The sequence below is a fragment of the Atractosteus spatula genome, chromosome 6, assembly GCF_055471065.1.
Source record: "Atractosteus spatula isolate fAtrSpa1 chromosome 6, fAtrSpa1.hap1, whole genome shotgun sequence".
NCBI classification, from domain to species: Eukaryota; Metazoa; Chordata; class Actinopteri; order Semionotiformes; family Lepisosteidae; genus Atractosteus; species Atractosteus spatula.
Window position 1 is genome coordinate 38,467,313 of NC_142711.1, and position 144,179 is coordinate 38,611,491.

General features: G+C 37.8%; 1 protein-coding gene across 1 annotated transcript; it reads right to left on the reverse strand.

Annotated features, from left to right (window-relative positions):
• Positions 1-23,332: 23,332 nt before the first annotated feature.
• Positions 23,333-77,323, reverse strand: mmp16a (matrix metallopeptidase 16a (membrane-inserted)). The gene is made up of 10 exons (XM_088918757.1): positions 76,923-77,323; positions 62,013-62,161; positions 59,611-59,733; positions 54,875-55,179; positions 42,706-42,867; positions 36,712-36,929; positions 30,230-30,368; positions 26,964-27,114; positions 26,512-26,627; positions 23,333-25,360 (listed from the first exon to the last, which is right to left on the reverse strand). The coding sequence occupies exons 1-10, from the start codon at positions 77,046-77,048 to the stop codon at positions 25,026-25,028; spliced, it is 1,824 nt and encodes a 607-aa protein (XP_088774883.1). The 5' UTR covers positions 77,049-77,323; the 3' UTR covers positions 23,333-25,025.
• Positions 77,324-144,179: the final 66,856 nt, after the last annotated feature.

Below are 144,179 nucleotides of genomic sequence, written 5' to 3' on the forward strand. Positions count from 1 at the left end.
CTGAACAGGTTTTTGTTACTTTCTAGTGGGGACAAAAGCAAGTTTCTTTATGAATCTAGTTTTGCTTTAAAGGCAATACTAAATACACTACTTTTCTTCCAAGTTATAAAAAACTTGGATATCTAAGGGGAAAATTATGCACATTGTGTGGAAAACATCAAACTGTTTCTTTTTCCTAGACCCTTTTAAGAACAGTTATAAAACCATGATTTCATTTTGGATTTCCCCTAAAATATCTTGGCAATGGCACTCTTGGAAAAGGTATTATTATGGCAATGCACTTCTTCGGTGTTAAATGATAGATAAGAACAAACAGTTGCTATGAAATATGGCATGAATCTTAATTACCTTTAACTAAGAATTCCTTTAACAATAAGAATTCCTTACAATTATAAAACACTTTTCTGGACACTCCACTCAAAGTACCAAGAACTCAAAAACTTTCTTATATTCTGTATTCTAGTGGTTTTCACTCCAAAGGATCTCTTTTACAAAGATCAAAGGAGCACTTTACATGTAGAAGGGGAACTACATAATTTACCACTGCAGTGCACAGCCATCTGGGTAACAAACAGCAGCTATTGTGTGCCATAAATGCTACTACAGTACATAGCAAATGAGGCTGAGAAGTTAGATTTTTTTCACAAGTTGAACTAAGAAAGAACTTTAGAGAGTCCAGATTGTATAAGCCCAAAGATAATTTAGCCAGAAGACAAGAGTTAACACGCCTACTCATTCAGTGTTTAATGATCAAGTAATCAGCACCTCAGTTTAATGACTCATCAGAATAACACTTCCTATACCACAGTGTCCCTGGTCAAAATACTGGGACGTTGTTGTAGAAATTATGGTCTAGACTGAAGAGTGTCACATACTACAATCTTTCTTTGGCACTACTTACAGCAGCAACCTGGTTTTGACTATTTCTCTCATCCCAGTATAGTGAACTCTTGGTCTAATGGACTTCATTTTAATGGAGTCCAGATTTAACAAACAAAATTAAAAAAAAGCAGAATTAAGTCTGTAAATACGGGTCTTTCCCTGCAATACTGGATTGCTTATGATTGGTGTTATTTGTGGGAGTCACGGTGGTGAAGTTGTAATCACTGTTGTCTCGCAGTGCTGAGGCCCCTTGGTAAAATCCTGGACCTGTTTGCATGGTTTTTTTCTGGGTGCACTGGTTTCATCCCACATCCAAAGACATACTTGTAGGTTAAATGGCTTCTGGGAAAATTGGCCCTGGTGTGAGTGTGCGTGCCCTGTGATGGACTGGCATCCTTCTTTGTGCTCATTGCTTGCTGAGATAAGCTCTGGTTCTCATGCAATTCTAAATTGGATGAAGCAGTTAGAAAAGGGATGGATGGGCGTTGTTTATGTTTCATATCTTTTACTCATTTTTTAAAAACAATAATTTTAAAAAATACACTAAAATTCTAAGAATATGTAAAAAAGATCTATAAATTCCCAAAAATAAGCAATATAAAAATAAATACTGCATAGGTTTCAAATTCAGTGTCCTATAGAGTTAGGTCAGATGCTTACAGTACAATGGGTGTTGTTTGCGTTTCATATGTTTCAACACATTTTAAACAGTATATTTATATAATGATGAAAATACCAGGAACAATTTTCAGTGATTGCAATTAATTAAAAAAAATGTTGAAAGATACAGAAAGTATATGTATTGCAAATATATTCTTATATAATAATGTGTTTTTGGGACGAATGTCCAGTTACCAATAATGGAGACCCATTCCCCCTATTAGTTCCTTAAACCTAGGGTTACCTGTACTGACCAGGTTCAGTCTTGCTGAGCTTCTGGGATCTTACAAGATCAGATGAAAAAGTAATAATGAAGTTTGCATATATGCAAATGAAAAGGTAGAAGTCATAAGAAAGTTGTGCTTTTACAAGCATTGTGAATTGGCAAGAGCTAACAGCTAATTAATATTAATTCCCATAATTCATAGATATAGTAGGTATCTCTAGGCTGATCTATCTACAGTATCTAGATGAGATAGTTCTAGCCCAAAAGAGAACGGACTAGTTGGGTTACCAGACATTCCAATGCAGAATATAAATGCTAACATTGTAAAAAAAATATCTTAACAAAAAGTTACTTTATTAGTATCACAAAATACAAAAACTATAAAAAAGAATTAAGATTGTAATGAAAATGTTGAAGTTAATCAACTTTGTGCTACTAGGACCCATGTTTTGGATACTTGTCAATGCAGAAGCAGAGGTGAAAGAACTACTACTACTAATAATTTCCTTACACTTATATACAGTAGCACTTTTCTGGACACTCCATTCAAAGCTCTTTACAGGTAATGGGGACTCCCCTTAGTTCATTCATGGGGAATATTAGGAGGCCATGATTGGTAAAGGCAAAAATGGAAATTTGGCCAAGACACTGGGGTTACACCCCTACTCTTTTCATGAAACACCCTGGGATTTTTAATGACCACAGAGAGTCAGGACCTCAGTTTTACTTTTCATCTGAAGGATGGTGCCTTTTTACAGTATAGTGCCCCGTCACTATATAAGTACCCACACAGACCGTAGGGTGAGCACCCCTACTGGCCCCACTAACACCTCTTCCAGCAGCAACCTTCACTTTTCCCAGGAGGTCTCCCATCCAGGCTCAAACCTTCTTAACTTCAGTGGGTTGCAGGTTCTGGGTTGCAGGGTGATATGGCTGCTGACAAAGATAAGGTGGAGGAGAGTGGGGCATGCCCATCGCCTGACATTAAAGAAGGGGGCTGTGCGAGGTGAGGTGCAACATGTAGAGAGACCTCTCTCCCTCTCGCCATCGCACGCAGCAGCCCCGACTCGGCTGATAAGGGTGTAGAGCTGCTATTAAGTAAGTTCCCATCAGGGACTTTCAGGAAAAAAGAAGGGAGGCTGGTAGTTTGATCCATGGGAAGAACATCTACTGCATATGGGTACAAAATGCAAATAATAGACATTTGCTGGATCTTGAGAAATGGAGGCTGGGGCTGAAGGCTTGCAAAGTAGGTTAATTGAACCTTAATTTGGAGTAATAGATACAGTGCTTGCACCATTCAATGAAAAGGTGAGTGGCTCTAATGATTCTTTGATTACAGATCGACAGCCACAACTCACCTTGTTTGCACAACTTAACCTTAGTAATCTTAAATGATTAGAAATGATTAGAAATCTGAAAATTTCTATACATTTATTGACCATTAAGAAATGAGGTGATTGGTTTGTGTGGAAATCGTTACTATGATTTCACAGAGATAACGGGTATTCAACTAATTGTGTGACTTGCAAACGTAATTTTGTGCAACTGATCTAATACCGTACTCCTGCACTCCTGTAGTGGATAAAGTGGTAAGAAAATGGATGGACGATCTAATACTTTTACTTAGTTGAATATTTAATATCCAATCAACATATTTTAGTTTTTTATTTTTCATTGCAGTTTTTACTGAAATTTAACTTCTTTGAAAGGTGAGAATAAGTACTTTTACAGGGCACTGTTTACAGACTGAAAAGGACTTATCTTTACACACTATGTGAACATTCATACTATAATCACATTCATGCTGACCCCAGGGTTATGCAGAGCACTTCCAGAGAGATGACTCATTCCCAAAAGGTACAGGAGCTTTATGTGTGTGGATGGATGGGGGCTTTCAAGCATACTGACAGGGCAGACTAGTCATGAGGGTAAAGGAAAAAAATCTCCAAAGCCAAAGATAAAATAGACACATCAAGTAGGGTATCTGTTAGGACAGAGGTAGTAAAGGTGGAGAGGATAAATCCAAGATATCTTGTTCAAAAATTGCTAGGATTTACAAGGTATATCCATCCTGATGTAGTCCAATTTTTGTTTAAGAAATTAGTTTTTACAGTATTCTGAACACACTTCTTCTCATGAATTCTGCTGTGCCTGTCTGCATTTGAACATTAATAGCAGCCATTAAAAAGATGGCAGCTAGGAAGATCAAATGCTTTACCTCTGTTTTAATCCATTGACTTTCCAGCACTGCACCAATTGAAATAAATTAACTTTTCAACTTTACTTAAGCTGAACATTTTGGAATTTTTCCACTGGCGTGTCGGTAAATCTATGAAGCCAATAGAATACAGATAATACTTGCCTAACTCAGAAAATGATTAGTGTGCCTTTTATTTCACTAGCACTTTTTCTGTATAATTAAGTTCTGAAAGGTTAATTAACGTTAAAAAAATAATAGTGGCAATGAACATTCAGGAAGGGTTCTACATTCAGAAAATGACTTTCTTAGAAAGTCAAGCCATTCTTTCATGGTCACGGAGTAGCTGCATTATTGTGCTTAATGTCTTATTTAAATGAACCCAGAGGGAGGATTTAAAGAAGATTGGATGTTTTTTTGGTAACAATTTCCTTATGGTTAATTTCAGTAACTTCATAGAGGAACAGTCACACATCATTGGACTATAAATGACATAGAGCTGTGAAAATGAAATTCAATGCCAATTAAATGTTCATTGTGCATTAAAAAGTGTAATTAAATGTCTTCTTTTCATACACTGTTTTGCTTAAGACCAGGATTCATATTTTGTTTTAATTCCATTCCTTACTGAAACACTAAAGATCAAGCATAAGTTTGAATATACTGAAGGTCTAAGAGCTCAATTTAATTAACACATGGCAGTGTTTTCTGTTTTACTTTGATTCACAAGTGGATATAAGCATCACTGTACTTTTTCTGTTTCTGCAAGTAAAAAATATTTAGACTACTCAAAGAACTGAGGATTTCAATGTAATTTGAGGATATTTAGCTACTAATGTAATAAGGCTCCAGTAATGTGGCTTTTAACAATTTGGAATCAACAAATGGTACTGGGAAAGTCAGGGGTGAATATACAGTAGATGAATATTTTATTATGCCCTTATGCCTGTTTTACTAACATCTTTCAATCTCTGACCTATAACTATTTCTTACTAATAATATACCACAAACATTAATCATATGGAAGAAGAAGATTTCGCATTCACACTGAACATCAAAGAAATAGGCCACCGTGTTTGGCCTCCACTGGGAGAAATTCCAGCCATACAATTATGGCTCATATTTTCCATCCATGATGCTGTCTTGTGAGTTTCTGTTCCATTCCTCTTGTAGAGTCTTGGCAAGCATGTGTCAGTTCACAGGCCTCTGAGCCCTAGAAGCCACATGTCATCACAGCTAATTTCACAAATAAAACTTTTAAACACAAGTTTGGGAGGAAGTCAAATTCTAATCTTGTCCACTTTTGTTCTCTTGTGTAACAGACAGGTTACCCACTCCACTAGGTTAGCTCATTGTGGGCCCTTGAACCCATCTAAATATGATCTACTCACCTACAACCATTATACCGTTCCTTTTTTCTTTCACACCACACACAACTAACAACATACTGTAGGTGTCAGATTTCCTTGATAAATGACAGAACATATGGGGCTGGCTGACTGGTATCCTTATTACTTCTTTATGTTACATATATGTTGTTTCCTATAGAGATAAAATTTAACCTGAAGAAATGTGCTTTGAGACAGACATTTCACATACCAGGTTTAAACATTTCAAGCTCTTCTCTTCTGATAGCTTATTTTTTCTAAATGACAAGACCTTAGACAGCAGCTTTAGTTACCACACAGCATGTCTCTTCTTTTCTTCTGAGGGTTAGTATTAAGGCAGAGGACCTGTGACAGCTTTTCCTCTTGTTCCAATCCATTTAATTAAGCAGAAATCACTTAATTACTCCAGAGACGCAAAGAATGAAAAATACAATTTAAAAAGAAAAATCCCATTAAAGGTACCAGAACGTTATCTAAATCTCCAGCCATAATTAGCATTGACAAAAAAAAAACATTTTCTGATTTCTTTGTTTAAACACCAGTGCTCATCACTATCAGAGCCCCTATTGTTTGGTGCTGTCACATAAGCAAGATAACAAAAGGGTAAAAGCTTCTACAGAGAAAAGGAAATTCTAAATGTATTACAACCAGAGACACAGAGGTAAATCTGTTAAACTGTTTGTTACCAACATTTTTTAGAAACTATATCCATACAATTTAGTAATTGTTTTGATGGGTATCATTATATTTCTCTTCTTAAGCAGTAAGAGTAGTGGAACTCTGAAAAATATGTGATTCTACATCCCCACACGTTGCTACAGATGTTTGGGATTTGTGCCTGCTGTTTGTATTGCTCACTCTCTGACAAGTTCAAGTCCAGCATGTCTTTTCCTTTAGCGCACCTTGATGTGACTCAGACAAGCCACAATAGCATTTCTACAGAAGCTGCTGGACTATTTTTGTATTTTTGTTTTGATGTGGAATAGCACTTCATGGAAATATGCTGCGATCTCCATTTGTTATGTAACAAGTGCATCAAAGTGCATCACTCTAAAATGTCTTACATTTTAACGTCTGAAAATCTGTGATTGTGCCCTCAATGTTTTGCTAACTGTAGTTGTTCCTAGTCAGTCCTGGGTGAGGACACCTACAAAGAAAACCAATGTTTCTGCTATATCTGCTGGATCTCTATGTGGAGCTATTCCTTTGGGATCTAAATATTCAAACCAGTTCAAAACCAGTGCTCCACTGGTCAACCAGAATGGTGAACAGGGACACCTTTGTGATCTTTATTTATATTACTGTATAAAGCTGATTAAGTAAAACAAACAATAACATTGATATTTGACATGTACAGTTTGCACCAAATAACATACAGTACATTAACTTTACGTTTCTTTTCTAAGTTGTATTTAGTTTGGGAATTTGTACATGTGAACATAATAGTAGTGTTTGCATTGGTAAAGCCATGAGTGATGCTTGCTAAATGCCATAGCTAGATAAGAAGATAATCTGTATGGGGCAGTGAAATTAAGCAGAAGGAAGGGATATTGTGCTTTTATGGCACAGAGAAAAAATGTGCCCATATCATTAGCAGACAAACTATTTTAAGTGCAGAAAATTTCCTGAATTATGTTTCCTTTCAAATCCCCTGATAATATGAATGTCTGGAGCTTGTTTGTTTTAAAGATGTGTTGTTGCTAAAATGCTGAAAACCTGAAAACTAAAAGGTCACATATGGTGACACTGAAACTGCTCTCTTCTGTGTCTGTCTATGCATACTGAAGTAAACACTCTCTGTGTTGTCTGGCATTCATTCGCATGGTTATGTCAGACATACAAGTACTTTCCTGAGCCAATAACTTTTTAGTGAAGTAAATACATGGTCTGTATGCTCACCCATCTATTGGGATTCTATGTAAAGAATCTTGGACTAAAGATTTTTTGGAGAACACTATTATTAAAAACTGAAGACCAAGCTCCAAATTTAACTGAAAGGTGAACCAAATAAAACTGAAGTGTGTAAAGAACAAATCTTAAAGTTGATATTAAAAAACCTGTCAAAACAAATTGAATACAAGTTTTTATTTTTTCAGTCTGCAGTGGTATAGGAGTCATATTTAAAAATTATTGCTTCAACAAGGCAAAGGAGAAACCCTTTGCTAATGTTCACAGAAGTTAAAATGTCCTTCACATTTATACTATTATTCAACATTGTCATATTTATAGCAATTGAAATACTGTGAAGTCAGCTTTCCAGCAATTTTCTTCTTTGTGCAGTGATTCAGGAAACTGTAGCTGGATGAACTGATTCTTACACTGTCATAAGGAAGCCATTGTTCAATGGTACATCATACTATTTCTAAGTATAATAGTATATTTCTAACAATTAAAATGACGTGTATGTATGAAGCTATAGGGATAATTATCTGAAAAAAGTACCTCTATTTGTTTAATGTAACAGAATAGTGCTATGTCCTTTATTGCTACAGTATATCCATTATCATTAATCTATGGTTTTGAGCAAACCTCTCAGCCTCTCATAGCTAGTTGATGAATCACCAATCTCACAGTATTGGTTCTCATGCTAGAAATCAGAAACAGTTTTCCTTTGGAAACTGTTTAAAAAAGATGGAACTGGAGTCAAAGCAAATCAGACACATGCTTGCCAACTAAAATTTTCATAGTCCTAACCTAAGTCTTGAACTGCAGGGATGAAAAGTGTGAGAAAGGAAAAAGGTTTTTAAGTGTTAACACCTATAAGTTCACTCCCTCCATCTCAAGAATAATGGTTTCCTTTGTTTGCTTTTACTTCTATTTTGCAGAAAGTGAAGACAAGGGAATACTTTAAAGAATTTTCTCTGAGAAAGTATAGTACATCCACTTAAATGATGCTGTATATCTACATCTACACTAGTACATAATACAGTTTTGCTATGGTGGAGGCTGGGGCTGTTAGGTGGGCTATACAGTCCATCTTCCTCTTATACATTTCTAGATACAATAGGCCTTAGTTCTGTTTTATGTAGTCAGATTCCCCAAAGTGGCTCATCCAGTAAAGAAGCTTGCTTGCATTTGTAGTCTATGATCATGGATTTGAACCTTGGTCATGTCACTAGCTGACTGTCATTTGGATTTCCCACAGCTCACAACTGAATGAGTATCACTGAGAGGAAGGAAAGATTAGTTAGTCAGGTTTTTTCAGGTTTTGTCTTACTGACAAAGCAACCCCTGCAGCTTCATGTGTACTTGCAGACAAGCAGTGCCATTGGTTAGGGACACACCTTTCATCCAATCGGTGATGAACTTGCATTACTTGTTGTAATGTTGTGGTACAGTACCAGTGCCATTAAAAGTAGGTGGATGGGTTTAAGGAGGCTATCTACATTTCCTTATTACCCCCAGGTGTGGTCATGGGGATCCTAGCAGCGAGCTGAAATGTGAAAAACACACATTTAGCTATTCAAAATTTGGGGGTACAAAAGAAATAATCAACCATTCTAAATTTAAATAAATAAAACACATACTCTACATGCCCAGATTAACCAATGTGCACTTGCACTGGCCCTGCAGCAAAATGAGGCTTCCTAATTCCTAATCAGGAGAAAGAAAAATCAAACCGTTTTCAGCTGACTCACTGAGGGTACTGCAACTTAACTGAATGAAACACAATATTGGTACATACTGTACAGCACTATTTTATCTTAAAATGTCTAGCTGTTGAAGATATGTAAGTCATTCCGCCATAAGAAAATTACTAAGGAAAAGGAAAGGTGAGATAAAGTAAAGTGCTGAAACTGAACATTTTTTAGTATACTGGTAAAAGACAGGAACTGAGGCAAGTTCAAACTGTGCTGAAGTTCCTGGACCACAAGTTTGAACCCTCATAAATCAAAGGGATCTCCAGATTAGCGGGTTCTGCAGTTGATGCAGAATTAGCTTGAAATGATGCTTAGATTAGTCCAGCTCAATGGCGGGTAATTATGAAATATGTCTGATAGAAATCAAAAGTATTGGAAGGGACCCTTCCCTCTAGCAAAACCACAATGTAGATGTATGGTACATGCATATTCTGTAAATGTATGGGTGATCAGTTATACAGTCATTATCTGTCAAAAGATGTTTTAGGGCCATATTCTTCTTTGTACACAGACTAATCTTATAAGAACATATGAACATTAGAAGGGTTACAAAAGACAGTAGGCCATTCAGCCCACATAGCTTGTTTGGTACTTAGTAACTTATTGAGAATGTACAAGAATGTCCTCTGTAATAATAATATTAATATCACTTTAGTAACCCTTTACTCTTTACTCAATTTCTTGCATTAGGAATTATATTTTCACATACCCCAGCTTGCTCTCCATGAGACACACAGACAGGGAGAGAGCCTGGGGTCAGAGCGCAGGGTCTGCCATTGTAAGGTGCCCCTGGAGCAGTTGGGGTTAAGGGCCTTGTTCAGGAGCCCAACAGAGTAGTATTCCTCTGCCAGCTGCAGGATTTGAGCCGGCAACCTTCCAGCCACAGCCGCAGATCCTTAGCCACAGAGCCACCGTTCCGCCCCAATCTATCCATTTCTTGAAAGAAGTTAAAGTACTTGCCTCATTCACATGGCTGAGAAGCTTGTTCCATGCTCCCACAAAGACGTACCCCCAGTTTTAAATTCAAATTTGTGTTGGTTCCACTTGTGGTTCAAGTTTCCCTATTCGTGTTCTCTTGAATAATTGTATCAATGTTCAGTTCTTTCAGCATTTCAAGGTACAGTAGGGCATTCCATTTCTTCTCTTCTCTAACCAGATTCCAGAGCAACCATATATTTTAAGTTATTGTACTCAATATTCTATATGAGGCCTAACTAGTCCATTGTGCGATTTTAACATAACATCCCTTGATTTGAAATGTACATTTTTGATTGTATAGTCTAACATTTTCTCTGCCATAGAGCTCTGTACTTCTCTGCATTAATTATCAAATGCCATGTGATTGGCCATTCTTAGATTTTAGCTAAATCTATTTTAGTTTAATTTCTTGCTTTTGTAGTTCTACTAATTTGGTATTTGCAAACATGACTAGTTTACTAACTAAACCAGCATCAGGATCATTAATGGAAATTAGGAAGAACAGTGGTCCTAGTTCAGATTGATGTGGTATTCCACTAAAGATATTACCACAGTTTGAATATTGACACCTTATCTGTACTGTTTAGTATTTTAAACCAGTTGTCAGTCTAGTTGCACACATTTCCCTGAATGGCTTCTACTTAAAACACCATAGGACATGCTCACTGTGTGTCCCTTACTAGTGTTGTTGCTTGGTCAAAGAACTAAAGAATTCTAAAGAACTTCTCAGACAAAAACCAAGAAATTTCAGATGGATTTAGTAGTGGGCTTTATTCCACTATCAGGATTACAGAGTAGAGTTGGGTTTCTACATCTGTATATTTAACATTCTCAAATTAGCTTATTCAGGATTCGGCCAATGGGGTTTTGGATGGACGAAGAGCCGAGCGGGAAGAATCCAAGCCGAAAGTTCTCAAGTACAACTTTCAAATTAGCTGTGCAACAGACTAGGATTGTGAGATGAATCCACTGGAGCTGATAAGCCTAAGTCACTCTATGCTCCCTACCCAAGGACCCACTATCCATCATCTCAATGCGGTCTTTTTGTATAGTAACAAGCGCAAGCAACTCTAGCACCTTTTGCTACACAAATGTTTTGATCAGCTTTTCAGCCACAGTTAGTGATAATATAGGGCATAGTCTAGCGATATTTCTGAGGTGAAAAAAAGATGTTTTGACAATATGCTGTACATGTGGGTCGAATGTTAAGCCAGAATCAAATATCACCCCAAGGTTTTTCAATTTAGACTGAAGTGCACGTACAGAACAATCTAAAGATAGGGTTACAGAATTGGCTTTATGAAGTTGGGGGGGGGCGGTGCCAATAAGCATGACTTCAGTCTTGTCACAGTTAAGATGAAGGAAATTTTGAGTCATCCAAGTTATATGTCAGAAATGCAATTAGATAGAATAGAGACAGCCACATCAGTGTCAGTTTTGGTATGGATGTATATTTAAGTATCATCGGCATAGAAATGATTGCTGAGGCCATGTGATCTTAAAAGCTGACCAAGTGGAAACATGTAAATGCTGAAGAGCAAAGGGCCCAGTATTGAGCCCTGAGGAACACCAGACTTAACAAGACCAATTTCAGACCTATGCCCATTAAGAGAGACAAAGTGACAGGATTCAGCGAGGTAAGACTAGAACCATTTGAGAGCAGTGTCAGAAACTCCAAGATGAGAAAGTAAAATGTCATGGTCAACAGTGTCAAAAGCAGCACTGAGATCAAGAAGGATGAGTATAGAAAGAGAAACAGAATCAGAAGCTCCCAGAAGATCGTTAGTGACTTTGACCAGGACAGTTTCTGTGCTGTGAAGTTGACAGAAGTCAGATTTGAAAAGGTTATTTGCTATGAGGTGGTTATGCAACTGAAATGTGAAAGCACATTCTAGAATTTTTGCAAGAAAGGGTAAGTTGGAGATGGGTCGTAAATTGTTAAGATTGTTGAGAGCCATATTAGGCTTTTTTGGCACGGGGGTAATGGCAGCAGTTTTGAGGACTGTTGGTACAACACCAGTGCTCAAGGATTCATTTATAATATTGAGAACAATGGGACAGAGAGAAGAGAAACAGGACTGAAATAAAGTGGTGGGAATGGGATCTAAAATAGATGTGGTGGGTTTTATGTGTGTAACTAGTTTATTGAGGGATGCTGGGTCAAGAAGAGAGAGGTTAGAAACCAGAAAGGTTGGATAAGGAGGGAGGAGGTATGGAGATGATATGCATAGTGGAGAGAATGTGATGACAGATGTTGTTGATCTTGGAGCTAAAGAAATCTAAGAATGTGTTGCGATGAGGCAGGTAATGTGGTGGGGGCAGTTTGGCTTTAGCAAGCTGTTGATGGTGGAGAAAAGGTGTCTAGGGTTGTTATGGTAATTTTCAATGATGTGAGAGAAGTAGATTGATCTAGCAGACTCTATTGTAACCTTGTGTGTAACCAGGTTTTGGTTAAGCACAGAAGGTCCAGTTTTTTTTCTGTGATAATGTCACATAAAAGATATAGCATCTGTAGACATAGCACTACAGAGATAGGGACTGTAGTGGAATAAACATAAGCACCAGGGGAAGATCTGAATGGCTAGTCAAGCAGTCAAGAGGTCGTATTACTGAAGAGTTTTCGACACAGTCGGGCTACCTGGGTCATACTTGGTAATACACACCAAAGAATTAGGAAAATCCAAGAATTATAGCTGGGGGAACTAACAAGAGTAAGAGCCAGGGAAAATTCAAAACAGTAGAGAAGCTCCAAGTCTAGGAAGCACTTGCTAAGACTGAGCACTGCAATGCTGCTGAAGCTAGAATAAATGCCTTGCAGAAACAAGGTAAGTGCTATTAATTAAATGCCGATTGCACTGATAGCCTGCCCAACCATGTTGCCGAGGGACCAGGCTGATTGGAAGGTTGGTTTGGCTGGTTTGGCTGTTGACATGGTGTTGCAGGAGCTTGAAACTGCACTTGTAATGTGCGAGCATTACAATACTGTATTACATAAGGTGACGGTATAGGTGTGGATTTTGTTAGATTTGAATTTGGCTATTCACAGCAAACCCTTGCGAATGTTTACACCTTACAATACAAGAATAGCACACATCACTGATCTGCTCTAATTTCTTCCTTTGAGTGATATTAATTCATTCATTGCATGCTTACTAACTCATGCATTCAACAGAGTGAAAAAGTATTGCTGAGAGGTATTAAAGAAAATTATGGTTGTAAAGAAACCAGGAAGTATGATATTTGTAGTATAGCAGGTTGGGAGAAGTGGGTACGATTGTCCTCCAGAATTTCTGTTTAAAACTCCATTAATTGCAGTCTGAAATTGTTTCCCTCCCTTCAAAACAGGTTAACCTGGACCTACTGTATATACTTAAAATTAGATTAAAGATGTGAATTTTCTGTTAATAGATAGATCACACATTTAAAGGTATATACTGTAACACTTTATATTGAGATTCAGGGATACAAAATAGACAACTGGTTCGTGATGTGACTCTTTCATAAGAAAAAAGAGCAATCTCTCTCTGCTGCTGTCATGTTATGGCTCTAGCCAGAGCCCTGGAATGAGAAATGTGGACTGAACAACCAGATTGTTAGTAAGAAGAGTAAAAACAGAGGTGTAGGCAATGAAAGTTGTACTCAGTATCATGATTAATGGCAGCAATTTTAGAGAAACAGCTGTGCAATTAAGGTAGGTTTCATCTCCCAGTGCCACCCTAAGATCTAATGTGTCTGGAAACAAGATTTACTTCAATGTGTGTAGCTGACATCGCTTCCTTGAGTTGTTCCTTGAGTCAAATCAAGCTCAAGAGAATTGTGACTGCAGAGCTATCTGATTCAGAAATGTATAGAACGTTTCTGTTTGCAAAAGAGCTTAAAATCATTCATGATGGAAATACTAGTGATTTTCATTTTCTTACTTGCTGAAAGGCATAAAATTCAAGCTTTTATTTGCAAAATTAAGAAAAAAAATAATGGAATATTTTATTCTGTCAGTGGGACCTAAAAGACATTTGAAATAAAACAACAAGTATGACCATATGAATGGATTAAATCATAGAATCACTTATTTAATTTGTCCCATTATGCTCTGCAGAACTGTTTTGCCAAAGGACTAATGATAGCATTGATCTAGATCACTTCAAGTGTGAATCTTTAATCTTCAATTTATCTACCACATCACAAAATCAAGTTTTCATCATTGTTTTATTAAAGGCAAATTTAAGACTGTAACGCTTTATTTGAAAACTAAAATTCAAGATTGGTGAATACTTTGTGAAAATTGGGAATAATTCAGTTGAATCAGGTTAAAAAAGAAAAATGGGGGGGTGGGCAGTATGGTGGCACAGCACTGAGGCCTTGGTAATTCCGGACCTGGGGTGCTACCTGCAGGAGTTTGTACTGTATGTTCTCCCCATGTTTAGGTGGGTTCTGGTTTCCTCCCACAATCCAAGGACATGCTGGTAGGTTAGTAGACTTCTGGAAAAAATGGCTCTAATGTGAGTGAGTGTGCATGTTTGTGTTTGTGTGTGCCCTGTGATGGACCAGTGTAGATATGCTGTAGGCTCCATGGATGTGGATAAGTGATTATTGAAAGTGATGGGATGATGAAGAGTTATTATAGGATGTAGTTCAGAGCAAAGACAGGTTCTATCTAACAAAGTGAGCTTTGAGCAGGTGGGAAATAGATACAGTATACATGTAGGAGAAATGGAGAGTGGGCACAAAAGTGGAGGAATAAGAAGGGTGAGGAGAGGCATAGGTAGAGATAAAAGACTGAAGATAGGTTGAGTGGCACAGCAACAGTGAGAACAGCTACAGGGATCCAGTGGAAATACTGGAATAATGGAGTAGCAACAGAAAAGAGAAGGTGAGAATTCTGGATGTACTGGAATTTGCAGATGACATTTGCAGATAGTTACAATAGAGCATTGACGGACAGCGATCTTTAAATCATGCCACAATTGTTTGATTGGATTTAGGTTGGGTCTCTGACTGGGCTATTCAAGGACATTTATCTTTTTGTTTCTTAGATACTCCAGTATTGCTTTGACTGTGTAATTCAGATCGTTGTCATGCTGAAAGGTGAACGTCTATTCAAGTTTCAGCTTTAGGTTTTCCTTAAGGACTCTTCCATATTTTGATTACTTTTATCCTGACAAATGCTCCAGTCCTGGCCAATCCTCATAATACGATTCTGCCACAAGCATGCTTCATAGTAGGGATGGTGTTCTATTGGTGATTGTTACGATCCCTGCCTCCCGGCAACGGAAGAGGCAGAAGTAGGCGTAGCCTTAATCCATCAGTTTACCTATCAGTTTTCCTATTCACTACCACACCCCCGTCTCATCCTACTTAAACACCTGTCTTTCCCTACCTCCTTGCTCAGTATTGGTTTTCCTTTCGAGCTTCCTGGTTGCGCTACTCCTACTACTACCTTGTGTCCTTCTTGGTTTTCGGTTTACGTTTTTTTCCCCTTTTGACTACGGTTTTTCGGATCACGGATTGGCTTCGTTACTCACGCTCTGTTTTGGATCTCTGGCTTCCCCTGGACTATCGGATTGCTCTATTGTCTACGGTTTCGGATCACGCTTTGGCTACGGTAACTCGTTCCCTTTTGGATCTCTGGTTTCCCCTGGACTCTCGGCTCGTTCCTTCGACTACGGCTTTCTTTGGATCACGGCTAGGCTTTGTCAGCTCCTGCAAGTGGGTTCATTCACTGGTTTCGGTTTCACTTACCGAATCCGTATCAGAATACTGAGCCACTTAACATGGACCCAGCGGAGCAAGAGGAGATTTGCTCGGTTTTGGATCAGCACTGGCAAGCCTTACTCCAGCTACAGGCTTCCGTCCAACAGATATCCGCGCACCTGTCGGCAATGCCGCCCACCGGCAATCGAGTAAGCAACGCTGGAGCTGCCGCTTCGGCTCCGCCCCCGCCAGCTCCTACACCTGCCCCTCGACCTCTTCCACTAACTCCACCTGACAGGTTTGACGGCAACCCTACGAAATGTCGGGGCTTCTTAGCACAGTGTGCGCTGGTTTTCAGGCTCCATCCGGAAACTTTTTTTTCTCCTCAGGACAAGATCGCCTTCATAGTTTCACTGTTAACCGGCCGCGCTTTGGAATGGGCTACTGCCCTGCTAGATCGCTGGGCTCCTGAAGATCAGGATTATGATCTCTTTTTAGGAAAATTTAAGGGGATTTTTTGTCGTCCCTTGGATGGTCAAGACTCCGCCTTCCGCCTCTCCTCCATCCACCAGGGCCGCCGGTCTGCACAAGATTATGCTATAGATTTTCGAGTAGCAGCAGCAGAGACTCACTGGGATGATGAGGTCCTTATTTTTCTTTTCCGTCAAGGACTTAGTGAAGAAATAAAGGACCACCTGGTAAATATGCCGCAATTGGGCAGAACCTTGGTGGAAGTAATTTCCCAGGTGTTGGAATTAGAACTCAGAATTCGTCAAAGGAGTACTGAAAGATCTCAGACACCAATACTAGAGGCTCCTCGGCCATCACCTACCAGAACTTTAGACTCAGAACAACCTATGGAAATAGCCCGCACCCGGTTAACCCCTGAAGAACGAGAGAGACGCCAACGAGAGGGTCGCTGCATGTACTATGGGAAATTAGGACACTTTAAAGCTCACTGCCCTGCTTCATACTCACCCTTGAGGCGCCGCCCACCTTCTCAAGATCCTAAGGTGAGTGAGATAACTCAATCCCCTCAGTTTTCCTCAGGATTTTCTATTCTATCTACACTATTCTGGGGTAATAAAAGGAAACCTCTTCTTGCTTTTATTGACTCAGGGGCGGCAGGAAACTTTATAGACGCCTCCATCACTCGAACTTGGAACTTATCCTTGACCCTGGTGACTCCACCTCTTCGTGTTCAATCTATTGATGGTTCCCCCGTATCTCCAGGACTTATTAGGTGGCAAACTGAAATTATAGGCTTGCAGATTGGTGCCACCCATGTGGAAGACATCTGGTTTTATCTCCTTGAGACCCCAACACATCCCCTTGTACTAGGCTTTCCTTGGCTACAACAGCATGACCCTAACATTTCTTGGTCCCGTAAAGAAATTTTAGCTTGGGGACCCAGATGTATTAGAAATTGCTGTCATCTACCCGTAAGAATTGCACTCACGGCGACGTCCCCTTCTGGTGTTCCTACCATACCCCCTCAATATTCTGATCTACAGGAAGCATTTAATGAGCAGAAGGCCTTGGCCCTCCCACCTCATCGACCATATGATTGTGCCATTGACCTTTTGCCAGGTACTATCCCTCCTAAAGGTCGTATTTTTCCGCTCTCCAATTCTGAATCTGAGGCCCTGAAAGTTTACATACAAGAGTCTCTGAAGGCTGGACTTATACGTCCATCCACTTCACCTGCATGTGCCAGTTTTTTTTTTGTGGAAAAGAAGGATGGTGGGCTCCGTCCCTGCATCGACTATCGTGGCCTTAATGAGATCACAATCAAGAATCGGTACCCTTTGCCTCTAATTCCAGCAGCACTTGAGTCTGTGCATGGGGCCAAGATTTTCACCAAACTGGATATACGAGTGGCCTATAATCTAATCTGCATTTGGGAAGGGGATGAGTGGAAGACGGCATTCATGACAAACCATGGACATTACAAATATTTGGTCATGCCTTTTGGTTTGGTTAATGCCCCAGCAGTGTTTCAGTCTTTTATTAATGACATTTTTCGTGATCTCCTACAAAGATTTGTCTTGGTTTATTTAGATGACATTCTAATTTTTTCTAATTCCTTCCAGGATCATGTTCTCCATGTCAGAGAAGTACTCTCCCGGCTCGTTAAGAATAAACTTTATGTCAAACTGGAGAAGTGCACCTTCCATGCTTCGAAGATTCATTTTTTAGGTTACGTCATCTCTCCAGTGGGGGTGGAAATGGATTCCAGTAAAGTCTCTGCGATTACTGATTGGCCCACACCCAAGAATCTCAAACACATACAACGATTTCTCGGCTTTGCTAACTTTTACAGGAAGTTTATTCGAAACTTCAGCTCGCTGGTCACTCCAATTACCTCTTTAACTCGAAAAGGACCAAGACAAGGTAAATGGACCCCTCAAGCAGAAGAAGCATTTCAGCGCCTGAAACACCTCTTCACAACAGCCCCCATCCTAAAACACCCTGATCCTACTTTGCCTTTTGTGGTCGAAGTGGATGCTTCTGGCCATGGTGTGGGTGCTGTTCTCTCTCAACGTCATGGAGAAAAACAGATTCTTCACCTCTGTGCCTTCTTCTCTAAGAAGTTATCCCCTGCACAGATGAACTATGACGTTGGTAACCGTGAGCTCTTGGCCATTAAGCTGGCATTGGAGGAATGGAGGCACTGGCTAGAGGGTGCTCATCACCCATTTTTGATTTACACTGATCACAAAAACCTGGAGTATCTGCAATCGGCCAAACGTCTTTGTCCTCACCAGGCTAGGTGGTCCCTTTTTTTTACCAGGTTTAATTTCCTTATCACCTACACTCCAGGTTCTAAGAACATCAAAGCAGACGCTCTCTCACGGATCCACGACCCTCCTGAGGCCGAATTGATTCCTGAACCCATCATCCCTTCTGGTAAGTTCCTGGCAGCTGTAAGATGGGACATTGAGGTAATTGTTCGACGAGCCTTGGTAGGACAGACGGTACCTCCTCAGTGCCCTCAGGACAAATTATTTGTCTCTAATCCAGTCAGATCTGCAGTTTTACAATGGGGACATGACTCCCGTTTCGCTGGACACCCTGGATTCCAGCGTACCTTGGATTTCATCTCCAGAGACTTCTGGTGGCCAACTATGGCCAAGGATGTCAAGGAGTATGTTCAGGCCTGCTCTATCTGTTCTCAAATGAAGTCTTCCCGGATGAGGGCGGCAGGCCTTCTTCAACCCTTACCCATCCCTGACCGTTCCTGGACCCACCTCTCAGTTGATTTTATTACTGACCTTCCACCTAGCCATGGACACACGACTATTATGGTAGTGGTAGACCGCTTCTCCAAATCTGCTCATTTTATTCCCCTGCCATCTTTACCTATAGCTCGAGAACTAGCAGAATTGTTCGTACTGCATATCTTCCGACTGCATGGCATCCCTAAAGATATTGTTTCAGATAGGGGCCTTCAGTTTGTCTCCCGATTTTGGAAGGCCTTCCGTAAGTCGCTGGGCGCTTCAGTTTCACTTACTTCAGCTTATCACCCTCAGGCCAACGGTCAGACGGAACGCATGAATCAGGAACTGCTGACCTACTTACGGACCTATATCTCCTCTACCCATGATAATTGGGTGTCCTTGCTTCCATGGGCAGAGTATGCACACAATTCATTGTATACCACATCTACTGGCATGTCTCCCTTTAAGTGTGCCTTAGGTTATCAGCCTCCTCTTATCCCAGACTCCCATCCCGACACGCAGGTCCCATCGGTTCAGGACTATATCACAAACCTGCAGACCTTCTGGAGGAAGGCCAAAGCCACCCTTCTTCGCACCGCGGCTCAGCAGAAGAAGGTGACTGATCGGCGCCGTCGAATCCCACCCAGATTTCGACGTGGACAGTTTGTTTGGTTGTCTACCCGTAACCTTCCTCTAAAGCAACCTTCTGGCAAGCTTGCTCCCAGGTACATTGGTCCTTTTCGTGTCCTCACCCAGATTACCCCAGTAACTTACCGGCTGGCCTTGCCTCCTACCCTTCGGATCCACCCTACTTTCCATGTTTCCCTCTTTAAGCCCTTTCGCAGATCCACCCTGTCTAAACTGCAACAAAAACCCCCACCGCCTCGAGTAATTGATGGACTCCCTGCTTACACTGTCAATAAAATCCTGGATTCCCGATGGTCTCGTGGATCCCTGCAATATCTAGTCGATTGGGAAGGCTACGGTCCGGAGGAGCGTTCGTGGGTTCCGGAGAAGGATATTCTGGATCCCAACCTCATCCAAGACTTCCACCTCAACTTCCCGGATCGTCCCGCTAGGGCATCAGGAGCCGCCCGTAGAGGGGGGGTAATGTTACGATCCCTGCCTCCCGGCAACGGAAGAGGCAGAAGTAGGCGTAGCCTTAATCCATCAGTTTACCTATCAGTTTTCCTATTCACTACCACACCCCCGTCTCATCCTACTTAAACACCTGTCTTTCCCTACCTCCTTGCTCAGTATTGGTTTTCCTTTCGAGCTTCCTGGTTGCGCTACTCCTACTACTACCTTGTGTCCTTCTTGGTTTTCGGTTTACGTTTTTTTCCCCTTTTGACTACGGTTTTTCGGATCACGGATTGGCTTCGTTACTCACGCTCTGTTTTGGATCTCTGGCTTCCCCTGGACTATCGGATTGCTCTATTGTCTACGGTTTCGGATCACGCTTTGGCTTCGGTAACTCGTTCCCTTTTGGATCTCTGGTTTCCCCTGGACTCTCGGCTCGTTCCTTCGACTACGGCTTTCTTTGGATCACGGCTAGGCTTTGTCAGCTCCTGCAAGTGGGTTCATTCACTGGTTTCGGTTTCACTTACCGAATCCGTAACAGTGATATACCAACGTGCTATACAGGCTAGATCTGTGGAGCGCTTAGGATATTGTTGTCACATTCACACTTTGATCAGTTATGGGCAAAAATCCTCTATCACTGTCAAAATTGCCATTAGCCACTTGGTAGCCTCTCTGATCAGTCTCCTTGCCTGGTCATCAACTTTGGAAAAATAGCCTGATCTAGGCAGGAGACGATTTCTTAATAATTGTTTTGACTGTGACCCAAGGGGTACTTTATTTAGGGCCTTTAAAATTTTCTCATACCCATTCTTAGATCTGTGCCTTTCCACAACTTTGTCCCTGGAGTTCTTTTGAAAGCTCCCTGGTGCTCATGGTTGAGTCTTTGCTTTGAAATTCTACAGTACAGGAACTTAAAAATTCTCCTGAAATCATGAGAGTGTAGATTTTCTATAGGTATTGTAGCATAACCTCATATGAAATTGTGAAATGAATGACATATGCTGTGGTAGAAAGGGTATACACATACACAGATCTATAATCACATGCTTTGGTCTCCTGTGAGTTAAATGAACTAATTCACTTAATAGAATAACTTACAAATTCTAAAATGAAAACATATTCGATATACGCAGAAGGCGTATCATTAAATATACAATTTAGGAAATAATCATATCAGATATCGGATGGTAATATACTGTATATGTCCTTTAGAAAAAAATAACTCCAAACATAAAAATATCTTTGCATGTTAATACCCTAAATGAACAAAACAAAGAAACCTGAAATATGTGTAGATCCATTTATTGACAGGATGATTTTCCTTAAATACAACACAATGAAACAGAGACGATGAGTACATACAATGAAAAATAGTACAAAAACCATTCTTCCCTCCCCAGTATTAAGACAGAGACAATATGAATTGCCTTTCCCACCCAAAAGGTGAAATAAATATAAAATAAGAAACACATACTGATCACTGCATAACCCTTGAGTCAATACTTGCTATGAGGCAGGGGCTGATTGAGAATTCAGGATCGTGATGTTATGCCACACAGAGAGACAGAGAGTATCCCTAATTACAAAGCCATGAAATTGAAATTGTAAACATACTCTCTTACATTTTCAGCGATGTGAAAGGTAACTGTATCAGCTCACTCTTGTTGTCTCTCTCTGGCCTTTTCTAGTCCTATGAAAACTGACACAGCAGCTGTTCAGTGGTTCAGACCCATTAAAAAGATCTATTATCTTTTTGTGCAGAATGGAAACATATTTACCTCTTCTAGTGTGCGTTTCAATGTAGTCAGTGAGTCTGAATCAAGGGGAAAAACAAAAGGAACGCACCAAATGAATACCCTTATTCATATCTGTCAAGTGTATTTTTAGCACCACTACTTCAACACCTAACATGAGGCATCTCTGGACACTGCAAATATTCCTAGAAGCAATTTACCATATGAGCATGCATTCATTTATATTACCCTAATGTTCAGAGGAAAAGTAGAGCCTACTACCTACCACAGAGCACCTGAATTGTATAATTAAATCACAGCCTTGAGAGAAAATTTTGGATTTGCATTTGTTAGTTGTTAGGTCAGTTTGTTCAGTGAACGACCTGCAGTCTGAGTCTTAAATGAAAAATACAAATATAGTCTTACATACTGGATTTATCAAATCTTTAATGCTCTGTCAAAAGACATCAGATTGGTTATGATCAACATCAATGCAGGATATACTGTATCTTTTTTAGCAAATGTATTTACATTGCTTATTTTCTTGACTGCTAACATTTAAAATATAGATTTGAATAATGCTGAAATTAAGTACCTAGGACTAACCTTCAGAAAAGTAATTCCCTTTCAAAGTATACGGTTAATTTTTGCCTCTCACATTGCCTTGTCTCTTGTTTGAATTCTTCATTCATACCACAAATTTTAATAAAAGCTTTTGGTGAATAAATAAGCATATTAGGTTGCTAGATATTTTCTAGCTCTCTGGCTGCACTGGATTATAAAATGTGCCACATGCCTGTTCCTATACAGGTCAGACATCACGTGATGTAGACATGTCATCACCACAGACAAAATAATTACTTTTTAAAAATCTGTCCCTTATTTAATCTTCTAAGTTTGAATGCAACTGTAGAGGATAAAGTAAGTAATTTATCAACAAATAACAAAGTAACAAATTCCTAATACCATCCATCAGTTTTCTAACCACTTCATCCAATTCAGGTCACATGGGGGCCAGAGCCTATCCTGGCAATCAACAGCTGCAAAGCCAGATACACCTAGATGCTAATTTTCCCAGAAGTCAATTAACCTACCACTATGTGTTTTGACTGTGGGAGGAACCAGAACACCCAGTGGAAACCCACACAAACACCATACAGAAAGGACCCCTGGTCTGGAATTGAACTCAGGGCCCCTGTGCTGCAAGGCAGCCATGCCAGCCACTGTACCACCCAATTCTTATACCCTGAAACAAAGTTACAGGTAAGTATAAAAAAATATCTGAACAACTAATGGAAAAATTCACGTGAATTATCTTAGAAAATTTCAAATGAAATATTACCAATCAGTGAAAAGTGACTGCACTTAAAAAGGAGATGTCTGTAAACTTGTATTCTGTGGAGCTAAGAGACTACTATAATCTTTACAAAATATTGATGTGCATGCTGCTTAGGCAATAGTCTCTCAAGAAAACCAGGAATGGTTTAGATTTCTAGCTTCTACAAAGCCAGAAAGCAAGCAAAAATATTTAATGCATCAGAAACACCTTAAATCTTTTAAATGTCTTTAACATCATCAATACTCAGCATTATCTGTTATACAGTACAACAAGCAAAGAGGTTCAAGGCATTTCATTCATGTATGAATCAATTTATTTATTTTCTTAGAACTTTCCATTGTAGGGTCAGTTCTGAATCTTACATTTAGTCCCCATAAATCCCCAAGTCCCCCATACCTTTGAAAAACAGACACACATTCGGACGTTGCCTGTCACACAGCAATGAAATAAGTTGTTAAGTTGCATTTTTAAGATTACAGTGACCAAACTGAAAGAAACAAGATTCCCTTTGCTATAATCAAAGACTTACACAATGTATCACGTAAACCTTGATATTTGTTTTTCCAATTTTGTTTCCACTAAGAAAAGAAATCATGAAGAAGCAAAAGTAAGGAGTACCGAACAGTTTGGACACTGAGTCTTTGCAGATGCTGTAGGCACAACTACAAGCTGCATGCCACAAGGCAGAACAATAGTCCAGATGAATGGAATAAACATTAAGCAACACCTGCAACCTGTTTAAAATGAGTTATGATCATTCCACGCGATATTCCTTTTTCACTTTCTTTTTACATTTCATAAGAGGTCAGTCCAAGCTACATGTGAAGCTTTCATGCACCTAAGCATGAAAAAAAAAGGCTAAGACCCAGAGACTGAATGAGACTGGCTGAACCAACACAAATTGGATTCTGGCAGAGAGAAGCTGAAACATGCTAGAGGCCTGTGGTCAGGATTGACCTTAAAAAAGAAAGCCTTGAAAACTTTCTAATAGCCCACTTCTTAGAATGCCACAAAGGATGTCCATTTCAAGCAAACTTGAATAACTTGCTTAACTGTTTTAACTTGGCAGAAATTCAAAGACAAGACTTGTTAAAGACATTAGCCTGTCTTAGACCCTCCATATTCCTTCAACAAAGACAGAAAGAGTTACAATAACACAATACTCAACTTAATGGCTTCTTTGCAATGTGAACAGGTTTAATTTCCTTCTTCATGGATACACTTCATTTTAAATAACAGGCTGATTTTCCCTTTTTCATGGCAGGCAGACCATGATGCCTGGGCTTTGGCAACTTGTAAACCAATGCCTATGGAGCGAGCAAACAGTAAAGAAAGAACATGGCTGTGAATTTGGACCATCAGCTCTTCGAATGAACAAACAAAGCAGTATACAAAACACAAGAAAACAAGAAGTATAATTAAGGCGGTTAAAAATATTGCAAAGAATTTTGGCCCCTGTTTTGAGACAGACTGCCACAACAGTCAAAGTTCCCAACTCCTACTCGTTGCGAAGGATCAAGAGCAGTGGAGAGAGAGAGAAAAAAAAAAGAAGAAAGCGATCCTCTTTGGAGAGAAAGCTTTTTTTTGGTCTGGGTGTTTTCCTCTTCAGAAGTAAGATGTTTAAAAGGGTATAGAAAACGTCCATAGAAATAAATTATTTAGAAAATCAAAAGGTAAAATAAAAAGTTGTTAACTTGTTAACTCCAGCAAGTTTACTAGGGCTTTGAGCGTGCAGAGGGAGTAAGACCTAGATACTAAATGGTTTTGCCAAAGAAAGATCTGATGTGACGGAGGAAACTGTGCATCATGGAAGAGTCCAACCTGAAAACCTTCCCTGTAGAGATGCACATAGCAGATGGGGGGAATAATACATCAGCCCCCGTCAGGAAAGGCAAATTCCTGCTCCGCCACTAGGTGTGGGCAGTGCTGTAGTTCGCAGGTTATGTTTCAAGATACTCCACTGCCATGGAAACCCGCCGTCAGTCACACCCACTCCTGCATTGAGCGTTTGCAGTACAGTATGTGGCGGGGAGTGCCTTTCCTTTTAAACTGAAAGATGGTGTAGACCAGCACCAGCAGACACAGGGCCAGTATGCAAGGTATGACGATAGCAATGGCCTTCACAGTGCTGGCTGTGTTGTCCAGCTTGATGACAATGTCCACATCGTCCTGCGGGGGGTGCCGCTCTGTCTCCCTCTCTGCTGAGTCGTCGCAGCCCATAAAGTCCTTGAGAATGGATCTGGGATAGCCTGGCTCCACGCGGAGATTCTGGTTGTTGAATTTCCAGTACTCTTTTCCTTTATAGAAGTATGTGAACCCTGGATTGGTAAAGGATGGAGACAAAATGCAGTTAGTTGAATGTCTGGTCATTCTATTTTAATATTAATAGAGACAAAATTTACACAATATACACAATATTGTTTTCCTTCTTTTGTTAACTCAATAAAGTGTACGTATTTATATATTCATTTCCGGACACCGTCCACAATGTAGCATTTTCTTAGAATTCATTGTATGGCACAAGTGAAAAGAAAGCTTAAAAGTCATATAAAATAATTATATAATATTACAGCAACTATCTTATAAACAGAAGAATTCACCAGCATTTCTGTCAAGAGATGAGTGCTTTGTGTCTATAATATTGCAGATGCTGTCAACAGAAGTAAGACAACAACGCTATGAATCCGATAGCATGCAGAAAAAAGAGGTCATGTAATGTAATTAACATTACTTGCAGACAATATAAGGCAATTTAGTCTACTACAATTTTGAAAATGTCAGTTTATGCTAGTAACTCTTTCAGGTGTCACTGTCCAAAATATTTCTTAAAGAAACTGAGACACCCTTCAAGCTTAGATGAATGTCTGTGCACCATTGGAAAAACTGGCAGTGATAGTAGAACATATGGTGCCAGCTTCCTTCCTGTCAGTCTAGAGGTCCTGCTGTGCTTGTGAATGTTGCCTCTCAGAATGTCCTGTCCCAGCATTTTAGCCTGTGTCTAGCTATAGGCATTCACAGACCTCACAGGCACTCACAGACCAAGGAGACTGTCTTCCAGATTTATACCAGCACACTGTACTTTCTCAGTCCAAGCCCTTACTGTTGAATGTTTCTCTATTCACTACCCTTACTTTCCTCAGGAATCACAGAATATCTGCAATATAACTCTCTACTGGGTTTATGTCAGAGGCCTATTTGTCTGTAGAAATTTTCACTGTACAATTTGAATTGTGTAGATACTATGGCCTTCCAGATGACTTAAACCCAAATAATCCTGACTGGGTTTCCAATGTAATTTAATAAACAAACAAAACAATAACAAAACAAAAGACATAACAAATGAAAAATTAAAATTGGCATCAGATGTCTGTCCCTGGTATGACCTAGAATCTTCATTCTAGTGGAAGTCTACCTGATCCCTTACTTCTACCAATGAGCTATAGTACATGCTACAAAGGACAAATCGTACCATTAACTTTATCGACAAAAGCACCCTGAGGAGAGTCTGGGATTCCTTTCCACACAGTGATGGGCTTTGGGTAGCCAGGGTCCATCGCTCTCATATCCTCATTGTACCTCCAGTACCTGTACAGCACAACAAACAGCAACACGTCAACACCCCATTGCAGTCCCCAGTTTACAGTAAGATTAAACTGCCTCAGCTGTTCCAGCTTCGTCTCTCAAGTCATTTAGGTTCCAAGCTCAGTAACACAAGTCACTGATATCTGTGAGGTCAAACATTTTTTTCTAAAACTGGTATTCTCCATTGTACCCCACTTTTATAATTGCAGGATTTTTCCATGGTGCAATAGCACAAAAACACACCATCCATATTTTCAAGGATCACATAAAAAGTGCCCTAACCTATAGTTTGACAGGAAACCCTAGAAAGACTGTTTTTTGTGAGATTTCAATACAGACCTGTCACCTTTGAAGAAATAGGTCTTGGCCACATCCTCCCACCAGACAGCGGTCTCTATACCCTGGCTTGGCATTCCCTTTCCAAACTTTGACAAATCTTGAGGGTAAGTGGGCTGTAGAGTTGTATCCTTAAACACCCAGAATTTGTTACCTAAAAGAGTGTGAGTCATTATTATAAATATTCATAATAATATCTGATTTATACATAATATAATCATAATGACCCATCAAGAGTCAGTACAGTGAACATTATATAAGAATGTAGTTTGTTACAAAATTGACATTGATATTTCTGTTGTCAAAATACACAGTACTGTAAATTCCCTGCAGTTGCTAAAGTTCCTAGCTGAGTAACAACAATTTGAGCAAGATCTGTGCCAGACTTGTGTGCGAAATAATAAGAAATACAATAGTTATTGATAATATTTTTCTAATAGCAGATGAGACGCTAACATTTCAGAGTTTCAGAGTGTACTGTAGAATCAAATTATTCCATATCATGCTGAAGCTTCCTCAGTACAATTACAGTATTTTTGACGAGTTTGGTTCTATAAAGTGAACTAATAAGGTAAAATTATTTTCACAGCCCATATCTGGATATCTGGGAAATTCTAGTAGCCTACTTAGAGAGTAAAAAACAATAAAAACCTGTGTTTTACTCTTATGTGGTCATGAGGTTATAGAGAACAACAGAAATGTTCACAAATCCGTAAATGGCATACTTCTAATTCTAGCAACAAAGGAAATGCTTCCCCATTTGGTACATTTTCAAACAGGCAAGACATTGCTGGTGGAAGTATAGGGGACTGTTTTCAATATGTGAAGTACACGGGGATACAAGTTCTCCTAAACCAAAAAACCTCTCAAGCTTCTGTGATCTGCTGAACAAAGCAAAGTGAAAGTGCAGGAAGCTTGGTAAAGTGGCAGGGAGACAGGGGGTTGGGGTTTCACAGCTACTCTTAGAGCTCTTTCACATTCAACTGAGAGACAGCTTTGATATTTTGTGCTCCTAGGAGTCTCCAGATCCTCAGGAGGCATGAAACCCTCTAAAGTACAGGGTAGACAGCATCACGTTTACACAGACAAATGTTTGGAGCATTCCTGAGGATCATTTTTGAACCAGTTTATGTATATTTTCACTGTAAATACTGTAACTACTATGTAAAGCCAGGTGGGTGGCGAGGAACTCTACAATCTCTAAGATTGTGTATAAATCATTATCCTTAACAGCGAACAAGAACTCCTATTGCATGTGGTGTGCTCAGCTAGTGCTCACCCTGCACATCTGGTCAGCAAGATTCTCTCCAAGACATCTTATTATTACAGTACATCTTTAGCAACATAAGTCATAACAAACTTTCAGGTTTTATTGAGCATGGTTTCTAGCTTTTTAATTGCATTTTTCTGCAAAACCCCATTTCTGTTTTTCTAAAAGTAGGCCATGCTTATATTCATGTTGGAAGTAGAGGAGAAACAAAACACTGAAGCACTTCTGAAAACGTACTCATCAAAAGGATTAAGAAACAGACCCTTATTTTCAGAGAAGAAAAGAAAACTAGGTTACTTCTGTCTGTGGATTTTTTTCCAACACAGATTTAATATAACACTGGAGAGAAATCCCAAAAAACAGCCAGAAAGCTATAAGTCCTCACACAACCAGGAGAACTGCACACACTGTCTGGGCAGGCCTTGAAGAACAGCTGTTTAAATAGAACCGGCTCAGTTGGGAAGATAACTTTCTAATAAACTGGCAAACAATGAAAGTGATTATAAAAAATAAAATGGAACTCTACATCACATTAGGGTTCAACTTATGCCCCTTTCTTTATTAATCCTAAAATTACGCCTAGCCTGCTTTAGTGAGATTCCAAGGAATGTCTCTGGTATATCATCTATGACCATTATTTAGAAAAGTGTGCATATATTTTCCACTTTATTAAAATAAAGTGGAAAGTACATTTCTCAAGAAACTACTGTATAGTATTAGTACACTGCATTTATTTACTTTTTCAGAGTAAAAATATATTTAAGAAATATGTTCACTTAACAGTTGGAATCATAAAGAAATAATACTTTGCAGATCTAAAACATTAAAATATTTGAATCCAAGAGTTATTAAAAGTTTTTTTCTAACTCCATAAGGGGACGTTCACACTCATTTTGCTGTGACTGCGGGATTTTAAAAGATGCAGGTCCAAGAGTAGCAAAGCAAGGGATTTAGGCATGTTATTAAAAGGGATTTTGATCTATGCTGGATTATGGTGAAATTAAAGTTAGGATTTTTCTCCCACACATAAACCACTTATTCTCCTCATATACAGTACTCACTAATATTGACCATAGGAACCATTTTTATAGGGATTAACAGCCATATTTGATCCGGCTAGACAACAGGTCCCAGATTAGCCTTTGACATTAATCATTGTTATAGTCTACTGAAGATAAATCCTGTTACTTAAAAGACAAAGAAAGTGAGCCTACAGGGGTAACTGAACAAGCACAAGGATTTCAGAGTCAGAAATGATGGGGAAATCTGATGCTGAACTTTACTCCTCTGAGTAAATGCTTGAAGTAAACACTTCGCCCAAATGCTTGAAGTAGGAAAGAAAGGTGTGCAGTAAATGTATAGGTTTTTATTAGCATGAATGTACAAATATATACAAATACGTGTGAGGAATCTGCTCTGAAAATGGTTTGTCAATAACCTGAATGCTGATAAGTGTGAATGGCGTAGCTCAGTAATAATCCGGTAACACCACAAAGTAATGCCATCTATTTCCATTTGAAAGCAACAGATTTCAGTATTCCACTCTTGACATCTTAATACTTAGTGTAAATTGTATGTATGGATTATTATTACAATCTTTACTGTAGATTGTAAATTTATGGATTATATTCTAGTGCATTTGGTTAATACAATCTCAGTTATTCAGAAGTAAAGCCAGTCTATAATGTTAAGGATCTCTACAGTTACCCCAATCACTTGATTAAAGCTAAAATAACATGGTTACTAAGCACAAAGTAAATTTCAAGTATTCATGTATAACTTCCTATAGAAAAGCTTAATTCAAACTGTCATATTAATATTTTAATTCTTCTCTTGATGTTCTCAAAATGAGAAGGAAATCTGGAAGATTAGTACTATTTTTCATCTTCAAAGTATTGCCATGAAAAACATGTCTTTTGTATGTCTTGTGTTATTAAAACACAAATTAAAAAAGCAGCAGAGCTCACAATGATTGATAGGTTTGCATACTTGCTCTTACCTTTGAAGAACACAAACTTTCCCTCGCTGTTTTCATACACTGCGTCAATCTTAGGAGGCAAACCCCTCCAGAAGTAGGCGATTTGCATGGGGTAGCCAGGCATCACAGCATTGTCCCTCACTCTCCAGAACCACTGATCCTAAAAACAAAACAGAAACTGCTATTCAAACACTGTTCCAAGACTCCATCCTTCTAAAAAAACATCAAGATCTCATCTCTGCAGCACTTTAAAGAGTGATATGCAGCACACCAGAAAACAGATCAAGGAATGAATTAGACACTGGTGACTTCTCTTTACATAGGAACACATTCCTGTTCAGAAATGGATTAAGAACTGCCTTTAACGTCAATATACTTTACTTGAAGCAGGCTTTCTCTTTGCTATTGTCTCTATGTGACTACCCAATGATAATATGGCATCATGAATGCAGGCTAGAAAAGAAAGTTTCTCTAGAAAAAAAAAAGGAAAATAACAGTGCTATATGCCACATTCAGGAATAAAAACACCAGAAACACTCCTTTCTTGTCTGGGTGTTCAACAGCAAGGAGTCTGTCACAGACATTCAGTTAGTCTCGCTGAGCACAGAGCCTTTTGCGTGTCCCAGGAGATTTACTGGGCCTTGAGGAAAACGGAGTGCCCTGGCTGAGCTGTGCTTTGCATGAAAACCTCACTAAATAATTCACAGCTGCCTCTGGATGGGTGGTGCTTTGACTTGATACAAAATAAATAGCAGTCTTTTCTCCAGAGAACTTTAAAGCAAATCCAAATCCAAGCCAATGCTGGAAACTAAAGTAGAAAACTCCCCATAACACTCTCTCCCATGCAAGTGGAAGAGCAAAGGGAGATGATGGAGGAAACTGGTTAAATATGTGATGATGCTGGCTCCCTGTACTTCAAGAGCCAACAAAGCCAACAAAGAAAAAACGTGGACATTAAAGACTAAGGCGTGTCATTTTTCCAACCCAGCTCAAGATAGCAAATTCCTGCCAAGACTCACAGGAAATGTGAAATCCAGCTGCAAAAATCATTCTGGATCAGAAAGAGTCACTCCACCCTCTTTATAGATATTGCACACTCACTTCACGTAGTAACAGTAAGATTGTAGTACAGTATATTGAAAAGTCATCACTTTTGCAGATTTTTGTAGAGGAGCTCCCACTCTCATGTCACTTCCAGAAGCCAGATGCTAAAGCCTAGCACTACACTGACAGCCATTAGTTTCTTTTTTCTTTGGACAGCCTGCGAACTAACTGAAAACAGATTATTATATGAAATTTGAGGTCATACTCATTCCTTATGGTATAAAAATGAAATAAATACGCTGCAAATTACAAATACACGCCATCCACTGCTAACACACAGAAACCCAACCAAACAGCTCAGAACAGAACACCTGCCACTTAATTGGACTAAAACTTTAATTTTCACTTTTTTGTAATGTGAAAATTAGAAGAGAAGAGAAGAGAAAGTACAGGAATCCAAGAAAGGTGTCCTCTACATGCCATGCATTTCCCCTGCCTGTGTCACCTGGCCTACACCATCTGACCACTGTGGCAACTGCATTTAGGGAATTGTCTTTTATTAGAAACAATGTCCTACAAAACTAGCTAAGTTAGAATTTTAAAGGTTAGTGATATCGATGTTCAGGCTTTTTATTCTGTTCCTTGTTTTACCTCCAAATAATGTTTTGTTTTACAATTGTATTTTCTTATTTGGTCTTAGTCTGTTTTTCATACTGGATTTCTTTACAGTTTCTGAAGATATTCCTTAGAGATAAGTAGCAATGAGTCTCATTTAAGGCCAAAATTATGTTTTCAGTCCCTTGTAACTCACAAAAAAGGTGGAAAACAACACGTACTGTATATAGAGATAAAAATGCAACCCCATGTAACATGCTCCTATTACACTTCTTAGAAACCCATTTTAAAAGCTGCCTTTGCTTTTAAAACAACCAGATGTTAAAAGTTATAACTAATCAGCTGAGTTCAGCTTTTATTCTGGAGTCAAGACAAACCTTCAAACTTTTGTTCAGAACATCTATAAAATAGGGGGATTTGGCTAGCTGTTCTAATAGTATTCAGTCCTGTGTCTCTACAGATTTTGTGAGCATCAAAAAAAAAGCAACACATAGTAATATTTAACAGAAATAATGTACAAAGCAAAACTAAGTGACTGACAAATTACTTGCTTAACCTCTTAAGTGGCACAAGCAGAGAAGGATAGGAGAATAATAAAAAAAATGAGCAGTTCTCAGGATCTGAAATCTTCTTTTATGAAAATAGTATCTCAACCTCACTGTTGAGTAGACAGAAACAGGGTTTCAGGTGCTTTTGCGTATATACTGTACTGTATGTCAGTCTTTTAAAAAGCAAAAAACAGAATGTGGCACAGTGCTATATTTTATTACATTTTACCGCTCTTACTAAAAACATTTATGCTCAAAATTGAGACTGTAATGTATGAATAGAAATAATTCCATAAGCTGTGGAAATACAAATGGTAAAATTAAGACATTTCTACAAAGACTCTTTCTGCTAAATTATTATGAAGCTGTCAATGGCAAGTCTTCAGTGGTTACTATACACATTAGTATACTGAAGTGTTAATGTTTATTTTCAACACTGTAAGAAGGAGTACTGAAATACTCAACAGAAAGTATGTATATTGTTCATTTGTGACTCTTCTGTGAGTTTAGAACAGAATGGATACACTACATTCAATCAGTACAGTATTTGCACCTGGATTTGTGAAAGCCAATGCATTGAAATGGGTTAAATGTGCTAACTTTGTACAGGGCTGTAAGACCCTGGGCTTGTGCTTACCAAAGTGTCACAATCAGTCCCATGGGTAACCTCTGAGAACATGAACACTGTAACTGTGAGATGAGAACAGCTTGCTTGTGAAAAGATATGTGAGTGACTTTGCTTGGTGCTCACAATTAAAATAACACATGCACACAGGAAAAAGCCCAGGGGGAAACTAAAACATTTTGCCAGGTTATGCTGCTGAAAATAGAAATGAGTGATAACAACTAGGAATTGAGTGACAAACCATCTAAACATCAAACTTGTGTTGAGAGAGGAAGAAGAGGCACTGACAGGGGCATGAAGAGCTGCTGCGAACATGAAACGATGCAGTTACTGAAAAAGGAAATACACCCCAATCATACAATCACAATATTTTATATCTGAGTAATTAAACCATTTAAAAAATGAAAAGGAAACCTTTGTTGGCATTTGAGGCCTTAGTAAAGGGATAAACCATGTTCATAAAGCCTTCACCATCAAGGATCATTAACATTAAATCCATTGCATCTCCAAAAATAAAATCTGCATGCTATTCAGACTGCCTGAGTAATCCCTCACCTCCTCAGTACATACTGTGCAACAGCTGTATTATCTACTCTCTTTTGGATGAAGCTAAAAATTGCACATACAGTACTTATACTTGACCATCTGCATTCATTACAGACAGGTTTAATTAAACTTGGTGATAACTATAATGTGGTATTACACAAATTTTGTGCACAAGCTGTTACTGCTGCTGTTGCAGCTTCAGCTTTCCAGACTTTCTTCTCACACAGCAGCAACACTCAGAATTCACATTGTCTGCACTAAGTCTGTCCTCAGGATTAGGAAGGAAAGTGGTTTCTATGGGTTTCTAAATCTGGCTGCCATGACAAGCCATCTACTTGCATGAGGCCAAAACACAGTGTTTCCTACTCTGACAAATGAAAGGCGTAAAACAAAGGTGTCTGGCAAATTATTAATTACTACCTTCCAAGGAGAAAGAAATGTTTGCAACAATACACGTTTCTGGTGACGCACATTGTATACAAAACCTCAATTATAAAGCGTTCCAAGTATAATGTTTTTCATCATCACTTATGTCATCAGCGTCCTACTCAGGGAACCATTCACTCTGTATTGAATGTAAATTCCCCTTTTCTAAAGAATCTTTCATTCTTTTGCAACTACAGCACATTGGTATGTCTTTCAGTCCCACTATGGCAGTATAAATTCCTGGATATGAATGGAAATACTTGATTTAATCCATTGATACATTTCTACTCCTTGCTTTGTAATAAAACATGTTGTACAATAATACTATATATATATAAAATCTGAATATTTGTAATGGTACACACTGTATGAACCAGATAAACCAGCTGAAATGTACAATGTGGTAACACTGTATATCAAATGAAAGGCTGTTTTCTTTAGAACATAGCCCCTTGCAGTGGATGTTGACAAGTCAAATGGCCTTTTGCCTTTAATAAGTGAACATTCCTAACTAAGAATCAGAGGTTTATTTATGAAATTTTGAAAAGCACATCTTCATGGGATGCATGTGTAAAATATCTGAAAAGGAAAGTCACTGAATTTGCCACTGAATCTGAATGAAGAAGGCTGCCACCAGAGGAATTTTTTAAATCTGTTTTGTTTGAGGCAATATAGGGATCTAAGTCTTTACTTTATTGTGTATTAATCCATTAATCTAACTAAATGTTACAATTTAATCTGTTAAAAAGCCTTGGCTGTAGTAAAAGCAAAGTGTTTTTTTAATTAAGCCTCTAGCTCAGTGTTTCTTTTCCTTTTAATCCTTTTAACTTTCATTACAATGTGGCCTCAATTAAATTAAATGTTAGCACTTCGAAGAAAAGTCCTCCTTCAAACTGAAAAGATGTCAGACACTGTTTACGTAACAAACCAATAGAGGTCTGTTCCATTTTCTACCCTTTTAATCTCTTAGGTTATTTCATAGGTCCTCATTTCAATTGACCTTTGTATGCACTTACAGTCTCTATTTCCTTTCCGTCTAATGCTAGATCCCCAGATGGGGACAATTTCAAACACAGAGTAGACAGACTTCAGATTGAGCAGTTTTCTTTCAATGGTTAAATGATATATTCAGAGGTATGTATATAATTCATATGTGTTACAGTAAATGACAAATTATATTTTAACAAACATCAAATCGTCTGTAAAGGGAAGCGCAATGATGCACAATATAACTACAGACAAAGCCGCACTGTTGATATTACTGAACACCTTTTGAAGGTTTGCCTTTGTTGTGCTCAACTGATTAGGAAAACACAGGTAAGGGGAAAGACTTCTTTCTATCTTTGTCAAAAATGTACAAAACTACCACTGTAGCAAGAGGAGGCCTGAGTTCACTTGTTCACACTAAGTGACATGTAGTAGACCCTTAACTCCAACTCAGGGCTTTTCCAATGTTTACTAATGTGCTCCCTTTTGCTGCAGATTTCATATTAGATAATCTTAAACTTAATCTTATTTTCATTCTTGTCGTTAAGCAAGACTACTTTAGGAATAGTATACTTTCTGCTGAACGTAGGCGTGGACTGTCACTGACTTATTGCTGCTTGGTAAATGTGAGATTAAAATGTCATAAGAGAAAGAAAAGCAATATGTGGGAGTTTCAGACAAAGGACAGATAACCTCTTATATAACAAACATATGATTCACAGACTGCATGTCCCTTTGCCAGCCATCTGAAACATATCTGATAAATAAGAAGTGGAAAGTCTATCAGTCCATGCTTCAGTTACAGAATCAGATTAATAGGCTTTCAAATTTCCTATATTTTTGTTTCTTGAAAAGTCATTTTCTTTCAGCTGCCTGATCACTCCAGCCAGACTGCTGAAGAGGGGGTTTTGTTGCTCTGGCTTCGGAATAAGGAAATTCAAAGTCTGACCGGGGTCACAGAGCTGCTAACAGACTCGGGCACTTTTCCTGAAATGAATTTCCTGAACCTTCACATTTCACCTACTTTCAATCCCTCTAAAATCATGATATAACTTTCAAAGATTAAAAAGGCATAAAAAAGCATATCGTTATTCTAAGCAGATGGATAATAGTTAAGGTATTGTAGTCACAGTAGTCTAATGTAGTCCACCTTGACTTAAATATCATTACTAATGTATGAGTTCCTTTCATATTTACAGTCTACATTTTTAGAAACTTTTCAGAATGAAAAACATGACAGCAAAAGGGAATGTTAAATCTCCTGAGATAACTGGTGAGCTAGAGAATCTTAAAGAAAAATATGAAATGCTTATGTAAAGAGGGACCATCAGTGATGATGGTCTACACCAGCGAATCAGCGGAAGTGTGGATAAAGCTAGCCCACACAAAATATTAAGTGAGCCTACACATACTGAAAAACATATTAACCTATTCCTTAAACCTCCTGCACTACCCTCACATAGACGTCCCATTCTGGTAAAGTGAAATAAGAAGAATAGAAAGGAAAGCACTGAACAAAAACAGATAACCTTTATTAAAAACATAATCAAAGTGTTGTTTTCAGTAACAGTCTCTGATGGAAGAAAAGCATCTTATGACACTAAATGACACTAAAATGTCATGATGGTGACTGTTTCCACTAATGTATGTGGGTATGTTACTGTATGGTAGGGATGTAATCACATTGACAATGGTTTCTACATCCCTCCTACCTTGAAGACAAACATCTCTCGCCGCAGAATAGCCAATGTGTTGAAGCTGCCATCACAGATGTTCGGCTTGGCACTGGGGTACGAGGGTCTGTCTCCTGTGGGGAGTCTTGGGGGTCGGGTCTGCCGGTCGTGTTTTCGGGGGTCAGAGGGAGGGTGGGAGCGTGGGGGTGGGGCAGTAGGGAGGGGCTGCGTAGGCTGGGGAACCTTTTCAGGTGGACCTGAAAATAGCAAGAAACATAAAAGAAGGCCTGTCAGACATCTGTCTTAAATATGCACACTACAGTATGTCTTAACTTTCTATCAGTGGGTTCATTTAGGTACTGCTTGGGGTTTTCCATATGGATAAAGGAACCCTGCAGTTTATCTAACACTGGAAAACGAGTTGTTATCAGATAAACAGGCTGTGTTCTTTCAGGAATTATGAAGCAGAATTTCTTACTGTGCAATTCTGTTTTATTGAGGGACCACTGCACAAAATTTTGCTGTTGAGAATGTACCAGTACTCAGCGATTTTTCATGGTGGAAACAATAAATCCTGCACCTGTTCACCAAATCTCCTGTAGAGATGTGTGGGGATGTGTAGAGTGTAAATGACACACTAACTCTTTTGTCCCTGCTGACTCAGCTCCAGTGCTACCTTGCATTGTCTTCACACACTGCTCCCTGGAGAAAATAAAGCCATGGTCTTCCTATCTCGCATCCTTTCACTTTTGTCTGACAACAAAGAGTCACAGACTTAACCCCTTCACTTCCCTCACAGTCCTTGCTACATAAGGGAGAGGGTGAGGCCTGGCAGCTATTCCATTAGCAGAATAGTGACAGCTGTAATTGTGTAGGCTTACCAGGTCAAGGAAATCACTAGTGATTACGAAAAAACTTTAGAAAGAAAGTACTTATTATGTCTCAATCTTTCTTTTCATAATTCATCAATGCATAATGACCAATGGATAAAATTACCAAATGCAAAAGTGCAATGACAATGAAAAAAGATAATTAAAAGGGGAAAAAAGAAAATTAAGCCAAGCAGAGAATTCTGTCTAAACAGATCACAGTATCATTCATAATGCTTTCAAAAGTAGTTGACTTCATTCAAAGAATAATGTAATAATTGCTATAGAAGTAAATTCATATCCAGGTACTCTAGGCACACAATTAACCAAAAATATTAAATATCACAATATATAATTAATCACATTTTAATAAATGTACTACCTTTTCTAAGCCTTCTTAAATTATGCACTCTTATTTTATGAAAATTCAACCTATGTCTGTAATTCTGGTGTCACAGGACCATAGAGCATAATCATATCCAAGTTGTGACTAAAAGCTGTGATTGAGAAAGCAACATATGATATTGCAAATGAGAAGAGGCCATTCAGCCCATCTTTCACATCTGGTAGTTTAGTAGATAAGTGAATTTGAATCTAAATGTCCATCCTGCTATTTCTTAAAAGAGCACAGTCTAGCCTTAAACAGCTGCTGGAAAACCTGGTCCAGATACCCAGAGCTCTCTGCCTAAAGAAGTGTTTCCTATTTTCCACCTTGACCTTTTGTCCGTGTTCCACTACTGAGTATGAAATAATCTCTTGAGATGACTTTATTGATACCGCTTAAGAGTTTATAAGTTTAGATAAAATCTTATCTCACTCTCCTTTGTTCTATACTTAAATTACTTAGTTCTTTTAACCTGTTTGTGTATGAACATCCCCTGAGATGAGGCAGCATTCTTGCTGCTCTTCTTTGAACTCCTTCCAAGTCTACAATATCCTTTTTGTAGTACAGTGTAACAGAATCCAAGGTTTGCTGTGGAATAGCAGGCAGCTGCTGCAGTGTAATATAATAGACACTAATTTCCCAAAGCATCAGGGGACAATTGTGAACATGTTGATGGCTCTGGGACAGGAGTTTTTTTGCATGGAAAGCATAAAGTTTGCCGAGTGTATTTCATGCTCAAGCATATATAATTTCTTACACTCTCTAAAGTAAGTTATACCACAGTATTGTTACTGTCACCATCCTCTCCTCCAGGGGGCACTCCAACCTCCTCATGTTAGTCCTTTGAATTATTACCTGCATTATTTCCTGGTGTGCCTTGTTTTAGTTTTCCTACTTAAATTTACCCCTTCCTGCCTTTGGAGCTCAGCTTTGGTACATGGTAGCTCGATGGCCCGCCTAGTACCAAGTCGCCCCATGTCCGTGGCTTGAGGGCATAGGCCTGTTTATGCTCTCCGACCCACTGAGCCCGGGGCTTGGAAGCGGAGCCCCCTATTTCCTGGATTCTCGTCTTGTCTTGTCTGTGTTCCTGTTCGTCTGTGTCTCCTGATTAATCTCCCGGCAATGGACTTATGGACTTCCCTTTGAACTTCCTTGGATATGTTTGCCTACGGATTTTCCCTGCAAGTCTGCACGAACCTCCCTACAGTACTTCACTGTGACCACCAACAAACCCAGTGTGTCTTTCCTGAACCCTGTCTATGGTCCTTTTTCCAGAATCGCCACCTCGGATAGGGTCTAAAACATCACCCTCTACGGGAAACCAATTCGGCTTCTGTGACAAGTATGACTACAAAACCTGTCTTCTCAGAGCAGTGGGGATCAGTTCCACTGGACATCCAATCCCTTGCAGATTTTCGAAAACGTATGTAACCCTTTGATTGTTAAAATAACATAGTTAAATAATTAATCAATTAGTTCAATTAAGAAACTGAGTGCATAGACAAGATTGAACCAGACACCTCTGTTGATCTTGAGAACTATTCAGGGAGGAATCATTTAGAAGACCAGCTAGATCAGTGATTGCCAACTCCAGAATTACTGGAGGTGCTGGATCAATTGTTGTTTCTCTTCCCAAGTTCTTAACAGAAGAGGGTGTTACTGCCTGGTTGGGGTTCTTATTAGATAATCTGCAATAAAATGATACTGCATACAGTATATGTTTCTGTGGTTTCCTGCAATACCATTCATTTCACAAAATTGTTTCAAAATGTTAGGGATGGTGGGATGTAAGATAAAGCCTGAAAAACACTGAGAAAAGACAAGTGGGTCTTTTAAGTTCACCCTTTTCAGAAGGAAAGGTGTCACACTTTCTGTTGTACAAGTAAACTTGTACATATTTACACAAATTTACATTTGTTCAGTAATATTAGTTTCCATCTTTTATGTGCAGAAGCATGATGTCACAATCCAATAAACTTTTTCAATCTTTTCATGGCTTAAACTGTTTTCTGCAGCATTAATACTAACATTTTTTCTTTGAAAAAGGAATAGATTCACAATTACTTTGAAACTAATACATTAGTTGTTTAATAAATTACAATTTTAATTTTCAGTTAATGAATAATTAAAAGCATTACTAAATGTATGCAGTAAATCCAGACCATTCAGAATCGATAAACTATATTATGTATCCCTTTATAACACAAAAACAATGACATAGAGCAGTGCTGTTTTTTTTAACAGTAAAATAACAGGTTGTTAATCATATCTCTCCACTTCCAGTAAAAAATGATAGAGCTTTAATCATATTTAGAAAAAAACACTCAAGACTAATCCCTGCTAAAGAGGAAATATATATTTATAGTTTGAGTGGACAAAATTATTACAAATCACTTCATCCTGAGCCAAAAATTCAAAGACATTACAACCAATTACTGACCCAAATAGCTGGCTAATCTCTACTGTTTATTTTATTAAGTCAGTGATTATGTAACTCAGGCATTCAAACTGCATGTCTGATGCACAATAATCTGCCAAGTCAGAATCCTCTCTGCTCATTGCATTTCTACACTGACTGTAGTGCTATTCTTTTCTCTGTACTGACCACAAAACTAAACTAAAATTCACTGATTGATTTATGTCTCTTTAACCACAATAAAGCTGCTAAAAAAGCAATCTGCACTTCAAATTATATTATGTAACAAAGGAAAAAGTACACAATAGCTGTCCGTCCTCCACTAAGTAGAGAAACTAAATCATTAAAACCGCAGCGAGAACATATTTATGAGCTATCCCAAATGTACAGCGTGATGAGATGGTGCTCTCAAATGGTGTTGCACCAATTGCATTCAAAGTGTTGTGCTATTCTGGGCAAAGCTCAGTGGAATGTTTTAATAGTCTTCTGCAGAGATGAATAAAAGGGACAAAACAAACATTGCACATGCTCGATCAATACTATTCTGGCAATCCAATGCCATACTATTCAGCTCACAGAGATTTTGTTGCAGAAACAGTATCTAAATATCTATCCCTTCCTTCATTTTTTCCCCTCTTTGCCTGGGCAGCTGAGGTTCTTCGGTGTAAGTCATCTCCAGTCTTTACACTATTTCCACTGCCTTTCATCAACAGCGTGGCTACCCATCTAGCCAAGTCGAAGTCGCGAAAAGTGAACATCAGCCAAGGGCTGTCGCAGGAAAACACAAACACACTTTGATTTAACTAGGCTGCAGCCCATTACACACCATGGGCCAGATTTACTTAGCTTGTACTGTTGTTCGATGATTAATACTTTTCTGGTTAAGGGGGGTTAAATTAAACTATTGCTAATGGTAAAAGAAGAAAACACTGGTGCATAAAAAGCCTGTAAGCCTTGTAAATGTTCAAGATTCTAAACATTAGTATCAAGTATAATTGATAACTACAAGACACAAGGGGCAGAGGTACAGTATGCAGTAGTAATTAGGGCTGTGATCAGGAGGGTTGTGGGTTTATATCTTAGCCCTGATGCTGTGGTTGTGCTCTTGAACAGGTAGTTCAATTCATTCTTCAAAACACTTGACAACTTGTTCTCATTAGACTTGTCTGGTTAAATAAGAGACTAAACTGAAATTCAAGCTTATTTTGGGGTTTAATTAAACACTGTCACCCTTTTTCAGAACTCCTGTGAAGAACAAGCATTTTGAGGTGAAAAAGATCCCCTGTGATTGGTAGCACAGCAGGGGAATCTGCACATAAAACCATTACTTTTAAAGGGACTAGATGTGGCAAACAGACCACCCAGATGTTATGATGCTTTCTCAACCTAATTTTACTCCAGATGATGGCACACCTACAGTAGCTCCCACTTTTACTCGATAGTAACATCTACATCACTCAGTCTAACCCGTTTGGCCAGTTCTTCCAATAACTATGGAAGAAAAATATGCCTTCCTTCTTACCAGCAGCAGACGCAGCCACAACCGAGGCTGTTAATCAGAATACGAAAATAATTATTTTAACCTAAACTATAAGTTGTAAAACTGTAAGATGTAATCAAAAGTTTTAAATCCCAATTTCTTCAGAATGTTTCAAATGATCTCACCCTGAGATCTTGGTGTTTAACGGTCAAAGTATCAGTGACTATTTATAAGAAATGTGTGTCCACACATATAGCCAATTCCTTGAGATAATGCTGCTTGTGGAATGTTTCGTTGCCATCCTCTGCAGCTCCAGCCTATTTTCAGGTACAAAATGTGTCTGCCCTTTTACAGTTGTAAAAAGAGCAATTCTGGATTCTTTTACAAAATCGTGAGATGGGTTTTAAAAACTGATATTTTTGCTTACTATTCAAGAATAAAAATGAAGGAAGAAAGGAGACAGATGAAATGAAAGCAAAGGCATGGAAAAGAAAAAAAGTAGAGGGAAAAGATGAAGAAGAGGTAGACATGGTAGAAACTGACAATTGTTTACACACTTCAAAAAGCCCATATGACAATTATTTTAAAAAGAAATAGAACAAAGCTATATGAGAAGTCAGAAGGTCAGAGTTGAAAAGTCTGAAAGGCTGTGACTCTGATGAGGTACCTGAATGCACAATTATTTGAAAAAACAATTCCAGAACCTGAATACATTGTGCATTCCCTGAGGACAAACACAAGCAGTGTTTCCATGGTGACTGAAAGTCCCTGGAGCTTTTGGATGAAGATCAGCTTTAGATAGAGGGTGTACTGATTACCATTAATCAGCACCCACACAGATCAGCTTTATGCCGCATGATGCAATTACAATTACAATTCATACCATATATCTTCTGTATTCCCTGTAGGTCGTCATAAGGCAGTTTGAAGTTCTCAGTATCCATGTACTGGTAGAATGGGGCCATAATAGCAGTGGGATCATTGGAGTGTTCAAGGCCAAGAGCATGACCCAGCTCATGAACTGCCACCAGAAACAAGTCGTTACCTACAGAAGAACAAACAGAAAGAAAGTGGTCAGAATTATCAAAAATTCTATCTCAGCTATGACAGCTTGATCTGTACAGCCAAACAGATCAGCTATGACAGCTTGATTGGCATTAGATTGGTTCAGTAATAACTATGCACTTGATGAATTACTGGAATTACACCAAGACTCATATTCTGTACATTTAGTGAATGCTTGTCTTATGAACATTTGCCACAACAAATAAACATTACAAATTTCAGATGTTTTCCATAAAAATGCCATGCATATACTTTGCTTTGCTATGGTTTTGTATGGCTTCATTAATTCTTTACCATGCCCCTTTCAGCTTTTAAAAGACATTCACCATGATTTCATTGAGTTTCACTCCACTTTGCTATTATCATGGACTTTCACAGAAAACAATTCAAATAAAGAAAGCCTTAAATGTAATGTACACAACTACAGCTGAGCAAGGCATACTCTGGGAAACACAAAGTCTTCCATGCGTGTTTTTATAATCACAGGAACCTTAGCCAATATGTCTAAAGAGTCCTACAGCTTATAATTAAGTTTGCAAGCCCTTGATTTTAAATGTATTACTCCTTTGAACCAAATTAGGTTTGTTGCAAAAAAAAGCTCCATGTGCACATTGGGTCATGATCTGGGCTAAGATTGAGAGTGGCTGACCACAGAAATCAGGCAGAGCTTCATAAAGCCACATCATCAGTTACTGCAGTTTATTTCAGTCTGTTGTATAAAACTCATACAGAGCACATAAAACCCAACAAAGGAACAATAAATTGTTGTCACTCTTATGATTATTCAGTCAAATAGGGGAAGTCCATTGGTAAACTCCTCTCTTAGTGCTGATGATTTTCTCAAAACTTGCAGCTATAAAAAAGCACAACATAAGAACATAAGAAATATCAATCCTGATGTCACAGCACTATTGAGCACAAATAAAGCCAAGACTAAAGACTGCAAACATCTCTGCAAGTGTGTTTGAAATAGGAACACAAGTCAGGGTGCAAAACGGAGGAGACTACAGTATATGACCACTCTAGATAGTCTGGTCTTAAGCACTGCAAAGACCTCACTCTAAAGAAGTGTTGATGTTATCAGTTTCTACAATACGGCTGAGTAGATTGTTCCAGATTCCAGATTCCTTAGTGTAAAGAACCTCCCCCTGTCCCAGATTTTCAACTTGCCCTAAAGTTCACGTTTCACTGTTGATTTTGTTGACGTCCATTGGATTGACTTTATCAGGGACTTTGAGGATTTTTAATACTTGCATAAGGTCTCTTCAAAGTCCAGAAATATGAAGTCCTTTAAGCATGTTAGAGTAGGACTTTCTTATTAGAATATTAGAATGTAAGTAGTTCAGGTGGGTAGCTGTGTCAGCATGCGTAGGCTGCAAAGGAACAAGTAATAGGTTTATTCCATGCTGTACAGAGAAGAAAGAAAACATAACGTTTCGGCCATGGAGCTCACACCTGAAGAAGGCTCCATGGTCAAAATGTTGTGTTTTCTTTTTTCTCTTTTCAGCATGGAATAAACCAATTACTTGTTCCTTAGAATGTAAGTGGTTGAGCTGTGGACAGATTCCAGAACATCAATATCTTTTTTGTATTGTGTCGAAAACCGAACCAGTGCATTGCACAATTTAAATATAGGATTTCAATTGTACACTTTAAACTATATATACTGTATACCATTACCTTCTGTATATCTTTATATTGTTTCCCTACATTGTCTAAATGTAGAAGTGATGAGAAATACAAAACACTGCACAAAACTGAGGTCGGAACAGTAATGAGAACATAACAGTAGTATAGCCATATGGTTACCAAAAATACAGAGATGGAAAAGTAAGAAAAGTAAGAGTGATTTTGTAAGATATCTTAAAAACATTACGAATTAAGAGATGAATTAAAATTTACTGCAATTTTAACTTCTGGAAAATATGTGTTCTAGGATGAAATCCTAGTGTTTCACCATTAAATTCATAGATAGGTGTTCCAAAATTTTCTCCACCTGCAAAGCAATACAGTACAAGACCCATATTTTATTCAAATTAAAAAACAGATCTACAAGTAAAGATTAAAAAACTTTAGAAGTAATTCGTCCAAAAGAGCTTGCTGAATCAAAATATTAAACAATAACATTAACATACATATAATATCAACAATATTAATATAAATTCTGCATGAGAGGGAATGTTGCCGTTTTGTTTTCATGTCTAATACCTAAGGGTTAATTACCGAGGAAAATCAAAATCAAAAGTTACTGCATTAGCTGTTTTACAATTAATAAACCGAAAGAGAAAGTTTTAAAATGAGCTACAAATGAGTACTACTGTACATTCTCAAAGCTATTGCATTTGCAAAGCATTCCAAACTTTAGCAAAAAAGTTGACTGAGAGAGATCTCAAATTATTGATAACATCATTATTAAATAACATTGCCAAGATGTTGCTTATTTATTAAAGTATAATGAAACTGAAAGTGCCCAATAGGCAGCCGCAATTAAGGTGCAGTTGAGAGGAATTAAGATTCAACCTGTGCTGTTGACATCTCTTGTAAGTAAAAATAATAATAATATAATTTGCTGATCACAGTCACATCATATTTAGATTTTTTTCACCATCTTTTTCATGAACATTAGTTGCCATACATAAGACTTTAAAAGCCCCGCAAAGTACACTCTCAAGAGAGGAAAGGAAAAAAGTCAGGGTTGTAGAAGAAACCCATAATGAGAAAGGGTCCACCAGCCTTTCACCTCTAAGTACTGTACTTGGGTTCCATTGGGTTCTAGTTCTGCAATTAATGGCACTATGCTCTCATTCTGTAGGATGTTAAGCAAAAGAACCAGAAAAAAGCCTCACCAAACTTGGAATCCTCACAAAACAATTTTACACTTATGTTTTGACATCCAGAAAAGAATTCTGCCATGTGGCTAAACCAATCAGGCTGTGGACAAGTCAGAAACATGTATTATTTTTCCAGTACACTGCTGGCAATATACAACACAATGAGTGGCAAAAAGCTATGAAACCAGAAATTCCTTTTTCACTATTGCTACTTCTTTTGTCCTGTGTAAACCTCTGCTGTCTTTCTTTGTTTCAATGTTCCTCCAACTGCTGTATGTTAAATTTTATTTTTGTTCTTCCGTATTTTCTCCCCTGTTATTAGTGTCTGTGAGCTGTCTGGGGTTTTGTTTGTTTTTCGTTAAATTGTCTGGGTCAAGAGATCATTAACTGAAGGCTTGAAAAAACAGAGATTTGCTCACAGGGGACATGTCTCTGGGGATTTGATCTAAGAAGATCAGCCAGATATATATTTTCTGTGACCCAGTCTTGCAGAACATACAGCCCAAGAAATATTTATATTTACTATTATTAGTTTCCATGCATTATTTTAAAAAATATGTTTACTCCAATGGCCTCAATGAGATTTTACAGTACATCATGTCCATACTGGGATTTAGTTGACCTTCTTTTCAATGTAAGCCAGCCCTGAATGAATCATTTATAGTCTGAAAAAATGAAGCCTTCACCCCGTAGTAGAAATGCAAGAACTGTATTTTCCTTTCACTAACAAAACAGTCAAGTTCATGGTTCAATTTAGAAGCGTAAATCCTGGTAGTTTTGAGTGCATTGCCACAGACAGTTAAGCTAAATGAAGGTTCCATTCCTTTCACTCAAAAGTATTCAAATACAGCTTTGTAAAATTTGTTCCTTTACTAGTTCACATTCAATATAGGATTTAAATCTGAAAGTGTTCTGTGAACATGGCACAGAGGCTCTAAACTATGTCCTATTAAACAACCACTAAATCCAAACCCAGTATCGAATGGACCCTTTAAGGGGCAAATACTTTGATGATAAAAGCTGAGTGAATAGCTGTTATAAATGCTGGGTTTGGCATCCGAATTTGGTCAGTACTTTTATTTTAACCTGAGCTTTGGTTAGGTAATAAGTATATTGACAACCACAATACAAAAGAGTAACAAAAGTATTTAAAATTTAAATATTACAGAAATGTAAAGATTAGACCATAAAACATAACAAAATGTTATTATGGATAATATGTCAGCAATTTATTTATGTTGCTGCTCAGTGAACTCTCACAGAACACTGAAAAGCCTTTATTGTTCCCTTCATAATTGCTTGTGTTCATTTGTTCAAAGTTTTTCTCCAGACTAAGTTTCTGAAACAGATTGAATGTCCTCCTTACACCCATTATATTTTTAGAAGGATGTTTATATTTCAAATTTGAATCTCATTGTGGTTTTTAAAAGCTTGTGGAACAGTGAATACTTCAAATGTTATTCTTTACTTTGCCTAATGGCAGGCAAAAAGAATGATAAAAAACACAAATTAGCATGGATACAATAGCTCTAAAGCTTATATAAGTTTGAGCAATCTAAAACTGAATAAAATGTCAAAAAGTCAGAAAACACAAATATAAATAATAAAGGAAACACAAAAGACTTTTGTTTGTCAGTAGGGTCATTTGTTTAAAGATATAGTAGCTCGACAGAAAGCTCTTCTTAACTCCACCTCTGGAACCAAAGAAGTCAGAATGGGAAACATAAAACTGCTATTTTTGTCAGCTCTGGAAATTAGGCACAGTTGTTTGATTATAATTCTGCATCTGTGTCTTCTAAGCCGCATGTTATAAATCAATAGTTTATGGACAATGATGTTTTTTCTTCACAAAGGTTTTCAGCATCACATACCTGTACACTTCACGAGATAAAATGTGTTAATATCTAGAAATGATGGGACCTTTCTTGTCAAGAATGTCTCAGAAAAACCAGAGTAACACCTTTTGGCTGGTATAAGATTTTGATACAATCATACGTGAAAGAAATACATACTGTATACAAGACTGAATATTCCTTTTCTGATGAAACAGCTATTTTCAAAGAAGAGTTACTTCATCCATGTTCCTTGTTTGCTACGAAGGCTGTAATAACTATGAATTTAATCTAAACTGGTATTAGGAAGGTTATAGTGGATAAAGAAATATTTTTAGCCACAGTCACTCAACCTTTCTCTGCCCTTGACACACTATATAAAATAGATACTGAATGAGTTACAATCACTATTAAAAATACATTTTTTCTGCTTCAACTGGACCTGTTTCAAAACAGGTAATTTCAAATGCACTGGGCTGTCTTCAGCTTGGTGCAACTACAATGATAATGATCAGGTTTAGACAGAAAATAAATAGCTGTGGTTAGGAGTTAAAAGGCAGTACGCTCTTATTAATGGATAAAATCCTCCTTCTGCCTATCAGACTCAAAGAGTTATAAATAGCCAACAAGGACATCTGAATCACTTCTGAGTTTGCTTTCAGTTAAGAGTGAGGCACATGGAAAATAAAACAGCTAGAAATGCTCTCTATTGAGCAAAAGGGCGACTTTTAACCTACACTACGGGTGTAGGAGGTGGTGAAACTGTTATAACTGACAAACGTCTGTCCTCTCTTTGTCTGAGGCACACAGAAATTAGCCAGCTGACTGAGAGTGGAACATCCCTCATGAAAATACTAGACCTTGTTCAATTACTAAAGTCCTGAAAGATAAATATATATACTGTAATTTTATATAAGAATTAAAAATGGAACAAAGACAAAATTAATCAAAAATGTATTGAACTGCCAAATGTTTAAATTAAAACCTGTAGAGATAAAATGTCTTGTGATATAAGAGCTCAATTTCTGCACAGTTACAGTCAATCTGTGCATGCTGGACCAGATAAAGGGTTAAGAAAATGTAATACAGAGTGAGATCATCATAATCATTAATACCAAATTGTAAAGATATAGCCAAGAATATAGCCAAGTGGTTGGTATAGGTAGAGGCACCCAAGTTTTTTTTTTTCTGGTACAGCTCTGGCAAACAGTAATAAATTAAGGAAAACTGGGATAAATAAATATGTCAAAACAATATCACAAACTAATACACAACATAACATAAAACACACAAGTTACTCTATTTTCAAACAAGGTATTTTGGTGGCCCATGTCCTGACCAACCCAAAAAACCTAGACTACTACCCTGTTTTAAAAATCCTATATATTGCCTAACAGATCCACAAGAGAGATAAACCTGCATTCTAAATAAAACAGAATCCAACCCATCTCCCTTCCTACAAATCTGAATGCTCCAAAGAGAATGGGAATATACAGTAGTTGCTTATTAAAAAAATATATCCACTAACCAGGAAAGAACGTTTTCAACCTGGGGATTCTTTATAAAGGAAATCAGAGTTTTCTGAAATAAAGTGGCAAGCTCTCTTAAACAAGATTCAAATATTTAACCAGAATCTGGTTAAATATAATGTTAAATAAGGTTCATTCAAACAAGGTCCTCTCACTTCTGCTCCTTTCCCTGTCTCTTGCTCCTCCTTCTCTCTTCTGTGTGTCCTGCCTCTCTCTCTGCTTCAGCTACTTGTCTTTTATCCTGTGATCATAGACTATGGATGGCCCTTAATGATTTACCAAGAATTCAATAAACTAAAGTAGACCAGAAGATTATTTTTGATTTAGGTCTTTCAGACCCCCTACAGTTCGGCAACACCATTCCATTATTTCTAGATCCGAGAAGCATTGAGACTTCCTAGTTGTAACAACACATATCATGGCTGCATCTTCATGAATACTCTCCAAGACAAACACCAGACTACTGAGAGCAAATTTACACTAAACAGCAGTATGATTAATTGAAGTCACCCATCCATCTTCAAAAAATTCTATATTTTTACGGACCTTATAATTCTTACAGGTATCATTCTTATGGAGCTGCAGCAATGCAAAACAGTTGTAAGAATTATCTTTCAGGTGTATACAAGCACAATGACAAAAACTTTATTACAAGAAAGCCAGGTGATCATTGATCTGTGAATGACATTTCTACCTTCTAACAGCAATAGAAAAGAGGGTCTTTACTACCTCGGGACACACTGAGGCTCTCAGGTCTTGATTACTTCAGGCAAAGAAGCATTTTCTTGGACAGGCAAGGGAAGAGCAAATCCCAAAGGCAGCCTGGTTTAAGGACGTGAGCCAACTGGCTCTGCAAGACTGAGCACAACAGCCAGCACAGACTCTAGGGTACTTAATAAAACAGTGAGGCAGTGATCTGATCCTGCAGCTCCTTCAGCTCTTACACACTGCACTCTCCTGTCTGGAATACAAAGGTCTATACTGCACCTAGAACCTGATCACGCTGCAGTTTACCTGAAATGACTACTGTTCACTGTATTTCTTTTGAGTGTCTTTTTTGTTGTTCTAGTTTCTGCATTCACAACATATCACTGCTGGACATCCAATCTCAGGGTTCACTGCATCTGGTTACAACTACTTGGCCTCTGATAATAAACATCATCAAGAGATGGGTCAAAACTACTGAGACCCAGGATCACAAGGCATGATGGACATAACACACAACTCTTCCCCTAAGATGAGACATGCCTTCTGTATTTTTAAAATGTTATTTAAGGGAGTAATGTTTTTTCTGGCCTCTGTATTACTGTAAAGGAAAAAAAAAGTACTGCATACTGTATGTGTAATCCTTTGGAAGATGACAGCTTAGTCATCTCTTGAGAGTTTCTACAGTACATCATTCATATGAAAGTGATGTAGCTTCCAGGACCATAAAATTTTCATCAAGATACTGAAAATACAACACATATTTTCATCATATTCTTTACATTAAGTACATCACATTACTACACACATGTAGAGTACTAGCATAACTCTGGGGCCATCAAGAATGGTCACATCATGCAAACTTGTTCTTTCAAATCGAAAAACTGTCTTTTGTTTTTGGAATCTGCCATTTTGTGCTAAAACAAACAGAGCTCATGCAAAACTCCACTAGTGTTCCAGGCTTTAGTCAATGTGTGTTCCAAGGAACAGGGCAAGCTATAAGCCAAGGATCGGCAACCTTCTGCATACTGTATGTGCCATTATTGGCATGCAAAGGAATTTTTGATGGCACTTGCAATGAAAGTGGCAGTTAAAATAAAAGTCTAATAAAGCCACAAAGAAATTAAGTCTAAAAAATGATAAAAACTATGCTTGCCTGTTGTAATTCTCTACAACATGCTACCTATGAAGATTCTTAGGCATAGAAAAAATGATTTACTTGGTTGTTACACAACATTATTTTTAGCAGTGCTATAATATATGTTATTGTTTTAACAGGAAAGCTCGTGGTCCGTGCCACAACCACACCTACTGTAAGTGTAAAGTCAAACATTTTGGACAAAACGGTGATTGCTAAGAATCAAAAGTTAGATGTTCGCTCATTTCAGCCCTTTTAAATAGATGAATATGGATATTGAACATAAAAGCCGTGCTGTTTGTGCTCCGTGTTGTGAGAGCAGTATTAGCCACACATCAAGTAGTGTCCAGTAACACTTTCCAAAAAAAAAAGACAAACACTTCAAGGATGACATGACATGACAGGCATGACAAACACAGACAAGGCTGAGTCTTTGAAAATTACCTGTGTCTGCAAGATCAATAGAGAGACAAATAAGTGAAATTGCTGAAAACGTTAACAAACAACGGACATGGGCATTAAAAGATGCCTTAAACCCATGCATGTCACAATTACAGGAGAAGATACAGCTACAGTTAGTCATTTATTAATCATTTAGAGGAAAGATAAATTAATATCAAGAAAATATTTTTTGCGAGGAACGTAGATCATATTTTTGTTGTATTATTCATCAGGAAAATCATTGTGTCAAGATTTTAAATTATGAAATTAATAATGTGTTGACTACAGTGGTGAGGATAGTGAATGTTCCTGTTTCTAAATCTGCTTGAAGCTTAAGCAGTTTGCAAATGTGCTTCAGGAGATGGACTGTGCATACTTAAAGTGTCAAGATACAAGCCTGAGACTGGAGAACTCAGCAAGGGAGAGCAAAGTCAAGGACCACACTAAATGGTAAGATGCATATTTTTTTTTCAATTTAGATATTACTATATTTTAATGTTAAATATTTATGAATCAAAAAGTAAGTAGGGCTATTATGACATTAAAACTGCTTTTAACGCGTTAAAAAATATCAATGTCATGAAAATCCATAAAAACAGTGCTAACTCTTGGCACCCTTCTGAAAGGTTGTCGACCCCTGTTATAAGCAATCAGTGGATAATCGCCTTCTATTCTGGCCTGCTTTCTTATCAAGAAGACTTTCTGAAGAGGAAAGACGAAATCCCAGCCATAAATACCATTTTCCTCAGAGCAGAAGTCAAGTATGAATACTCGTCTATGACATTTACAAAAAGACTCTACTGAAAAATATTCTAAATGAACCGTTGTTCTGAGATGATCTGACTTTATTTGTAGAATACATGCTACCAGCACTGCTACCTTTCTACTTTTATAATTATTCTAATACTCTTACTGGAATAGCTAGCAGCATTAAGAATCTATTGACAATGGATTAAGTCACAGGATGCTCCTGGTTCTGCAATATAACATGGGAACTGGACAGCTTAAACCCACAGCACATGCTGGTGCCAATTACACAGATGGCTGCGCAGCATGAGATCCACCTTAGGACCATAACCATGATTCTTTGGTCAAGCGTCCTGAAAGACCACACCAACTCCCCGTGCAGCTATACTTTTAAGCATGTCTGTTTATTCCATTCCTTTCATTTCAGAAACTTCTGCTGTCTAGTTCTGATTTCATCTGGGGCTTTTTAAAGAAGCAGAAAAGTAGTGCAGGAAGAGACAAAAACCCAGTGCTAGGATATCTGGGTTCCAATCTGGAAGCACTGTTAAATGTGACCTATTCATTTCTATGGACTCTACATCACTGTCAAAATGGTTATACATTAAAGCCCTGACCTACTTTTTTTTGATAAGCAAGTTTTGCTTAATAAACAAGGCTTGCCCCTGTCAGAGTGACCAGCAGTAAGACTAAGGCACATTGGGGATGGTACCTTCCACAGCACATCGGCAAGAAGAAAGATTAAACTGCATGGTAACTTAACTGAGCACTGAACCAAGAGCAGCCACAGGCTGGCAGTGCATGTGAAACCACAGTCATCTGGGAGGGAAGCACCTCACCCCCTCAGGCTGCTTTGACCTGTCCTGCCACAGCAGCGTTACAGCAGGGGCACGGGATAGGTTGTGACCAGCTACCTGATAGCAGGAATGGGAAAAGGGAAATTTAATAATAGTCAATTGACAAGTGCGAGGGAAAAGGCAAAGGAACTGAGCAGGAGAATGGCTTACAGAAAAGCGACAGTGAGTGACAGAGTTTAGAATGAACCTTGCATCTGGCTGTAGCTTTAGCCTTAAGATGTCTCTTCACTGTTACAGTTTTTTACAGCTTTCCTTATTGAAGATGGAGGAAAAACTTTACACAAATTGTATACTGTATAGTTTCGCAGATGTTGTGTTTGAGAAAGGGCTATTGATCTTACTTACAATAGGGCTGACTGTCAGAATTATTGTTTTCAAAAGTTTTTAAATATTTTAGTATTGTTGTATTTTCTTTCCCAGTAGTTTTTCTGTTGGCACTATCTGACCTCTCACAAAGCTTGCAGTACTAACTGTGTTTCTCTCTCCTCCACATCAGGCTGTCTGCTTTCAGCTGATACTACAGGGTTTAAATTCAGCCCAGGTTCCCTTTTCAGGCCCGCTGGAGCAGCAGTTGCTTAATTGCTCCATTCCGCCCAGGAAAATAGATTAGGGATGCTGCTGTGAGGATGCCACAATGATTTTTAGCACCTTCACAGGCAGAAATTAGGGAAAACATCCACTTAAAGGTCACAAGAGTGTAATCTGGTATTTAAAACTGCCACGTGTTTAAAGTGAGGATGACTGACAACCTTATTTCATGGCCTATTTCTCTTGATACACCGCATTTACAAAGGATTATAGGACACATAGGTTACATTCATGAGGCGCTCAATGCAAGCGATGACATTTTATTTGATCAGAAAATATGAATAATTTATGTCAATACTAAACAAACATTTATTCATATTGTCTGATTTAATTGAATTTCATGTAATTCATAAACTCAATTGGTAAAGTCAACTTCATTCCTCATGATACATAAAGTACATATAGTACACATGTAATTTAATATCTAGAAAAATAAAAACATCATAATATTTAAATTTATTTAAATACAAAACAGTATGAAACTTTGGTCAAGAGCACAACCAAAGGTACTGTTTAAATGTATATCCTCATTTCTTTATGATTCCCTCTGACCTTATAGTCAGATCATAACCATGACTTCCACCCCACCCCTACAGTCCTCTACTGATTTGAAACCAAAGCAGCACAAGACTAAATACTCCAAAATCAGGCTGGGTGAGCTGTCAGCCTGCCAGCACTTTCATGGCAAATCCCACTGGGAGGTCCTGTAGTTTAATTTCTCATGAACCAAAAGATGTTTTGGAGAGTGACTATCTGTTCTCAACAACGCAACACAGCATCCACAACTGTAAAAGTGTTAACTTCAAAAGGCTACTCTGCAAACAGCTGACAGATCATTTTTAATAACTGAAAATACTGAGAATATAAGAGATCAGTGGCTTTGCTGATAACAAAAACACCACAAGTGCAACTGGAGATGGTTCTTTAAATTACATAATTTCAGGAACCCTTTTGTAGTAAATGATTTTTCAAGATGTCTGAACTTTGTTGTTCAAGGATGTTCTTGTATGCACATTATTAATATTTTTCCAATATGATTTTTTAAGCTTTAACCTGCTCTGGTCTGGATGCTCACAGCTATATTACATGTTTGGTTGCAAAAATTAGATTGCCAAGATAATAATAAGCTGAAACCTTTATTTACTGTTACATTTTTTCACCACAGAAAAACATTAATTGAGTAGCAATGAGTGCTTGAACCTTGAAAGACTGTGACAGGCTCTTTCAAATGACGGGTGTCTGGAAGCAACCTCATCATTGTCTTGGACTCAATGAAGCCATAACTGTATCAATAATTCCAAGGTCATTTAAGAAAATCTCACCATCATGATTGGGGTTTCCTAAAGTCCACGGCTCATCCGAGTCAAAGTGAGTGTCTCCACCAATCCCGGGTCCTGGGAAGTATGCGTGTGCCAGAAACCCTCCCTCTCCATCAAACGGAGAGCTGTCACCATGGAAACCAGATGCAAATATAATTGTAATGTCCACGTCCCTCTTTCCGTTCTCCAGAGTGTTGTAAGGGACGGCCTCGAACCTCAGCGGAGTGACATTCTGCCAGACGTCAAAGGCACGGCGGATGGCATCGTGAGTCTCTTCTGCGCCCACTTTGGGAGTGACGTTCTTTATGCTACACAGACAAAACGTAGAAAAGGCAAAGCAAACACCACATAGTCAGGTAAATATTGTTCAACGCTGTAAGTAAAAAATGTCACTGCTGTGTTTGCGTTTCAGGAGTACACAAACCGTAAGAGGAAGGCGAATGTCATTGTTTTGTTAAAGGAAACATTTCTAAAGTTAAGATACTGTTGGCAGGTGATTAAATGCTTAAAATATCGCTAAGTTTTCCTTTTCATTTACTACAATTGTATTACAGACTGATACATTTTAGAACAAACAAAAAAGTGTGCACCATACAGGATATCAATATAAGGCCTTCTCATCCAAGGATAGAAAAGATACAGGAATAATATCACACACTGGATATTAAAAAAAAAAACATTAAATCCCTTTGTGAAACTTTCCAGCATTAATGTCCCTGTCATTGACACAAACATACAAATAGATAGGAATATCAACTTCAGCCTTTTGGATCTGTCATGATACTTTAGTCTGTGAATCAGGTGGCTGCAGCATATTCTCCTGCCGCTGCCTTCGGGACTAAGATAAGGACCACAACAAACCCTGCAAGCACTTCCTCGCAGTCCTCAAGAAAAGGAAGTGTGTCTTAAACCTCTTGTGGTTTCCCCAGCTACAGCATGTATCTTGTTTAATGAGCAGAATTTCCCTGGCATGGCTGTAAATTAAGCACGGTAGGATCTCAGAGGAAGCAGGATTTCTTCTGGGGAAATTTTATTTTGCAATTAGGATTATTAACAGTCGACTGCTTAGGAAGGATTTGGGTTGTGCTTGGTTGATTTTAAAGCCTGTTCACAGTGAAACAAGCAGCAAATGAGCTGCCACCTTATTCCACAGTTCCCTCAAACAGCACTTTTTGTTTTCAATTCAGACGTATTGGCAACCACCTCATGTATATTCTCAAACACTCAACTAACACATTTTAAAATACAGAAATTTAAAATAAGTCTAGGCAAAGGAATTAATGTTTTAAATATTGGTCTACTTCACTTTAATAACCAGACAGTGGAGCTAACTGTTCATTGCTGCACTGCTCCTTAAAATATTCTGCATATGCCAGTGACTGCACTTCTATTGAGGGTTTTAAAGCACAGAAAACTGTTTCAAGCACTAATCTAATCTAAAAGTGGTCTGTGGAAATATCTTTAAAAAGTATGTGAATCAATGTCTTATTCATTCTCGTTCTGGTTCTCTGAATGACACTCAGTGCAATGAATTTAAAAATGTCTTTAAAAAAATAATCTCTAAACTGCAGAAAGAGTGAATTTGAAATGTTCAGAAACAGCTGAGAAAAACTAGTTTAGAATTAGGCACAGAGGTTCTTTCCTCCCTTTTGAAACCAGAGGATTTAAAATCAACAGTTGTGCCATATACTATAAAAAGGATGAAACACATAACAAAGTTTCCGTCGAAAAACTCAATCCAAGCAGCTTTGCTGAACTTTAACATTTGGTTTTTATCTACCACCAGCAGTTTACAAGAAATGGAAATCTAGTTTTTAGCAGACTCTTTAGTCAGCAATCCATCATTGATTGCCAGCCCTTTACTGATTTACATTTTATTTGAAAAGGTGAGCCTGCGATAGAATTAAAAGAGGCCAGAATTTGAATAACTTGTTAAATCCTTATCATCTATTGCCACTGTCATCAATCAAAGCTGAATTAGGCAGGACCCTTTCACTTCTTCTCTGAAAGTGTTAATGGGATTGAAAATGAATGTGTCACCTCTGCTCATGTACAGGTTTAATTCCTTCCCTTTATTTCCCTGGAGACATTACCCATGGAGGCACTTTATTAATCTTTTGGCTATTTAGGATAACACTTAAGCTCCCTCGGCTTTACAACCTGCACGTCCTATAGCCACATTTTCATACTCAGACACAGGTACATTCAAAAATCATGAATCCAGGGGAAAAGGAAAATGGATATTTTATAATCAGCCAGCATCCTGTTGTAGTTCAAAGCTGCTGTTTCATAGAGATAAAGATGAGAAAGGCACCCTGACTCCTGATGTCTTTGTGAATGACATTCGAAATACAAAAAGTGATGTCCAACTAAAGATTATGTTTTTCATCACTTTTGAGCTCTCATGGACAATATCAGCTTGCTTCTACAATACAATTTGAGGAGCTCCTCATTTTACCCATTGGTTAGATAAAAGTGTACAAGACAACCTAAAAGAAAGCTCTTAAATCTGATCTGCTCAGTTCCATAAGATACCAGATACAAAATAGTCATTAAGGGATGTCAGAATTTGATTATCTAGAAAAATAAAAAAAATAAACGATATTCTTTTTCCACATTAAAACATGATTTATTTCTCTGTACTATATTATTTGTCTGTATTAAAATTGCTTCTTCTTTTCACTATATTTGAATGTGTCTAAAAAGAGTGTCTCTGAGATACTGATGATTGATTGATGGAGACATTTTTCTTTCACAGGCAACATCCGACTGTTGCCTGAAGTGCTTGCAATGGATGACCTCACTAAAAAGTTGGATATCCTGCAAATGAATCACAGCAGCTGGTTAATTTTCTTCTAAAAGCAAGATATTTGTGTTAGAAAAAACTAATTAGATGTAAAATTACTATCCAAATATGAAAAATAAAATGTATTCTGGACTCTTCAGACCACATGCTCAAAGGCCAGTTTTAAATAGGTAAAGTCAATCTTAGGAAAACAGTAGTTTTTAATGTACTATGTTAGTTGAGTTGTAATGAAGCTGTCATTAATAATTAATTGTTGACCACAGCTGTATAAAACCCACAGTTCAAAGGAGAAGCTCAGTCCTGGGAGCAGCAGAAGTCTGCTTTGACACCCAGACGGAAGCAGACAGGATGACACCTGTACCTCCATTTGTTGCCAAACCTCTGGGACAATTACATTGAACAGGCTCAATCATGTTCTGCCAAGTGCTATTGAAAACTGATTTTTTTCTCTATTTCCATTTCATGAGGTAAGATAGAAAGTAAAGTATACATTTGGCAGGTTTACAGAAGAATTGGAGAGCACAGTATTCAGTCTAACTAAAAATACAAGTATTTATTCTTCATGAATTATTAATGACATATGCATTGTAACAAATCCAGTTCCTAAAACTCTGTAGAGGGGTCATTGCCTCACCATACCGTAAATTTGATAATCATATCTGATTTTTTAACAAACTTTAACTCCAGTAAACTCCAGTAATTCCAGTTGCTCTGGATTCTGTGTATGTATTGCTTTTTGTGACACTGTTGGTCTTCCTATATGGAAATAAATTTACATTTTAAAGGTCATGGCATACTTACATTGGACACATGTTATGGGAAAATCAGATTTATACTCTTTGAAAAGTTGTATATAATGTCAATTTTCATTTGATTTCTAGTTATTTGGGATTTGGCAGACATTAGCAAATATAAAAGATGGATGTGTACCCTGAGTCATTACATTCTGGCATTAACAGTAGTTTACTGTGATTTATTTGGTAAATTTCATATTCACATAATTCCAGAATATTCACATTCTGGAACTCTGCTCAACAGCTGTTAAAATCCACACAAGCACACGTTAACCTAAAGTCAAAATGTAATTCTTGCATAGGAATAAAGGTGAGAAATAGCATGATGAGCCAATACTGGTACATCAGATGTTTTTACATAATAAAATGTGAAACCTAGAAAAAATCACATTTTTTTTAAATGCAACAGATGGCTAAATGTGAACATGAAAAAAGAAAATTACAAAAAGCATTCTGCCTAACAAGGAGCTGATGACAGGAGTTACTGTCACCATTACATACTCAGCTGCAGAATCCAGTCCAGCTGACTTGCTCTTGGTTGCTGAAAGGAAAGGGATACCACTCAAAAGTGGACTAAAAGCCAGTCAGCTGATTAAACTATTAACACAGTTACTTCTAAGATTTTATAAGGTTTGAGTTTTGGTTTAGATACTTCTAAGTATAAAAATTTAGTTATTTTAGAACTTTCCTGTGCGGCCTCTTATTGCTGATTCTAAAGCCTATGCCATCCATCCATTTTCCAACTGCTTCATTCAATACAGGGTTGCGGGGGAACCAGAGCCCAACCTGGCAACAAGCCCAAAGCAAAAAAACATCCAGGATGGGACATCAGTCCATCCAGGGCACACACTGAGACAAACACACACACACACTCATGGCAGGGCCAATTTTCTAAGAAGCCAATTAAGCTACCAGTATGTTTTTGGACTCTGTGAGGAAACTAGAGCATCTAATGGGAACCCATACGAATCCAGGGAAAACAAATTCCAGGCAGGTCCAGGATTGAACCCCAGGCCCTGGAGATGCAAGGCAGCAATGTACCACTCTGCTGCCCTTTATTCTAACCCTCATCTATAATTTAAATTCACAGCCATTGCTGTCCCCTCACCTACAATGCAAAGCAAGAGATTATCCCTTACCTGTAAGTGATATACTTGTGTGGCCACTTCTGTCCTGTGAGAGCATACCGCCTTCTTCGCACATTGAACTTGGATGCTCCTCCTGGCTGGTCTGGCACACCACACCGAGGTTTCTTCATCCAGCTGTGAAGGTCAAATGCACTGATTTGAAGCCTGGCAGCTTTTTCTCCTGCCTCAGCACCACATGGCAGGAGAGAAGAACGCATTTCTTTTCTGCAGTGAGACTGTCTGCTGTTAGCTGGCTTTTCCCACTGCTGTTCAATCATTACATTTACTTATTACCAATCAGAACTCACACACAGAAATGGCAGCTTTAGTAAAAATCTGAAAATGTAAGATTTTCTTTTTAGAGTCATGTGTAAAATTAATATGAAATGGAAAAAATACCCTGATTTTCTGCAGAAAGTTATAAAACCCCACTTGAAACAACTGTCTGGAAATTCCTCTTTTTGCTCGCTCCTCTGTTGCGTTTTTATAATATCCGGTTACAGATTTGCACTGGCACATGGCATCTGAAAGCTTTTATTTATGTCATACGTTTTTTATTACATTTATGTCAAGAATTTGTTAATGACAGCTTCCCTTATCCTAGACATAGGCAGCCAAGATGCAATAGTTAAGTGACACTTAATATACAGGGGCCCAGCATCATCCAATATATTGGTCTGCAGCTGGAATCTAACAAGTGCCATAACCATCATTATAACTTATTCTGGATCCTGGATACCTGTATGTCATGGTATTATTATTGTATACAAGTCTAAATTTGATCTTTAGATGGAATTGATGATAAATGTTTGCTAAAACGTTGCTTTCCAGTTATAGCACTATACCAGGGGGTATTCAGCCCAATTATACTAAGGATAATCAGAGCATCATCTCTGGTCATAGCACACAATTTACAGAATATTACAAAAATAAAACACACAATAAAAGATAATGTCTCACCTCAAGGTGATATCACTACATCATATTACAGAAGCAAAAGGAAAAAAACAAAACAAGAATTAAAATAGTTAAGAAAGGGGGGTATCAACTAGATTTACTTTATATGCAGTGTACAGTGTAGATAAGCCCAGCCTCACTCCCCATTTTCAGCCTAGCTCTCTACAGTAATTAACAGGAGAGTGAGGGGGATTAACAGTAATTGGATAGTCTCTGCTAAAACCTGCTATTTTCAAAATATATTGAACTACTCTACATTTTAAATGCAAAGTATTTCCCCCAGGATTCATTTTGCGATACAAAATGACAATCAAAATCAACTGAAAGTGAAATTCAGGATGCACACAAAGGCTGTTCGGGTGATTTGCACTACCATTCTGGCCAGAAACAAGGGTCATAACTGTTCAGCTGACCAAGGGCTTCTACTTATCACACAATCCCCTGTCCAGTTCTCTACTGCTATTACTGTGGATTTAGGAACACAACTAACTAATGCCACAGTACGGATCTGTACAGGTACATGTGAATGCCCACATGAAGAACCCCCTCAGTACTGTGGTCACATGAACCCCTGACAACCCTGCAAGATGGTCAACTGTCAACATTCAACATTCTGCATTTACTATATAAGTTGTCCATTCTAATTCACTAACACAATTATGTTCTAGTGCTATATCATACAGTATATATATATATCAGATCTCACTCAGGCCAATGTCTCATGTTGTCCATGTGAACTGGGATACATTCTAACAAATAAAATAGCGCTTATTAAGTAAAACTAGTTAAGAATACTCCATAATTGTATTACAAAACAGGCTATTTACAGTACACTATATCACATACAGTATCTTTATAAAGAACTGATACTGTATATGAGTACAATTGGAGTCTTATTATGAAGCCTGTGGCTAAATGTTAGTAGTGCACTCCGGGGTCTTCTGGTATTTTCTGAATATTCTCTTAATAGCAGCTTCCAACCTGTTTATTAGTTTTTTAATTTCTAACTAGAATTTTCCTTGTCATTGATTTCTCTTCCTCCATGACTGATGTTGTTATTATTTATACTGAAGACTAACATCTGTTATGTAATGTTGCATGTACATATAACAAAATATAGCTTTATATTATATTTATCAAGACTTAATAAGACCTAAATTACACACAGAACCCTCTGTACCACTGGCAGATCTCTTGTAGAGAACAGTCAGCTCATGCAGTGTGTATATTGTCGTACACAACTCTGTGGGGGTTCAGTGTTTCCAGATTATGGCAATCACTTTTCTGGCATCTGTCTTGTACAGTAACGATGTCATGCACCAATGAATACATGTCTTCAAGTGTGCAGTGCATGAGATCATGCAAACACTAATGACCTGCAGGCAGGCAATTAGGAAAACCTCCTGCTATGCATGCAGACGTGTAATGAAGCATGAACAGCTGGGATGGCTACTTACTCTATTGTGTTTTGGTCCAGTGTCCCCGTGACGTTGAGGCCGTAAAGACGCTGCATGGCAGCGATAGCAGACTGCATGGTCTGTGCTGAGCGCAAGACAGACATTCGGGGGTCAGTAGGGGGGAGATAGCCATATCTCTGTAACCAGGCCTGCAAAGACATGAGAAACACAGGGGCTGGGGTTTTACACTTTGAACAGAACCACTTTTTTCATATCAGAATATGTAATGCAAATCTTCTTTAATCACCCACTAGTTAAGAGAAGGCTTATTAAATCTAATTTCCAGCTGATAACCTAGTTTCTTTCATGTAATCTATTTTCAAACATCTGTAGACAGAAAAATAGCCACAGCTTCTAGGTAACTCCCTTTAACTGTATCCTGTTAAATGCCTTTATATAGTGTAGGTTTAAAATAGATCTAAAAAGGCAAATAAAAAGACTCTAAAGAGTTATCCACTTGTGTGGATTATTGAAAAACCTGAAAAAATACTTTGAGTCAGAATGTAAGTTTAAAATAAATTATTGCAGAGATGTCCAGTGGTATCCCATCTCCTACTGGTGGTACAGTATGTACAGTAATAGGCTTCACTCCTATTTTTATGAAGAGCCTTTTTTATGAATAGCCTTGGCCTATTAGATGTTTTCAGTTGAGGTCTCAATACAACATTGATATTTACATATTAACGTATTAATTACTTCAATTAAGGACCTTGGCTTGAATGAAAATGGGAAGGTCCTCTAGCAATCTTAACACCAAGGCTGGGGATTATTTTAAAGTATGATACAATTTCTTAAGAAAAAACACATGAATGTATTGTTTTTTTTTTAAATCAACCTTCATCTTTCAAATGTATCAATCTGTCAAGTACAAATAAAACAATTCAGATATTATTGTCTTTAGCCTCTACATTTCTCTACATTTCTTCAGTTAATATGATTAAACACACTCAATCAAATGTTTTCAAATCACAAATGTGTACGATTCAATAGTATAGCACTGGTAGGAACATATAAATGTACATGAAGTAAAGTGACTATGTGAATTTCATTTAATTAGTTTTTGCCTATTTTATGTCTTCAGACAAAAGCGGAGTATAAGTATAAACCTGCAAATTGACAGACACACAGGACAGGACTGTGTAAGTTAACACGATTGTTCTTATTTCACATCTGATTTGGGAATATTCTTAAATTAAAAAAGAAAAAAACACAGAATTAAGCTGAAGCAGAGCCTAAAAATAAATATTCTCTCTACTGTCTCCACACATATACTCTCTGGACAGACATGCACCACAACAACACATACTGTATGCCCCTACAGTACCTCAAACAGTACCTGGTGTGAATACCAGCATTGACCCTTCAGTATTCTGGTTACTCTGATAACCTTGCAAAGTGGTCAATGACAATTTTGCATTTATTAGTTCCCTTATCCAGTCATCAATAAGTCATTTTTTCCTGGTGCTATGAGAGCTCACATAGCTCACATGGTGATCACTCGTAATATCTCACTTTGTGAGAAAAGCTAGTCATCATGATAAACAAAATAGAGTATTTTAAGTAAAGCATTAGGGGTTGCAAATGATATTTTATAAATGAGAAGCAGGCTATTTACATTCTATTACATGTTTAAACTGCTCGAGTGAAATGTTTTTTATTGTATAGCTAATCACCGTAGCTAATCACTGATACTGAGTTCAGTTCTTAATTCAGAATCCTCATTCATTTGTATATTTGACTAACGATTTCCAGACACACACATTTTACTGTAAACAACTGCATTTATAGTTATTCCTATTGATTTTTAATGTACTTAAACGATCAACCTTTGCATTATTAAAAATCTCATTCTTCGCATTTATTGTTAAAGCTGCTGTAGGTGTTACAGAAATAATTTTTTCTAGCTTGGTTTCTCAGTTTCAGAAAATAATTCCTTGTCTCTAAGGGTGATTGTGATTGACCACAGCCCAGATGGGAGATTCTGCTTTAGCCACCAAAGTAAATTAGTGCTCTAACACCCACACAATTTGTTAAGAAAACAAGCTAAAGACACCCATGGAGTTGTTATATCTGTACATAAAATATGTTAAGCATAATCCTTATTGAGATCTTGTCCCATCATGCTTAAGTTTTCTAATATGTTGTATGCAGTATGCTACCTTTCTTCATATATCATAAGCGTGCATCAATATGATCAAGGTTCCTGAAAAGAAGTTAAATATCACACATACTGTATCTCAATTTGAGCCTAGGCTTCTAGGAGCCAGGTAAGAATCTGCAAGCCTTACAGATCAAACTCAAACAATACTGAGCATAAAAAGAAACTTATAAAGTACGTTTAATTATTCATGTTATGTTTTGGATATTGATTAAATGTTTTTGGCATCATTTTGATTAATTAATCATTCGTGACTGACTCTAATCCTCTCAAGTCAGTTTGCTAAAACGTAAAATCTTCTCATTAGTGAGAGAGTTTATTGGACATGTTTAATGTCAAGCCTGGTTAAAATAAAAAAAGAACACAAAAAACTATCCACTCAGGATCAGCACAACGCCTTTTTCACCTTATTTTCAGTGAGGTTACAGTAAGTGTTGACCACCCTAATGGACATCAGTGAATCTGAAGCATTAATGTAAGAACAACATACTAATTGGTGTGTACAACAGAGCAAAAAATGTGGAGGTTCACATGTGATGGTCTGCGCATGTAGTCTGCATGCTACAGAACTTGTAATGATTGACAGCATCCTATCTGCATGGTGTTGCACTGACCCAATTCCTGGGACCTCACTTGCTTCCCTTGCTGGAGACTCACACTACTAGCCTGTGACTTTCTCAGTAGACCACAGATGACAAATACTAATATTAAATATTTAATATAGTGAAGAATGTTCATCAGCTCAATTAATTTACCTTTGTCATGTTTGTTCAAATATAATGTTAGTCCTACTACTTTTTAAAATTTTGTAACAATAGGTTTACTGCTGAATTTGTTGCTGTTATAGGTGATAAGTTTTTTTGACCCTCAGGATATTTTAAACATTCAGTTTAAAGTAAGTAAAAAACAAGTATCACATTAGTTTCAAAACTACATCCTTTCAAATTCAAAAGTTTCACAGTTTTTGACTGCCCTGATTTAGGAAAGATGAAGCTTTTAGTGTTGCCTCCAGGACTATTTTGGTATGAAATACTGCCAAAAGTTCATATTTGAACCCGCATAAAATTAATTGACATTGATTTTAAAGATATATTAGAAGGAGAAACACAAGATAAAATAAAGTTGTGATTTTATCTAGTCATCACAGACAAATATAGATAGCAAAGACCGTCAGTTAATGTTTTATCATCTGTAAGGGAACCTTTACACTTTAAGTTTTGTCAGGAAGGTTTCTAACCTTGGTAGTTGTAATGCAAAATTAGACCAGATGACCCCCCTTCATATTTTTCTTCTTCATGTCTTCTTAAGTCTGCCAGAAAAGCTTAAATGTTAAGAAAAGCTCAAGCAGCAGTTATAAAGCAGCTATAACCCTTTTAAAAATATCACTCACCTGAAAGAAAAAATATATTTTTGTGTTTCTTTTACAGCTTACATTCTGCTTAACATCCATAGTTCTATCTGGGGATACTATTGGGCTCTGCCCATGTTGAAGCCAGGGCAGTCATAACATCTGTATAGTGATGAAATGAAACAGAAATTTTAGTAACAACAGATCTGAAATCCCTTTTGCAGGGTAGTGCGCTTCAGTAGCACAAAGGATGTCACAATTCCTTCTTGAACACTTAGCTCAGTTTGATTTTATTTGAACTTGTGACAGTTCCCAAATGTTAGGCCATTTTCATTAATCACTGCCATTACTTTAATTACTATTACTTTAATCACTACTTTATAATTTCCAGGAAACATAGATCTATTTTGCAATGAAATAATGTAAGCCCGGAATTATAACTCACTAGGGAACTTGTAAGATCAGCCTTTCTCATCACTTCCACATTCAAAGCTGAATGAAGAAAAATGTGTCTTGCTGCCGTATTACAATTCAACCACTTTTCACCCCCAGTCCATGACAAATACTGCTGTTCTGTTTGATTGGACCTTCAATTCCCATTGTTGAATGACAAGGGAGCTTTTATTGTATCAAAACCCTAGATGTGTTACGTTGCTGTCAACACATTTCCATTAGTATATGAAGGACAAAATAAAGAAGCAATTACTGTGAAAAATGTATAGCAGGAATAAATATACCACTGGATACTGATATTACAAGTAATGCTTTGTAGCTCTTAGTCTTAGCCAAAGCATTACAGTAGTCTTGCTATGAATTCCTCACCATGTGATCTGTCACAGTATTGCAAAAACCATTGCATCAGCAGAATGCAATTCAATTTATAATAATATCTAAACATAAGCAAAATAACATTTATCAAAATGGCATTATGCACATCTGTAAATTGTGTAAAATTATATTTTTCTAAATATTTTCTGAAGCTTTCTGTAATGATCATCAAATTATTTTTATATGTTGTTCTACAGTACTTAATACTTTCTATGCTTTCTTTTTTGTTTTTGTCTTTTAATTACATGGGCTGTCATAAAGGTATTCATACTATAAGCTGTAGAACTCCTGTTTTATTTATTCCTATTTTTTATTTATTAGAAAAAATACATAAGTGATTTAGAAAAAAGCATATTTTCCAGAAGTATAATGTATGTAAATTGTGTTATTAAATAGCTAATGCTAATATGTGAATGTGAATTAACCAAATTTATAAAACTAGACAAGGGTTGGTATCCTAGTGCCAATATCTTGCTGCAAGCTAATCAACACCCTTGATAGCCCGTGTAAGAGACTATACCTGCGGTGCCAGTGCTCAAGCTGTGCACACTACAGTATTTTTTATGCAAAGTCAGATGTCAAACAACACAAAAATGAATACACACAGACAAAAAATTAACAGCAAATTGAGAAGTTACTGAAATGGAGAAGTTCAGTAATGAAGATTTTTGTAGAAAGCTATATTGTGTCAGTTTGACATGATTTTCCACAAAACTAAACTGTAACAAGTTTGTTTTATCAAGATGTTGTCTCTAAGGCTTTGGGTCTGACACCCTCTAGACCTCTGACAAACTTGTAATAAAAGCTCATTTTTGTATAAACTTAAACAACATCTTCTTTGCAAGCCTTTCCCTGGCAAACTGCAATTGGGTGAATCAGGCTCTATCCAATAAAAAAACAGATGACTGGCACATCAGCTCCATCATGAATGGCAAGATGACTTATTGTCCATATACAGTACTGTACTTGCATTGCATCTCCCAGTGGCAGAAAATGTCTGACAAACAAATAACCTTCAGCATCAAGAGACTTTAAACACGGTATTGTATATTTCATCCTGTTGCACTTGAGAACGGCCTTCTCAGATCTTTTTAACTTCCACTGTTCCAGAATTAACTAGTTACAGGATTGTATTCAACTTTCCTCTGACTCACAAAATAACCAGGGATTTTAGATCATTTTCGCAGAAGAAGACAATTTGCTTTAAATGCCACTGATTACAGTGCCTAGTTCCCCTGCACAACATTGCTGCAGAAAGTTACTCAAACTATTTTGTGTTGATACTGTGCTAGAAATATCTGAGCAAAGGCTACTGGTGAAATTGGTGATTATTCTAAAGATTCTTATAATAATTGTGCACACAGCTGAAAAGGGATCTATAAAATAAACTGGGGTGCTGTGCTAACAAACTATTCAGATCAAATCCAAAGATCAAGAGCCATGTTTTTTCAGGACTTCAACTTAACTTCTAAGTATTAGTAGGTCAATAGATAACATCTTTTGGTAACTTTTGCATGATCCAATTCAATTCTACCATTGAGTACTGAGTTTTTAGATACAATCTGAGATTAGATTGGAGTTTTTATATAATCCAGGTCTAATACTAAAGTAGAATTTAAATTAAAGCATTAAAGAAATGGTAGTACTGAACACGTAGGCTGCTTCATTTCATTAAATTAGCTGAGATAATAGAGTTTATTAAAAGGGCAAACATTTGGAATAGAAGCCCACAGTAATGATAATGAGCAATATTGCAGGAAGTCTTTCATCTGCCTTTTACAAGAAACTGTGCTTTTGTTCACAAATTGAAAAAGAGCATCAGAAATCACGTTTAAACTATGGCATGTCCCAGAACAGAAGCACTGAACATTTTAACCCTCTTTGAAATAACAGTAGCTTTTAAGTAATAAATAGTGTTGTCTCTTTTAATCTTTAAAGCTGCATGGTTCTCCCTACTGATGAAAAACAGTGAAATTAATAGAATTCACTAGGTGCAGTAGGATGTACTCTTTCAGAGACAATGTGGGTTTGTATACAGTAGTCAGAAGGACTTTGCCACATTTCTCACATTACTTTCCCTCATCTGAAAATACCCCTACCATTTCATTCACTTTTGTCATGGTACTTAGCATTCTTAAAACCAAAACAGATGGCACAGTTCTCAGAGGACAGTGATCTAACAAGGAAAGTTTTTATGCTTTCTCATGTCCTTGAACACTGAATCATAATTATGAAGTACAGGTAGCACATTCATCCTTTGAGCTACAGTACAGCCTTAAATAGCTTCTCTGCAATGTACTGTAGGACTATGTTTTAACTATGTTTTAAGTATCTTCAAGGCGTAGGTGCCAAAAAGGAACTCTTCACAACAATGAATAGAACAGCTGCAGCACAGGAAGGGAGATTATTTTTTTTGTACTGTAGCTATGAGTGGATGGGATTTAGAATAAATCTTGTCTTTACGTAATTTACCTGACAGAGAGCTTTGATTATACAGACTCAACATTTGTCTACTTCCCAAAGTAGCTTTACCCAGGGTAAATGTGAAATACTGAATCTGAGATGTATAGTATAAGTAATCTGAAGATCAAGAACCATAGTTTGGTAGAATGAGAAGACTGTTCTGGCTCCTCTAGCGTTGTGATTGGACATTTCCATAATATAGAGAAAGGAAAATGGTATTTAATATCTATATATCTGTTAATCTATTCTCATCTGAACATAATCCACTATGTACATAAAGGATGGGGGTGGAATCATACCTGTTAACATCTTACATTATTTGGTCATCCCTCAGATGAATCCAGGACAAAAGAAACTTGCAATAATAAGTTAGCAGCCTGTCCTGGGGGAGGTCTAGGACTAAGTAGCAGTCATATCAGGTATCAAGATATCTAGATTCTGTCCACAATTAGATTCCATTAATGCAAGAATTTACATGACAAAACATCCAAACCCACTTGTTTTCTGGAGTGAGATGAGCAATAATGAAAGAGACAAACCAAGCTATGCTCTGAAAAGACCTCAACCTGGAGCAACAACATGGGGCAGGTGGACCACAGGGGTCAGGAACAAAGTGAAGTCTGCATCACAGAATTCAATTTGGAACCAAAATGATAAAGAAGACAAAACCTTGCATGTTAAAAACCTAAGACATCAATATATCCATCCATGTTCTAACTGACCTCACCTTGGGTGCACCAATACACCAATACAATACAAGGTTGCAGGGGAGTTGGAGTCTATCCCAGCAAGTAAAGCAATTACCCTACCAATCTGTTTTTGGACAGTAGCAGCAAACTGGAGCACCCAGAGGAAGCCCACACAAATACAGTGAGAACATACAAACTTCAAACAGATAGCCCCCCAGGTCCAGAATTGAACCCAGGGCCCCAACACTGCAAGGCAACAACCACTGCACCACTGTACCACTCAACATAAATACAGTACAGTTTAAACGTTCATAGCACCCAGCAAAAACAAACATGCACAAAGAGTAAATATGCAGGATTTCACAGAATCAAACTCAGGACCGAGAGCTTAGTAATCTCCATGACTCTGACCTTGAATATTAAGTACCACACAGTTTTTACACAGTCCAACTGTATGAACTATACTTTACCAATTAAAAAGGCTTCTATTAAACTATAACAATACTGCATTAGCAATAACAAAGTGATTATCAAGTCATTAAATATAAAAATGTAACTACTGATGATGAGGTACTGTTGTCTTTTTAAACTGCTTTTAATTTCTATATTCCTGTCTTCAGATGTGTGTGGCTGCTCTGCAATAAAAAGGGAAAACTTGCTGCAAAATGTTTAGCCTGTCGAGATCAAAATTCTTTGACAAACTGGTCTGTAAGAAATTCCCACACACAGATTGGTGCCAAAAGGTCTCCATTAACAGATGAAAGCCCGGAATGTGACACCAGCAAAGACCCCTTTACGTCATCTAGTTTCTCAGATCAATTACGCTCTGGGAGACTGTTGCTATATTTTTTCTCTCACCAAGGCTAAATAATTCAACAGGGTGCACCTCTGTGCTGCACCTACAGGCAGCAGGGAAATGCCAAGGTCGCCATGGCAACAGAGCCTGCTGCTCTTTACTGTACTTAAATTGTGTAGCCGTTTTCTCAGAGAGCACATTACCCAAGTTTAACCGCTAAACAGTGTGTGTGAGGACAATTGTAGAGTGGTATAAAAAAAATTGCACAACTGAAATATTGGGCTGTTTTGATTTCCTCCTTTTTAAATTATTTTGCTTAACTTGATAGAATTTTTTGCATTCTTTTAACTGGTCAGTAACATTGCTAGTGTGGCTAGTGTGGTAGTTTTGACTACACCCTGGACGAAACACTAGTCTATCACTGGCTTATATTGACATATTAGCTCTCTGCTCTGGTTGGAGCACTGTAGAAAACCGAAGAAAACAACATTAAAAGGGTGCATTCAGAAAGCATATATTCTCCAAAACTGATAAACACAAATTTAACAACCTTCTTTAAAGGAGTGCTCTACCTTAAATAAAAAGCTACTAGCTGTATTAAATGCACTTTCTAACATGGCAATGTTTTAGGGAAAGAAAAACAGAGAGGAAGAGAGAAACTGCAAGGCTTGCATTAATAATTTTTAGCTTTGTGTAACTGACTTAATTTTGCAATGTTTGTACAAATTTTAGTATTTATTTTTCTCGGATAAACATGAGGAACTGGCCAGTACTGCTGCTGATAAAATAAAAGAGTTGGTGGAATTGCACAAATAAACAGAGTCCTGTTAATTTAAAAGTCATTAGGAGAGGTTGCTGTTGGCCCCCTTCCCACACAGACCATGTTCCATTGGCATGCCAGCACCAGGTTTCAATTATTTAGCCTGGCCTTAGCATTTGGAAATTACAACAGTAATGTGATCAGTTTTTAAATTATGTCTATTGTTACTTTCTCAATGAAAGCAATGGCAACAATCTAGGTTCATAAAATGTTCTGCATCTAGATAAATTGAAAAAAGTGAATGTAATGCTGGATGTCCAATGTTGACAATTTTGGTTCTGTTGAACATGCATATAGGATTATACTGCAAAGTCCTAAAGATTCACAAAACCACAAAGATGATTTAAGAGACACAGCAGTAGGTGCTGTTATATAATATTATCTCAGAAACGTGTTTTTTCTATCTGAGAGACTGAGTTTAAAATTAATGTTGTTCGGTTTACTGCAAGTTCATGTGATTGTTTACTAATGCTGGGAAAGGTGAAACCCACAGAGACAAACACACTGTAACTGCTCTGGAACCAAGGGTGTAAGGCACTGCTAAGACACTACTCCAACTGCTAAATTTAATTAGAGGACATTTAATGTCTCAGGCTCCTGTATCCAGTCTGCCACGTATTTGCACTTGAGGAAAAAACAAAACAATAAAGAAAGGTAAAAGTAAATTGGGTAAATTAGGTAAAAAGTAAATTTAAATATGTGAATTGCACTCACAAAAACTAGTCTTTCTTTTGTTCTAAAATTAGTGAGACATATAACATTTTTTCAGCTAATACGACATAACTAACAATTTTCAGCCTTTGCTAAAACCAATGCAGTATGAGTTTGAGTAAAGAGACAGTGAGACAGCAGTCACACCTGAATGTTTAATCTCTTTTATTCATTAAAGCGGGTTTATGGATGTCACAATTGTAGTCCCTCCCCCTTAAGGGCGCTCCAGCTCGTTCACTTTTTAGTTGATTTTGTGCACCTGCTCCCTGTTCCAGCCCACCTTTAAAAGCCAGACGCTCACTCTGCATTGGAACACGGACGCCTGAAAGCTCGCCTATCACCGAGTCGCCCTACGTCTGCGGCTTGGGTGGCATTCGCCTCCTAGGTGTCCTGAACCAGCCTAGCCCGGGACCTGGAGCGCCTGGTTCCGTTCCCCCTTTCTTCCCCCCGACCCTTCGCCGGATCCTGTTCCAGTTTTTAACTTTGTCATGTCGGTCTACAACCCCTCGCCAGATTCCGCTCCGGCTTTTAACTTTGTTTTGTTTGTCTTGGATTTATCACCCGGCTTGGGACCTTCGCCTGCACTGGACTTCCCTTTGGATTCCCTTTTGGACTGTTCGCCTGGACCACGCCCCCCAGAGCACCTTCGTCACGCCCCCCCCCCGGTTCTTCTACCAGCCCAGTTCCTCGTCTCCCCACTGTGTGTGTTCGCTCCCTTCCGGATTGTGTCGTCTGCATAGGGTCCTGAAAGACGCTCAGTAGCAATGGAGTTTTACTTGTGGACAGAAAGTGACTAGATGCAGTTGTAAGTCAAATGGGATACAATCCAGGAACTGCAATCACAGCTCTTAAGATATAAAATCTATCTTCAGCCCCAGAAGCAGCATGCACTGTTGTTTTCTGAAGATGCTCATCATCTGACCTGACACTCATATTGGTTGTGTGCTGCTCTTGCTGCATATGAATGTTTGCAGTGCTGCCAGCAGACCAGTGACTGTCCATACTGCTTATGTACTGTACAGAACAAGATAGAGACCTCTAATATCTCTTACCATGAGGCCTGGAACCTTAACCATGATGACTATCACTTTTAATAATATGTTAGATTTCTACATAGTGCTTTTCATCCCAATGCATCTCAAAGCACTTTAATAAAGAATAGAACACCCATTTGGGTGATACGCTGCCTTGATGCACCAGCAAACCACAATACACAGCAGATTATGTAAAGAAGTGAAAATTCAAATGAATGAACCCCTCACAGCATCCACAGTCACCCTCCTGGAAATACCTGTCCACATGGAAAAGTGACACCCAACTGTCTACAAGCACTACTACACCTTGTTGATAGTTTTATGTGTTGGGATATAGGGAGGCACAGAGGAGCTCTGGAATCCTGGGTTTTATTCCCTTCTGTGTGGAGTTTGCATGGTCTCTAGCAACTCCACTTTTCTTGCAGCTTCAAAGACATGCTGGCTTTGTTTGATAGGCTTTTCTAAGTTGTCTATTCTAAATCCTCATGGACCAACAATGAACTGACAACCCATCCTCTGTAACAGCAAGGCATGTACTCTCACCAGCACAAGTGGCTTTCTGATAAATGGATAGATGTTTGGCATGGTTCCCTGACTTCAAACACTGCCAAATGCCTGATTAACTCTTGATGCTTTTGGCTAAGTGCATTTAGGGTTGTACATTTCAAATGGAGTTTTTTTAACCAGTTGCTTTGTTAACACCTATGAAATATCTGACCTTTGATGACACACTTACTAATAGTATTTTGTTATTTAAATTCTCTAATCCTAATATTTTATATAATAATCCTAAGATTTTTAGATCATGAATCCAGACTGAGGTGGTATTTAAAAACCACAACACTGTCTCTGCTGTATGGCATATTCACTATGTATTTTATATAAAGCTCCAAAAATTCAAAATGGACTTTTACAGCAAACATTTCACTGCTGAAATAGTAGCAATCTTATTTAAGCATATTTTATATATCTGTTACAAATAACTCAGTGGAGTCTTTGCCATGCCTTGGGGTACACAAGTTCTCTACTAAGCAGACTATGAGAACAAACATAGCAATGCTCTGGCCAAGAGCAAGCTTTTCACATTTTTGATGATGTTCTTGGTGTTGTTTTTTTCATTCTCACAAGCTTCAGCAATTCCAAAATGGAAATGTGATGGGATAAGGAAGCCTAGGGCCTTGACACAAGTAATTTCCATAAAAATAATTCAAATTTGTAGATAACAACAACTATAAATCCCATGTGTCCAAAAGGTTCCAGTTAAAAAAAAAGTTATTTCCATTTACAAACTATTTTGCCCAAAACAAAGTTATGTAACAGTCCCAGTATAAACCTTTTTAATTTGTAATGCAAATCTTATTTCTGTCTTAGTACAGCAATGTTAATGACCTGTGTGTCAACTATACAGCTATAGATGTCAGAAAAAAAGCTTTTTTCCTGCCTCCAAAATGAACAACTAATACAAATGGAAAAAAACAAAACTATGTCCACATTATATTAATCAAAATTAAATATATTTGACCACAGAAAATGAAGAAAACAATTTAGGGCCCCCAGTTGTACAAGGCAGGTGAAATTTCATCAAAAGAAAAATAATACAGTTGAGCACTATTTTGAAGCTTAACATAGATAACCTAGCAAATGGTTCACTCCTGGGGTTTGTGACCTTTTCTCAACCAATCACTGGCAAGGTTTCGCTCAATGAAGTTCCTGTGCCACTTGAACTGTCCTTTTCCTTCAGTAATCCTTCAGATTCAGCAACGACACAGTGAGGGCTCATCTGATGCAGAATAACCAAAGCCAGATCATGAATAGCAGCAATAATGACAGAACAGTTAACGTGCTAATCAGCTGGTGTGGTTATTTTTACAATAAGAGAGGTTTGAGAAATAAAACCCTTTTCTGTGAAAGCAGGACATTAATTTGTTAATTTATTATTGAATTATATAAATATTCTCATTTACTCATCAGCTTACTTAGATTCCAAGGCTGGAGTTAATGTCATAAGCCAAAAATGTCTTAATTCTTAAATTTCATTTTCAATGCCAAACCTTGTTAAGAACACAGAGACACAATTACTCAAACGACCAATACAATCTTAGTATTTTTATTATTTGTATAAAACAATGCTTGGTGGACACAAGTTATACAATGGATGATAAACGTACATTACATCAATTAAAAAGATCATGGTGAAGATTACATCTAACTTCTGTTCTTTTTATTCACTGGTATGTCCAAAATGAGAAAATGTGACATAGCTGGTTGAAGATCAGGAGCTGACGCTGAGGAGCAGTATTATTACACTGTAATAATGTACAGTAAATCATTCCGAATGCAGCGGACAGTGCAATTAGCACAATTATTCTTCTGCCGATAGCTCAGCACTTTGTGTGACGGGCGCAAATTCTTTTCCCACATTTTTTATCTTCTCATCGTGAAAAAGAGGAAGTTGTTAACAACCACAGATCGCCAAATTTACCAGGAGACCTGTGGAAGGCCGTCTTTATTGCTGAACGATTTCACCTTTTCTCAATTTTTTTTTACATATTTAAAACTGAATTTGTTTTTTAAAATAAGACTGAAAGAGAAAATTAAACTACACAAGTAAAATTATACAAAATATCCATGAGCTTGGTAAACATCGTATCGTATATCGTATTTTAAACAATTTGATCAGGAATAAGCATTGCTAAGTATACATTTTTTTCCCTAAAACACAGCTTCAATTTATCTGTAAAAAAACCCCATAATCATCATTAACCCTTGAATTCACTTGAATTATGCTGTGCTTTCATTTTTACGTTTTGTGATGTACTGTGTATTATAAAGCCTACTTAATATACGTTTCGGTTAAGTATTAAATACGAAGAGGTATTGCTTTTTTGGTTTTAAACTGTTCAATATGGTGGTAATCTTCCTTTGAACCATTTATTCTACAGTTAATTCTGTGTTAGCTCCACGAAATGTTTTACTCAGCAGCCCATTTTTTTAAGTAACCTATACGACTTCAATCATACAGGAGAAGTGGGGAGTTTTAAAATGTGCTTCGTTTTTGTTAGGCGTTATAAAATATACTTCCCTCCTGTTTTGTAGTTGTTAAGCACAAGAAAAGAGCATAACTTTATCAAATGCCTTTTTATTTAGTTTCTCTGAAGTTTGTCAGCAGACTCTGACAAGGCTGCTTACGTACATTTCCACAGCGTAAAAAGTATTGAGGACTGAGTAACTGAGGAGTGAATGAATGCCTGTTCCCCAAAATACTAATGTGAATATGCAGAATATTTTAGTGATCCTGCATTGCACACTACTGTAAATCTTTACCTGTAAAACTGTACAGTGAAACCTTTCTCCAATGAAATTCTTGTATTTCTTAGTTTACTATCAAACTGAAAATAAAGTATAGTACTGTACTTTGCGCCGTTTCTCACCTTAACATTAACACCTTATCCAGCAGAACACAATAATACAAGCTGCCGAACAACAGAGTAAAACAAATTTCAGTAGTCATTAGAATGATATTACAGTTTCTCGAAAACACATCCAACTTGAAAAGTCCTAAACCTCACAGCCTCAGTAAGAGTACTTGAACTACTACACATTGGCGCTAAAATGTACAGATGAGGAACATACACATATTTTAATACATGTCAAATGATTTTTGTCATTCACGTATTGTAACGATTAACGACTGTATAGTAAGCTATTGGAAGGTATAAAGATCCGGATTTATATTTAAAAAATACTTTGGATTTAACCCATTATACCATTAGAACATATAACAACTTTCCATTTTTGCCAGGTTTAAAAAACAGGGATGTATCTGACAAGCTACAACCTATATTGTGTACTGTATTTTTTGTATTGTATTCGAAATCCAAGATGAAATCATTCAGTATCGCACTTAAACGGGGACTGGTGTGACTGTATTTTAGTGCACGAAATACAGCACTGGAAATCAAATGTGTTTTTCGTCTGCAATGCCCATAAGACAGCATATACAAAGATCCTTTCTGGAACTCGCAAGACGGTTACCACTGTAAATTATATCATTTTCCCTTACCTCCACACTGAACGGCTGCTCCTCTCCGCAAACGGCACATAAAATCCACAGCATGAATTGCAAGCAAAACGCCCCTGGATATATACAATTCAAGCGTCTTCTATTACGGAATGTTAAACAAATCATAATGACCCGTGTTAATGTAAAATAAAAAAGAACAATAAACAAAGAGAAACGAAGTAAATCCCCGTGTTTCAGAAGGACAAAAACATTGGCCGAGGGATATAGCTGCCCGGATGATCAAATTCGTCGAGAGAAAACATCCAGTGGAGAAGAGCAGATGCCTTTTTTGTCCTTTGACTGTTTTGTTTCAGCCGTTGCAGATTTGATGCTGTGATCAGTCACATTTAGCTTCCTTCACTCAGCAGAATAGCTGGTCATTTTCAACCAGTGCTCTAGCTACAGCGCCTGCGCTTTCCTGAACCCCCAGCAGAGCCGCATATGATAACACTCCCTTTCTGGACTGCGCTGCGCTCGGCGTCATGGAATCTGGGATCGTACGCCAACCTATATAGGTCCACGAGAGGGGGAAATCGAAGTCTTCAGACATGCATTGTATCAGCAAAATACAATAGAGCTCCTGACATCATCATCACAAATATAGGTTAGGTGCCTGATTTTTAATTATTATTATAATGATGATTTATTAAAATAACCTTAAGCCTACTGTATATGTATGTAGCTATGTGTACAATAGAGGTATATACAGTACAGTATGTATGTGCAGACATTGATTTGTAATTTTGCTAGGACATTATGGTTATAGTCATAATATCTATGGTTCTTTCAGTGTATCTTATTTGACGTTAAAGACTAGTGTGTTTTATAGGAGTGTCAATACATATAACGCATACTGTATTATTACATGCACATATTAATGTGAGACAACATTCGTATAATGTATTCAATGTAATACATATTAATGGTAGACAATGTATGATAATGTGATAATGTGACAAAGGAGCCTGTAACGTTTCGTTTCCTTTCCTTTTTCGCGTGCATGTAAGATTACCTGAGATTTCGTGTGCACCTAACATTAAATGAGGTTGTACTAGAGCCTTCTGGTAAACACAGTAGACCAGTCATTGACAGCAAATACTTATCCTAGGTTTTTATTGTTAACGGACTGACTCAACAAAGCCAGAGCTCATGCTGTTCGAAGTCGAAGACTAAACTAGAATTTACAGACAAGGCCCACTAGAGGGCAGTGATTATCAATGTCATTGTTACTAAACCAGTGTTATTAGTAGAGCGGCCACTCGATAATCAGTGGCTATTTCTAAGCTTAATACGTAAGAATACACGTTGAATGGAACTGTTAAAAATAAAATATGAAATTAACCTAAGAGGATTTTACTTTTTTTTGTGTGATTCCATTGATTTATCCAACATTTTTCATACAGAACACAAACCGGAAAACACAATGAATTGTCAGGCATACCTGCAGTATACACCCACTATCCGAAAACGCAATGTTTTGATGAGCGATTTTGCTTTTAATTATTTTTTGTTTTTTATATCTATACAATACTTTATTTTAACTGTACTGGACATTCATTCATTCATTCTAGCGATTGGCAGTGGAAATAGACACCTCAGTGAAAAACAAATGTCAGATTAAGTGATCCACTAGTAATGTCTGGGAATCTGCAGATATCTATAGAGAGATTTAAAAATAGGCAACGAGCTTTCAAAATGACATGGCTTGTAAATATCAGACAACTCCCTCCTCCATGACATTAAGGAAAGGAGAATATGTCTCCTTGAGTGATGTCTGATATCTAACGTAATGTAGCGGATCCCTCCTGGTTTCTCCTTGCACAGGCAAGAGGCAGGAGACGGTAACTGCATCTCAACTACAGTAGTTTTATTGCCCTTTTCAGGTACATGGACGTGCTAGTAAGTGAAGGAAGAGAGGCAGGTAGGAAAAAAAGGGGACAGAGACTGCCACGATAATACAGTACGTAACCACTGCATAAAATGCGCAGGATACTAACTCGTATTCTGGCTTCTAATGAGGGTGAAATATTTACAGTATACTGATTAAAAAGGAAAATGTGTTCTACAAGACCTGAACGCTATGAAGAGGAACATCACATGCCCCCCAAATCACAGTGTAATTTTAAGAATATTGCTGGGTTCGATTAAATTCTACATTTTGAAATGGAAGGTAGGCATTTTTAAACATGTTTAAAATTATAGCTGCAAACATGTTCCTGTCTCCAAGAGTAGTGATATCATTTGTTATGTCGTTTTCTACTATATGCCAATGTTATATTATCTTTTATGTCGTGTTATGTCATTTGTCTTGTACTCAGTACATATGACAATAAAATTGAATTTGAACTTGATTTTGGTTTTGAAATGTGAATTCAATACAATAATTAAAACCATCAAACCATTACCCAGTTAATAGGAGTTCTTACCTTCTTTTGAAATTCCCAGCAATGGTATACAATTAGATGTAATTCTTTTTGTCACATAGTTTTTTGAGGAATGTATCTTGCAAGTGTACAGTTCACCCACAATGGTCAATATTACTCTCAGGATTTGACCTTACATGAAGGTGTTCATACTGTTCATACAGCATATGAGTCAGCATCACGGGCAGCTCTTTAAAGGCTTCAGCTCATGAATCGCAAACTTAAAAACCTTCAAAGTATCTTCTCTGAGTTTTTTTATCAGCTTTTGAAGTCTTGTCAATTAGTCCATTTTTTTCAACACCAACTAATTTTTGAGAGTGATCAGAAAACCTCAACCTATTGAATTTTATTAAATCCAGACACAGTGTGAAAAATATAATTTATTAAGCCCAAAGTCTTTTTATGGACAATCTGGTTCTCAACATGTTGCAACTCTGCTCAGGATACTGAGCATAGGGCATGTCTGACTGGTGGTTGTCTGAATTGCCGATGGGTTTGCTTAACTGAGTGTCTCTGCTCTGGAAGAGAGTACTGTAATGTCAAATCATGGACTTGTGCGTCTCTTTAACTCTCAAAAAAATGTGTTTAAGAAATTACATTTAGCAGGACACAACAAAGATAAGAGACATTAAATCAAGTTCCCTTGTCCTCTTCCATAAATATGAGGAACATCTGTAACAGAGAGCATGGAACTACCAGGAAACAAGCACTTTCTTAAGGACATATATACAGTAGCAGGCCATTAACACAGAAAATATCTGCCAATAGAGAATAATAATAATGACCTGTTTTCATGAAATGCCTTTCCCAACCCAAAGACGCTGTACACGGTGATAAAGAGAAAGACAAAAAAGGACAATAAAAGTAAAGGAAAAATCAACAAGAACATAAAAGTTATAATGAAGGGCAATCACACATACGCTCTGGTAAAAAGGTGAGTTTTGATTTTAGATTTAAAGAGAGTCAAGAGTCAGAGGGGCAGTTACAAAAAAAAAGCACAGATACCAGAAGTCTGAGATTTAGTCCTGCGTACAGTGAGCAAAGAACCACCTTCAACTGAATGGAGCTTCCAGGAGGGAGTTTAAACATGGAGGGGTTCAGAGATGTACAGTACAATATGATGGAGCTAGATTACTTACAGCCATACAAGTCAATAATAAAATCTTATATTGGACATGTGACTTTATAGGTAACCAATGTAGACACTTAAGTGAAGGAGTGATATGCTGCAAAGTTCTGGTGTGAGTTAGTCTAGCTGCAGGGTTTTGGACATATTGGGCAACTTGTTGAGAAGACTGTTAGAATAGCAAAGAAGAGTTGCAAAATCAAGCCTTGATGTTATACTGTAAATGCATGAGTCAAGCACTCAGCATCGGACATTGATGGAAATTGCCTAATGCGGGCAATTTTTCTAAGGTGAAAAAAAGATGTATTCATTTTTTTTTTATATGGGGTTCAAAAACCAGGAGAGGATCAAGTGTGACTCCCATATTCCTGACAACAGCTGATGCCTGAATGAGGAAGCCATCCACCATAACTGTGAAATTCTCCAACATCCAGCTGACATTTGCTGCCCACCAGTAAATTTCTGTTTGGTTACTATTTAGCTTCACAAAAATTAATGTAAACCACAGCTCGATGTCTCGCAAACAGGAGATAAGTTAATAAGTGATGGAGGCAGGAGATCGAGGGGGAAGAGATTTTAACGTAAATCTGACGATCATCTGCTTAATCTGGTACAGAGGGAATGTCAATGGAAAAGTTAAGGCTCAAGTAGTTACCTGAATCAGAAACAAGACTAAGGCTTGATACAGATTATTGTAGATTTATTGGATCAATTTTGGATTGAAAGAATCGCAAAAATGTAAGACAGAGGTCAGGGGTAAAAGAAAGATCAGAGTTGTCAGGGGATTCAATAAGCTTTAGAGTAGAGCACTTTACGATTAACTAGTCCAGTTCTGATTAAATTTGAGATATACAAGGATCTCTCAGAAGACAGAACAGCTCTGTAGACTTGCAGCAATAGCTACTTATACTGTAGCTACAGCTACATACAGTATACTATAAGTCTGACTGTGGACCACAAGGCCAAATTTTTTACTTCATGTGTATGCCATGGAGAGATGTGATTGTGAGAAACTAAACAAGTTTTAAGGGGGGAGAGTTTATCCAAAGTACTAGTCAACACAGTGTTTAAAGTACTGACTAGGTTGGCTGTCAGAGATGACCAGTCTTGTAAAAGGAGACAACTAATTACAACATTAGAGAAATCAGTGGTTCACAAATTTCAAATTTTTAAAACAAATTGTACGTTTACATCTCACAGAAGAAAGAGAGATACAGATATTAAAAATCTGTAGTAAAAAAGTAAAAAATACACAGCTTAGTGAACAGAAATTTATAGGTCAATGTCACAAATACCACATATGTTTGTGCCAGAAGCACAGACAAGATCAAGGATGAGACCACAGATGTGGGTGGAAAAAGTTCTCAATTAAGTGAGATCAAAGCAGTCGGAAATGGATAAAAAATCAGAAGCAAATTTGCAGTCCAAGGAGACAACATGAATATTAAAATTACCAAGCATTAATACTGGATAGCTCATAGTATGTTGTCAACAGTTAAAGAGACAGGGCAGGACTTAGGAGGCTAATAAACAAGTAAAATCAACAATGGATTGGAGCCACGAGCAAATGGTGGAGGAGGACTGCAGCAAGACAGGTGCAAACATGTTGACCCAATATGTGCAAAAATATAGGCAAAACTCAGTTGGCAATTCATGGATAGCATTTGTATTCATCCTGATCATGCCATATTAACAAGACAACATCTGTACGAGAGCAAAGTGGCTCATATGGCTAGAGCTCGTCCTGATTAATCAGTTGAGAGCACATGACTTCCCCCCTGGGTGAGACATTAGTCTCTTGCAAGCTGGTCCTCACTTATACAGTTGGGTGGACTGGAGCCACTGGCAAAATGTACCTTAATCCAGTGTCTACAGCAGAGACTTGAACTCAGAGACAGGGGTGTAGCTGAAATAAGTCGTACAACAAGCATAGAAATCCCCTGAGTGATTTGGGCTGACACAGCCCTGACATTGCTCAGCCAATTGTCTGTCGCTAGTTGGCAATGCTGAGCAGGGCTGGATAATGATGTAACCCAGTCATGAACTAGCTGTTAACTTAATCCCTCTAAGCACTCTAGCCTCCCTTTCACCCACCACAAACAAATTGTGAGTATTCTTATCACATGGCAAGAACAGGCATCTCTGAAGGACAATAACAGACTTAAAAAGCTCAAGCCAGGCTCTGCAAGCACACTGACAGTCTCATTTTTCATTATCCATTATGTTCAGTTCCAAGTAAACAGCTTTCCAGTAAGTGGGGATATTTGTAAAGGAGGTCCCTATTTCTTCTTTGGGCAAACTACTGTATGGGCAAACTGCCCATTACACAGCAAATTAATTAGAAAGGCAATTTGCCAATAGAAGAAAATCATGCTCAAAGTCTTTGTCGAACATACTTTTTTAATATTTCAGCTGATTTTGCTGCTGGATTTGTATTTTCCAATTCAGAATATTCAGACTTAATTCAGAATAAAGGATAAAACTCTTTACAGAAGCCCTAATATAATAATCATACATGATTCTATGTTTGACAACTAGTAATCCCTTACTTAACTTGCACTAATTTATCATGTTTAACCAAAGTATATAAATTAAAACTAGAGGTGAAAATGAAACCAAACCTTAACAAATACAATAGTATTATACAATAGTATAATTACTAATAATTACTAATGTACTTAGTAATTAGTAATCAATAAAGTATCTATCTAATGAATAGTGTATCTCCAGAAAAAAGATGATCAACATAGATAAGTAAAATATTATTGATGCAATTAATCTGATTTGGTCTCCCTCTGTCAAGTGTTAGGCTTTGTGGCTCCATGTTATGAAAATCAAGAGGCTTTTGCACAGTTATCTGGGGTGTGAAGCCAGAATACAGGACAGTGAAGTCTTTACTTGTCTTTACTTATGTCTTTACTTATTCAGATTGTTGTATAAATGGAAAAATGACCAAATTCATATCATATTTCACATTTAGGAGAAACATATCAAACACTTTTAGTAACTAAATCATTACTTAAAAGGTTAATGGCAATCTACAGTACCTTTTATGTTACTGTATATAATATTCTACCTCTGTTTTGTTACTCTTGGAATGTCATTTTAGAGACCAACACTCATAAAGGCCACATCCTTGGAAAAGTAAAATGAAAAAGAACAAAGTGATGTATTGTCCAATGTCATTTCATAATATTGAAACTAGGCTTCAGAGGCTTCAGAGTTTGATGGACATTGATACATTCTCCTAAGGAATTCGAAAACAGAGCTGAAAAGTCCTGGCAGAAGCCATGCATTAAAGATCTTCCTTCTACTGTATGTGTTTGGTTTATTAATGGCTTTTCTAAAATAAATACCCTTGTTTAATAAATATGAACCTTTTTATTTTTTCTGCACTTCCTTACTTATTGCATGTCTGTGCTAGAGATTACATTGATTTGTTAATAATCTCACTAATTATTAACATTGAACTGGAATGACAGGGGTATCATAGGGCAAGGGTGCAGGACTCATCAGTTCTAGTACTGAAGGGCTGCTGTGTCTGTGGGTTTTCATTCCAGCTCAGCTTTTAAAGAGCTATACTAGCTGGTTACTAGATTAACTGGACCAATTTACTTGACTTTTCCCGAAACAAGTGCCAATACTGGACAACACTTGACTTCTCCCAGCTCTTCAAGTGTTGTTGTTTAAAAGAAACCAAGAAAACCTGCAGACACATGGGTTGTCAAGGACCAGTATTGGATACCTCTGTTTAAGGAAATATTAATTCTCTTTTCCCTGCGAACCAAACAGACTGTAACCCATTCTGTTGTAACCATGGAAACCTGCTGAAGTCTTTTTTTTTATCCTACAGCTCCACAAATATTAATATATTATTTTACAGAGATATTAAAATAGTACTTAAAATCCAGTCTTCTCAAGTACAGTACAGGACAGATTAAAGCTAATTACATAAAGCTGTTTTGTTTGGGCCAGAGCCACATGAAATTATTTTTCTTCTATTTTCACACAACTAAATAATCCAAAAATGTTTTTTTTTAAGTGCCAATACAAGGTGTTGGGATAATATCACAATAATATAATTTCAGAATTTTTACTCTCTTCCATTATTAAAATTGCTAAAACATAAGAGACATAGTATAATATTGATTAATATCCATTCATTGATTTTATAAGCCCTTATCCAATTCATGGTTGCAGGGTGTCACGAAGCATTCTTTCAGGACCCTATGCAGACAGCACAATCTGGAGAGGAGTGAGGAAAACAAGGGGAAAAAAGCATGCAAAGGGGCTGGAAGGAAAACAGGGGGTGTGTCCAAGGTGCGCTGGTGTTCAGGGGGGTGTGTCTGAGGCAAACTAGTCCAAAGGAGTCCGTATCAAATCCAAGAGTGTTCCAATGTCCAAAACCGGGAGATCCATCCGGACACAGACAAACAGAGTTAAAAGCTGGAGCGGGATCCAGCGAAGGGTCGGGGAAATAGAAGGGGGGTAAAGGGACCGGATGCTCCAGTCCCGGGCCCAGAAGGTCAGGACGCCGTTGTGAAGCCGATGCCATCGAGTCGCTCCTGGACTCGCAGGTAGGCAGGCTTCCGGGCGTCCATCTTCCAAAGCTGAGCCCAGATTGGCAGGAACGTCTGGCTTTTATAGGACAGGGGCAGGAACCGGAGGCAGGTGCAGGAGATAAATACAAAACTAGGAAGGGCTGGAGCGTCCTTAAGAAGAGGGATTTACGAGCATGATACAGGGGAGCTGGAACCCACAAGCAACGGGCTCAAGGCAGGATACACCCTGGATGAACACATTCACACCTGGCACCAATTGTCCAAAAGCCAATTAATATACAAGTATGTAATATATACAGTGCCTTCAGAAAGTATTCACCCCCTTGAATTTTTTCATATTTTGTTCCTGTTGCACCTCCAAATTTTAACACATTGAAATTATTTTTAAACCCTTCAATAAAACAATAAATTCAACACATATATGGATAAAAATATTTTTTATTCAAGAACATTCATTTCTCCAGAATGTAAAACTTACACTTCTCATTTACAAAAAGTATTTACCCCCCCCCGAGTCAATACTTTTTACATAGCAGCAATTACAGCTGTGAGTCTTCTTGGGTACGTCTGTAAGAGCTTTGCACATTTAGATTGTGGAATTTGTGTCTATTCTTCAATGCAAATTTGCTCTAACTCTGACAAATTAGATGGCGAGCGTCGGTGGACAGCAATTTTCAGGTCATACCACAGATTTTCAAGTGGATTTGAGTCTGGGCTCTGGCTGGAAAATTCAAGAATACTAACCTTCTTTTTTTCAAGCCATTCCTTGATAGTTTTTGCCGTGTGCTTTGGGTCATTGTCCTGCTGGAAAATGAATCTTCGTCCTAATTGCAGATCTCTGGCTGACTGCTGAAACAGGTTCTCCTCAAGGATCTACCTGGATTTCACTCCATCCATGTTGCCCTTGATGGCAACAAGCTTTCCAGTTCCTTCTGCTGAAAAGCAACCCCAGAGCATGATGCTGCCACCACCATTCTTGACGGTAGGGATGGTGTAACCTGGGTGTTGGGCAGTATTTGGTTTGTGCCAAACATAGCGCTTTGCTTTCAGGCCAAAGAGCTCAACTTTAGTCTCATCAGACCACAACATTTTCTTCCAAAAGGTCTCAGGTTTTGTCACATGGCTTTTAGCAAACTCCATCTAGCCACTCTCCCAACGAGGCCAAATCTGCGAAGTGCTGAAGAGATTGTTGATGTCTGGGGAGTTTCTCCCATTTCAGCCAAACAGCTCTGCAACTCTGTCAGTGTTGTACTGTAGCTGGCCTCTTGGTCACTTCTCTGACAATTGCTCTTCTTGTCCAGTTACTCAATTTGGTAGGACGGCCTGATCTTAGTAGTGTCTGGGTTGTGCCATGATTTTTCCATTTTGTTACAATGGACTTCATGGTGCTCCTAGGAAGGTTCAAAGCTTTGCCAATCTTTTTATAACCTTCTCCAGCTTTTTTCCTCCTAACAACTTCATCTCAAAGTTCCACGGGCAGCTCCTTGGTCTTCATGACAGCAGGACTGATCTGATCTGCTGTTTTAGTTGTGTAGCTAGAAATGACACTAGCACTTTTAGTAAGTATAAAATTGTATTATAAAGTATAATCTTTATAATTCACATCTATTTGCAACATGATAGTGACTTTGCTTTTACTTTATGCCTGTTAATTATCATGTAAATCTACTGGTCCTGGTTCTGGATGCTGGATCTGGCAGCTCAAGCAATCTTCTATCCTCCAAGTCCATCTCCCAAACAACTAGGGAAAAGTAGTTGATCCAGTTCAGCCTGTAATTAGACAGGCTAGGGTGGAATGAAAGCCTGCAGACATGTTCACACTTTCTCTACGTGTAGTATTACAAATGACTTATACTACAAAAAATTTAATATTGAGCATATTTACTATTACATATTACATATTAGGTATTGTAAAAGACACTGTCAACATGCAAAAAAGTCGAAGATTGTGTGAAGCGAATTACCCTGTGATATGATTAATTTTCGTGTTAAACTAAGTGTTCAAGAAACTTACAAATTAACAGTAAATGTATCCTTAGACATTATTGTTGAATATTCTATTCTGCTGCAATCTTCACACCCTGCAACAATCAACACCGTCTTTTCTTCAGAATCAGTACCTGCGGGAGCAACCCATCAGCCATCAGGCATGAATAGAATGATTCTGCAGCACTTGCCCCAGCAGTGGCTTCTTCGCTCTTTCTTTCACTTCACACTGTACATTCAGCACACATGGTCTCACAGAGTGAAAGGAAGCCATCACATGGAAACAACTGGGTGAGATGGTGATAGTAATCACATAGGGAACCATTGTAGATAAAAGATAGAGGTTATGTTTTTATTCTTGAAATTCAAGGCATTTAATGCAAAATATATGTGTTACAACAACATAAAGTATCAAATTTATTTTTCTTTGCATTTGCTTGCATTCAGTATCCAGAGAAGCATTATCCAAATCTGTAAACTGGGTTACTTGAGACTATTTAGATATGTTTGGTCAGTGGTTGAAGAGCATGGTGATCTTGATTAATTAAGCCAATTACTTGCTAATTTGAATTTTTTACACTGATCCCTCGAGTTGGTTTCTAACTGCTGAGGCAATCTCTCCAAAAAGATTTCCCTTTATATGAAAGGACTGTAACTTAAAAACACTAATTGATTTCCAGCAATAAACCAATTATGTATTTTTAAGATGGAATTTAAAATATTTGATTAATTGATTTGTTTATTGTTATTACAACATAGTCATGTGGAATATGGAATTAACTCATTTTGCTTAGAACTAAATAAAATAGCTACAATAAATAGCAGTAAATTAAAATGAATAAACAAGCAGATTGAAAGACAGACGTAAACAAACTTACAGCCAGACAACCAGGTAGATAAACAGATAGATGATGGTTTAAATCAATAACATATAGAAACAGGTGCAAAAGGACTTGGGTTTGGAAATGGTGACTTCCCAGTCCAATACTGGAGTCTCTATCGTGATTCTCTTGCCATCTGTTTAAAGTGAGCACACTTTGTCTTTTGCCTTTCATTTCAGTTTCCTAATTATTTCCTCTTCTCAAATCTTGAGCGGAGGATGTTGCCTTGCTACATCCATTTCCTCCCACTGTCTGCTTCTGCCAAAACTCCAGACCTCGTCCTGAAATATTGCTTTGAAGTAATAATTGCATCTGCTCTCAATTCAGAATGGTTGTACTGGCATCTCGCCCTGTATCCTACATTCTGCTTACTTACTGTACAGAAAAGCAAATATGTTTGTTGTTTAACTACAAATCTAACTTCAATATTGCCCAACTATAAGTATTTAAATTGTTGTAGGAACTGGTTTTGTAAGTTAAAAGAATGGTATTTTAAATTTTAAGTCCTGAAAAAGAAGCACAGAAGTTGGTAATTAAATACTTACAATACTTTTGTTTCAGGCCACATGTACAAATTTTGAATAACAAGAGTTTGCTATTTCGTACAAGTGACATTTTGTTAAATAGGTGCAGTTACATTTTTTTTACTAACATACTTTCATCATTTAATTTAATAGTTTTCTGCACATACTGTATTCATTTTCTGTAACCAATAGGGTGTTCATATCTGGAAGAATTTCTGATACCTTGAACACCTGGTGAGAAAAAAAATCTAATTTCATTTTTGAATACTTTTGTTGTCTCCTTTCACAGAAAGAGTTTATGGATGGGTAAAAGGTACTGTTTTCCTCTGTACGAGAAAATCCAATTACTACCCCAATATTAAGACAGGGGACACAGCTTTGAAAAAGAAACCAAGATCCTGTCTGTGGGCATTAAAGGTCAATTGACAGTGGTCTTTAAGTTCTTTAAGTAAATTAAGGAACCTCTGTCAAATTTCTCCCTCAGTTTAATTTGAATGAGGAGGAGCTCAAAACAGTTTCATCCTTAACAATATGATCCGATTATCCAATGTCAAAGCCTAGGATTATAAGGTCTAAAAGGTTTAATGGAGGAGCAGCATGGTAGCATAGCAGTTAGCTCTGGCTGCAGTTACTTCTGAATGGAGTTTGCATGTTCTTCCATGTTCACATTGAATTCCAACAGCAGATCTGGTTTTCTCTCACCAAACGAAGATACTGTATACTGATTGGGTTTATTTATCAGATATACTGATTCGGTTTTTAACTTACAGTTTTTTCAAATAAAGGGAAATCTTTTTAGAGAGATTGCCTCAGCAGTTAGAACCAACTCGATTGATCAGTCTAAAAAATTTAAATTAGCAAGTAATTGGCTTAATTAATCAAGATCACCATGCTCTTCAACCACTGACCAAACATATCTGAATAGTCTCAAGTAACCCAGTTTATGGATTTGGATAATGCTTCTCTGGAAGACTGCTGAATACAAGCAAATGCAAAGAAAAATACATTTTAAAAACATGTTGTTGTAACACATATATTTTGCATTGAATGCCTTGAATTTCAAGAATAAAAACATAACCTCTATCTTTTATTTACGATGGTTCTCTATGTGATTACTATCACCATCTCACCCACTTTTTTTCCATGTGATGCAATGGCTTCCTTTCACTCTGTGAGACCATGTGTGCTGAATGTACAGTGTGAAGTGGAAGAAAGGGTGAAGAAGCCACTGATGGGGCAAGTTCTGCAGAATCACTCTATTCATGCCTGATGGCTGATGGGTTGCTCCCGCAGATACTGATTCTAAAGAAAAGACATTGTTGTTGATTGTTGCAGGGTGTGAAGATTGCAGCAGAATAGAATATTGAACAGTAATGTCTAAGGATACATTTACTGTTAATTTGTAAGTTTCTTGAACACTTCATTTAACACAGGAAGCAATCATATCACAGGGTAATTCGCTTCACAGAATCTTTAACTTTTTTGTATGTTGACAGTGTTTGGGAGTTTGGGAGATGGACGTGGAGGATGGAAGAAGTTTATTTGGGTTTATTTGGTCCTAAATTGCTAGAAGTCCCTAAAGCTCCTCCTTGCTCTGAGAGGCTGGAGGTTATGTGAGAGCAGACCTGTCTTACATAGGCTGTAGGGTGCCACAACCCTGTCAGGCAGCTTTTTAGATAATAGGTGTGTGGGATTTAATGGAAAATTAAAAAAAGTGTTCAGATAATGTAAAAAGAGCATGCCAAGCTCCAGGTATACAGTAGCTTAAAGAAATACAGTACATGAGAACTGCAAGAGGAAGACAAAAAAGAGAATGATGATGAAACATCATGAAGATAATTTCTTCCATTTTATAACAGTAACAGAAAAGTTAAAGAAAACAGAGATGATATGGGATTCATATTATGAGATGAAAAAAATGAGTATTTCAAACAGATTTTCAAGAAACAAGCTATCAATAACATACCTCAGGTTATAGAAGAAGCCCATTAGTATTGAAGAATTTTATCTAGGACTAGGATTGCATCAAAATGAGTAAATTGTGAAGACTGATTTTCCCAGCTGCATAATGGAAATGGAAGATGCAATTCACGGACCTCTAATTATTTCAGCCGTCAATAAGTTGTACTGTACCCACAGCTTGGAGATTTGGAAACACGTCCATCAAACATATCCATCAGACACTAATTTATTAAAAGGGAGACATACTGTAACTGAAAAGACAAATTTTAAGCTTATTTCTGTTATTAGTAAAGTTATTCAAAGGACTGTAAGACCTGAACTAGAAGAATATTTCCAAAATAAAGGTGTTTTAAGAGTGAGCCAAAATGATTTTATTAAAGGAAGGTTTATTTTACCTATTGTAATTTATAAGAGCTCTTTGAACAACTAACTAGGACTGTTGATACCAATAAAGCACATGGCATGATATAATTATATTTCAAAAAAGCTTTTAATAAGATCCCACAAAAAAACAAATTCTAAGACTAATTAAAGTCCATGTAAAATGTGAGAAAATCAATGTGCAGCAGTGTATGCACAAATATTGAAAATGGTTAAACTACAGGAAACAACAGGTCGTGTTAAAGGACATGTAATTGGATCAGTGGAAGTAGTTTTATACCACGATGATTTGTTTCAGAAGACCATTGCTCTTCATGATCTATGTTTATGTAGATTTCTATCCTAAGCACCTATTCAGATTCTGGTATTGTTAGAAAACTAGATAATTTGCAAATGACACAGACAGAGGGGGAATGGGAAACATGGAAAAACTCTAAGAGATTTACAAAAAGGCTTTGAGAAAATCATGAGCTTGGCAAATACTTGGTAAATGAAATTTAAGTACATGTAAGTACAAAGAATTTTAAAATACACTAATAATACCTCATTTAGAACATTATGTAAAATTTAGTTTGTTCTAGAGACAAAAATCAAATACATTCCTGGGCCCAAAGGAATGTCCCTCACTGACAGTCTAGTCTTGAACGTTAAACTTTAAGAGAACATGATGTAAGTATAATTTCTAACTGAATTATCCAATACAGGATTGTGGGAGAGCTGGAGCCTATCCTTGCAAGCAACAGGTGTCACAATCGTTAACCCCTCCTCTTAAGGACGCTCCAGCCCTTCCTTGTTTAGTGTTTAACTCCTGCTCCTGCCCCCCATGCTATAAAATCTATCCTAAAAAAAAAGGTGGTGTGGTAGTACTTTGGCTAAGGATCTGCACCTGTGGCTGGAAAGTTGCTGGTTCAAATCCTGCAGCCGGCAGAGGAATCCTACTCCATTGGGCCCCTGAGCAAGACCCTTAACCCTAGCTGCTCCAGGGGTGCTGACCTTGTGCTCTTACCCCGAGCTTCTCTCTCCCCATCTGTGTGTCTCATGGAGAGCAAGTTGAGGTATGTGAAAAGATAAATTCCTAATGCAAGAAATTGTATATGGCTAATAAAGTGATCTTATCTTATCTGATAAAAGCCAGACGTTCCTGCCAATCTGGGCTCAGCTTTGGAAGAAGGACGCCTGCAAGCCCAGAAGCCCACCTACCCGCGAGTCCAGGAGCAACACGAAGGCATAGGCTTCACAACTTCCCACTCTGGCTTTTAACTCCGTTTGTCTTTGTCAGGATGGATCACCTGGCTTTGGACTTTTGCTCACTCTTGGATTTGCTAATGGACTCCCTTGGACTTGTTTGCCTCAGACACCCCCCCCCCTGAACACCACCGCACCTTGGGCACACCCCCTGTTTTCCTTCCAGTCCCTATCCTCACCTTTTACCCCATGTTTTCTCACTCCTCTCCAGATTGTGCTGTCTTCATAGGGTCCTAAAAAAATGCTTTGTGACAACAGGTGCAAGACAGGAAACACCCTGGGAAGCCAGTCCATTGCAGAGCTCACACAGACACAAAAACAGGCACATTCACACCAGGGCTGGTTTTCCCAGAAGCCAATTAACCTACATGTGTGTTTATAGTGTAGGAGGAAACAGGAGCACCCAGAGGAGACCCACGCGAACATACAAACTCCGCACAGATTGCACCCCAACAATTGAACCCAGGTACCCAGCACTGCAAAGCAGTAATGCTAACCACTTGAAGTGCACCTTGAAGAGCATTTTTAACCAAGAACAGGAGATGCTATTTACAGTGATGGTGGGAGCATGGAACAATCTATTCAGCCATGTTGTTAAAGCTGACACTGTAGCTTCTTTCCAAAAAATGATGGATGCAGTCCTTGGATTAATTAATTACTACCAACCAATTGGCCAAATAGGCTCCTTGTTAGCAATTTTTTTGCGTTCTGATCAGCTGATTCAAACACATAGATGTCAGATATATAGGAGTGTCTGTTGACTAACGAGAGTCCTACTTTACAGAGCTGACATTTCATCTGCTGGTGAGCCAGACCATCCTGGCTCAGTTCCCAGTCTTTCCTTTCAACGATGAGTTAGGGACTCTAACTTGTGTTACCAGCATTTGCTTACACTGCCTTTTGAGATTTTGTAGAGAATATAAAAGGCTTTATTGAAGTTTTACTGTTGTTGTTTTCCTTGTTCATGGAACATTTTTCTGATGCTTCAAACTAAAGTACAAGAAAGTCATACCAAATACTGGATGACAGAAACTAAAAAATATGCTATCTGATAGCATTAAATAGTCTTATGAGACAGTTGGGATGATTTTCTCTTTGGATTTAAGTGCAGCACATACCTGTATGTTCATTATGAAACACTCCCTAGACTGAGATAAGGTTTACTGATATTTCATATGAGGGAGCAAAATTGCCCTCTCACTCATAAAACCTGGCAGGACTGGACTTGCAACTAATTGTACAGTTGTTAATGTCCTAGTTTATAGCACTCACAGTGTGGTGGAAAACCCTGCACACCCTCCCTGTTCTTGTACAGTACTTTTAAACTCATCTGTAGCCTTTTGGCACATACAGTAAGTCAAGCTGTCTCTTACGCAGCTGCCTGCATTTTCACTGTACCTTACCAGATCTTGTTAAAGAAGCCCCTGGAATCATTATCAAAATATTAATCTCACTCCCTGAATTCAGAGTGCTCCATATAAAAGCATGCCAATGGTGCCATACAAGGAGTATTTTAGTTTCCCACTTGACTTATCACTGCCACATTGACATTTAAATAGCCATCTGTGGAGGAACTGCCTTCTTCCAAAAAACAAACCAGTCAGCTAAGAGCTTCTGGTCTTAGTACTTTGTAATATTTTGTTTTTATCCCCTCAGTACCCTTCTCTCTTTAATAATATTACACAATAGCAAACGTAACCATACAATAATCTCACATGTCAGACAGACTGACATTCTTCTTAATGGTTAAGCATTACAGAAACAAATTACCCCTTCAGGGTGGCCTGTGAATAAAAATAGAATTCACTGCGTTGTATAAAAATAAACAGATTAGGACCCACACACTTGATGTTGTGAACAGACTGGGTATTTACATAATAGGCTTATCTGTTTATTCGGATTTGCAGTTGCCACCTTTCCAAGAACCCAGCAAGTTTGCTAAAGTAGTCTTTCTACCATCTGTGGCAAGCATTTGGGGGGGTCTTTGCTTAGGAAGACACAAAACTGCCTGTGTCACAATCGAAGACGTAAATGCATCCTAACTTGAGAAACCAATTGCGCAAAGGAGCAACTTAGTCACTGTAGCAGCTTTGGCAGGCTTGTGTGTGACTGCTTTTCACATGTCTAAGAGATTGACTTACTTGAATGATAGAAATTTCAAGGGCATAATCTGGAGCTTGTTGACCAGGCTGTTGAACTGATGAACAGGCTGTTCGGCTCCAGGGAATTTATTTTAGCATTGCCTCACTAGCAAAACAGTTAAGCAGTTTCAGTGTCTTTAAAAACTTCTTCTCTTCAATAATCTGTATTACTGGTACAGAGGAGAAGGTTAAGAAGTAATATCACATTATTCTTATTTTTATTCTTATTCTTATCAGAAATTCAGGAGGAAGTACCATATAAATTTCGCTTTCTGAACTTTGCACTGCTCTCTTGCATCTCTCCTGCCGCCCCATCTTCACCCTTGCAGCAGCTCTCTGGCTCATTCCTTTTGAAAGGGGAGTGGGTCTAGTGCAATTTCTCTCTCTAGCACATTTATTACAATCTAACAAACTACTACACATTAGCATTAAAGCAGCGTCTGTAGTATCAAGGCACTCTTATAAGGCAGTGAATCCTCAGAAGCACAGGTTTGTTAGTGTAACCAAACTATTTCCATTCCAATAAATCCTCTTCACAGTTGATACTAGCAGGGAAAATTTCATTTATTAGTTCATCTATTTGCAAAAGTAGTTGAAATACTTCAAATCCGACTGAAACCATTCCATTTCTCCTAAACCTACATAACCCCCAATGCTGTTGCTTTGTCATATGTGTCCACTGACTGCAGAAAATTGAAGTAAATGTGTCATTGGATGCAGAAGATATTTCCTGTGTCTTTCAATATAACATTTTTTAATGAATGAAATTCTGAATAAATTAGATTAAATGTAACTAATCCACTGAATGTAACTAGTTAAAGGCAAAACTCTACTCTACTCTGACCCAGTGATTCTATGTACTCAAAGTAAAGAAACTCTTAAACTAATAAAGAAACTGATACTCCCCAACGTTTTGTGTGAAAAGGTAGTTTGTGCACCTCCACTTCCTATAGTTTGTCAATTTATATAGAGTCTGCAGAGGTGTTGCACAGAATTATTTTATTAAGGTGTTTTATTAATAATTTCCTGTCAGACATTTATAATTAATACATATATAATTATAGAGGGGTGAGATATTGTACCAATCCAGCTGTCTTGTTCTGTCCAGAAATCCTGAATGTGACCTTGACATTATGGTCAGCATTCTAAACCAAGAATTATAAAATGGGGGTTCTGTGATATCTGAAGTAGTTTGCGCCAGCTTGTTGGGAAATCAAAGCACATCCAGTGCATGATCACTGAGTATATGATCACTTGACCTGCATTTTGAAAAAGTCCATAGCTACCGCATGTACCTTGATGTTTAAACTCGGTTTATAAGTGTGCAATCCTTGAACACTTTCATTTGCCAAATGTTTTCTTGTGAAAGATGAAGACAGATTTGCACTGCATATATTGTGCTAATCACAATAAAATTAAGTAACTGGGTACAATATATTTAAAACATGTTTCTTGTTTCAGACAGTGTTTATTTAAATTTCATACAGTAGGTTGACTGCAAGAGAAAATACAATAATTAGCATTAAATATTTATTTTGTAGAGTGTAGGTTTAAAACATAAATTGCCTTTGATTTATCTTAGTAGAACAGCAATTCTTCTCAGTCATTATCTATTATTAACACAGACTGGGTCATGGTAAGGAAGAGCAGGTTTAAGGAAAGCAGTGACACTAACTTGAAGAATGTGTACTTACACTGGATAAATGTGATACACCCAGTGAAGCATTGCACCACATGGATAAATAATGCATTTCTGACCATTTTAATCTGTATTAGTTAAGAGCTGTTTGGTTAACAACAGGAGGCTTCGGATAAAACAAAAAGATACTTTTGTAAAGTATTCAATATAACTCCCCAAAATGCACTGGTAAATTAAAATAATGGTTGAACAAATTCTTTCAAGAAACAGCTGGATGAAATCCTTAGACCAATTAAATTTTAACTAAATGGGCTAAATAGGCAGAATGGTCTTCTCTTGTTTGAAACCTTTCTTATGTTGCTAACATATTATGATACTGTAGGTATTATACATAGGTTGGTCATCAATTACTGTGTAACAGTATCTTACTGTAGTAAGCTTTTTGTTGGGATGGAACACAATTTATAAAGTACCTAATTTCCTATAAAGTAAATTACTGCTATTTGGGATTTAGCAAAGTTCATAACAGATGAGTAGGCACTCAATACATGGGTAAGGCAATAATGCCAGATGAGACAAACAGGAGACGTCTTGTTATGCAAACACACCCTAATGTTCGGCCCCCTGGTGTACCATGTGTCTGAACAGACAAAACAAACTTAACATTGTGACCATCCTCACACCAAAAGAAAGGGACAATCCCCTCCCAGCCAGGCATACAGGCACGTTAATCAAGTAAACCTTTTTGACCTTTTAAAGTTTAAATGTAACTGCTTGAATTAGGCATTAATAAAGAGTTTTTGCAGCTCTCATTCTGGTAAAGGAGATCAGTGAACTATAATGCATATGTCTCTAGACTGCTATTTGGTGGGTTGTGAGTTCTACTCTCTGTGAGAGGCACTACAGTTGCATCCCTGTATTGTACCCCAGATTCTCCACCAACAATGGGGAGTCACATGCTTTCCCATCTGTTTACCTCCACAGAAACCTGGATAGGCGCTGGCCCAATCAGCTGATGTAGCACAGATATAGATACGTCCTATGGATTCTGATGAAGACCTTACATTCCTTAATTATGTGATAAATCATCAAATAAAAACTAAAGAGATTAACGAAATGATTAATGCTACAGATGAAATTACAAATTTAGACACCCAACGTTAATGTATACACCTATGGGGTAAAGTATTTACAGTCTATTGAAAATGTGCAAGTACAAGGCCATTTTGTAAAGGACAAGGCCATTTTGTTCACTTTTTCTCCATACAGCAAATGTTTTTTACTTGAACAACTGAGCAATACTTCAGAATATGTATTTGACTTTATATCCATTGTAAAAGGCAAAATAAAAGAAGGCTTTAACAAAACAGACAGGATCAATGAACTGCTGTAGCCACTGGGAAACATTTTCCATCATAGTCAAAATGTAAAAGCCACTTACTGTAGCTTCTCAGACCATATGATGAAAAATTGTCTGTTGTTCAGAATCCGGGGTGGCACAATGGTGCCTTGGTTAGTATTGCTGCCTCGCAGTGCTGAGGCCCTGGGTTCCATTTGTAGACCTGGGGTGCTATTTGTGTATCTGTTTTCTCCATGTTCACAGTAGTTTCCTCTGGGTGCTCCAGTTCCCTCTCACAGTCCAAAGAAATACTGTTAAGTTATCAGGCTTCTGGAAAACGTGGTCCTAGGTGTGTGTACGTGTTTGTCTTGCAATGGACTGGCGTCATGTCCTAAACTGGATAAAGTGGTCAGAGAATGAATGGGAGGATGTGCAGAATTTTTAAAAATAGGTTTATTAGCCTAAAGATGAAAAAAAAGATTAATTATATAAAAAATCAATACTAAACAAGCCTTTTATTTGAACTTTTATCTAAAGACCAAAAAAATTGCTTTAACTTCAATTACTTGTATTCATTTTACACAGTACCATGCAAAACTATTCCTCATCTTTAAATTATGTCTCATTGTTGAATTGCTAATGAAAAATTGTACAAATACAATTATGAAGTCAAAATGAGTGAATACTTTTGTAACTATTTTATTTATCCCAGAATGCATTGTTGGAAATAGAATTTAGTAATTTTCTTAAAATACATTTGCATATTACCTTTGCTGAAATAAATCAGACATTAAATAGACACAGTGGTACCGTTGTTTCACAGCACCAGAGTCCTTAACTTTGTGTGGAACATACCTGTGTCATCACATTTGCATGAGATTTTCTTAGGATAATCCAGTTTCCTCACAAGGGCTGGGGCATGCTGTCCAGGTGAACTGACATCTCTAAATTGCATGTGTGTGTGTGTCCTTCAGTGGATTAGTATCATTTGTTTGAATACTAAAAGCTGTGAAGAAGATAGTGAGTCACAGACAGCTCTGGGATGAGGACTCTTGTTCGAAACGTGAGTGAGAGACAGCTGGACTTTGGCAGAATTTGATATTAAAGGAGGTAGGGAGAGCCATTCTGGCAGTAAAATGAGTCTGAGTGTGTACAGTCAAACCACATATAAATCTGCATCAGACTAAACAAATTATTAAGGAGATGAGAGAATTCCTAACATATCAATTTAAATTTTGCTTGAAATGGAAAATGCAATAACAAAATAATAATGCAATAACATGCAATAACAAAATAACAAAAAAGATGCAATTCTACATTTCATGCAGGACATTCATGAGAAGAAAAACAATTGGAACAATTACCCATTTAAGCAAAACAAAAATGTCAGGTCTTTGCATGAGAAATACAAGAGGGAGATAAAGCTGGAGTGACCGGCAGGAGGAAGGAAAAGTGAAATTAGATTGCTTGTTTACAGAAGTTAACGGGGACTTCTGAGGACATTTCATAAAGGAATGATCTTATATAAGAGACAGGTTGATGGATTATGTAGCATTTGGCTCTAGAAGGGAAAAAGACCTACAAATGATTTTATTATACATGGTGCTGTTTAAGTCTGTGTTTTGCCAAAGAGGATAATTTTAGAGATTAATCTAACGTGCATGATAGTATGATGCAGAAAGACTGGTACAACAGTAAAGGCTGTTTAACAAACAACACACAACTCACATGAGGTTGTTTACTGTCATTTATTGGGTGATAGTTTACAAAGTACAAAAGAGAGAGAAATGTGCTACAGTATATCTGCATGGATAGCAGAGCTCGTAAGAGCAAAATAATAGCATTTTTAGCATTATTCCATATTTCTTAAAATTGTCACTGGGAGGTTAACATTTAACAACTTTTTGTCACTGTTCATGTGGTAATTATTATAGTTGGTCTAATTGGTTGCTATGCTTGAAGAAGTCTAGGAGACCTAGAAGTTTTTTTTTTAATTTCAGATTAAAATTTTAATTTAAAAAGATTAATTTATCTGTGGTACAGTACATTCTTGTCAAACAACATGAATTACTAAAATAAGTTAGACAATAACAAGGATGAGAAAGACAGGATAAAGTACAATTGTTAGTTAGTAGTTTTAGAATGGATCATAGGTTAGCCACTACATTATATAAAAGAAACCTATGGCAATTCAGGTTTGCTCTGTCAGTACCAAGCTGAATGAAATCTTTTGCCCCTTTAAGATGAACTAGAGATACATATAATTTCTTTGGCTAACTACAAACCCCCAGTGCAGTAAAGCTATGTCTCTTTTCAACAGAAGGACAAGTACTTGCCCAATATTCACACCTGACAGACAGTGGAGCATCCATCATCCCAAAGCTGTATGGCAAGAACTATAAGTTATTCCTTAAAAAAAATGGATCAGTATGTACTAAACCTTTGCTCTACACACCTTTCAGACTTACACAAAAATAATCAAGTTAAAGGTGCATCTTCATGTCATTAATCTGTACAAAGCAATTTAACAAAAGGTCTTATTATAAAGCTAGTTTGCATACTATTACTAATATCTCAATGCTATTTTCTTTTCTCATTCTTTTATGCTAAGCAATACCTTCAATAACCTTTATGACAGCATTCTACAATAGCAAATGTTTCAGGCTACTTCAGATAACTTTGCAACATAGAAAGAATTGTACAATGCAATATATGGAATTTATAGAACTCTATCCTGAATATTTGAGTACAGATCTGAAATATTCTGAGAATATAAAGAAATTAATGTACTCATGTTCTGTACATTAATCAATAAAAAAATACAAATTTGAAATTGTAACCAAGTTTTCTATTTATGAATAACCTATTTGGATGTTTCCTGCATCCATGACTTTTCATATTATGCCAACTATTGTGTGTGCTGTCAGCTGTCCACAAAATTAGTCACACCAAAATATGAGACCTGACGCCCACAGCAATCTGTTTCTTACAGATTTTTACGTATTTATCTTACATTTCCTATCAATACTTCATGTCACTTTCCTGTGCAATTTCATCACCTAGAACTAACATGCAACAGGTTATGGATTATTATTGCCATCTCTCTCCTGGGGCAATATAATATTTTTTCTGAACAATCTTTCTAATACTTTCACCTAGCATCAGAATTTGCATCTAGATTTTCTTTAGACTGCAATGTGCTCAGCTCAGATCATTTATTTCATTTATGGACATTTCACATGCTGCAATATTCAGAATCTATAATGATGTACATCAATAATACTCCTTTATGCCAGCTCTTAATTACTTAATTTAATCAACTTATTAATTTAAATAGTTCTTAATTACTACTGTTTCAAGCATTGAATATGTTAGGAAAAATATACAATATAATAGTGTTCTCAAAATACAGATCTTCATTCAGAGCAATTATGCTGTTTTTAGCAGACCCATGAAACCTGGAAAGGTGTTTCTGCACCTTCCAAAAAAACCCAGACAATTTATTTATTTTTTGGTTAATTGAAATGTAGTTTTGGTGGGATTAAGTATGGTTTGGCAATGTTTACACAGTACATAACCACCTTGTTAGGTAAAATTACAGGAATCAGAAGATTGGATGAAATGCACAAAATCAATGTTACGTGCGGGAATGTCAGTGACAACAGTCTTCCATTTTCATCAGCAGTAAGATGATGTAAATATTTCCCTGATCTTATACTTCAGTATGTTTTCTGCTGGTTTATGGGTTTACTCACAGAGGATCAGACTCTTTGTCCGAATGGGATTTCTGCCAGAACATAAGCTTTCAGCTAACAGCAGCCCTTGATCCTGCCATTAAATCAATACATGTTCTCACTAAAAGAATTCAAGGAAATGACTTTTTCTTAAGGCCTTCCTTAGTCTTTGGGTGAGCAAGGAGCACACGAAAGGTGTGAGCCATTGCTCAACATTGCCATTGGCTTGCAATTTATTATGATTTTCCTTTGTAAAACTAGATGCATTTTTTAGTTTTTCAAAGCTACTGCTCTACAACACAACAAAACAGTGATCACTACCCTGAAATTGTAGCAGGTTGCCATAGAATATAAAACCATAGCCAGTATAACATACAGTACCATAAAATACCATAGCAGGTTATATAGCCTCTTTGTGCACACAACACCAGAACTGTAGGAACGTTACACAGTGATGTGCAGTTTTGTTATCTGGTATTCTACTTTTATATCAGAACAAAACATGACTTGCTCGAAACAAGCTTGTTGTCAGCAGGACTAAGTACAGCACGTGTTCCATTCACTGTAATTTATTGTTATTGATATTGTGCATAGTCCTGCCTAGACATTTATCATCAGCAGTGATAGTTACTACAGCAACATGGAACCTGCAGATCCCCTTTTTAACAGGAGAAATTCAATACAATTGGCATGAATTGCTACTCTCTTTTTATCCTGTAGTCCATTAGCATTGTTCTAATGATTTAATATAATTTAGATATTATGTTTTTCATATTTGATTTTCTGGAAAGCAATGTTGAATGATTTCTAAGCCACTTATTCCTCGTAATATTTGTAGCAACATACGGCCTATCCTGGAAGAGCACAAGCTGGTAGGACAAGACGCCAGCCAATCAAGTCTATAAGGCCATACATTCAAAGGAAGCTTAGAGATGCTGTGGTGCCATAGGGGTAGTTGACACTGCATTGGGCATGGTCAGGCCCCCAATCTCCCCTGTCACACCCCTTTATAAGCTCTTTTGGGTTCCTTACACGCACTCTCCTCTGAGAGTGGTGATCACACTAACTCCCTCATCGGGGCAACAGGATACATAACTCCATATTACATTACTTCTGGGCCCTCACCAAGTGACAGTCCTGTTGGCCTTACTGCTAGGAACCTCCTGCTCTCAGCCCTTTTATTCACAGAGGGCTGTGGAGGTCAGGGACAAGCTACTGTCTGTGTTGTTGAAGTTCATTCCCTGGCTTCTTTGAAGAAACACCTTCAAAGAAAATCATAAGGTCCTCAGTGCAATTAGCTTCCAGTATCTCAACAAGCTAGACAGGCTAAATGGCCTCCTCTTGATTGTTACCTATCTTACATTCTCAATTGTCCCATGTGCATAAGGTGTAATCAATATTAGGAATGGGATATTATGTTTATTTTTCTTTTTTCCAGCAGTGGTAATATACTGTACAGTGTGTTAATAATCATTAAAGCAATTAACAGCAGTTTGCATTTATATTTCATATCAATTCAATTAAATCATGAAATATGAATTTAATATGGATATGAATATAATATGAATATGAGTTAAATGAAACCATTACATTATTTTTCAAAGATTACTTGCTACTTTGAGAGATTCGTTTTCACGGAATCTTAAAAAACCTAGTTTCCAGGTCTAAAGCAGATGACATTGGTTTGTACCTCTTCTTTCTGCAATCTGTTCTAGCTGCGAGTATCCATCTGTCCAGTCTGTCCACCCTTCAGGCACTCATTTCTGTCTTCAAAGATTTATGTGGGGATCAGCTTGATGCTGAGGTTTCCTCCCAGACTAATTGCAAACAGCACAGCTATCAATGCCAAAAATATTCTAGCTTTTTGTAAGACAGTTGCACTGTATTCTCCCAGTGAGGAGAGCTTCAAGGCAGCACTGTCTGGAATTTGCGATGACACCATTCTGGTTGTTTTTTGGTTTAAATGTGATAAGACAAAAGAAGAGAGGAAAAATAATGTGGGCAGAGAGGGAGGGGAGGGAGTCTAAAGTCAAGCCATGTTGAACATTTTGTTATTACATTAATTCAGTAACCAGTTGAGAGTTTTCTCGGAGAGACATTCCTATAGTTTTGTCCTGTTGAAAAACCATTTCTGAGTGACATGATCACATATCAACACATCAGACACAAACATGAAAAATAGAAAAAGGACGTTTAAAAAGAAATAAGGTTTAAAGTAATGTCAAAACATGTTCTTAAATATTGCCCATTGATTACTTTCCATTTCATACAAAAGAATTAATGCAGCTCAGAATTGGTGTCTTGTTTTCTTGTTTTTGATCTCTAAACACTACAGGGAAGAACAACTGATTAAATAATAATAATAAGAGCACTTAATATTTCAGTAGTTTTGTCATGCACAAATGAGTCTACATACCCCCCAAAGAATAGTGGTGATATACAGTAGATCTCAAAATACCAATGGGGAATCCAAAAAAAACTATAGCCATTTCATGAGGTCAAGGGTCATCCTACTATTTCTCCTGTAGGCAGGAGTCCAGGACACTGGGAGTCATGGTAAACAGGCTGGTGGAGAAAGCTGGGGGTTGACACTGCACCATGTAAGATGCACGGTGACATTACAGCCACTGCCTGAGCCAGGACCTGGATGCTTGAAGGAGCAGGATCACAGCTTAACCACCGGGTGGAGTTGGCATCAGCTGCCAGGCAGGCTCCTGCAGGACAGAGGAAAGAGTTGCATAGGGGAGGGGAAAGAGTTAAAAACATGGAAGACATCGCTGGGGCCAAAGGCGGGAGGGTACAGCATTTGATGAAGAAAAAGGTGATGAAAAGAGAAGATGGGTTTAGAGAGGACAGGAGGCAGCTGTGGATACTCTGTTGTCCTGGAGTCCTATGCATTGGCAATGTCATCAAGATGAGCCAAGAGAGAAAGAAAGATGGCATGGTGACTCTGGAAAGTTTGTTTTTCAATGGCAAGTGAAGGCTGAACTGCTGAGGCTGGCCTGGAATGAGATGATTTGCAGGACTGAAGACGGTGAAGAGATGAAGCTGCCGGAAGAGTTGCGAGCAGACTGATGTGACTGCTATAGGAATAGATATTGGTTGTTGAGGCAGAGAGAGTGCAGAAGGATTGATGGCAGCTGCTGTGGGGACCAAACAAAGACATAAAAGGCAAAGATGGAGAAAAGAGTGAGAAGAGCATGTAGCTGGGTAGGAAAGAGAGCAGATTTGGAGTTCTGAGGAGTTTGAGCTCCAGGAGAAATTAGCCTTCTACTGAATCAGTGGAGTGTGTTCGGGTTTGGTTTTCTTTGATTCGTTGAATAAGAAGGGAGCCCTAGAGAGTAGCAGGGTCAGGTCTAACTGTTATGAGAGCAAGCGACGAATGGTATCAAGCAAAATAAAATGTGCAAGCAGGAGAACTAGAAACGATTAGATGGCTGCAGGCAAGATTAGTGTTTGATTTCCTCCTGATCAATTCCTTAAAAAGGAATCATAGCTTTGTACTGTGCCCTGCAGGTGGCCATTAGTGATGGACAAGAACTGGAAAAGCACATTAAACCCATTTCTTCCTGTGTAGTGTGCTTTGATCACAGGACAACAGATTGCTTAATTTGAATTATCACTGTGTGATAACAATATTTAGTTGCAGAAAATCTACAGTACATTTTCTACCTTTCTTCATTTCCAATTTTCAAAACCTATAAGTATCTGTCAATGAACTGGGCACCTTTGAAATCAGCATACTTGATTTGATAGGTAACCATGTGAGTATGTATTGTTACAACTAGTGGTTACGAAAATAGAGAATATCAGAAAATGGTCAAGTGGATTAATCAATTAAATAAATTAAATAATTATAACCCCCAAGTTGTAAATTATTTTGCCAAAATATAGTTATTATTAGAAGCATCTGAGTTCTTTGTTCTCTGGCACAGCTCTGAAGAAAAAAGAAATAATTCAGGCACACAGGTTTAATTATTCAATTCAATTCAATTTATTTTTATATAGTGCCTTTCACAACAAGATTGCCCCAAGGTGCTTAAAAATGCAAGTGACCTTACATTTTGTCAATACAGAACAGAAGACCAGAAGACAACGGAGGAGAGGAACCAAAAACCTCTAGGGGTCCAAGGTCAACTGGTTGCCAAACCCCTTTGGGCATGCTAACATTATATAATTAAAAAAAGGAAATAAATGGTATTAATCCATACCCTCCATGAATGGATGGTATTAATCCATCCATCCATCCATCATGTCTTCTGTGTGTTAGTACTCCATGCAGATCTCTATAGACCAGAAAATTCCTCCGAACAATAGCTATATCCACGATGTTCCTCTTGAATCCATAGCAGTGATGCAGCATCCAACTCAGATGGTGCCCAGCCCTGGTGCAATCCGGCCATGTGGGGAGGAGAATAGGATAGTTTGGTCAGAACAGATGAATCTATCTGGTGGGCCAACATAGAGACACACAGTGGCTTGTACAGCAGCACCAGCAGCCATGGTTGCAGCAGGCTATAATTTAAGGTGTGAGTAGGTGTGATTTGAATACTGAGAATGACTAAGCATCCTAAATATGGGATGGGAGAGTCTTCCATAAACTAGGGGCCCTGCAACTAAAGGCTTTACCACCAACTGTCATTTTATTAATGCGTGGAATATGAAGAAGACCTGCATTCTGTGATCTAAGCAGGCGACTTGGATGGTAATACTTAATAAGTTCCATTAGATAGATAGGTGCCTGACCTCTGAGAGCCTTGTAAGTAAGTAGAAGGATTTTGACATCTGCCCTGTGCCTGACAGGAAGCCAATGAAGAGAATTAAGTATGGGGGTTATATGGTTGTACGTTCTGCTCCTAGTAACAATTCTAGCTGCTGCATTCTGAATTCGCTGTAAGGGGTTGAAAGAGTGGTGCGTACTCCCTGATAGCAGGGCATTGCAGTATTCTAACCTGCTGTATACAAGAGTATGTACTGGTTACGCAGCACCCACAGATTCAGCACCCAGACTAAACAATAGATGTCCAGAATGATGCAGAAATTCTATGAGATTTTTAGATTTTGAAGTCTAAGAAGATACTTCCATCTTACATCATTTTGGCACTAACCTAAGTCCTCAGGTAGAATTTTTTTAAGTTAAAGCTACAATTTAACTTCATACAGACTTCAACCATGCAAGATGTCTGCATAATTAAATTCAGAGATGCCAATCCAGTGTCAAAACATGAAATATAATTTAATTTAAAAAGTAAACTTTATTCCCTTATGGCAGCTGTAGTTTGTTATTATTTCTTGACCAATTTATTTGTCAAAACAGAAACTTGTGAAAAGGTCAAACTGTAATTTTGCACTTCCACATTCTTTGGTATAAATATGCACCTGTCTGACACAGATACAACTCTGTATCTTTTCTAGCACCCCATCCTCACTCATGCAGCAACTACCTGGTTCAGTCCTTGCACGTGAGGGGGTTTTGAAAGCTGTCATTTCCCCAGCCAGTTGAGTTAACATCAATTATTAAAGTACAAAGTACACTATCCTTCTAAATTTCTTCATCTTTTTGTATTGATTAGAATTAATTACTGACTGAGAAATTAGAATCCACCTGGTCAGATTTCAAAGTTAGTGGTCATGAAGTTCACAAAACTTTTTCAAAGATTTTTTATTTTACTCTGGTGACCTTGAAACAGGACTTTATTGCCTGGAAAAATAGAAGCATACATATGCTGAAAAACATCAGAAGATAAAGCATGGAAGTGCTTTTTAATAAGTGTTGCTTAACAGATGCTCCTATTTTAGAAGAGCGAAGGTTGCGAGGTGGGGAGTAGGGCGATAATAGTTCAGACAGGTACTGAGGTGCCAAGCCATGCAGAGCCATATAGGTGAGATGAGGATTTTAAAGTCTACACGGAATTTGACCAGAAGCCAGTGCAAGGACTCCAGGATAGGAGTAATGTGAACACTTGCACTAGACCTGGTCAAGATTCTGTAGTGACTAAAACATATACTGCACGGTTCTAACTTCATTACAAAGTCAAAACCACCTTAACTTAAAGACTCTGTAGCGAGAGTTTGTTCTTTTAAGGAATGGTTGCTAGCATTCTACCACCATAACTATGCATAGACAGAAGTGCTATCCATTGCAGCCCAAGCATGATGAGGTTTCACATTACAAACTAAAAGTAACCAACGAAGTAAATCATTTGACTAAATCTGTGGCCATAGACCCCTAACTAAAACATAAATACTAAATTCATAATAAAAAATCAGTATTAATGAAATGGCCCATGCTCTATCTCATTTTAAATGCAAAATGTCACTTTATAATGTAAAACATATGTCACTAGTACAAAAAGGGTACAGTAGTCTAAAGGTCCTTACAGCTTTGTGAGGCAGTAACTGTATGTTAGCGTACTTCAGAATTCAGCCTGAAAATCTTAAAAAAAACCACATTCTTTAGGTGTGAGACATAGGTTTAGTGTGTGAGACATATTCAATTTTATTCAGCTCATAAAAAAAACTGTCACAACTATAAGCCCCTCCTCTTAAGGACGCTCCAGCTTTTCCTTGTTTATCTTGATTTTTGCACCTGCCTCCTGTTTCAGCCTTTCCCTACAAAAGCCAGATGCTCCCACCATTCCAGGCTCAGCTTTGGAAGATGGATGCCGGAAGCCTGCCTACCAGTGAGTCCAGGAGAGGCTCAGCGACATAGGCTTCGCAACGGCGTCCTGACCATCTGGGTCAGCGGCTTGGAGCTCCTGGTCCCATTACCCCTTTTTATTCCCCCAACCCTTCGGCTTTTAACTTTGTCATGTCTCTGTCAGGGATGGACCACCCGGCTCTGGACATTTACATTCCCTGGATTTTCCTACGGACACCCTTTGGACTTGTTTGCCCTGGACCATGCGCCCCTCCCCCCGATCACCAGCACACCCTTGACACGCCCCCCTGTTCTTCTTCCAGCCCCGATCCTAATCTTTTTTTCCCAGTGTTTGTCTCACTCCCCTCCGGATTCTGCCGTCTGCATAGGGTCCTTAAAAAATGCTTTGTGACAAAAACTTAAACATTGTATTTTTACATCAAGGTTAGGCTCAAGGGCAAACGGTTTTTAATTAATGGAATATTGTGATAGGCACTGGTTGACACAGATTTCATAAGTTCAAGATTTATTATTGTTGTATGTATTGTGTGAACACTCTTAATTAAAATGGAGTTCAAAGGCCATATCTTCCAGTAAGTAAAACTACTTGAGTTTTACATGTATAGTATCTAACTGAAGTGGTACTATTATGAGAAATTGTACAATTGTAAATACATTCTATAGAAATAAATTCTTCAGTAATTTGCAGCAAGATGGGATATCAAAGGCATTCTAAAATTCTGAACTCCAACAGCAGACTTATCTATTTCAAACCAGAATCTGAGCTTTGGAGAGGTGTTACAAGACTTCCTGGAATTGGAAATAATAAACATTATTCTGGCAATTAGCCTTGGAAATATGGGGAAGAATTTGACAGCACACTGTAATTTAATTCATCTGCCAACCAATAACCTTGTCACTTTTCAAAGGAGAGTGACCAGATTATTCCTGGTTGGAGAGGAATCACATACAATCACTACGAAACAGCTGAACCTCTTTACCAGAACAGAGATCACTGTTCTGATGCACTGGGACTTGACTAGGGGACTTGATATGAATATTCAAAATCCTGAAAGTCAATCTTTTGAACAAATTAATGCTCAACAATGCAACAAGGACCAGAACAATGTATAAATTGGATTTAAGAAGAGATTAATTTAGGAGTGAAAATACAATTATAACTAAAACAGCAATAAGCTGAAAAAAGAACAAACAGGGATGTAAATAATTTGTCATTTAGAACAACTTTTTGTTCATTCATAGGTTGTGATGTTCACAACAGTAATAGCAAAAAGATGTCTGACACCTCAAAAACTTTTAAAACAAAAAACAATTAAACATGGATATGAATTAAGTTCACATTAGGTCATGTTGATGTTACACAAAAGGAGGGTGTGAGATATGTATATGATCTGGGCATTTTCAAAACTTTTTTTTTTCATTATCAAGGAGCTACAGCACCAGGATGTCTTTTACATTTTAGACATGTCCAATCAGGCAGAACATGCATTTCTGTGTAAAAGCTCATAATGTGGGAAGCAGGTCAGTTTTTAAATTTTGAATGTCACTACAGAAAAAGAGTAAAGTTAAGGTTTGTTAAGTGCTAACCTAGACCTTTTCATGTTTTCTTTGCATTGTCATTTTTCTATGTAAACACTGAAAGGTTTATCAATAAAGGAAAACAGTCTGAGGGGCCTATACTTGGGTTTATTTCCTTTGGATCAGTCAAATCAAATCTGTATCATAAATCATAAATTATATCATAAGTGCTGTGTGTATAAATATATCAATTTACAGTATTTAAAAAACAAATCAGTAATTAAATATATCAGATCAAATGCTGACACCCACCTAGCATGGTGCTAGTAGAATGTTTCTACCAACATTTGTTTCTAGGGATTTGATATACTGTAAACTCCTTGACTTTATAGGAACAGTGCTCAAGGGATCAAACCTGGCAATTATGATGCTCTGGAGAAGTAATATGAGAAGACGGCACAGCCTACAGAGGAAAAGAAACTGGACTATGACTTCTGTTTTCTGTTGTGAAGCATAAAGGGAGAAACGTAAAAGGGTCGGCAGAGGAAGCAGGCATCTGCAACCTTCTCGGCTCCTGCTGAACAGGCGATGAGGTCCATGATGATTTCAATGATTCATGTAGGCGATGGCCTGAGCTGAAGATAGGGTTGCAGAGCTAGAGTCAAGAGGAGCACAATGCCTCCATTGATACAGGAAGGTAGCAGAGGAACCACTGAACTGAGACAGGCATCCAAATGGGAGCAGAAAACCAGTAGAGCACTGGTGCTAATGCCAGAACAGTTTGGGGAAGAAAGTCGAGGCCGATACTGCATCCAATTAGATGCCGCAGGTCAGAAAGAAGGGAACCCATCAGTGTAGCTGCTTGGGATGCAGCCCAAAAGTGCAGGGCTCTCTGTACATTGGGACCCGATGTAGACTGACAATTTGCTCTCAGGCCCAAGAAGTGGGTGGAGCAAGTATCAGTGACCAGGAGGGCTGAATGGAACAAAGGAAAGAGGACTGGGGAAGGAAAAGAGAGAGAATGAAAATACTGCTGGGGCTGAAGGTGCAGTTGGTTGGCAGCCTGATGATGAAATGGGCAGAAAGAGAAGTAGAAGGGAGAGTGGACCAGGTTAGGACTGCAAACTCAGAGAGAAGGGTAGAGAAGATAAGGGCAGTGAAGAGGGGATGAGAAGCAGCTCCAGGGGGGCAGTTCCATTGGAGCTCCAAGGGGGATGACATCAGGAGGAACTGGAAGTGAAAGACAGCAATCAAAACATTCTCAGTGAGCCAGCTGAATTTGTGATGTGTGCAGAAGAAAAGTTTGAAAAAATAAATTGAATTGGTCTTTTGCAGACAAACTAATGTCAATCCTTGACATCAGTTTTCTTGTTGCTCTTCTCAATATTATTCTTTTCAGAATTTTGTCATTCATTCACTTCATTCATAATTCTGTCTCTTGTGACAGAAAAATATAGTTCTTCTCTGGAATCAGTCCAGTGTAGAGAAACCAGGTACATTCCTGACCTCAAAGGAATGCTCTACTCTGAAAATAAATTAACTAATGTTATAGTTTCACAAAAGAAAACATTATGAGAGGACCTGATTCAAGTATTCCAAATTCCCAAAGTCATGAATTTGATTCCAAATTTGAAGAAATAAATACAAAATGAAACACAATCCACATGAGACAAGTGAATATTAAGGGGAACTGCATTTAAAACTGACACCTGAAGCCTTTCTTTACATGAAGGGTAGGGACAGTGTTAAATAAACTACCCAGCCATGATGTCAAAATGTTACTATTACTTCTTTAAAAAAACTGCTGAATGAGATCCTTGGATTAAATAGCTACTTGGATGAACCAAATGGTCTTTTCATTCGTAACCTTTCTTGCGGGACAATGAGAGAATCAGACCTCATTGCTACTGAAGTAGTGGCACCTTTAAATGGTTTACTGTACTAGAGATTGTGTTGTTGTCTCGATTGTAAGAACACAATTGCTACATGTCATCCATAAAGCACATTTACTTTTAATCCCATAAGGAATTAAGAAATCTTTCTAAACTCTATGACTTGCTTTTACAGCCTCTTATAGCCCTGAGATAAGTCATAGTTTCTTGGAAATTGTTTCTGAACTGGAGGCTGGGGAGCTTGGGAAATCTAAAGAGCTTAAATCGTTCATTATATTTTTATGCACCTCTGTTAGAAGTGTAAGATATACTAAAGCGGCCTGGAAGGCAGATCTTTTCTGGAAGAGAGAGTGATTTACAAAATAATGGTAACAAAGGTTTACAAAATATAAGCTGTTAACAGCAGCAAGAAAAATGTGTTTGTGATGATAACTGATCATACTGTTACAAAATAGGAAGGGCAGAAAAATGTATCAATAAACCAGAGTGGTAGGAAAGAAATTGAGGCATGTGAGTTCTTTATATTTTCTAGCACAGCTCTGGTAATAAAATCAGGACAAACATGATCAACAAGACAAACAAATATTTATTCATAATTAAATAACAAAAACTAAACAACACAAAATGTTGCATAATACACAACATTAAATGTTACAGTACATAGCAATGTATCTCAGAGGCCTATGTTCAGAATCCTACCCCTGTAACCTGAACTCCTGAATAACAGAACACTCAAGACCAAAAATGTTAAGACTCAGGGCCCCCTCCTTCAACATGGATAACAACAACAACAACAACAACAACAACAATAATAATAATAATAATAATAATGCTAAGGCTCAGTGGGTTGCCAGTTGTGATATAGCTGCTGGCTGGGGATGCCCAAGACTGAATGGGTATCTCCTTGTACTAAAATGCATCACTAAATTAAGAGAAAACATTTTGAGCTTCTGGTTTGTTCAATAAAGGAAATTTCTGAAAATAAATAGGGCAGCAAGCTCTCTATAACAAGATTCGCGTTACTTTGCCAAAACGTGATCTCCAAGTCTGATTGGAACAAAGTCCTCTCACATGACGTGGAAGCTGATAATTTTTTTTCTACATGTCTCTCAGGTTCTCTGTTGTCCTTCTTTTTCTCCCTATGCAAGTTCCTCCTTCCTATGTCTACCTCACTTGTCCTTTTATCTTGTGTTTCCATGTTCGAAGCTTCTAATGATTTATCAAGAAGATAAATAACTAGAGTAAACCACAAAACTCCCTTTGAACATATTCAGTGGCCTGTGAGCTCACCTTAGCTAGGAAAACACCTCAAATTCTGCCAATAGTTTCCAGGCCGTTTACAGTATGTCCTGTTTAGGTCAATAAGATGTGAACTGCCAAAGATAAGATTTTATGGCCCCGCATGCCTGGATTGTAAAACTATATACACTGTTTTCACTATTTCACTGTTTTGAATAGTTGAGATAATATGATTACACATTCCTTAATCAATATGTGTTAGACATACTGTATTGTATGACATACTGTAAAATGTACCCATTTTCTGCCTCGATTTACAAACATGTTTTTGTTTGTTATTGCGGAGTGTAATGCACAACCTCATTGCTTTTTTTTGTAACTTTGTTTATGGAATTTTTTCTTATTATCATATGCCAACCAAAAAAATAACACATGGTTCATTGAACTCCTAATGTTAGCATTTTTATTGTTACTATCATTATCATCAAACAGATGCTTACATAACTTATTTGATGGAATGAACAAAAAATGAATAAAACAAATCCATTGAGATAGACCAGAACTAAATAAATCAATACAACTGTGTCTTATGTAACAAAATTTGATGTCAACATCTCCAGGAAGTCATGAGAAACAAGGTTACACGCCTCTCCTCTGAAAGTCGTGAGTACCTCTTCAAAGAAGAAATTAAATATATTATTTAGGTTGGGGAAAGAAAAAGAAAGCAAGAGCATTCGGGAGCAGCAAGTGCGAGTTTGAGAAAATGAAGCACCATGCCTCCAGTCCCAGCACACTCTCAATCTATTCCTGTGAAAACCAGTCAGTCACTGTGTGAGGCTGCAGGGGCCTAATCACAGAGCTGGTAAACACGGCTACGCTGGGCAGAGAGATGCAGAGAGTGAACCACCCCTGCTGAAGAGCAGCTACATTACTCAATGACACTTGAAAGACTCAGCACATTGAAAGGCTGTGAAAATGACATGCATTTTATTTTCTAATGTATGTCTTTTTCACAGAGATTCTTTGTGTCCCATTCCACACACTGCTGTTTTAATATCAACATTTACATTTTTATTAGTATATACCAAAACATAACATTGACCTGCAATGTATTACTGTACTGCCCCCTAGGCAGAAACATAAAATATTTTTGCTTAATTTGAAAATCCATCCAGCTTGTTCGTTACAAAGTGGTGAGATAGAACACAATAGTAGAGGACAATTGTAAGGGACAGTATTTAAATTATTTAAAGGGGGAACTGTGAAACTGCTTCTGTTGTCAAATCTCCATTTCAGGAATTTTATAAAGAACTCCAGCAAATTTCAATACAACTGAACAATCAAAGGCTAAACATCCATACAGACTTTTATTTTAATGTAAAGGGAAAGTATACATTTGCTTTGTACTTTAACAAATCTCTGTAGTGTAAATATCTTGCAGCAATGGACCACTATCTATATACTTAAGGCATAATTTATTCATTCACACATCTATTTAGACCAGATTTAAAGTAGTTACAAAGTAATCATTTGTTGATCTTAAACATACCATGTGTCTCATGCCCTATATGAGTGCCTGTATTCCTTGTGCCCAAGTTGTATTCCACCTTCAGTATATGCCATGCCTCTATTAAACTGTGCTCCTTTACAACATATGTTCAGCACTGATAGATTTTCAAAACAACATTTTCATAACTTTACATCAATGTGTGCAGGGCAGTGGATTCCTGTGAGAACGTTTAGTATGGGTCGCTTGATTCCTGACTCACAGCTGGTATCTTGTGGGCCAGTAAGCACAAGCAGACCATGGCACATCAGCTATACAATACAATGGTCACTACAGAGCAACAATGGCTTGGATTCATAGGCAAATCCTGTATCACTTGGGTGTATCACAAGTATCAACAAGAGGCCCCAATGATGATTTCTCAATAACTCCTTTTTGAATAATAAAATCATTTTAAAAAGTCTGAACTATAGGAAGTATTTAGCCTACATAATTACTTGAAAGTTAAATAGCAAGGTTTAAGAGAATGAAATTATCTTTTATTGCCCTTTTCCGAAGGCCTTAAAATAAGAACTCATAATAACCCATAATGTTGAAACATTGTCATGATAAAAATGAAATATAACAAACATCCTAAATTATTATGAATGTTCATGTATGTTATGCCATATGGGAAAGCTGCTATAAAGAATTAATGATGATATTTAGTGTCATGTATCATTTGTGAAGATGTTATGCTAATGGAATTTGCAAATGCATCATTTAAAATAAAAATGATGCTCAGTCTTCACAGGTGGCTGAAAATATGCCAGAGACACTCAGATACAATCCATGTAAGAACTATAGAAAACATATTTGCATAATGTAAACAGAAAAGCAACATTAGCTTTTCTTATTTAAACAAGAATAGTCTTTGCAACACGCGGAGTTAATAAACAAATGCCTGAAGCTCAACTGCAAGGTCACAGCTGAAGCATTTGTTGCTTCACTGCCAAGTTCTCCATACATCATGTGATTCTCTGATGCGATTAAGGAATCAGTTTTATGGATGCTACAAAGTGGTTCTGTAGAAGTGCTGAAATATGTCTGAATTTAGATAGTTAGAAATTCAGAAGTATATTTCTGAATATACATATACAGATAAATGACTGTATCCAGCAGAACGCCTTCTTTGTCCTTAACTCCCACTGAGTGACGCTTCAGCCCAATCACCAGAACTAGGTGTTCTGTATCCCCATCTGCTGCTGGCATGAAAAAGCTTAATAGTCAACCTAAAATTATACTTTTGAAAATGTATATGTACTCTGACAACATAGCACAAAAAAGGGATTTCCTAAGAAAAGCAACCCTGACAAAACATTTCTAGAAACACCTTTCTCTGATGTCAAGTAATAGTAGGTAACAAATAACTTAAACTGTACACATAGAAATAATCTTCACTTACAATCAAGCGAAGCAGGATCTTTGTATATGTTTTCAAAATGCACTACAGAACAATATTGCATTTGCAATATTTTAGTTTCTTTTCAGTTGCTATTTTCTTAAAAACATCTCCTTATTCCTTAGAAATTTTGATAATGAAAAAATTATATTTTATATATTTGCTAAAAGGTGCTATATACTGTAGTTATATGTAGTTATATATTCCCAAACACACTAAAAACTCTCTCCCTTTTTCACATTTCCTTAGGCTACGACGATTGTGCAGCGACGACATAGACTTCGAGAACCAAGCCCTCAAAATATACTCCTTTTTCATCAACAGAGGACCCAAGCAGTGTGATTGACAGGGCCCTTGCCCGAGCTAAAAACACCCCTTGGACCATCAACCCAATCAGGAACTCCCGCCGTAACAACCGCATTCCTTTGGTGCTTCCTTACCACCCTAACACACTTCCTATCCCCAGGACTGTTAACCACAACCACAACCTCCATTGGGGCCCTCTTTTCTGATCGCCCTATCATCTCATATCGCCGACCACCTAATCTGCGTAACCTCCTTGTTCACAGCTCCCTTGACCGCCCTCAACAACCATCCACACCAGGCACTTTCCCTTGCAACAGAGCTCGCTGTATCACCTGCAAGTACACATCCACCACCACACTCATTCAAGGCCCCTCAGGACAATTCCGGATCACCCAGACAGCATCTTGTACCTCCAGCAACCTTATTTACTGTATTTCTTGCAGTAAATGCCCAGCCATCTACATTGGAGAAACAGGAAGGAGACTCGGAGATCGCTTCCGAGAACATGTCAGGGCTGTGAAGATTAAAGATCTCTCCAAACCCATTGTTTCTCATTTCACCTCTGATGGCCACGACCACTCTAATCTCTCTGTCTGTGTTCTCAAAGACGGATTTCCGAACTCATACATCAGAAAGACTACCAAAACTAAAATTATTCTGCAGCTAGGATCACACATTCTCCCTTCTCTTAACGACAGACTACTGTTCTTTTAAATTTTCTCCATTGATTGGAAGTTTCATTTCACACCTCTCTACACCCATTCTGACTTCACACCTCTTGATTGGCCTCTCTTTCTGTCCCCCTGCTCCTGCCTCTCACTCCTCCTCCCTCCCAACCTTTGTTCTCCCACTACTTTACCTTTGCCTACTGCCTTGTCTCTCTCACACCTGAAGAAGGTTCCACAGCCGAAATGTTGTGTTCTCTTTCTTCTTTTTTTTCAGCATGGAATAAACCTATTACTTGTTCCTTTGCAGCCTACGCATGCTGACGCAGCTACCCACCTGAACATATACTGTAGTTGTTGCATATCATTATGCATTATATCATTATAATGTTGCATATCAAAATATGCAGCTGGTGCATATCAAAATACAGTATGTAAATCACAATGCATGATCATGATGATTAGAAAGACATAATACTGCACAAGGAAAGAGCTGGAATAAATAAATAAGTGTTGCAGGATGGCATGGTCAGTGTGAACAAGGGTATAAAACAATGCTGAGCTGTGTGTCTCAGTCCTTGGAGCAGTACTGTGAAAACATCTTACTGTTTTATGCATTTAATATTAATCTGTTATTAATTATGGTTACCTGCACATTGGAGTTTAGTTTATGCACATCATTAACTATAAATAAATAACTGTTATTATTGGAAAGATAAAGGCTTTTTAGAGCAAACATAACTGTACAGGGCTACTATGTACTACTAAGTAAAAAAAAATCAAGACAGCTTCAAGCAGGCAGGGAAAGTTGGGGTTTTAGTTGTCTAGCTTTGGTGAACAGTTCATTAGCAAAGTAGTGTGGAAGACATCATAAAATTATAATTTGTAGGTGCAGTCAGTCAACTGGCTGAATAATGAATAGATAATAAAAAGTGTCGAACACTTTCTGAATACCATATACATTTGAACAACTTTATTCACAATGGCAAAATCCCTGAATTAGTCAGAAACATGCAGAACGGTACTAGAATTCTTAGACCCTTTTCACACTTCATTAGGGTAGCCCAGGATCTAATAAAAATAATAAGAAACATTCATGTCTTTATGTCTCCTCCCCATTAACACTTGAAATTGAACGCAGTCTGGTGCATTAATGCTTGAGTCTGAAAAGCCTCATATAATTCTACAACCCCAAATCAAATTTTCATGCTTTGACAGAGTTACTGTAAATGTGGTTTATTCACCTCTTTTGCTTTAAACTTTCAGCATTTCTAATTTAATTTAAATGTTTCATGTTAACAACCATCATAACTGGACACAAACTAGTGTTAAGTGTGATGTGATAATGCTTTTTCGATAGGGAATATGGGAGGAAACCAGAGCACCTGGAGAGACCATACAAACTCCACACAGATAGCACATCAGGTCTGGATTTGAATCCAGAGCTCCAACACTGTGAGGCAGTAATGCTAACAACTATTTCATCATGTCAGACACATTCATGTGTCTTGCTATCACAAACCTAAAAATGTTATACTGTAGTTGTAATGGCATTGGACAGAGCAAAGTCATGTTTAACATAAACAATTAATTGGATTTCAGAAATGCAGGGTCACATTTCTTCACACGTGGATAAAATCCAACAATAACAATAATAATAATAAACTTTATTTTATATAGCGCCTTTAAAGGTGGCTTCTCAAAGTGCTTTACAGGATGAAAACAACAATAAATAAGAAGAATACACAAGATAAAACACAATTACAATATATAGAGAAGACTAAGAAGACTAAGTGGATGGTGGTACTAAGAAAAAAAGGTACTTAGTACTAAGAAAAGCAGAGGGGTGAAGAATGGAACCAGTTAAGTAAAGGCTTTTCTGAAGAAGAGGGTTTTGAGTCTGGATTTGAAGGATTTTAGAGAAGGTGACTCTCTGATATCTTTGGGCAGAGAGTTCCAGAGCTTGGGGGCATAACAGGAGAAGGCCCTGTCACCCATACAATGTAGACGGGCTTGGGGGACAGTAAGGAGAGCAGAATTAGAAGAGCGAAGGTTGCGAGGTGGGGAGTAGGGCGATAATAGTTCAGACAGGTACTGAGGTGTCAAGCCATGCAGAGCCTTATAGGTGAGCATGAGGATTTTAAAGTCTACACGGAATTTGACCTGAAGCCAATGCAAGGACTCCAGGATAGGAGTAATGTGTACACTTGCACTAGACCTGGTCAAGATTCTGGCTGCTGAATTTGGACTGCAGGTTGTTCAGAGTAGATTTAGATACCCCAGCAAGTAGAGCATTGCAGTAGTCAATTTGAGAGAACACAAATGTGTTGATCAGCTTTTCAGCCATAGTTAATGATAGCATAGGGCGTAGTCTAGTGATATTTCTAAGGTGAAAAAAATATGTTTTGACAGTATGCTGCACATATGGGTCGAATGTTAAGCCAGAATCGAATATAACCCCAAGGTTTTTCAATTTTGATTGAAGCTCAAGTACAGAACCATCTAAAGATAGGGTTACAGGACTGGCTTTACGAAGTTGATGGGGGGTGCCAATAAGCATGACTTCAGTCTTGTCGCAGTTAAAATGAAGGAAGTTTTGAGTCATCCAAATTTTTATGTCAGAGATGCAATTAGAATAGAGACAGCCACATCAGTGTCAGGTTTGGTATTGATGTAAATTTGAGTATCGTCAGCATAAAAATGAAAGCTGAGGCCATGTGATCTTAAAAGCTGACCAAGTGGGAACATGTAAATGCTGAAGAGCAAGGGGCCCAGTATTGAGCCCTGAGGAACACCAGACTTAACAAGACCAATTTCAGACCTGTACCCATTAAGAGAGACAAAGTGACAGCGATCAGTGAGGTAGGATTTGAACCATTTGAGAGCTGTGTCAGAAAGTAAGATGTGAAAGTAAGATGTTATGGTCAAAAGTGTCAAAAGCAGCACTGAGGTCAAGAAGGATGAGTATAGAAAGAGAACCATAATCAGAAGCTATTAGAAGATCGTTAGTGACTTTGACCAGGGCAGTTTCTGTGCTGGATTGCCAGATTGGAGGGGTTCGAAAAGGTTGTTTGTCATGAGGTGGTTATGTAACTGAAGTGTGACAGCACATTCTTGAATTTTAGCAAGAGAGGGTAAGTTGGAGATGGGGTGAAAATTGTTAAGATTGTCGAGAGCCATGTTAGGCTTTTTTGGCACGGGGGTAATGACAGCAGTTTTGAGGACCATTGGTACAGTGCCAGTGCTCAAGGATTCATGTATAATATTGAGGACAATAGGACAAAGAGAAGAGAAACAGGACTAAAATAAAGTGGTGGGAATGTGATCTAAAATAGATGTGGTGGGTTTCATGCATGTAACTAGTTTATTGAGGGATGCTGAGTCAAGAAGAGAGAAGCTGGAGAGAAGGAAACCAGAAAAGTTGGATGAGGAGGGAGGAGGTATGGAAATGATATGTGTAGTGGAAAGAATGTGATGCCGGATGTTGTCCATCTTAGAATTAATCTAAGAATGTGTTGCAAAGTTGTGATGAGGCAGGTAATGTGGTGGCGCAGTTTGGCCTTAGCAGTCTGTTGATGGTGGAGAAAAGATGTCTGGGGTTGTTTTGGTGATTTTCAATGATGTGAGAGAAGTAGATGGATCTAGCAGACTCTATAGTAACCTTATATTCAGATAAGTAATCTCTCCAAGCCTGATAATGTACATTTAGGCCAGAAAGATGCCACCTACGCTCAAGTTTGCGAGAGGCTGCCTTCATGGATCGCAGATGGTCATTGTACCAGGGGGCAGGGCGAGAGAAGGAGATGGTTCGGGTTTTTAAAGGAGCAAAGGTGTCGAGGGTAGATAAAAGAGCACTGTCAAGTAACTGTATTTTGTCCTCTAGAGGGTCAGAGGAAGAGAAACAAGATAAGGAGGACAGAGCAGAATTTGCAAACCTTGGGTGATCAATTGATCGCCAGTTGCAGAAATTTACAGAGCATGGGGGGGAAGTGTTAGAAAACAGGTAATTCCAGATTGAAGAGAATAGCTAAGTGGTCAGAGAGGCCTAGATCAAGGGGAGAGCAGTGGGAGACAAAAGAGTCATTTGCAATAATTAAATCTAAGGTGTGTCCTTTGTTATGTGTAGGGCTACAAACAAACAATCTACAACAATATTACGCTCTATGAAAGTACAATGTAAACATTTGGAACTACTGAGGCATCTAAAAGTTTATTGTTTCCTGGCGATATAAAAGGAGGTACCGCATAGAAGAAATTCAGTAGTAGCAGCATCATCATGGTTACAGTCAGTAAATAGAAATTCATCGACTAGTTGTGGATGGTTGTAGAAGAATCCACAAAATGTTACTTTTTCTCAATGTAGTGGCCATTATTAATACATTTAGAGCTATCAGTATTGTCACAATTATGACAGGAAGAGGTCAAAAGTATAACCTTACCACCACAGGTTGTCCTAGAAGTACTTCAGACAAGAACCACAGTTCCAAAAGCAATGGGAAGACATTGGCAACACAAACTAGCATCTTCAGGATACAAAATGTCAGATTCAAAGTGACATTCATAATATGGTTACAAAGAAGAAGCAACAACATCTGAATGACAGTAGGAAGAATGTTATATGGTTAGAAGAAATGAAAATAAAAGATTCTGGGCATGCTTTTCAGTGTAATGTTTGGTATAAAAATTAGGAATTTTTAAATGGAGAAAACCTTCAGGCCAACTGTTAGATTTGGGATGTCTTTTCAAGATAGTGTCTATCCTGAACTTCAACATATATGATTCTTTTAGCCAAAAAGTTATTAGTCTCTGCAGTAAATGTTTATTTTAGAAACTACAAGTAAGGCAGTCAATAATCATCTGTAATGGCAACATTAGTGAATCTTGTGATTACAGAGTACAATAAACAATATTGTTCTGTTCCTAAGCTTCTCTATATCTGGTGCTTCAAAACACCATGTTTTGAAATGTACTGTAAAGAATGATTTTGTTTTTGATCTGAAGGGGGTAATCAATAAGATTGCTAATGCTATCCATATTGAAAATAGTTTAATCTCAATGATTTAATATCCTAACCTTGTTTACATTCTGCATGATGTTTTATTGTGCAAGTGTTCTATTATAATATGCATGAAACACTGCTGCATTATCAGTGCAGTAGCAGCAGCATGCCTGTGCTGAATGCAACCCCAGGCTTCCTGAGATTACACTGGGGGAGAATGATTACGGAGTTCCTGATAATCTGCACAAAAGGGACAAAATAAATGCCCAAATGGATGAAAAACACTAATATGCTACAAGCAGTGGGGTATTACATGGTTAAATTTACAATACCATGAAAATGAATATCATTAGAATCACTCCTTTAAGACCACATCTAATTGTCCAATTAATAAAGATAGACGTGTAATTAGTGAACTGAAAAGATTTAGTAACCATTTAATTACTTATTCAGGAAAGACGAACCTCTAAATACGGCCTAAATTGCTTTTTCTTTAATGCAGGTGTTTTAGTTTAAAAGCCTTAGACATAACAGTTGTGGTGATGTTTTACACAGACAAAAGGATCATGTTTAGCATGTGGTATTTCCTTTTGTTTTTCAAAGTTAGAACCAGGTGGAAATAATTGTGCTAAAGATTCATGCCAGTTCTTCACCATATTTGAAAAAACATATAGGAAATCACAGACGACATACTTCCTTTTGAGTTTTGTAGGTATTTAACAAATTTCTGTGTCCCACATTGTTTTATGATGTTTGTCAGTTTCTTTGATGAAGTCCACCTTTTTTGAGGAACATATTAAAAACCAAAGAAATGCACAAGGGATTTTTATTGGGAAATATCTGATTCAGACAGCGAGACTGGCGAAGACAGGGTTTATAAGCACACAGAAGATAGCCACATAACACAAGACTTTTGCGCTTGCAAGATTTACAACATTTAGCTCCTCTCTACTGTGAAATTCATGACTATGTCTCCACCACTGCATTGACAAATTATCTATAGGCTTCAGAAGTTCACAGCTGTGTACACAGAAAACAATTCTTTTTTTCTAAGATTTTTTAAGCAGTGCATTTATCTTTGTCAAGGGAACTAAACAACAACGATAGATACCCAGGGCTTCCAAGCTCTGAAAACAGACCCATGGGAGAGTTAACATACTTAATGTGCTTAAAGTATGTACTGAAATACAATATTGCTACACACCTGTAGTATCCCTAGACGAATTAGACCTGTCAGGAGTATAGATTCTCCTGTAGTTGAGTGATTTTTTTGCTTTCTTTTCAATTAGAGCAATATTGAAGATCCAGTTTTTTATTCCAATTATCCAAAGATCACCTTGTAATATTTCACAATCATACCAGGACCATTAGGTTTAAAATTATTCACCAGGAATTACTGTGCCTTTACAGTCAATCCAGACAGTAATGCATAATTACTCTGTGTAAAAATGTTCCTATTTATGGAATTTTATACAAAAGTCTGGGAGTGAGTCAAATCCTTATCTCTCCCCCTTCCACTCTTCTGCATATACCATACATATACAGTTCCTATTCACTCTTTTATGCGTGAAAGAAGTCAAATGTCACCATACTTGTGGACTGCAAAGGTACATGAAAACTAAAACATGTCTACTGCATCATTAATCAACATGTTTTAGTTTTCAATTCAGTCTGAGCATTCAAGTCTTGATTAAAAATGTGTATATGGATTTTTTAATTTGATAAAATGTGACATCACTGGAAGGGAATGAGTACTTTTGCAATATAAATATCACATTTCTAGTTGACTTGCTTGTGGATTTCATTTCTCATCCATCCTCCACGACATCACTTTGCTGCAGCTCCCTGGATCATTCTTCATCAATGGGTGGGGGGTTCAAAATCATCATCCTTATGGAAATCCTTGGGGAGAGTTTTTGTTTTCTCCAAGACAGATACACCAATAAAGCCAACAAATTAAAATTATGCCTTGATCCCACCTTAATTGGGGTTTAGTGGAACTATCAAGGTTTTGGTTTTCGGGCCATGCTTGTGGCATTAATTCACAACCTTGGCTCACACTTTCCCCCTTTTCTCAACAACAGACTAATTTCTTTTTAAATCCTCTCCATTTATTTACAATTCTTAGCATTTCACACCTCTCCCCTGATCCCTGTGCCTATTCATGTTATTTTTCCAGCAGATACTGTATGTTTGCAATCAGACCATAGAATGGGCCGTTATCAGTGTGAGGTTGTGTGAGGCTCAATAGCAGACACCACCCGGCCCATTTGTTGTCATTCAGCAGGTACCACCCTCCCCCATTCCATGGTCTGTGTGATTATTCAACTGTTTGCCCATTCTCACTAACTCTTATTTTGCTGGACTATACAGTACTGTACAGTATTGTCACGCCCTCTACAGCTAGAGGGCGCTCCTACTCTGTCCTGTTCCTAGTTTCCCTGTGCTTTGTTTGTCCTTCCGGTATCTTTGTGTGGGACTACAGTACTGTATATATTTCCGGGTCACCCTTTCCTCCTCACTCAGTATTGAGGGTTCGAATGTCTTGAGATCTGCCAAGCACCAGGTCGTCTCTTCTGCTGCCTGAAGGCGTAGGTTTCTACCTGACATCGTCTGACATCCGGAGCCTGGGCTTACCCCGTTTACCGCCACGCATAGGGCCTTTTTTGCTCTCCTGGCCATTCCATGGCCAACATCCGTGACAAGTTTATTGTCTCCATTTTCTCCTCACACCTAAAAAACGTTCAACAGCGAAAACAATGTATTACTCCTTCTTATTTATTAGTGTGGAATCAACTTTTGCTTGTTCCTGAAAAGTTTTCCCTTCTTCAGGGAAAATAGTCTGAGTGTTTCATTGTGAAAATCTTGCTGAGGTTCAAATGATGGGAGGCAAGCAACACTCTAAACAAATCTAAACTAAGCCAAATCTAAATACTGTACAGATGTGACAGTATACAGTATATATTATATATAGGAACAAGTAATAGGTTTATTCCATGCTGAAAAAAAGAAGAAAGAGAACACAACGTTTCGGCCATGGAGCCTTCTTCAGGTGTGAGAGAGACAGGGCAGTAGGCAAAGGTAAAGTAGCGGGAGAACAAAGGTTGGGAGGGAGGAGGAGTGAGAGGCGGGAGTAGGGGACAGAAAGAGAGGCCAATCAAGAGGTGTGAAGTCAGAATGGGTGCAAAGAGGTGTGAAATGAAACTTCCAATGAATGGAGAAAATTTAAAAGAACAGTAGTCTGTCGTTAAGGGAAGGGAGAAGGTGTGATCCTAGCTGCAGAATAGTTTTAGTTTTGGTGGTTTTTCTGATGTATGAGTTTGGCAAACCGTCTTTGAGAACACAGCTACCCACCTATATTATATATATGCATTTAATGTTTTGGGGGGGGATTTGTGTAATGTTCACAGAATGTACTAAGAACAAAATAGATTCTTAAGTCAAGTTATTATTTTGATATCAATAATTGTTATTTTTTTATTAAAATAAAAATCAAAATGTTCTAGAAAGCAGCACAGTGGTGAAGCATTGCTCAGAAGGCCCTTGGTTCAGTTCTGGACTTTGGATGCTGTCTGAGTTTGTATGATCTTATCATGTTTGCATGAATTTACTCCGGGTGCTCTGGTTTTCTTCCAAGACATGCTGGTAGGTTAACTGGCTTCTGCATTGATGTGAGTGTGCATGTCTGTGTCCTGTCCAGGCTGTATCCTGCTTTGCCCAATGTTTACCAGGACAGGTTTTGGCTCCCCTGCAACCCTGAATGATGAAGCAATTAGAAAATGAATAGATGGATAGTTAGGAGATTTATGGATGAATGTTCTAGAAGAATCAACCCCAGGAAATATAAAGACAAGGTTTCTTTCCTTTTAAAAGAACATGCTCATGATTATTGCAGATATTTCTACCAATTTAATGCTACTATTTTTTATTGCATTTTTGAGGTTTAAGCATTTGACAAGTTTAAGGGTTGCAAATGGCACTTTATAAATGCTTAATATTCAGACTACTCTAGTTTCTACAAAATATAGAGCAGTCTATTAGCACTAGTAATACTGTATATTTTAGATCATTAAGACTTTAATGTTGAAAGGTGTGCAATTCATGATCCAAAGAGCTGTCACCACTATGAAGGCTCACTCACACTTAAAACATAATGAAGTTCTTGCCACTGCATGTATAACCTTGTTCATGTGAAGAAATTATTATTACTTTTTTGTGTTATCCTTTCTGACAATGGCTCTTTTTTGCAGCTAAAGCGAGTAAGGGACAATGACACAGATACACTTTTCTGTAAATCTATCAAAGCATGGACATCTGCTTAAGATCTTCACATTTATTGAATTAGACTAAAAGCAAACTATTTCTGCATATTAAGGTGTTTAAGGTATGGTGAAAGAAATCTATCTTTTCACGTCCTGTAAAATGAATTTCTGGATCTTAGACCAAGGTGACCTGGTCATCAATAAAGATATTCAGGTGTAAGCTGACTGCCATGTTCCATTTAATTTGGTATTTAGAAACTGGAACAAATCTTGACCCAGAAGAACCATTCAAACTGCGGCACTAAAGCAGAAAATTTGGAACTGATTGGAACTGATTCAACCATGCCTTTAGGGGTAGAACAACCTCCTGAGCAATATGCATCATAAAAACAGTCAGCTAATTTTCTTTACTGAATAGCCATACTCTAAGTAGACTAAGATCTATTGAAATTTTAAATATGTACTGCTGACATGCTACAGAGGATGCATCAAGCCCCAGTGGGCATGTTTATTCTAAACTAGAAAAAGTGTGCTACATGTCTTGTTGTATTCATCAAGGAGACCTGCTACACAAGGTCTTGGGGTCTGTGAATGTACATCAGTATAAACAGTTCAGGTAGAAGAAAGAATTCAAAACAAAAATAGAAAGATTGATCTTGAAACATACGTGCGTGTAGGCCTTTTTTGTGTTATTTAGTATTTAGTATTTAGTCTCTAATTCTGTAACTGATTATCAGGCTGATTGCATTTTACTATAACTATAAGATTATAAAAGTCAAATTGCTGAAAAGTGTTTAGGAAATCTAGTGCCTGCCATATCAGAAAAAACAACCCTTCTGACTTGCTAAATAACATTATTCACAAAGTGTATCACCTTCTGCTCTGATTGTAAGAGTTCAAATTAATCAAAATAAAAGCATAATGAGTCGAAGGTAGGACAAGAATGATGTTTAAAAATTGATGTATAAACATCTAGTTTGCACCGTTTTTTGACGTTGTACAACTTGTACTGTGAAAGGACACAATCTAAAGTTGCCTTAAAACCTGAAAGTGAGATCTTAATCACCGTACCAAACATTATTTAGGTTAATCAGCCTGACAACATCCTTGAAATAAAATATATCCCCAAAAGCTGAGTAAACATTATTCCTAGTTTCATTATACTTGTACATGGCCTAAAGCTCTTGTTTGGCATCTTACATGGAAATAGATGTTTTTCACATTCCCACCAATCCTGACACTTTTGGTTATTTGCAATCAATCTTGAAACATTCATGCACCATTTAACTAACAGAGACTTTTGTTGTGAATCATGTGCTTGTTGCAAGGAATAGAATACTCCATGCAGGGGAGCATTGTTGCATCACACACTGCCATTTAAAAGGCTCAGAACTGAAGATGCGCTCCTCTTAGTATAACAGGGCCCCTTCTCTTTGAAACTGTGATAGTGTTAAATTCTCAGAGGAGAATGGTACCACATTTTCACATCAAGTTTTACTTACAGGACACTTGAATCTAGTTGCCTACTATATTATTGTTCTTCGAAGCAAAGAAAGCTTCTATATATTTCATAACACCAACCTGAAGGCCAAACAGATCTACTTGTTACAGATCTGAATTTCTTAAAGATTGGTAACTAGTAGAAGGCTTGTGGTGTTTCTTTGGTTAAAAAGGGGGAACAGGCATCTACTTCCTGTATTGGCATGTCTGCAAATCTTTAAGGCACAGTGCCAATGAAAATGTTGTGACCCTTTGTGAAGGCGTTGTCTGTCTCCCTTTATAAACCTTTAAGGTTCAAGGCTTCCTTGTATGAACAACTTACTTCAGGTCCTGTCATAACATTTCTATGATGAGGTTATTTAGTTGGAAGGCAGTGTTTGGTTTTCCCCACACAAAACATTTCTCATTGTGGCTAAAAACTTTGACTTTTGACTCACCAGACATCATTCATCCAGTAGTCTTGCAGATCATCCAGGTTATTTTTAATGAATTTAGGATGGGTAGCAATGTTCTTTTGAGAGGCTAAAGGTATCCATCTAATCCACTTACTAAATTTGGGTTTTAGAACAAGCAATTGTTAAAATCTATTTTGCATTAATTTACTGTAGATGAACCTTAAAACCGGCACTTGATAAAATCACTTGCTGCTTAGAATTTTCTTACAAAACATCAGCTTAATGACATGAAGATCTTGTGTAGTCATTGATGGATGAATTGCAGGGAACCAGCTTCAACAGCATGGCTTGGTCATGCAGAGTTAGGGTTGCATTCCTTACTTTTTAATCACAATTTCATGATTTGCATTTTGTTCATTTCACAAACTCTGAATATCTGACAACATTTCCATAGAAATGCATTCCTTTTTTTGTTAAAAACTCCCCAGTCTTCCTTTTCATCTGCCAAATGTAGTTCTTCTGGAAAAGAGAACTTGCAGGCTGTGTGGTCTCTCTGTTTGTGCAACTGCAATGTGTTCAAAATGTGGCCCAGAAGTACATGATGTCCATCAAAACCTATACCTAAAAAAACATACATACCTTTAAAATATCATTGCAACTGAATTAATTAGAAGTCTGTCTCTGTATTTCTGCTCTGACAAAGCCAAAAAGGCTTTGATTTCAGGACATTACATATACAGTTCTAGGAGGCAACTTAATATACAGTAACTGCATATGTGCATTTGTTTAATTGACTGATTAAACTTTTACTTCTATGGGAATTATTTTCCCTAAATACTTACTTGGACTTCTTTTAGCTGAAGGTTAAAAGTAGACTTTGGCACAAGACAAGATTGTACATACAATCTCTTCCATAAAATGTATATTATATAGAGAATATATTTAATGCTTATTCCTTAAACACTCTTATTCATTAAAGCGAGGACTCACTGCCTTTGTGGTAAATGCATGCAGTGCCAAGCGCACTTTGGCATCATCTTCAGGATTTTTGTCCATTATTTTAATTGCCTTTAACCTATAATCAATATTTACAGCTCTCACCGAGGAAAGGTTGCAAGGCTAAGCATTATTCTCAAGCAAGTTTTATTTTATTAAATCCCTGCTGTACCACTGTTTTATATTTGACCCTCTGATATTTTCATGACCACAAAGATATTGGAATGGCAGAATTCATAAATTAGAAACTGCAAACCTTCATTTCCAATTGCATTGCTTTGAACTCAAACAATACAGTTACCTGTCACCTGGAACACTGCATATCACTCTACGTTACTACCAATATTATGTGTGTAAAATGGAAAAAGTCAAAACCTCAGGGATCAAGTTTTACAGGTTTTGCTCAATTAGAAACTTACCAGGTCTCAAGATCCAAAAACAATGGAATTTAACCTCTTATTCAAACATTTAGTTCAATTAACTAATCACTTTCAAATCTGGCCCATTTATCCATCCATCCATTTTCTAACGGTGTGGTCCAATATAGGGTCATGGGGGAGATGGAGCCTATCCGGGCAAACAACATGCTCAAGGCAGGATACCTGCTGGACAGGAAGCAACTCATAACAGAGCACACACACTCACACCAAGGCTAATTTTTGCCAGAAACCAATGAACCTGTTGAATTTCCCTGATCCAATGAACACCGACCTTTGCACTGTGGGGGGAAACTGGAGCACCCAAAGGAGTGACCTAAAGAAGTCCAGAAGTGAATCCAGGGCCGCTGCACTGCAGGGCAGCTATGCTAACCACTGCACCAAAGTGCCACCCACCTACTCTCCCATGTTCATTCCTAAAATAATATTCCTTTATTTCTGTTTCTTTTCTAAAGAACCCTAGCATCATCTAATTTTTGCAAGGAGTACGCTTTCTGTATTTTGACAAGAAAATTCCACGATGAGCCAAATCAAACATCTTCTCTTGTTTGACATTTGGAAATTTGGAAACAGATCGATGTCTTGTCCTGAAGTTGTGTTTGACATTCCAGCACTATGTGTTTCCATATGTTCCTACTGTGGAGATTCTTTGTTGAAGCACTCAGAAAAAATATTTTACCACAGTGACCACAAAAATAAATACTTTACGTACAGTACATTGAATAAAGGCTGCATTAACTGACAGCATACAACAGACAGCTCTTCTGTTTGCCTTCCTATAGCCAATAGCTCAAGCTATTTCCTGCTAATAAATAATTCTTAGCATAAATTACAAAATAAATCATAAAAAAACATTAACAACGTGATGAACTGTGCCACCCAAAACCTGAAAAGGTATAGACACAAAAATGGATTGCATGTATTAAAATTGGATTAAAAATAATTGGGAAATCAGGACTTCAAATTGTTTTCATAGGCTTTGACTGGGATCAACAGAATCAAATTAGATTTTGTCATAAGAATTTAATATTTTCAGCGTTTTGCCACTGAAGAAAAGAGTGTTTGGCTATACCACGTGTTCCCAAAAGTGACAGTATTAGACTGGGTACATACAGCAGACACTTGAATGGAGAGAGTGTCAATCCATTTGTAGAGAGTGTCTAGAACAGCTAACTGAAGAATAGGAGAGATCAGACTTCAATCATCATGCTTAAGCTTCCTGGGGCTTCTGCAAATCATGTACCACCCTGGTCAAGGAAGTTTAGGGCCTCTAATTTGCTATCCATACTGCCTGTTTCTTTTTGGCCTGGGGTGTACAGGGTGTACAGCTACACACAGACTAAACAATGTTAAAGTTTAATCTCAGTACAGCACACTAGAGAAAGGTAAAACAATGCAGATGTAACGGGAGCCAGTCCAGGCTCCCGCAAAGTTAGTTCAGGATCCTGTGCAGATAGTATAATCCCGAAGTAAGTGGAGAAGGACATCAGAGGAAGGTACAGCAGGATAGGATGGGTAGACAGACAGGGGGGGCGTGGCGATGGTGATCCAGCGCTCTGGGGGCGTGGCAAGAGCAAACAGGTCCAGACAGTCCAAAATCCAAAACCAGGGGATCCATCCAAGACTAAACAAACACAGTTAAAATTCGGAACTGATCCAGAACAGGGACAGGGAATAAAACCAGGATAACGAGGTCAGGCACTCCGAGGCCCCGACACAGATGGTCAGGACGCCGTGATGAAGCCTATGCCATCGGGTCTCTCCTGGACTCGCTGGTAGGCAAGCTTCCTTGCGTCCATCTCCCAATTCTGAACTAGGAATAGCAAAAGCGCCAGGCTTAAATAATGAGACAAAACAGGGGGTAGGTGCAAGTTATCAACTTGTGGCCCACAACTTGTGGTTATCAACTAAAACTAAAAGAGATACAGCACCCTTAAGAGGAAGAATTACAATTGTGACAGCAGAAAACTCTAAATGTCAAAAACAGTATAAACAGTATAAAAATATTGCTCCTAAATCAGTACACCCACACAACCAAAACTCAAATAATAATTAAATTGGTCAGCATTGTAGCAGGTCTTGTAAATAAGTCTAGAAGTCTGAAAAAATACATACTGTAACACCATCAGCTGGTGTTATACCTCAGTCTCAATAATGACTCCATATCCTTCTTATATTCAGACATCCATGGATTTAAATGTACTGACTGAACATAAAGGATAAAAACATGGGATTTGTCTGCTGACACTTATTTTGAGTTTAATTGTGTTAGGTGTCACCTACAGCTTCCACTATCACTCATTCAAAAGTCTAGTGACAAACCAGTCAATTTTTGACTTGTAGCCCGCTCTTTTTCAGTAAGGGTGATAAATCTGGGCTGTGTTTTTTGAGAAGGATTGAGAGTGTGCTGTTATTCAGTTGCTCTTATAGAGAATGTAGAGGTCATGCCCAATCCATCTTATGAAATGAGAAGAAATTCAGTTTAGAATCATTGTACTTTTGTGTACATTGTGCTCTTTTTTAAGAGCAGCCGAGTCATTAGATAATAATGTAATGGTGCTCCTTCAGCCCTCTAAGCCCTTAATGACAGTGACCAAGAGGTGTTATGGACCCAAGGTCAAGGACATCACAGTCCAGGGACATTGTCTGACACACTCCAGAATGGACTGCTTCACAGGGACAGTCAGCTCCTGGAGCTGAGCAGGATGGGGTATACTGTACATCTTCAGGGCAGTCTGCCATGGGGCGCTTCAGAAACCAGCATGAACATGGTGTGTGCTCTCGAGGTGGTCTCCTCCAGAGACTGGACCGAGAGCACCCTGTCAGTGCAGGAGGCACACCAGGAACTGGGCCGAACTCTGCGCCCAAAGAGGACCTGATCCAGTGCAGAGTTCCAGGAGCAGGCCAGGACATGGGGCAGACACAGAAGCTGACAGGCAGCAGAGTCCAAAGGCTGGAATGCAGACTGACAGTGAACAGGGCTGGAGTGCAGGCAGGTGGGGACGGGTAGGACCACAAGGGCCGGTAGTTGTGCCGAGGGAACAGAAGTGTGCACACTGACTGCAGGCAGCCATCACCTCAAGCTCACACTCACATGCAGCACTGCCAACAGCCAGAGAGCCGGCCGCTCGCAACAGGCAAGAGCTGTGGAGTCAAACACAGCAAAGTTCCAGGTAGGTTAGGATACAGGCAGGTGATGGGGAAAACTGAGGCAGGCAGGGATACTGGTTTAGATGTTCTACAGGAATATTTCAGGAAGACAGGGAAAAAGCAAGGAGAACTCCGCTGGGAAATGCTGGCTTGTGGTCTTTGACACAATGCCAGATTGCCAAGGAGAAGCTTAAAAAATAAATGGCCTGGTGCACCTGATGCAGTTTGATTTCTCATTACAGCCAGGTGCTCTGAGTATATTGTCTCTACAGGGGGGTACAGAAGTGGCCCTTGCCCACTACAGCTGCACACATCCCTCTGCTTCACAGTGGGAAGGATTGTTACCATTTGTATTTGGAAATTTTTGTCTAGGCAGTATAGATACTGTTTATTATTACTTTTGTTGGTTTAATATGTAGGCTTCGTTGTATCAGTAAAATTGTATATTGTGTACTTTGAACTACTTTGTTGTGTCAATTGATTCCTAACAGCCAACTGAAAACGTCACACAATTTGCTGTTATAATTCTTAACATCTCGGTATATTCACACAACACTACTTAAAATCTTCACCTCACTTTGTGAAGACAACATCACACATTTTACTTAAGAATTAGTGGGCTATAGGTGACATTTAAAATGTGAAACATTTTACTGTTTTTTTTTCATAATTTTGGTTCAGATCATGCAAAGTAGATGTTCTTATCCAAAAAGCTCACTTGAATCTGTTCTGTGGAGGATTTAAAAAAAGCACACCAACTGAAAAGTTAATGACAAATCCCCTCATTGTATTTTTTATGAATCAGTTACCATTTTCATAACACATGTACAAGAGGAAATTAAGAAATCAACATGTGGAGCTCAACGAATGCGGCTTATCCTGAGCAAGGACATGAGATTATTTTGTACATTACTGGACATTAATTAATGAGGGGCTTTTACTGCAGTCACTCATTTACTCTCAAAACAAAAAATTGTCTTTGTCTTTAAGGGTTAGAAATAACACATAACTGGTATACATTGATATAAACTTGTTTTTTTAACATTCGATCTACAGGCACTTGAACAAGAAATGACATGAACATTTAATGTTGTTTCTTTTAGTTCACAATAAAACACAATAAATTCATGCTGTATTTGTTTTTTGTAGCATTTTTATTGGGTTCCTCAGATTCATCATTATATTTATTTGTTATATTTTCCCACTGGATGCTAAGAACACTTGGGTGTTGTAAGATTTTGTGCATCATAGTGTCTGATAGTTTTGAGCCGTAATCTATCTTAATTAACAATGTAATCACTCTTGCACATTTCAAAGAGAACAACAACTGCAGTCTGAGGAAATAAGTTCCAATTAAAAAAATCATTTAGTCAGTATGGGAATTGAAAGGTACTTTGTATCCCCTAATAATTAATTCTCTAAAGTAATTGTGTGCAAAAACATACAGATAATAAAATGTATGGGGCTGGTTTGTTTTGGCAGGGTACTGTAAAAACAGCTTTAATACTAGTCTGTGTCTGCTCTCATTGGATTCCAGTGGAGATCAATAGAAGGAAAGAGTAATTACCAAATCTGTTTAAATTAATAGAGTCGTTGATTAAGCAAAAATTGCCTGCCAGACTGGCTCCTGTCTCTGCTTGATTAAATGCTAACTGATATTGGACCTTCTCTCTTAGCTTTCAGGGGAAAAGTGTTTGGAAGTCATTTGTGATCTTTACTGATACAGCATTCTTCCATTTTACAGATTAAGAAACCAGATTTCCTTTATCACTGATAAAAATTCATAGAGTAGTGATGCAATGCAAATATTTGACATATGGGGGGGTTCAGGAGTTCAAAAACAATAAAACATTATATAAAGTGACATTGTACATTATGGTGAGATCTGGAATTTTATTAAAATTAAATTAAAACAGGAAGATTTGAATTAATGTAGTTTTCCAAAGTAGATTACAACAGTTTTACTGAAGAGTTTCTTAAGTATCATTTCCTTGTTATATTTTCCATAGAAAGGTACTTTGGACACTCTGAGATACACATCTTGCACTGTCTTACTCTCTGTGTAAGTATATGGGTTATGTGACTGTAAACCACTATAAACCAGTGGATAGCTTTCTGTGCAGTGAGTTAAAGAATGGCATAAAAACATTTTATTAAGAACATGACTTTTATTTCTTCTATTGTATACACATCCAAAAAAGATTGAATTGTCACATTTCCACCTCCAGCTTCCAGTTTCCCCACACATCCTCCTTCCTCTTTAGTTCTTATGGGTCCACAATGTTTTTTACTAGTATTTATGGATTAATTGAAATGTTTTTTTCCCATTTAAGTATAGACCAGTCAGTAATCATAACTGACGTGAAATCCGATGTGTTAATCAGATCTGCTTATTACTACAACAACTGTCGACTGTCCACTGTAGTTTGCACATTTAACCAATTTGCAAATGTGTTTCATTTTTCAGTATTAAAACACTGTATTAATAAACACTTTTTTAAAGTTAAGAATGATGTGTACTGGACTGTTATTATGAAAATAGTTACGATGAATAAAAGCTGACATTACACCTTGAGGGGATACAAAGACTTAAAAAATAGAACCACGGCCCCCTGATTAAACAGAAAAGTCAGCGTAAATATACTGTCTGGATGGCACGGTACAGGCTGGGAGCATTTTAGCTATTCAGAGTACATTGCACAACCTCTGTGGACCATGGAATGAAACATAATGATATACTTTCCTTTATCAGATTCACTTTGCAAATGAAGTTGGCACAGATGTGCATGCTGTACTTCAGAGTAATTTATTACTTCTGCAAGACTGGCTGCATTAAGAATATCACCAAGCCTAGCAAGCATTTGAAAGATACCCACATTTCTCCTCATGCAGAAAGAAATGGTGAATCTAAAAGCTTTCTCTTCGATATAAAGGACAAGCAGCTTTTTCCTCACTGACAACAGCCAAAATAATTCGAACATGCAGTCACTAGACCGTAACATTTTCTCAGACAGATCAAATATGACATGCATGTATTTATTTTCATTGCATGAAGATGTAGCAGTTAATGTTGCTTTAACTGGAAAAAAGGGAAAATTTGTTCTCCCGAAAAATAGTTTATAGGTTTACATTTTTCATAAATTAAACAAGTGTAACCTCCCAGATAACCCGAAGATTCTGCACAGCCTGGACTTAGACTAGTTCAGACCTAGACTTCCTTTGTCTCAAGCTGTGGGTTTGGTTAATTATACTTTAAACAATGTACAATTGATTGATCAATTTGTTTGAATAATAGGCAGAAACGGAGCTCATACAATAAAGATGGGAACCAAAGTGTCTTCTTTGTTATTTTATTCCAGGCCAAGTGTATTCAGAAAACATCTGACACAGTTTGAAAATTCATTAACTTTTTGTTTGCAAGGCTACTTGCACTTTTCTAACTGCTTTTTCCAACTCAAGGTTACGTTAATTCAAGGTTAATTCAAGCCTATACTAGCCAGCAATGGGCAAAATGCAGTTATATGCCCTGGGATATCACACCATCACAGGATTGACAAACGCACACATACTTATACCAGGGCCAATTTTCCAAGAAGTCAATTAACCTACCATTAAGTTTTTGTACAGTGGGAGGAAACCATAGCATCCAAAAGAAACCCACACAAACATTGGGAGACCATACAAATTCCATGCATAAAACACCCCAGGTCCAGAACTGAACCCAGAGCTAGAGCAACAGTGCTGCAAGACAGTAGTGCATTCCTATGAATCCAATTTTAGCTGTTAGCTGTTCTCTTTGAAAACACTGTACCTAACAAGTCAGAAGGGTTACTGCTGCATAGAAAAAGCCATTTGAACTGCCATAAGAATGCAATTTAAAACCTATAGCCTAACCAACACAGGCAGCACTTAGTAAATCCTGCTGTACCACTTGGGGAATCCAACCCATTCATTATGACCTGCTGCTGTAATTTGACATTAAACTCTGTTTCGAATCATAGGTTGTATTGCATTTGGTTGATGTACTATATGAAGCATATTTCTGAGCATATACTGTATATAGACTAGTTTATTTGTTTATAAAGGAATCGTGTCTATTAATTTTTTACAAAACAAGTGCTCTGCCTGCCAAACAGACCAGGACTATCTTTTCTACTGGAGCTAAAGATTTGTTTCCCTGTCATGCTCGCACTTTCTCCAAATCTAGAAAACTAAGTGTGGACCTGACCTGATAATTATGGAACTGGTATGAGCTAAAGCAGTGCTAAGATTCCCAACAAAAGAAGAAAAATGTGCTTGGATACACACAGACTAATTTAATTCAGACAAATCTATGGTCAATTTTGGTTTACATAGTATAAGGATACAGATCATATGACAAGAATTTAGAGGCCATCAAATAAATCCATCCTGGGACCAGAAAGTGAGTAATTTTATAAAACAAGAGGATTATTGTGCGAAAAAGAAATGATTAAACTATTGTTACAGGTAGATGACAATGGAGGTGTCTTTATTAACCTAGACACAATACCTACAGTAACTAGTGTCAATATTTTCACTTCCTAAAGCTTCTAAGCAAGTGATGCTTCCTTAGTTGTGCTAGGTGTGAGAAATGCTAATAAAATGATTTACCGTAGTTCATTAAATTCTGGGTAAATAATTAAGTGCCATTCAACAGTCCAGAAAGATACCATATAAGATCAGATCAAGACAGATCAAGAAAAAGAAAAAAAGAGAAAAAGAAGGTCAAGCCAGAAGAGAGAGATGAGGTAGGAGGGGAACATGAAGCATCTGTCAGACAAGAGTTTCTAGTTCAAGTACAATTGAAAATACCCAATTAGAGCCAAGTATTTGAACTTTGCTAAAGTGAGATTGCCATTCTGTGTTTTTAGGAACTTGGAATTCTTCAGTGAAGAATACCTAGGTATAGAATGGCCTTTTCTGCTTAATGGGTGCATTTTTTAGATAATGCCCATTTATTTTGTGGCATCTGGGTATTCACAGAGAGAGAGAGATTTAATCGTAGGTTGCATTGCATTTACTTAGAAGGCAGCTGATCTCTTCTTTTGGGTTCTGTCATGCCCAGTACACTTAGAGGGCGCTCTACTTCTGTCCTGTTCCTAGTTCCCTGTGATTATTCATGTCTTTCTGGTGTGTTTTGCTGTGTAGCCTATTTACTTCCTGTGTCTGCTGTTCTCCTTGCCCAGCATTGAGGGTACGGATGTCCTGAAACCTGCCTAGCTCCTGGTCACTCCTGGTCTTAAACAGTAATAAACAGTTAATTTTTATTAATGAAATAATCTAAATATATGTTATGTTTTTGTATTTAATTGGGATAGGCTCTGGGTCACTGTGACCCTGAATCTGATTAGTGGTTATTGAAAGTGATACAGTATGATGTGATGTGACATTTAATTGGGTTGTGTATTTACAGGCCAGGAGGCAACTAAACATCGGGGAAGATACTGAATATCAAAAGGAGTCCTAATACTTTACTCAGGTTAATCAACTTCTCTTCAAAAACTTTGCCAGTTTTGTCTTAAGGATTCAGGTCTGTAATAGCACACCATGCCTAGATAAAAAAAAATCTGTGACAGTCTTAGAGAAAGAATTGTTGCTTTTTATTATTCTGGCAAGGGTTACAAAGCCATTTCCAAATAATATGTCTACAGTAAGAAAGATAATCTACACATGATTGTCTATCAACCCAGAAGTGGCCATCCAACCAAGATTCTCTCCAAGATCTGACCATACGATACTCCTAGCAGTCTAAAAGAACCCCAGGCAAGGGATCTGCAGGCCTCCCTTACTAATAGTAAATGTAAGAGTTCATGAGTCCACCATCAGGAAAAGACTGAATATAAATACTATAACTATCACTCCAAAATAATCCTTTGTTCTGCCTTCCATACTGAGCTAAAATGTTTCGAATCTGCCTTCTAAATCTCTCTTCATATGATTATAAAATTATACAAATAAGAAATGGTGAAGTTCTGACACATAATAAAAGAAATGAGACTGACCTTTATTTTATTGATCTTAATAAATATCTGAGCCGTTATTTTAGCTTTGTAAATGTGTGAATCCATGGATCAGTGAACATGATTGTGCCTGATTTCATTTGTTTTAATGAGCTTTGGTTACATGAGGGATTTGGAAAGATATGATCGCTCAATATGAAACAAATGGCAGATGTTTTGCAGTATGCTGATAAAGCTGGAACTGCTGGAGGCATTAGACTCTATTTTAAAGATTATATTAAAAGAAAAGAAGCAGAATGCCTTGAATTCTGAAGAGAGAGAAATATGCTGAAATGATTTTCGTAAGTCTTTAAATTAGTCAGGTTGTTTCAATGAATTATAGAGGCTGTGTAGGCACTATTGACAGAAAGAAAAAAACATACAATAGATTCAGCCAGTAATGGGCATTGAATGATGTTAGGACACACAGTGTCCACGTCTGTGCTTAGGCCCTTACTTACTGTAGTAGAAGAGCTGAGTGGACTTACAGGAATCGTGTGGGTGTATCATGACAGCAGCAGTTTTTGTAAATGAACAATAATCATCTGTATATTACATCACAGGTGACATACAGTATACATACACCCATTTGCATCCAATTTTCTCTCTTCTATGCAGGATGAATAGAAAACTATAATAACTCCACGTGTACAGCTTCAGAATTAAAAAAAAAGACAACTGTGCTGGCCCACTGCAACCATTATAAGGCAATAGTAACGGCAAAGGAAGTTTAATAGTTTATAGCCATGTGGCTAAAACACTGTATGGACTAGGAACACTTTATGCCTTTATACACTGTACATACTGTATATAACTGTGTTCATATTTCCCACAGCTGAAAATGTTCCATGTGTCTCATACTCCTGCTTACTTGTTATTTCCTGCATTCTTATAGACTTGTATCCTCTTAAACCTAAGATACAACATTTACTTAAGACTGGATTTTTATTAATTATGTAATGTATACCACGGCCCAAATATACTGTATATAGAGTATGATATACATGTTAATTATATGATATAAATTTTAATTTGTGTTTAGATGACTTAAGCTATATTATCTTATCCAGTACAGTCCTACTTCTAGTACATCCCAGGGACATGCTAGCTATCCATCAATCTATTAATTTTCTGACCGCTTCATCCAATTCAGGCTTGTGGGTGCAGCCGGAATCTATCCCTGCATGCAATGGAGTACACCACCGAACAGGACACTAGGCCATTGCAGGGCACACACCGACCGAGGCACACACACTCATACCAGGGCTAGATTACCCAGAAGCCAATTAACCTAACAGTATACCTTTGGACTTTGGGAGGAAACCTGAGCTCCTGGTGAAATCCTGCATGAACACAGGAAAAAAGTAAAAACTCCACACAAATAGCACCCTATAAGATAAGATCACTTTATTAGCCATATACAATTACTTGCATTAGGAATTCGTCTTTTTGCATACCCCAGCTTGCTCTCCATGAGACACAGAACACAAGGAGAGAAGCTTAGGGTTAGAACATAGGGTCAACTATTGTACAGTGCTCCTAGAGCAGTGGGGGTTAAGGGTTTTGCTCAGGGCCCCAATGAAGTAGGATTTCTGTGGTAGCTATAAGATTTTGAACCACCAGTCTTTCAGCTACAGTGCCACTGCTCTGCCCCCATGTCAGTAACTGATCCCTGGGTCCCAGTACTGTAAAGCAGCAATACGAACCAGTGCACTGCTATACAGCCCACATGGTAACTAGCCTGTTTTTAAGTTAATATCTAAAGTACAAATAAACCAGAGTACAGTAGCATTTTATTAGCTCCAGACAAATCCTATAATATGGCATTATGTGGTAGCAAGCAGTCAGGTGCAGAACTGGCAATGACCTGCTTGACTGAGGCCATGTGATTCTGGTGATCACAACCAGGCAATAAGGGGAATGAGCTGAGGAACAGCTCCAAGGACAGAGCTGGGGAGAAGGCAGGGCTGCACAGAGAAAGGAGTGTTTGTTATTCTTACATTTAATCAGGTGAGGCTTAGGACTGTTTTACAGGTACTGTACCTCTCAAATGCTAGCTATAGCTATAGCTAAGTAGAACTCTATTTAAATTTGATCTCGGTTTATTATTCTGGTGCACAGCTTTTGAAATTGTGCAAATTTAGTTTTCAGGCAGTTGTCCAGGATGCTGTCATTATCATTAACCCCTTTAAAGTATAAACTTTGCTGTGCTGTGAGATACACTGGGCACTCATACTCTATGTTCCACCACACCCATGGGTGAGGATGCAAAGAAGAAAATGTGCTGCGTAATAAAATACCCAGTAAGACTGTCTAATCTTCCATGCTGTACTGAGATACATAGGGATTGATTTTTCCCTAACAGACACTCTGCCAGTCCATAGTAAATGAATTAGATGGGCAACTTGCCCACAACTTGCTTAGTAAAAAAAAGAGCCTGAGAGTTGTCAGTTGTTCAGAATACTCCTGCAGACTCTGTCCTGCTCTAATTTGGTGAATCATGCCTTTTTTTCAAAGTCTTTTAGAATTGCGATTATGTGAACTTTAATGCTAAACTTTTAACAAAGAGGTTATATGTGGTGTAAAAATATTTTTTGTTAATCCTTTTTTTTTGCATGTTGGTTGAACAAACCAAATCATTTTGGGCTTGACATACTGCATAGAAATACAAGTTATGTAATAAACATCCCAAAGGAACTTATTTTTACCTTTGTTAATTGTTTGTTAATTTTGTAATTCCAAAAGTGACTGGAACAATTATTTTTTTTCAGATGTAATTTAGTTTGTCTCATATTTGTCATTCATACCTTCACTGCTTCAAAATGTGGATGCAATCTGGAAAAACATCATTTTGCAGCAGTGCAGAGGAGTTAATTTCTAGAAGATATTTCACATCGCCCACCTTATGACGCTGTCACGCCCTCTACAGCTAGAGGGCGCTCCCACTCTGTCCTGTCCCTATTTTCCCTGTGCTTTGCTTGTCCTTCCAGTTTGTCTTTGTTTGGGGCTATATATTTCCGGGCCACCCTTTCCTCCTCGCTCAGCATTGAGGGTTTGGATGTCTTGAGACCCGCCTACCACCAGGTCGTCTTTTCCGCGGCCTGAGGGCATAGGTTTCTACCCAGCAATCGGCTATTGGTAATTTAGCAGATGAACTTTGTCACTCAAACAAACAAACAACTACAAGTCACAACTTGGGTAACTGACAAGAATGCTTTTTGCATAGTTAATTCTGGATACTCAATTTGAAGTACTAAAACATATCTAGTTAACAAGAGAGCACTGTATGATTCAAATTGTACCCCCAGTGTTGCTGTCTGGGCTTTGATGAAAACATTAACAATTTCAGAAGAAGACAACACTTGCAAAGGACAGTTTGCTTCTATTACTTGTATGGCACAAACTCTCCAAGAGTTTTAAGTAGGTCACAGATAAGTGCCATATTTGCAATAAGTTTCAATAAGAGCATCATTAAACACTGTGCAATTTGCCCAAGCTGAAGAGATTTTTTTATGTATCCCTAGGGGGTTGTGGGTGAAAACAGTCTGGAGAGCAGACAGTACCTAACAGAGGTGAAATGATGGATATGAATCTAATCTGTAACCAGATGTGCCCCTTCATAGATGGTGCAGGGTGGAGTAGATTCTGCAATGTCAAGAGATGTGTGTGTCTGACCTTGAATAAATTGTTTTAATAATAAGTTAGGAATGTTCAGGTGAAGATCCATAGGATACAATTTCACACACATTCACAATGGATCTCCTTGAACACTTTTTCAAGCCTGTTATCTGCGATATTGTTGTCAATGTAGCCACATGGATATGTAATATGAGTGTAGGCTGCTGTTAAGAAAAAATACTAATTAAAGACCATTGCTTGTGAATTGGCTGTTGTGGTGTTAACATAGAAACCTCAACCTAGGTTGTTACAGCTGCATGTTGTCACATAGTCCCTACACTCAAAAGCAACAACAGAAAGCTCTACCAGTAGCTGGTAGTTTGACTGTAAACTGTGTTGACAAGGAATCCTGAAAGCAACACAACATATTTTATTTAAGTGTGGTATTTTTGGCTTATGAGTAAACTTGATTTACGCCATGTGATGGTGGTATGGGGAGTGGTATTTCTGGGAAAATGACCTCAGAAAGAAGAAAACATCTGACAAATAGATTTTTATTTGGGTTTATCTCTTTGGGTCTATTTTCACCATGGATTAGTAAAAATTGAATGAGACTTCCCGAGAACATGCATTAAGTGTATGGAGCAGGGGCTGTTAGCTCTCTTTAGAAATATAATTAAATGCTGGATGAGAAAGTTTAATGTCAATTCTGTTAAGTTTGTAAAAAAGAAAAAACAAAAAATAAATGAAAACACTGCACTGTAGAGGAGGACAAATCAATTACTTTAGGGAGGTAAAAAGTCAGTAATAGGAGGTATAACTGTGCCAACTTGGTGCCACAGATAACAGACCCCTTTGTAAATGGATAACAGAGGTTAAGAAGCACATCATGAATATCTATCATGAAACGGAAGAACATTTGAATATCTGGGGTACTTGGCTTTCAAGCATGGTGTCAGTAGTGCACATGTTAAACTGATGATGGAGAAAGTTATTTTGAAAAAGTAATTCACTACAGTTACATTGTAACAATACACACTTTAAATGATGACTTTTAAAAATGATTTTCCTTCATCTTATTGTTCATTATAAAAAGCAATACCATATACAGTTTAATAGACTGCAATGTATTACTGTTAAAAGTAAATTTCCCCAACACTGTCCTAAACACAATTGTAATGGTAAAAAAACAGTAGGGTTGCATGGTGGCAACTGGCTAGCATTGCTGCCTCACAATGCCGAGGCCCTTTTGCCTAGTTCCTGGGGTGCTGTCTGTGTGGAGTTTGTATGTTCTCATGGGTTTCCTCCATATGCTCTAGTCTCCTCCCACAGCCCAAAGATATATTGGTTGGTTAACAGACTTCTGTGAAAATTGTCCCTGGTGTGAGTGTGTGTATACCTCTGTCTGTGTGTTACCTGCGATTGACTGGCGTATTGTCTAGGGTATTATCTTGCCTTGCACCTCTTGCTTACTGGAATAGGCTCTGGCTCCCTTGTGAACTTGAAGTGGATAAAGCATTTATAAAATGTTGTAAAATGGATTGATGGATGGGGAAAAAAAACAACTTTAGTTGAAAAATAATTGACTGTATAAAAGTATTCAATCAACAAGAGACAAAATGTTCCCATGAACATTAAAAATTCACTATAACATTAGGTTAGCAGGTTATTACAAAATTCCCATATTAATGGATAAACAAACATAGCTACATGGAATGGTTTAGACACCAACAAATGTTACAGAAAACAAAGCTATAATTATCTCATTAAAATAGTGTAAGGTGATAATGAGAAACACCATCTGCTTTTTCTGTGATGCCTCTAACATCTGCACATTCACACTGTCTGCTCAATCCAGAGTACACTAGCTATAGATATTTGTCTGACTGCAGTGCTGTGGACTATGTGTAACTGTGATTACAATCCTTTTGATCATTTTATTAAATGCTCATCATCAAGTGCTTTTAACATCTGGACTGGAGTGTAACTGGCGAAATGGAAAGATAGACAGATTTAATTTTGGATGAATAATGTCAACATGAAGGCCATCTCAGCCCCTTGATATAGCAATATACAACATCACATGGATCTCCATTGGAGAGTATTTTTATACAAATACAAACTTGACATTTATCATGTGGACTGTATTAATTTGAATACTTTGTCTACATTTTCTGCACTGATATTATTTTACTGTACATGGATATTATTTTACATTTTCATGGATTCAGTCTTTATTTGTGCATGAGGTTAAATGATTATGGTACCTAAAAGAGAGTAATGATTCTATACATTACAGAGAGAGTCTTGTCAGGCTCCTTGTACAGTTTTTGTTTTGGGGTATTCAACCAGTGCTGTAGAACTTTCAATTAGGTGAGTGCAGTGAACTGTGAAGTTTGTAATGTGGTTTCATGTGAAAAAAAGGCAGCAATAGCTACTGTATACTGCCCCAGACATCCACACAATCATAAAGAACTAGATATCACTGTTATGAAGGACCAGAAATTCCCCCAAACCCCTGTCATAACAATAGTAATATCACTGTTAACTTTGATAAGTTTAGATTGTTGTGACGCTAGTGGAGATGTTTAGAATGAAATGACAAAGGGTACAGATAAATAAAACAAAACCAAAACCTATTTAAGTTTAAACAATAAACATATGGATAAAAGAGAAGCACTGGCACTTCTCTATCTCTGTTAAATTCA

What these genes read in the sequence shown, in the direction of transcription:
- mmp16a (XM_088918757.1), bottom strand. Translation starts at nt 77,048, where the DNA reads ATGATTTGTTTAACATTCCGTAATAGAAGACGCTTGAATTGTATATAT. An exon ending in GAGAGATGTTTGTCTTCAAG is followed by an intron (nt 30,369 to 36,711) that starts GTAGGAGGGATG and finishes TTTTGTTTTTAG; the next exon opens with GATCAGTGGTTCTGGAGAGT. An exon ending in TTTTGTCGATAAAGTTAATG is followed by an intron (nt 25,361 to 26,511) that starts GTACGATTTGTC and finishes TTACCAATCCAG; the next exon opens with GGTTCACATACTTCTATAAA.